The following is a 144,179-nucleotide window of genomic DNA, read 5'->3' on the forward strand; positions in this document are numbered from 1 at the left end:
ATGAGAGTTGACCATGAACGTACCAATAACCACGTTAGGAGCCTCGGCCGCTGACTCGGCCGTCACGTGGTTCACCTTCCCCTGTCGTGGCGCCCTGGGTTGGGCTGAGCGCCCCTGCTGTCCTGCCTGCCGTGGAACCGGTGAAAGGCGCTTCTGTGGACAACCTTTGGCATAATGACCTTTTTGTCCGCACTTGTAGCACTTGCGGTGGTGGTGAATGGTGCTACTTGGTTGACCTCCCTGTGAACTTATCATCACATCTTGCATTACTTCTGCTGCTTGCCTTTTGGGCTCCTTGCGGCCACGTGGCTGAATCACCTTCATAGTGATAGTCAACCCATCAACATAATCATAGAGAGCTTGATTCTCGACCTGTGTATCTCTAGAGCACTCAGGATCCTTTCTCTTCTGGATGGTCTGTAGCTCATCGACCGATGGACTATCGAGGAAAAGGGAATCCTCTGCTAGCTGCTCTTGATGAGACCTCTTTATCTTTGTACCGGAGAACAACCTCTGGTTCCTCCTAGTTGTGGCTTCATCTTCAGTTGCACGAACTTGACGACAAGGAACGCCATAGAATTGGCAACACGGGCAAGTTTTCTCACCATCACCCATTGCACTGTCTCCAAGGTCTTTTTGTTCTGCCGACATCTGAGCTGGGTAAAGAGGAAACACAGGTAAGGTCAAGGAAGAGAGAAAAACTCCAGATAGGTGTTACATAAATCCGGGAAAAAGGAACTAGAGCATAATTCTTCTGTTTCATCGGAGAGATTATCAACTTCTCTTGTACTATCTGTAGGCCAGGGTGTCACATGCTTGCCAGTTTCCCTCGCATAAGCTTGCCGCAGTTTTGATCGACATGAGTTTTGGGGCTTGATTTCGGGTTAAGTCGTCCATGGCAAATTTGCACCTCGGTTCAATGACATTCAAAATCTGACTCTTCATTTGATGCACAAATGGGTGGCTATCACTCTCTTCTAAAGAGATGATCCACGACCAGTGCGGAATGATGAGTTGATAATATTATACGCCATGGTCAACAAGATCCGAATTTCCCCCGCAAGAGCAATGGTTAAGCAATGGCTCACAAATTTTAGGATGACGGGTCCTATTGAATGCACTTCTTTGGTTACCCGCATCGCATCAAACATGGGAATCTTAGACGGGAACCCCGTTCCTTTCATTGAGGAGCCCCGTGTTATGATCGATGAGGCGTACTTGGTTCAAGGTCACACACTCAAGAAAGGCCCGGATGACTCCTTGATTTTCTTTTCTCTCGGTTATGCAAATGAAATCCTGTTGCCAAACGCGGGTTATCACTTGTATAACTGCCGTTCGCTATCCATCCCTCTTGTTCCACAAGAGGAGAGCCACAAGCATAGTGTTTCTGGTCTTCCTGGCAGGGTTACAAGAAGCAGGGGCAGAAGGGAAGAATTTATGCAGCAGCAACCTCAGCCTCAACCACAGCAATATGAGGCTGGAGGTTCGTCATGGCAGAGTGCCAGCTCCACCGAGTTGGCACGACAGGCCTCAGGGCGCCAGTCCACCAGCTCCAGCTCCAGTGGACCCCCGCGATGTACAGCTTCGTCCAGAGGTTTCGCTACTCTGACTCGGCAGATGGGCGAGTTGAACATGCGCACCACCAACATCGACGAGTCGCTGGGCCAGCACATCGAGTCAACTCAGAACTGGCAGTGATACACAGGCGAGAGGATCCACAGCTTGGAGCGACAACAGCAGCAGAGCCAGGAGGATTGGAGGGCTTACTACCATTGGGCTGGGTTTAACCCCAACCAACAGTAGTGAGCCTGAAGCTAGCTTGGGGGAGGACCCCTGCAAGAGGTAACATGGATCAAACTCTATCTTTACCGCTTTCAAAATCTTGCATGAAATCAATTTTTTTTTGCAAAATTCCAAAAATCCATAAAAATTTGCATGACTAAAATCAAATAAAAATTGGCAAAACTTAAAAAAACCCAAAAATATTTACTTGCTTTCCAGTATGTGTAGTTTTCCCTTGTTGAGATGATGAATAGTTGCTCTGTTAGTTCCTTTCATATGCCTAGCTACAACCTTGTGCTCTGCCTAAGTTTTGTGTTTGGTGGCTAGTTGTTCAAACCTTAAGCTTGAAACTTGTGGGTATCGAAAAGTAGAATTCGAATCTAGGTTGTTGTGGGTTATGATATGGCGGAAAAGAGTTGCTATGATCTTCTCCTACGTGATGCTTGATATCTGGAGTATTTCTTTCCAAAAATACAAAAATAAAATAAAATTCCTCGGTGATATGCAATTCCCATCCAGAGCCATATGAGTTACAAGTTTGAGAAGCTTTTCCCCATATGCAACTTGTTTTCTTATTGGACTTTGTCAAATTGTTGTGACCGATTGAGAGAATCACTTCATCCAGCATTTTATAATAAATTTAATTAGCTTTATTTAAATTTCTAAGGTTTATTGTGTTTAGAATGGCATTTAATCTAATTTTTTTTGTTCCTCAAGTATTTAAAACTTTATCTAGGTTTAAATCTTGTTGTTGCATTCATGCTGGTGCATAGTTTTTATTATTTGAGTGTGGTTTGAATTCAAATTTGTATTTGAATTCAAACTTTGTTTGTTGTTGTAGAAATAGATTAGAAGGAGTAAAGGAAAAGAGGACCAAAACCCCAAAACCTAAACAAACCCCGCGGCCCACCTTTCCCTCTCCAAAACCCAACCGCTCTCCTAACGCAGCACGGGCCTGCTTCCCCGCGCGCGGCCCAACCTCCCGCCTCACCCCGCTCGGCCTGCCGCTAGCGCCCCAGCCCCGCTCGCCCGCGGCCCGTCTCCTCCTGCGCGCCAACAGCCCAACCCCACTTCCCCACTCGCCGCTCAGCCGCACCCCGCGCTTGCCCCGCCCCTTCCACTGACAAGCCGACCCCACGGGTCAAGCCCGTCGTCTCCGCAGCGTCCGCTCGCGCAACGGCCACGGCATCCGCCCGAGATCCCCGCAGCTTTCCTTCCCGAACCCGAACCCCGAGATCTCCGGGCAGCCTCCTTTAAACCGCCCACGAACCCCTGCGCCCCCTCTCATCCACCAGCACCACCTCTAGAACCCTAGCACGCCGCGCGCCTTGCTCCGCCGTGCCGCCGCTCCACTGCGCCGCCGTGAGCATGCCGCCCCACCTCACCACGGACGCCAACGACCCCCGCAGAACGTTCGCTTGAGCACATGGATCTTCTTCGAGCTCCTTTGCCCCGGACCGAGCCGCTTCTGCGCCGGATTTCCACCCACAAACCGCCATCGGTGAGATGCTTCGCCATGGCGATTCGACGCCGTTGGAGCACCTCGGATCGCCCTGACCCCAGTATCTTCCCCGCAGGCCTCTACCGAGTCGATCCAAGGAGTTCCGGAGCCCGGCGCACCCCTCCAGCACCCGCCTCCGCGAGCTCCGCCCAGCGCCGCCGCCAGTCCTCGCCGTCGGCACGACTGCGCCACGATTTCGACCACCCCCCCGCCTTCGGTAAGCACCAACTCGCCCCCTGGTCGCTTTGCACTAGTTGGCTAGGCCGGTAACTCGCATCCGAGGCCGGAACGCCGCTCGCCGGCGTGTCTCACCACGCCAATCCGCCGCCGCAGCCTCTTTCGCGTCCCCGAGCCTGACCTTGCCCAGCTGTCGCCACCAGTGGCTTACGCGTGCCGCCTAGATGCTCCTAGACCCCAGCCCCGCTCGAATCCGCCCCGGGAAGGCCGAGAATGGCCATCTCCGGTCGTGCACCGCCGCGGAGCAGAGCTCCGGCGACCCTTGTCGCCCTCCCGCACTAGTGCCGTTTCCGATCCGTCCGATCTCGAGCGAACGTCCAAGATTAGATCGTTCCCCCGATTAGATCCAAACCGCTAGAACAAGATCCAATGGCCGAGATCTGGAGATACCCCTTCGGCATGGTAATTTTGCTAAAGAGCCCCTCCTTTTCTTTGAAATCAACCCGCCGTCCTGGTTAGTTCAAAAATAATTCCAGTTTGATCCTATTTTTTAACACACAGCCCCCTGAGCTTTTCCCTATTAGAACCCGCTGTCCAGCCCCTGTTTTTTTGCGCGTTAGACCCCAGATTTAATGTTTAATTATGTTTTAGTCCACGGTTTTGCCCAGAAACCCCCCTGGAACTCCAGTTTTCTTACGAATAGGTCCCTGTAACTTGTTTTTGGCCTAGATTATGCGTTTTAGCTCTGTTTTAGGCGTTCTTTATGTCCACGCGATCGTTGTAATGCGTAGAATAGTTTTAGACTAGTTTAGTGTGCTATTTTTATGTACTGATGTATTGTTTCTTAGTTTTCGCTATTGTTTGCATGTATGTTTATGTTGTGTATTGTTTTGGCCATGTGTTCGTGAGTAGACGTTGATCCATTTGAGGGGCCCCAGTACCAGTACCTGGAGCAGCCGTCTTCTGACCAGTTTGAGCAGCAGCAGGAGTAGTACGATGAAGGCAAGTATAACATGAACAACACCTATCACTTTAAATACATTTTCATACTGCATTTTAATACTGTATGCCTATAAGGACTTTCCTAGTCACTTTATATCCTTTATATAATTATCTTGGGTTGCATTTTGGTTAGTTGTGCTATGTGCCGCGCTATAACACACTTGGTCCTTTTTAATTAATTTGATTAATGGTTTATGCAACTTAATTCTGGGATTTAATTAATTTGATTAATGGTTTATGCAACTTAATTCTGGGAGTGGCCCTCTGTGCTTCGTGCTTGGGTGGCTCATGTTTTGATAGAAACTTGGTTTAGGGGGCCAGCACGGTGCTTAGTGCTTGGTTGGCCACTCTCCATAAGGACCGGTTCATAGAGCGACAACCTGGGACAACAGCGCTACCACAAGACTGGAATGGGACGGTCTTGGCGTAATAATTAGGTCTTTTTGGTTTGGAGTAACTTACCTGCGGGGCAGGGGCGGTAAGCTTCTATGGCCCTCGTGCTGAGTGGCCTCGTCTGTGCTTCGTGTCTTGACGCCCACTAGACCTGCTCCATAGTCGCCGATCCACCCTCGCGGTTACTCCTTACCAACGAGATTCTTTGTAAAGGCCTCGTAGTGAGTTTGCTAGTCATCTCACCTAAGGAAGTGTGATGAACAACTAGTGTAGCTCACGACTTGTGGGTAAAGATGTGCAACCTCTGTAGAGTGTAAAACTGGTATACTAGCCGTCCTCACGGTCATGAGCGGCCCAGATCCTCCTTTTGATTAGTGGGGTTATCTTCCTTTGACGAGGCAGGTTTCCCCGGGTGGCTTGGTTTGGTATGGTTCTCAGTAGTAACATGATTAATTATGATTAATTACTATGTAACTGGGTTTATGGTAATTCATCAACTTGTAGTAATTAGCTTTAATAAAATTTTGCCAAGACTTAAAAGCTAATGCAGTTGAGTCAGCCAACCTTAGAGCCTCATAGTTTGTGTTATACTTGTTGAGTACAAGTTGTGTACTCACTCTTGCCTCTTCTCTACTTTTTCCTCTTGGATACGCTACTGTTGCTCAGTTCCTGCCGACGCGAGGGAGTTCGCTCAGCGCTACCAGGACTACGAGGACTTCTAGGCGTTCGTCTCCCAGTCGACGTCCCTGTGGCGCCCTGCTCAGCTTCGGAGAGTTTTTATCGTATTTGTATTGCGCTTCCGCATACTCTGTATCAGACATTTTGTCATTAATGTAATAAATAACATTCGTATTCGCTTTATCATATCTTTTTACGTGATATGTGCTGTGATATGTTGTTCATTCTGTTGTATATACGTGTGACTTGATCCTGGCACGTATATGATTGCTTGGTTTATGTCCTTTTATAAACCGGGTGTTACAGAGTGGTATCAGAGCCGTATCGACTATAGGACGAAAGCCTAGATAGAACTGGTCGAGTTTTAAGTCTTCTTCTCTCTCAGCCTTGTCTGCTGAAACTATTTTGCTATTATATTCCTTGAAATTCCAAGATTCTTACTCGTCTTGCCTTGAATTCTCTCTATAGAATAGTCTCCGTAGATTCTGGCCTGAAGTAAGTTGTCTGACCATCATAGGTGTAAGCTAGATGACCCCTTTATAATAATACGATAACACGTTCTGCGACGTGATGTGTTAGTCGAGTCGTATGTTAAACTCGGCTAAGTTGTGAAATTGTATGCTTGTTATTATGCTACATGTTTGATTTGGATTTTTGAATGATTGCATAGTTTAGTAGTTAAAATTTATTTAATGAAAATCAGTATTAAGTTAAAGTTAATTAATTAATAAAATGAGTTAGATCGTTGGGGGTAAAACCGTCCACTGTATCCTATCTACTTTATCATGTCTAAGTCTTTCTTGCAGAAAAATATCATATCCATCTGAATTTATTTCTGCAATATCCTTACTCATGAAATCTTTTGTCCAAATCAAATGGTGAACACCAGGCGTGGTTCTGACCAGCAGGGACAGAACAACCAGGGGCAGAACAACCAGAGTACTGGGATCCCGATGCCTCCGCCTCTGACCCCGGAGCAGTACTTCCAGCTCCAGATGCAGATGATGGCTACCCTGAACAACACTGTTCAGGCACTTTAGCAGGCTCACACTCAGCCTCCGCCTCCTCCACTGCCGCAGACCCGCGGCAGGCGTGCTGAGTTTCTGACGGGTCACCCGCAAACGTTCTCTCACACGTCCGACCCTGTTCAGGCTGACGACTGGCTCCGTGCAGTGGAGCGCCAGCTGGACATCGCCCAGTGCGATGATCGGGAGCGAGTCTTGTACGCAGCAGGACAGCTGCGAGGTGCAGCTTTGGACTGGTGGGAGTCCCACCCAGTTCAGGACCGCGAGGCTCTCACCTGGCTCCAGTTCCGCGAGCGGTTCCGCAGCCACAACGTCCCCGCGGGCGTTATGAAGATGAAGCAGAAGGAGTTCCTTGCACTGAAGTAGGTAATCTCAGATATAAGCATTCAGTGTTTCCTTTTGAGCTAATACCCCCTTGTTCTATCTTTCTGAGTCATGAATTAATCCTTCGATATATATATATCTGTCTTTTTCACTTCAGGGGACTATGACGGTCACGGAGTATCGTGATTGTTTTCTGCAGCTTGCTCGGTACGCCCCAGCCGAGGTTGCGGATGACCGCAAGAAGCAGGAGCACTTCATGGAGGGTCTTGAGGACTACCTCCAGTACGCGCTGCTCAACCTCCGCTTCGACGACTTCAACCATGTGGTTGACAGCGCGCTCAACACGAAGTGCAAGCACCTGGAGATGGAGGACAAGAAGAGGAAGATCGTTCCCGTTGCTACCGGCAGCAACACCCGTCCTCGCCTCCAGCCGCCTCAGCAGTACTAGCAGCAGCAGTACCGGCCTCCCCAGTAGTACCAGCAGAGGCCTCAGCAGTACCCGCCTCGACAGCAGCAGGCAGGTCAGGGCCCAAGGTTACCGGCACCTCCGGCTCGTACTGCTCCACCGGCTTCGCCAGCACCTCAAGCTCCACGGCAGGCAGCTCCTCCTGCCGGACTACAGACTCAGGGACCCCCTCGCACCTGCTATCACTGCGGCCAACCGGGGCACTACACCAACTCTTGCCCCCGGAAGGCACAGGCGGGACAGCAGGGGCGCCCAGCTCAGCCCAGGGCGCCAGCACAGGGTCGGGTGAACCACGTGACGGCCGAGTCAGCGGCCGAGGCTCCTAACGTGGTTATTGGTACGTTCATGGTCAACTCTCACCCCGCTACAGTGCTTTTCGATACCGGTGCTACTCATTCTTTCATTTCCAAGTCATTTACCGAGAAGCATGGTATACTAGATTCTTGCATGAGGACAGCTATGATAGTTACCTCACCTGGGGGCCAGATACATACATATTCTATATGCTCCAGAGTTAGTATGGTCATAAAGGGGGTAGAATTCCGCACTGGTTTGATCGTCATTGATTCCTCGGGGATAGATGTGATTTTGGGCATGGAGACCCTTACCAGATGGGGAGTCCGTATTGATTGTGCTCAGCGGACAGTTCACTTGTCAGCATCTGATGGCCAAGAGGTGACAGTCAGTGCTTCAGAGCCTTTTGGATTTCTTCATCAGATGGAGGCTAGACCCACGGACGGTATTCGCGTGGTGTCTGAATTCCCGGATGTCTTTCCTATGATTTGCCAGGTATGCCGCTTGAACACGACATCGAGTTTTCTATTGATCTCTTGCCTGGCACTACTCCTATTGCAAAGCGGCCCTACCGCATGGCACCTATAGAGCATGAGGAAGTCAAGAAGACTATTGATGAGTTGCTAGCCAAGGGCTATATCCGTCGCAGCTTCTCTTCTTGGGCTTTTCCATTGTTGCTAGTAGATAAGAAAGATGGCTCGAAGAGAATGTGTGTCGATTACCAGGAGCTGAATGCAGTTACCATCAAGAACAAGCATCCACTGCCCCGTATTGAGGATCTCTTTGATCTGCTTCGAGGTGCTTGCATATTCTCGAAGATTGATCTGCGTTCGGGTTATTTTCAGCTGAGGATCTGTCCTGGGGATATTCCGAAGACGGCATTCACTTGCAAGTACGGGCTTTATGAGTACACGATCATGTCCTTCGGCTTGACTAATGCCCCGGCTTTCTTCATGCACTTGAAGAACATGGTTTTCATGGATTATCTGGATGTCTTCGTGGTGATCTTCATTGATGATATTCTGATCTTCTCCAAGACAGAGGAAGAGCATGAAGAGCATCTGAGGCTCGTGTTGCAGAGATTGAGGGAGCATCAGCTGTATGCTAAGTTCAGCGAGTGCGAGTTCTAGATTGACGAGGTTCCATTCCTTGGTCATATCATCTCCAATGGGGGTATTGCAGTTGATCCGGGTAAGGTGAAGGATGTGCTCGAGTGGGAGACACCGCAGACGGTGAAGGAAGTCCGGTCATTCTTGGGCTTAGCAGGATATTATCGGAGGTTCATTGAGAATTTCTCCAAGATTGCGAAGCCCTTGACTTCCTTGCTAGAGAAGAATGCGGCATTCATATGGACAGATGAGCGTCAGATGGCCTTTGATGAGTTGAAAAAGAGGCTTACTACGGCGCCAGTCCTTACTCTGCTAGACCAGAGCAAGAGGTTCACAGTGTACTGTGATGCTTCGAAGGATGGTCTTGGTTGTGTTCTGATGCAGGAGGGCAGAGTGATTGCTTATGCTTCACGGCAGTTACGTCGGCATGAGCTGAAGTATCCCACTCATGATCTTGAGTTAGCCGCAGTTGTGCATGCTCTGAAGATTTGGAGGCATTACTTGTATGGGTAGCAGTGTGATATCTACACTGATCACAAGAGTCCCAAGTATATTTTCACGCAGAATGAGCTGAACATGCGGTAGAGGAGATGGTTAGAGTTGGTCAAGGATTATGATCTGGAGATTCACTATCATCCGGGTAAGGCCAATGTTGTGGCAGATGCTCTGAGCAGAAGAAGCTATGTCAACATGGTCGTGGCTTTCCAGATGCCTCCAGAGTTATGTGAGGAGTTTGAGCAGTTGAGTCTGGGTTTCTTGCATCATACTTCGAGTGCGACATTCGAGGTAGTACCCACTCTAGAGGCGGAGATCAGGCAGCATCAGAAGGAAGATGAGAAGCTTCAGGAGATCCGTGAGTTGCTCAAGAAGGGCAAGGCTCCTCATTTCAGAGAAGATAATCAGGGTACCTTGTGGTACAAGAATCGGATCTGTGTGCCAGATGTGAAGGATCTCCGGAAGTTGATTCTGAGTGAGGCCCATGATACAGCTTACTCTATTCATCCGGGCAGCACGAAGATGTACTATGATCTGAAGGAACGTTTCTAGTGGTATGGGATGAAGCATTCAGTGGCAGAGTACGTGGCTATTTGTGACACCTGTCAGCGTGTCAAGGCTGAGCATCAGAGGCCAGCAGGTTTGTTACAGCCTTTGAAGATTCCAGAGTGGAAATGGGAGGAAATCACTGTGGACTTCATTGTTGGATTGCCTCGTACTCAGAAAGGGTACAACTCTATATGGGTAGTAGTGGATCGTCTGACGAAGGTTGCTCACTTCATTCCGGTGAACACTACTGTGGCGGAACCACCCAAAACTACTGGGCCCGGGTGCACTGATCTTTGTTGCTAAGCAACTCTGACCCAATTTGGCACTCACCGGTAGTTCCTCGAGTGAAGCCTCGATAAAAGCCACGCTATTCCAGGATCAGTAGACAACATTCACACGAAGGTGAGCCCAGAGATTACAACACAAACCATTTCATACATCTCAGAGTGACTGCAGCGGAAAGAAAATTTATTACAAACCATGTTCAGAGTAGCAAAGTACTGCGGAGTTCCAACTACTCAATTCTTTAAGTCTCATGTTCAGCGAAAGTAGTAAAGATATCTAGCGAGATAACATGACGCATCGATAAAGCCCGTACGAATGCGTCACTCAGCGGGAGGGTGATTAGCACCAGCTGAAGGGCCATCCCACTCAACAGACCAACCCGGGGGCAGAGTACAAGGCCAAGTAAGACTTGCAAACAGATCTTCAAAGTTAGTACCTGAAAAATAGTGCCACAAGCAAGGCTGAGTATACTAATACTCAGCAAGACTGACCCGTCTCCGGATATAACATAGTCCGATAACTAGACATGCAAGGCTTTTTGGTTGGTGGGGTTTGCTTGCCAAAAATACCGCTAAGTGTTGATCCTTACTTTCGGGTTTTACTTAGCCGGATTCTAGTGGGATTAACCATTCTAAATTTGCAACTAACTCTACACAAACATGGTAGAGCAAACATTTAATCAACCAGCAGTATTATCATCATCATGTTCCACTTGTTACTCTATGTGACCGAAAACATTAAGCAATCTCATGCCGTGAGAGGCGGACGATTCTGAATCGAGTTTCAACCTGGCCAGGGGAACCTAGACCACACGCATGGGGATCGACTTCGCTCCCGCCCACGCTACTTTTCCCCTTTCTTTCCAGTCCGTGGATCCGGAACACCCTCCCCGACTACAGAGTCCGACCACTCTGCACCCGTACGTCGCGACATAAAAATAAACCCTACTTCTACCAGGAGGGTGCGAGATCGTTCCACTCGCCGGTCCAATCAGGTACTTAAGCTTACCGATTACCATATTTCTCGGTATGTGGCTAGTACTTTCAAACGCTTAACGAAATGAGCCACACACCGCGACCTTAGCCATTTTTGACTACACCAGCGGGGTATCACAACTACACAACCCCGCCCATTGTCCTTACATTTCAACAGGAATTAAAGTCAGTACAATTCCTATTTGCTCGCGAGAGGCAGGAAACCACTCGACTTCTACCGTACCTATTTAGCATGGCAACTAGTCGATAAAAAGGTCCGGTATCAAACATGGGTTCCTATGGATCATGCATCTAGGGTTTTCGATCAACGCCTAGAGAACTTAAATGCAGAAAACCAACTATTACCATACATTAATAAATAGATAGCAGAATGATAATTCGGAGAAATAGTGGGATTATGCTCCGGGGCTTGCCTTCTTGGGCACCGTCAGGCAGAAAAGCCTCTGGGGCTTGGTCCAGGTCTTGAGACAAGTTAGTACAGTTCAGATTAACCTCCTGCTCCGCACGAGAGTCCGCGGGCACCAATTCGTAGTCACCGTCCGCGAGATTAACCGTTTCTATATGCAATGCGAGATTATGAGTTATTCATGGATAACAATTTCTTTCCTTCACGATAAAGTTGTAGTCCAACAAAAGTTACTTTAGTGATGATCTCAACAGTTTATTTCATGGGCAGTCATTTATAGAGTAGTAAACATAACTACGTTTCTCCATGAATTAGTGGGGTTTTGGTTTCCATTCTTAATTTCAATACATAGCATGCTTTCATTATTTCGTAACAACCCAAATTCACTAATGAGCTAGTGAGGAAACACCAAAGTAACCCAGATTCAAAATAAGTACTTATGGTATAGATTTCAGCATTTAACCGTAAAGCAAAAACTATAACTATTCATGCAAGTAGATCACTCTAGTTACTTCATCTTTTTGTACAGAACGTTTAATATGGGTTCTGGTGCTACAAATTTTATGAGAGCAACTTCATAGTATCTACTCAGCACTGAAATTTTTCCAGATTTTATTCACTTATGTAACTGAGGTAATAAAAAGAACAAAAACAGCAAGCTTTTAACTAAGATTAATTCTACAGAGAGTTTTACTAGGGATATGGCTCTCAAATTTTTACCAGAGACTAGCCATGAGTTAAACATACTCCAGAAAATTTTTCAAAATTTAACTCACTATGATAAATTAGTTATTCAGTGAACTTAGCATGAGTTTGCATAAATTTCTCAAGGTGCATTTAACCAGTATTGCTTATGAACTTTTTATTACAGGTAGAGCATACTCTATACAAGATCGTGCCCAAAAATAATGATCAGAAACATTGTAGATTACTCTGAACAAAAATAGTAAATCTAGCCCTAAGATGCTAAGAATGATTATTCAATAAAGCAAAACTCAGTAACTGCAGCTCAAAATTTTTAGACAGGAACACAGAGCTAAAAAGAGACTCCAGAAATAAATATAGATTTTTCTGAGCATAAGAACTATATATGAGGAATTAAGTTGATTAAACCATCATAAATCATGGTATATAGCACATGAACTCTAATAAATTTGAAATTTAGAGATTAGCAGGGATTCAGTGGCACAAGCCTGTAGTAAAATTTTCAGAGCAAGTTCATGTGTATATTTTCCTGAATTAAATCGAAAAAGCTAACAACAGATTAGAGAATCTTGATTGTTCCCATATGATACTGCTTTGGTTGGGTGCCATCTTTTTACTGTGGTCTTAGAATTCCCTTAATGACAACATATCCAAAAATCAAGGTCATTTGATGGGCATAACTTCATGAACATGCATAAGGTGGTTTTTCTTATTCTTTTCCCTAGATTAGATTCGGTTGAGTTTCTGCAAATGTGAATGTTACAAAATTTGTAGATCTTGTTACAAGGAATCCAGATCAGTTGAGTTTGCATTTTTCCGATTTTTCTGTGATTTGTTTCGCATTTTAGGAGTTCACTGGTATACACTGAAAAACTTGCAGAAACACCCTTAAACGAAAAAAACAATTTACAACCGGGTCCTTCGCCGGCCTTCTCCGCTGTGGCATCTTGCCGGTGGTGTTCTGCGGTGCAGGGCTTACCGGGGCTGCCACGGGGAGGCGCGTGGGAGAGAAAGGTTCGAGGAACACCTACCCTGGTCGACGTTCGAGCGTTTGGTGCACGGGTTCAAGCTCGTCGGCGGCAATGGCGGGTCGGTTGTTCGGTTCGCCGGTGCTGGAGGTGAAGGAGGGGTCGGGGTAGAGGAACAGGGCGCGCACGAGCACCGCGTGAGCTCGTGGAAGCTTCTGGGGTAGCTGTTGTGCTCAGTCTCCTTCGGAGCTGGCCGGTCCGCGGGGAGCCTGAGCTCGCCGGCGGCGGCGCAAAAGGGGAACGGCGCGGGAGGAGGTTTGGGTTCGATTCCGCGCGCGTGGAGCGTATCTAGGAGGTGGCGAAGCTATTGCGGTGGTCGGAGGGGGCAATGTGGGGCTGGGCTAGCCGGTCCGCGCGAGCTGGATCTCGGCGGCCATGGCGGAGCGGCGGGAGGAAGAAGAAGGAGGAGAAGGGGCGCGACGGTGGAGCTCTAGGGGTCTTTATAGGCCAAGGAGCTCCTGGGCGAGGGATGTAGCGACTGGGGGAGGTCGATTTGGGTCGGGGGCGCACGACGGCGAGCGGGCGGAGCTGCAACGGCGCGGCGCAGGGCGGGGGGTGTCGTGGCGGCTCGGGGAGCGGCCTGGGACGCGTGTGCGCGTGAGGAGGTGCCAAGGGGCGGGCCAGGTGGCGCTGGGGGACTTCCTGGGTCCATTTGGCCGCGGGCGCGCGGTGGACGAAGTCCACCGGCGGCGTACGGCGGGCGGCGGGCGAAACAGAGCCAGCCGGGAGAGAGAGATGGAGATGGGGGCTCTTTTGCGATTTCTAAAAATTCCAGGGACCTCTCGGTAAACTGAAATTATCTCCTATTTGGAGGACTCAAAAGGAAAAGTGTTGAATACCACTTTTGTATAACTTTTCAAGATCTACAACTTTCGTGTTATGCAAATTTTCATTTGAAACTCACATTTTGAACTATTGGTACATTTGCATATTTGCAAAAAAGGGCTTTAGTTTTATTCAGTTTTTGACTTGATTTTGGCTGAAGTTCAATTGAGCACATGTCAATTGAAACACCTCTCATGAGCCAACAAAAATTTTGTGCACATTTTTTAAGTAGCTTTTCACTCCTTTTTCTTTTTCCTTTAATTTCTTTTGTATGATTTGTCTTTTAATTGATCCTTTCTCTTTGAATTAATTTCTCAAATTTTTCTTTTTAACTTTAACTAAGGTACATTGATTGTATTTAAATGTGCTAACACCTGAGGTGTTACAACTACTTACTCCGGTGCTAGACTTGCAGAGTTGTACATCTCTCGGATTGTCTGCTTGCATGGTGTGCCCAAGAAGATTATATCAGACAGAGGGTCTCAGTTCACTTCACGATTCTGGGAGCAGCTTCATGATTCTTTGGATACGAAGCTGCGCTTCAGTACCGCTTATCATCCTCAGACAGATGGGCAGACGGAGAGGACCAACCAGGTGTTGGAGGATATGCTGAGAGCTTGTGCTATTCAGTATAGAATCGACCACTCTCATCGATGGAACGTATGAGTTGATTCCCGAGTCCGAGAATGATGCTAAGGCCGCAGTGTGTGGTCAAATTTGTTAAGCATTTGAACGTACTAGCCACATGCTGAGAATATGGTAATCAGTAAGCTCAATACCTAATTGGACCGTGGCGTGGGACATACCTCCCCACCATCTTTACTTTGGTTCCATCTAGCTAATATGCGGGTACAGAGTCTGCGTACTTTGTAGTCAAGGGCAGTGGGCCTATCCCACAACACGAGAAGAAAGGGGATGAGTTGCGTGGGTGACTTCGCTCCCCATGTGTGTGTGTTAGGTTTGCCCTGTAAGGTTAAGAAACTCGATTTGAATCATCCGCTTCTCACAGTTTGGAACTGCTTAACATTTTTGACACATAGAGTAAGAAGTGGAACAATGATGATGATGAATATGGATGGATGATTAATTGCTTTCCAACATGGATGATTAGAGATAGATGCACACCTAGAATGGCTAATTGAACTAGAATTATGAAAGTTAAAATCTAAAAGTAAGGATGTACTGTTAGATGTTTTTTCGGCAAAACAAACTCCTCCAGTGAAAAAGCCTTGCATGTCTGGTTAAGCGTACCAAGTTATATCCATTGACGGGTAAGCCTTGCTGAGTATTAGTATACTCAGCCTTGTGACTTTATTTTCAGGTATTGCTTTTGAAGATATGTTTGCTGGTTTAACTGCTTTACCTCTAGGTTGGTTTGTGGAGTGGGTTGCTTCCGCAGCTAACGCTGACTCTACGTCTACAGATTGATGTCTCGTACAGGCTTCATCGTGAGATCATATTATCGTTAGCTATCGTATTTTCATCCTTCCACTGCAATAATGAACTCTGATGAACTGTTGTAGATAAGACTTCTGTAGTACATGTCTTAATTTCAGCACTGGGTTGTAATAATTTTAAAGTTTCGCTGCAAGACTGTGATGTATGAAATGCGTGTTATTGTAATCTCTGGGCTCGCCTTCATGTGAGTTGTTGCTTGTTCGATCCCGGTTTAACAGGGCTTTTATCGAGATTTTTTGTGGGGAACTGCCGAGGTTTGTGCGAGTTGGATCAGAGTTGCCTAGCGATGATGGTTAGCGCACTCAAGACGGTTTATTTTGGGGTGGTTCCACCACATCTGGTATCAGAGCTAAATAAGCAGCATACCAGAACTACAACAAGTTTTTCTAACAACAAACCCTTAAAACTTGACTTCAAAATATGAAGTTTGCAAAAAAAAATTGCGTTGGATGATTAAGGAAGAGTCTAGAACGTAAAGCCCTAAAGAATTAAGGGTATGGTCAAGGTGGCTTATATGATATGATTGATTTCCAGCATATTACTTTCAGCATTTCAATTCAGTACTTAAATTCTATAATGACGCACCTACGTGAAGGCAAGCACGGTAAGTATCCCCAGTCAGCTGAGGGAGTTTGACCTTCCCGTCAGTGATGCGAGCCGAACGCTGAGCTCAAGCAGTGGCCTACTTGAGCTGCTACCAATATACCAACCATCGGTTGATTATATTGGGAGTAAAGGTCTTAGAATTGGAATTTAATTTCCTGTCTACGACGGTATTTAGTCAATACGCTATTTTCATAGCGTATGCTTAACATTGTACATACGGCGGGAATTGTATGGATACCGGTTCTATAGTGATCGGTAATGAATGAGAACTCTTCTGTGTTAGATCAGAATTTATTTGAATAGGGATGTGTGAGTTTAGTAGAGCAAACCAATGTGATGGATGAAGAAGGGCTGTACAGGCCTCCTTAGGAGTTTGGCGGGCCTCGGGGGGCCAGCCGACCCTTTAGTTGGCCTGCTAGGTCCTGTCTTAGGCATGTTGCTTGGAGCTAGTCTATCGGTGTCGTGTGATGTTGGGGGAGAGATCTCAAGTGAGTTTGCTCCTTGTGCTTTTGAGAGATCTCCCCCTACACTTATTCTTGTACATGTTTTTATTCAACAAAACAAAAGTGGAAACAAGCAAGGACTCTACCGATTGAAAACACCGGGGAGTCTAAACTTTTATTAAATTTTGAAGAAGTCTAAATTTCTTTTATTTTGTTTTTTAGTTATATTCTATTTTTTTATTTTATTGCCTCTATGTTTTTTTTTCATGGCAAGCTAGGCGGGTAACTTAGCAAGGTGGAAGCATGACTTGAGGATGCATGAGTTATGGGATTACATACCTGAAAGAACTTACCTAGCATGAACGATAATGCAATAGCTAAGCTTCGTGAAGCAAAGCTTTGCACTTTGTTCTGCTTAGTACCTCGTGCACCGGTCCTCCATGGAACTAGGGAGTGTTGTATGAGTATTTGGTTGCTGCATGCTACTCCTTGGTTGTTTTCTTTTTTATTCCCTGCAAAAGGTTAGTAGACAACAAATACTCGAGGCATGTTTAAAGAAGTTTTTGAATGGATTTCATCTTTGCCTTGAGATTAGTTGTTCACATCTATGCTTTAAGGAAAAATCAGATTTGGAGGTTCAAAAGCCATGGATCCCATATTGTTTTGCCACTATTTTATTTCATCATTTTTTCAAGAGAGAGATATACTTTTTTTCAAAAGGTATTTATTGTTGTTCACCAATTTTTATTTTTATTTTTATTAGAAAAACATAAACAAGGCTGGGATAAAACTGCATGAACGTAACGGGGCATTTTGGCAAAATACTCACAGTGCACCTTGAAAGGTGATTTGTGCCTCCTTTGTACGTTGTGCATTTTTTTCTTTTGAAGTACATCTCGAGCCTTGGTTTACCTCCAGTATGAATTTAGCTTCAGGACTTCCCATCTGTTTGAAATCTGGCCTGTAGGGGTTAGTCCGCAAAATATATACATCCAATGCCTATGAAAGTATGAACTCTGATGTGTCATTAATCAAATTTGACATGAAGTCTCATTTGATTAAAGATCCTAATCATGAGGCTTAAACCAGAGCATACCAAAAAATAGGCAAAAGTTGTATGCATCTTGTAAAATCAAGCTATGTTCAAAAGGAGATAAATAAGAGTGAAGGATTGATGAACATTGACTTACCTTAGCACATACCTGAGCATACTTACCAGTAGCATATATGGATGGAAGTCATGGAGTTGCTGCATTGGTGGCATGGTAGCATATGGTTGTTGACGATTCCTCCTTTTGATGTGAGCTTGAAGCGGAGGAGAGCACTCAGACCATCCCTACTCAGGCGAATAACAAGGCTAGGTTGTACACATAGCCAGCGTGTAGAAACCATTGACCTTGGTGGCATGATCCGTTGGCACAATGCTTTGGGATTGGAGGTGCAAGGTACGTCTCCTTTCTTTACATATGAGCATGTGCCGAACGATGTGGAGTAGCAAAGCCCCGGATCATAAGAGGAACATTCCTCTTCTTTGCGTGCGTTGGGGCTGCTAGTGATGCTATGCAAAGCTGGCAGTGGATGAGAGTTATGGCAAGGCTTTGCCAGCGCACGAGAGTAAGGTTGGGTGGAGCAGGCGGTGAAATGTTTTTCTGCTGAAGTGTAATGCTACAGATTGAAGGTGTGCACACAAGACAACCTTTGAGCTAGCTGGCTCACTCTCACTTCCTTCCTTTCTCACACCCCTTTTATATATATACCCCTTTTTTCTCTCTCCTTTTTTTCTTCTTTTTTTTGTTTCCCTTCTTTTTCTTCATTTCTTTTTTTATTTTTCTTTAGAAGAGCAGGCTAATACCAGCCTTGGTACGGATGGATCTTATTGCGGGGTGATTTACCAATCTCCCCCACACTTGGACTTTTGCGTCGTATGACACTAAATCAAGTGTGTGGTGTTGGTGCCTTCTTCAGAATGTGCTCCATCACAGATGTACCAAAGTGTTGATGCAGCTCCCATGTTTTCGGTCATCGTATGTCCCCTGTTCTTCTCAATCTTAACCTGCATTGGTTAGGGCCAAGAATATCCAAAGGTGCATACTAGATTGAAAACATGTTCATGCTTATTATAAAGAAGGAATTTTTTATATACTATATATACTCCTTTTTTTCTTTTTGATAATCTGGGCGGTCTCCCGGCAGCGCTTCGTTTAAGGTCACGAGCTTGACCATGGGGGCTTCTTCCAGCAGCTATCAATTGGTGATGTAACCCCCGCCTTCACCACCATCCGTCGATCGTGCTTAAGCTGCAAGGTTAGTGCGATGGCGCAACCACGAAATTTACAATGTTTACGATAAACAAAGGCATCTACAACCATCCTTCTAAAAGTTTTTCTAGAGAGTGCTATAAGGAGGTTGCAGCTCGTGAAGGCATTCGTGGCGCAACAAGTGGCTGACTCTGGAGAGGTGCTAAAAGAGCATGGTTTTGGTGATTCTAGGATGAAGCTGCCATGCTCGTCTATAGAACCGTTTTCTTCACACTCCAGAGATAGTACCTTTGCAGATTCCTTGGCCCAAGGGTTCTCTGTCTCAAGAGGTTCATCGTGGAAGATCATGGTTGTATCCTGATTATGATCAGGATAATCAAAGTGCGGGCTAGTGGGATGAGGCTTTAGCTCTATAAAAGGACGTGTTGGCTGTTCATGAATGGGTAGTTCAAGGGTTTCCTCGAAGTCATCCTCCTCCTGGATGAACAGCTCAGCGTCTTGCTCTAAGGAGGGTTTAGAGGTATCAACGGGCATGACCGCCAACACTTCCTTGAATGGTTCTTCTTGGGGAGCTGGTTTGGCCAAGGAGTTCGTGTTTTGGCCGATGGGCAAGGTGTAAGATCTTCCCCCAAGAGATACTTCTAGTTTCCCTAGAGTAGAAATATCTTGGAAAAGCTTTTCTACGAGATGCCCTATGAGGATGTCGAAGTCTTGGACTTCGAAGACATGAAAGTCTAGAGCGATCTCCGTTTTCATGTGCCAAATTGGAACATCGTGCATAATCCCAATCCCTTTTATAATGCAGCGTGGTCCGGTTCTAAGGAATTTCGTGGTTGGAGTAACACGTCTTTCACCCGAGTGATCGGAAGCGAAAGAGGTAGAAATGACGTTCACCCCAACCGTGAGATTGTAAAAGGCTGTGACTGCAGTCCCTTCTATGAAACATGGCATGGTCAAGGAGGGGGCGTGAAATTGTATCCATTCTTGTATCCATTCGCTATTCATGACAGCGGCTACCCTCTTTATGGTCTCTTTAAGGAAAACTTTATCGAGACTGCTTGGAGGGTCTAGAGGGACTGGTGGCCTTTTCTGGAGGGGATATAATGTGGTATTGCCAAAGTCTTAGAGTATATGCTCCTCAATATTGAATTGGAATTCTAGAGGAAGGACTTCTTCCTCCTCTGGGTCTTCTGGTTTGGGAGAAGGTTTGGCTGGTGAGTCATCATGGGTAGTTAGGGAATGCATGGACTCAGCTACCAGAGCTTCTTCCTGGATTGAAGGTGCAACTACTGGGAGAGGTTCTGTGAAGGAAGTGTTCTCTAGGATACGATCCGGGAGTGCCATCCCTTCGGACGTGGTTTTGTAGGCAAAAGATCCCCCAGCAGTGATATCAAGCTGTTGGGCTGTTTCATTATTCAGCCCCAACTAGAAATGTTGAAGCAGCACATGGTCGGGAATGGACAAGTCTGGGCTGGCATGTGTAAGCTGTGTGAATCTAGCCCAGGTTGTACCAAGGGTTTCCTTCTCATCCTGACAAAAGTCGAGGATTTCTTTTTGTATGGAAGCGATGCGAGAAATGGGAAAGAATGCAAGACAAAACCTATTTCGCAATTCTTTCCCATTCTCCGTTTACCTTTCCTACGTTATGGGTGTACCATAGTTTCGTTTTCTCAGCAAGGGAGAAAGGAAACAACTTCCACCGAATTGTTTCTTGTGCCATGCTTGCAATGGACAAGCAAGAGCACATCTGCTCGAACTCTCGTAGGTGGTGGTAAGGATTTTCAAGCTCATATCCTGAGAAGGGTTGTTCCCAAACCATGGCTATGAAGCCAGGGTGAAGTTCAAAGCCAGAAGCTGTGATTGGCTTGGATGACTGTGGTGGCTCTAAGAACTCGCCCGGGGGAGCAGAGAGTTGGTGGATAGAAAGGGTGTCCATGGAATAAGGACAAAAAGAAAATAAAAGATAAAAGAAAAGACGCACGAGCAACTAGGTTCGAAGATAACTACAGCAACCGTTCCCCGGCAATGGCACCAGAAATGCTTGTTGGTATTTCTTGACATTCACAGATAAGATCCGCAAGCGCACGAAAGATACCATTGTAGCACTTCACCCGGAGAGTATTCAGGGTATCCTAATTTCATTGGGAACAGAGGTGCACTGATCTTCTAGCTAGAATAACCTGGGAGAATGAGAAGTAGGAGAGCTTCGGGTTGTGTGGTTTATCTAAGGATAAGAATCAAGGTAAGGTAGACTTAGGTTTGTCACTCGTTTACTTCGGGCACCGGTCTGACCCAGGTATGTTAGGGTCCTCCGGCTTGTTGCTCTACGCCGTACCCGGACAGGGGAGTGCACTAACCACGAAGCAACTTCATAGCGGACTGACGGGGCTATCACCACCCACGGTCTACCCCGCAATATTGTGGAGCACGAGGCAAACAAAAGATAATCTAGAGCCTAAACACCACTCTTAAGCCTTCGATTACTTACTCTAGCGTTGCGTAGGGTTTACTCGTCTTTATCAGGGGCCCTCTACTAGAGTATCCGTTACGAGAACGGACGATGAACCCGTAAATGAAAGAATAACTTAAGAATACTAAACCAAGAACTTAACAGAAGATGAACTCCGGATACTTACTCAAATACTCATATCCGTCGAAGTACAAGATGAAGAGAGGCCGACACGTCCGGCTCTTCTCCGATCCTCCACCTCGCACACTCCCTACTCTAATGATACAAGTGGAGCACTACTACTACTTTTCCTCCTTGCGTATGAGAATGAGAGAGAATGGATCCATTGAGAGGGTGTGTGGAGGCACTTATATAGTGTGAAGAGGTCGTTTCTGGTTGAGATAAGCACGAGAACATTGATAACCGACGTTGGGATGGTGGTGGCGACCTTCCTTCCAAGGCTGAGGGGGCTGGGAACCCGTCCAGGTTCGGCCGAACCAGGGGTTCAGCCGGCCCCACCTGGCCGCCTTTGGATGAGTGACTGTTAGGTGGGCCCTCTTGAGTATTACGCCGGTGCCAGGCTTTGTTCATTGGTTTTCTCTAACTTGTGGGCCCTTCTTTCTAAGTGTGACGCAGGATTAGATATTATGTGCATTTATGTTGCATATTTTATATGTTTTTGTCTTATTCCGTGTATGGGTGCCTGCAATCCAAGAATCACCAAAACTTGAGGAAATGGTTAGCAATAAGCCCTATAACTACTTTTGATGGTTTGAATGTTAAGAAAAGATGCAGGAGTTGACGGCTTTATTTTTGACTTAAGGACCATCAACAGCACCCACGAAATCTGCAATATTTACAATAAACATATACATCTACAACCAACCTTCTGAAAATTTTGCAAAAGAGGACCTTGAGTTGGTTGTAGTCCTCGTGTGTGCACGGTGCACTATGCATGCCTGACTCTGGAGTAGTATTGAATGAGCACTGTTTCTGTGGCATCTCATGAGTGAAACTCCCGTGCTCATTTGTGGAACCCTTTTCTTTGGACTCTAGAGTCGACGCCTCACAAAATTCCATGGCCCATTGATTCTCCATCTCAAGAGATTCATAGTGAATGGTTGATGTTGATTCTCGATCATGGTCGAGAACAACATATTCTAGGCCAGCGGAAAGAGGCTCAAACTCGGTCAAGGGTGATGATGAACGTTCATCTTCACAAGAGTGAAGGCTACCCTCCAAGTCGTATTCTTTAGAGGATTCTGCATCTTCCAAGAATACGGGCTCGGATGATTGGAACGGAGTTGTATGCACCATCGTCTTGAGTAGATTTTGCTTGGGAAGAGGCTTTGCCAAAAGATTTTCTAAACGAGGAGTAGTAGTGGCCGAGTCGCTTTCCCTAAGCTTTTCATCTAGGCTCCCATGAGGTGCCAGAAGTTTTTCTAGTGGGAGGCCTAGGAGAAGATAAAAATCAAGGATATCGTAGATGTGAAATTCTAAATGCTCCTTGATTTTGTCTATGGTGATAGGCACGTCCATTGCAATCCCCTGACATTCAAAGTACAATCCGGATGGACTTTTAAAGTACTTGTCGGTTGGGGTTAGAGGTTTGTTACCCACAAGAGTATCCAAGAGGCACTCAGGTATGATGCAAACCTCAGCAATAGTGTCATGAAGAGCTTCTACGATATTTCCCTTCATAGAACAATTGATAGTTGCATGTAACACCCAGTTTATAAAAGGACATAAACCGAGCAATCATATACATGCCAGGATCAAGTCACACGTATATACAATAGAATGAACAGTATATCACAGCACATATCACGTAAAAAGATATAATAAAGCGAGTACGAATGTTATTTATTACATAAATGACAAAATGTCTGATACAAAGTATGCGAAAGCGTAAAACAGGTACGGAACCCTCGGAAGCTGGGCGCCATAGGGACGTCGACTGGGAGATGAACGCCTAGAAGTCCTCGTACTCCTAGTAGCTCCGGGTGAACTCCTCTGCGTCGCCGGGAACTGAGCAGCAGTAGGGTGTCCCCAAAGAGAACAAGAGAAAAAGGGTAGAGTAGGCAAGAGTGAGTACACAACTTGTACTCAACAAGTATAACAAAAACTATGAGGCTCTAAGGTTGTCTGACTCAACTGCATTAGCTTTTAATCTTGGCAAAATTTTATTAAAGCTAATTACTACAAGTTGATGAAATTACCATAACCCAGTTACATAGTAATTAATCAAAATTAAATTATGAACTATTGAGAACCAAACCAAACCAAACCAAGCCACCCGGGGAACCCCCCTAATCAAAGGAAGATAACCCCACTAATCAAAAGGAGGATCTGGGCCGCTCATAACCGTGAGCACGGCAAGTATACCAGTTTTACACTCTGCAGAGGTTGCACATCTTTACCCACAAGTCGTGAGCTACGCTAGTTGTTCGTCACACTTCCTTAGGTGAGATGGCTAGCAAGCACACTACGAGGCTGTTACAAAGAATCTCGTTGGTAAGGAATAACCGCGAGGGTTGGATCGGCGATGATGGAGCAGGTCTAGTGGGCGTCAAGACACGTAGCACAGACGAGGCCACTCAGTACGAGGGCCATAGAAGCTTACCACCCTTGCCTCGCAGGTAAGTTACTCCAAACCAAAAAGACCTAATTAGTAAACCAAGACCATCCCATTCCAGTCTTGTGGTAGCGCTGTTGTCCCAGGTTGTCGATCTATGAACCGGTCCTTATGGAGAGTGGCCAACCAAGCACTAAGCACCGTGCTGGCCCCTAAACCAAGTTTCTAGAAAAACCAATTTTTAACGAGACGTGAGCCACTCAAGCATAGAACACAGAGGGCCACTCTCAGAATTAAGTTGCATATACCATTAATCAAATTAATTAAAAATGACCAAGTGTGTTATAGCACGGCACCTAGCACAACTAACCAAAATGCAACCCAAGGGATATATAAAGGATAAATGTGGCTAGGAAATCCTTATAGGCATACAGTATTAAAATGCAGTATGAAAATGTATTTAAAAGTGATAGGTGGTGTTCATGTTATACTTGCCTTCCTCAAAGTGTTCCTACTGCTCAAAGTGTCCCGCGGAAGCTGGCTCCTGGTACTCCTCCCACTGATCAACGTCTACTCACGATCGCAACGTCAAAACAAGTCCAGCACATACACATACATGCAAACAAAGGCAAACACTAAGAAATAGTACAACAATACAAAAAAATAGCAAACAAAACTGAGCTAGACCTATTCTACGTGTTACAACGATCGCGTGGACATAAAGAACACCTAAAACGGAGCTAGAACGCGAAAACTAGGGCTAAAACAAGGTTCAGGGGCAAAACTGCAAGAAAACAGGGATTCCAGGGGCTTCTGTGCAAAAACTAGGGACCTAAACATGATTAAACCGTAGCTGCAGGGGTTAGCACGTAAAACTGCCAGGGGTGGACGGCGGCTTCTATTTCTGGAAAACGCAGGGGCCTAAACGCTAAAAACAGGGCCTATATGGAATTATTTTTCAACTAGCATGGACTGCGGGTTTATTTCGGAGAAGTCTGAGGGCTCTTTAGCAAAAAGGTAAGGCCGAAGGGGTATCTTCTAATCTGGGCCGTCGGTTTTGGATCTGACGATCCGGACCCGATCTGGATTGGATCTAATCTCGAGCGTCGGTCTCAGATCGAACGGCTCGGACCTAACTGGGCGCAGGGGCGGCGGTGGAGCTCGCCGGGGAACCAATTCCCGTGGTGGCACGGCTTGGGAACTCGCCGGACTTCGGTGTTTCGGGTGTTCCCGGGCTCCAATCGACCGGGCTTTGGGTCTAGGATGGACTACGCACCATGCATAATCCACCTATGGCCTTAGCGGGGCTAGGGAAGGCTCGGAGCGGCGTGCGCGGTGGCGGTGGCGGGTCTGCGCGGCGGTGCTCGCCAGCGTGCGGCGTGCAGGCCATTCCGGAGCTAGGTTGAGTGTGCAAAAGGGTCAGGAGGGGACGCTGATGCTCACCGAGGTGCAGAGCGTGTTGGACGGCCGGGCAGGGTCGATGGCGACGTTGACCGGCGGCGGAACGGAGGCAGAGCTCGCGGACGGGGTGCTGCAGTGGTCCTCCGGGCGCCTGGATCTGCATGGGCAGGTACAGCGACGTGCTGCGAAGGTGTACCAGGGGTCAGGACGAGGTAAGGGTTACCGGCGGCGAGGAAATCGGGGCGGCGGGCCGATTTACCTGCGGCGGCGTCCAGCACAATTGCGGCCGCTACAGGTGATGTGGTCGAGGATTGTAGCCGCAGGGTCGCTCCTGGTGCTCGGGTGGAGCTTCTGCGGTGGCTCTTGGAGACTAGGGTGCTGTGGGTGGTGAGATCACGGCGGAGCAGAGGGTGCTGCGCGGCGGGGCAAGGCAGCGGGGTGGCTAGGGTTTGGTGCGGCGGCTGCGGGATGGGAGGAGGGTGCAGAGGGTCACGGCCACTTAAGGAGGGTTCCGGGGATCTCGGCGTGCGGGCTTGGGAAAGTCGCGGCGGAATCCTCGGCGAGGATCATGGCAGCCGTTTGCGCGACAAGGATGAAAAGGGAAGGAGAAGCTGACATGCGGGGCTGCTTTGTCAGAGAGAGGAAGGGGGTGATGCGCGCGGGGTGGTGGTCGGGTGCGCTGACATGCAGGGCCGGTGTGATAGGCACCGAGCGGGGCGCGGGCGCGTGCAGACGCGGGGCGCTGGGCTGGCTGACGGGTGGGGCCCATGTGTCAGTTCGAGGGAGCGCGCGCGCGGCTAAGGCGAGGCGAAGCGGGCTGAGCGCGGGGAAACGGGCCGCGGGGGCAGAACGGGCTGGGCTGGTAAGGAGGAGGTGGTGGGCTGCTGGGTTTGATTTCTTTTCCTGTTTCTTTTCCTTTTCTATTTCCTATTTCATACCAAACTAAACCTATTTGAATTCAAATAAATTTGAATTCAAATAAATTTGAATTCAAGCCTAGCCACTCAAGCAAAATGAAAACCATGCACCAGCATGAATGCACAAACAAGTTAACCTAAAATAAATTCTAATTACTTGTGAAACAAAAATTAATTAAATGCAAGGCTAATCATAATAAACCTTAGAAAATTAAATAAAGCCAATTTATTATTTAATGCTGAAATTTAAATTAGGGTGTTACATTACAGAGGTTGGGCTAATCCAAATTGCTTCGGAAACACGCTTTGCCTCCTTTGGCCAATCCATTACGGGTGTACGACGAGAAATTATATCGAGGGTCTCATAAACACACATCGATTTCATAGGCTCCTCGTGCCTAAGATGATTCGAGATGTTTTGGATGTTTCGTAAAGGTGCATCCTCGAATCAAAAACAGGACTTCGAAGGTCGAATTTCTTCTTCCCCTGGTGTTCCTGGGTCGGGCGTGAGAAAATCTAAGATCTCTCTTCCTTCCATTGGAGTTATCTGAGCAAACGAACCTCTGGCGGCGATGTCGAGGTTCAGGGCAGATTTCATGCCTAAACACGAGCAGAAGATGTTCAATGATACATCCTTGGGTAGAGACAAGTCTGGGCTGGATGCCAAAAGGCATAAGAATCTAGCCCAAGCTGCACCTATGGACTCCTTCTCTAATTGTTTGAAGTCAAGGATATCTATCGGTAGGGAGTTTATGCGTTTATCGTGAGAGAACGAGTGACAAAAGTCAGCTCGAAGCTCTTTCCAATTACCGCACATACTTCCTATTGTGCGGGTGTTCTATTGCTACACCCTCTCTGTGAGAGAGAAAGGAAACAACTTCCACCGCAAGGCCTCCTGTGTCATGCCTGGGATTACCAATCTCGAACACAGTTCCTCGAACACTTTCAAATGATCGCAAGGATCTTCACTAATCGCTCCAGAGAAGGGTCGATTTCGAACTATGGCTTTGAAGGCAGGGCGGGGTTCAGCGCTTGCCGAAAGAAATCGATTCGATGAGGATGATGGCTTCCAGAACTTGCCCTTGGGGTTAGAGAGCCGTGAAAAGGATGGCTGCTGCATGGGTAGTAGGGGTTAAGGTAGAATTGAAGAAAATAAAAAAGATATGAGGATGATTGAGTCCAAAGATAATGTAGCTGCCATTCCCCGGTAACGATGCCAGAAAGCTTGTTGGTACTTTGTAACATCACGAATAAAATCCGCAAGCGTACGGATACCGCTGTAGCTTTCACCCAAGAGTATTCCAGGGTATCGTATCAACTGGGGAACGTGAGTACACAATCTACAGGTTCAGGCTCATCCAAGGACACGCACACTGGTGTAGGAGGATATGACAGAGAGGACTTTCTAAGATCTAGAATCTATGTTCAGAAGAAGAGATCACGTCGCCGTTATAGTTTGAGCTACTGGTTTCGACCGGCTTATACAAGCCGATAGCTCCAATAATACGTGCTCTATCTGATATCCGAACATGGAGGATTACTAGGGCTCGAACTGGGCTGTCACCACCTACCGGCTACCTCTACAAACCGTAGGACTATCAGACAACTGAGTGGTATAGTCCAGCTACACCACGTCTACACTATTCCCTACTAACTCTAGAGGCGATTAGGGTTATCCTTTTCTATCCGGAGCCCAACTCTAGAGTCAAATGCTACTCTCTAAGCATACACATCAACTTATACAAGGCAGAGATGATAACTTGCAATCTAAACTCTAATTCTAGATAAGAAAGTCTCGAATACTTACAACCGAATAAGCATCCGTCGAGGTACAAGCAGAGAAGAGTGCCGACAAACCTGGCACTTCCCCTGACTATCTCCCTCACTCTCGTAGAGATACAATTTGGAGAAGAGCGTCATTACCGGCACCCCTCCTGAGTACCTCTACTCCTAAACCCCCTAAGACAACTCTCACTCAATTGAGAACTCAAAACAAGATGTTGTGGTGTCTTCATTTAGAGCCCCTCCCCTTATATTTATAGGAGGGAATCACCCTCATCTCGCTTGGGAAATAAGCCAAACCGCCGTGGAGCACCAACAACGAGATGCCACGTGTCACTGAGAGTCGGTGGGGCCCGTGGGCCGCCACCACATGGTTGACCGACCATGGTGGTCGGCCAACCGTGGGTTGGGCCCGTTTGGCCCGGTCTTCGGTCAGATGGCTGCTAAGTGCCCCCCGTGTCATATATATGGGTTTGGGCTTGTCTTGAGTCGATTTGGTAGCTCTGGTGGCCCCGTAGATCCTCATGAACGCGTCTGATTCGTCAAGAATTATTTGTTGCCTCAAATCAATGACGTGTCACCTTGCTTTTGGGGTGCATTCTCCTCTCATTTCCAAGCATGAGTAACCTGCACACAAATGTACACCAACACTTTGTGGAATTCGTTAGCAATAACTCCTACCACTAGTCTTGACGCTCGTCTTTCATACGCTCATGCAGGAGCTGATGGCTTGCTCTGATGGTCGGGTTTGTATCTTGACGCTTGAAGCCTATTTTAGCTGCATTTCTGCCTGAATTCAATATAGCAATATTTCTAAGAGAAAACGTGGAATTGGCTCTTTCTGGATAACATATGCAGGTATAGACTTTATTCTCATGATTTTAGGCTCAAGATGATGCTTGAAATGAGTCGTTAGCGAGCATCAACAATGGCATCAATTGGTTCCACCCGGTCTCCCCTCTAGGGTGGTACATAGGATAGGACAATGGGTCATAGCAACCATGATATGCTTTAATATACCTTGGCTGGTCCCCTCTGGCATATACAAGCACACTCCTATCAAAACTTCTTTGTGGATCATTCCCTTCCATCCAGATAGCAACAACCTGTGATGCGGTTGGTGCATTATATCTTCGTTGGTCAGGTATGACATCTGTGTTTATCTCAATACAGTAGTCATCCAAGTTGGGAATAGAACCAACTCTATTGAAAGTCTGAACATATGGATTATCCTGTACTATCTGTAGGATATTTCGGATGATGTTGATATCCAGGTCAGGGGACTGTTTTGCTCTATGTGCCAATGTATGATCTTCCGTATCATAAAAGTATAGCTGCAAATGCCTTTGACCTTGGGAACCTGGCACCAAGTGATCCATTCGATGGTACAATCCTCCTTGAACTCGAAATGTATAAATACCCATCCCTTTTGCAGTGCTAACTCTACGATCAAGTGTAACTCCAAGACTTGTGAAGGAGAAATGAGAGTTGAAGTACCGTATATGTTTTCGGAAATATTTTGCATCATCATGCACTTGACTTGTGAACAATCTTTTTATTTCAGTAGGAACCTCTGGTATGTGTATATGTATCTTGCCTTTTCTGCAACAAAATCCGAGGGGCTATTGAAATCTGTTTGCACCACAGTATCGACAGTCAAGAACATTCCTCAATTTATGTCTGGCTGGCAGGTTCTGGTAAATTAAATCATATGGATCTTCATGAACATTGTCTGAATTGGCACCCTCACCAAACATGCGATACGACATGTACTCATCACCTAGGTGTGGAAATAATAATAATATTGTTGTCAGGCAAATTTGGCACCTGCCGAGGCCGACCGGTCAAACCGGTCTGATCTGTACAGTCCGAGTAGAGTTAGGATTTTTGTAAAAAGTCCTTTTGTAATCCTACTTCTGAAGGGGTACGTCTTCCCCGACCTATAAATATAGTAATCTTGCTGCATTGACTTGGTCATGTCACGACTCAAAAAAATTATAAACATGATTAACATTTAGTTAACAACATCATGAGCATTATCAAAGCATAATGAAGCATCATGTACACATGTTTGCATAAGTTTGATTAATTTTTGTGCCTTGTTTGAATGTATGCTTGTGATGCAAGTTCAAATTTTGTTATGCAACTTTGCCTCCAAAACTTTTATTTAAATACTAGATTTCAAATTTTGATTTAAAAATATTTTTTGCAGAATTTTATAACCCTTGAGCCGAGCTACAAAATTCTTGGAAATTTTGTAAACAGTCATTTTGTTCTTTTTTCTCCAACCAAATTACAAAAGCTTTTTGAGTTATTCTTGTTGCATTGTGTCCTTGGTCATTTTATCTTTCCTCGGAAAAAGTTTCGTGAATTTTCAAGCCTGAGAACACCTTCTTTTCGATTTTCTAAGTTGAATTGTTGTTTCACTTCTCCCCTCCACCCCGGGCCCACCGCATCAGCGTCGCCCCCCACCTCTTCAGCGCCTCCTCGTCGCTGGATTGGCCAGCAAGGGCGGCGGTGCCACGCCATCGGCCTCCCGTTGGCGCGTGCAAGCCGAGCTGCCGGCGCCCATCCTCCTCCCGCTCGCCCTCCCCTTCTTTTTAACTGCAGCCACCAGCCCCCACAACCCTAGGCCCTTATTTTTCCCCATCTCCACCATTGCTGGTGCCTCCTCCTCTTCTTCCCCAACTCCGACGCCTCCTAATTCCTCGTATCCGGTGGGTAATCCTTCGATTCCTCGCAGCCACGGCCTCCCCTCGCCCTCATCGACCCATTCCGGCATTAACCAAGTTGTTTCGCCTTCCGCGCAGGCCCTCCCGGTGGAGCTCCACCCATCGCGCCACCTCTGCTCGTCGTGACACCTCCTCGCCGCATCGTCCACCCGTTCGCGCCTCGGGTGAGCTTCTCCTTGGCCTGGACCGCGCCCTACACGCACCATCCGGCTTTGCTTGCCCTCCCCAGTCGCTCCCCTCACCGGCGTCGTGCCGTGCCGCAGCACGCTCACGCTTGGCCGCGCCTCTGGTCGGCCTTGACCCAGTTAGGGGCGTTGCTGACCCTCTGGACCCACCTGTCGGTGCCTAGGGATGAGTGTTAGTGTAGATCTAGCAGTTTTCGTTGTTTGTGTGTTGTTTTTATAAATCTGAGATCTTGTAAAATGCGTGTAAAATCGTGTATTGCTCTGAAAAATATGAAACTTGTTTTGTTAGGTTCGTAATGCTTAGATATACTCTGGAAAAATATTTTTTTTTCATGTTATCTTGCTATAGATTTATTTATGATTTAATGTTGCAATAGGAAGCTAAATGCTTAATTAATTGTGTACTGCTCTAAAAATGCCAAACTAAATTTTGCCAGATTCCTTGTTTCTTTCCAGTAGTACAAGTTATTTTAATGTTTCCCGGCTATTTGTTAATGTTTTAGTGTGATTTCTTATGCTCTGTCTGAAAATAGTTTAATGTATAACTTTTTGCTAAAAAGTGATAAAATAGTGAAACCAGTTTTGTTAGTTTTGTATTCATGCCTAGTACCCGTGGTAATTTTCTTAGATTTGTTCAGTTAAGTTTGCATGTCCTTTTTTATTTATCTTGTTTAGAGTGACTGAAAATTGACGTATTTATGGTTAGTTCTAGAAAAATGTTTTTGCTGCAAATCCTAGTTTCATGGGTTCCATGTAATTTTCTCTGTCTGCTCAATTTAATTTATGGTTTGTGCTTGTTGTGATAGTCCTTTTCTTTATTCTCGCTTTAGTTCCTTGCTCGCATGTTAAATGGTAATCGGTTGTCATCGCATGTGTTACATTGTGTGCCTTTGCATAGTGTTTCATCCATGTTCACTCATAGCATGTCATTTTCATGTCACCGCATCATACTAATGCATACATCTCATTCATGCACTATAGTAACCGAAACGTCGGAGAGCGAACCCGTTGAGCCCACCGAAGTGGCCGACCCCGAGCCCGGTGTCGAGTTCCTTGTTGAGCCGGAAGGAAACCAAGACAAGCAGCTAAGCATGATTCCTTGTACCCATTTAATTTGATTTAACTTAGTTATCTCATTTGGGTATTATTGAGTTATATATATTATGTTACCTATTGCATTCTTGTACATATCTTTATGCATTTACCTTCCTTGTTTTGTTATATCCATGTCCTTGCCACTTGTAGTTTGTAACTAATTAATGGATTAGATGCTTAGCTATGCTTAGATAGGGTCTACCACTTGAAAGGAAGTTCTTGGGTTAGGATCACACTATACCCACTTGTTATCCTTGACCGCACACTTTGGTTTAGGATATCACTACTACAAAAAAAGGTTTTCCGAGGCGGGCGAAAATGGTTTTCCGAGGTGGTCTGCCCCGTCCGCCTCCCCTTCACCATCACGGTAAATCCAAGATTTACCGAGGCGGATCACTGCCCGCCACGGTTAATAAAATAAAAAAATAAAAAAAAGAAAAAGCTCGGCGAGCCAATCACGGGCCCGCCAAGCCCATCCGCCGCCGCCGCGTCCTGCCGCCACTCGGGGCTGGCCGTGCCGCTAGATCCGGCCTCCCGGGTCGCGCCACGGCTGGATCCTACATCCCAGGCCGGCCGCGCCGCCGGATCCGGCCTCTCGGGCAGCGACGACGCGCCGCCTCGCCGCCGTGAGGCCCGCCGGAGCGAGGGAGAGAGGGAGGAGGGGCAGCCGGGCGACGCTGGGAGGAGGGGCGGCCGGGCGGCGCTGGGAGGAGAGGGAGGAGCAGGGGGCCCACCTCACGCATGACTCGCAACCTGTCTTACCATGACATCATGACCAAGCAGTAGGATGTGTGGGGAATTAATACTTTTTATCTAGTCTTCCATGTAAAGTGACCATGTCGCGAAGAACAGATGTATAGTTGACTGCTCTCTTTTTAATTTGGAATTAAAATTTGTAACTGGTATTTCTTGCTCATAAAAACTCAAAATTTGATGGTTCTTTTTTCTAAAATTTTATAAAATCATGATCTTTCATTTAATAGTGCATGTTTGTATGTTAATTGCTATTTCTTGGATCTTTTTTATATAGTTTGTTTTCTTCCACCTAAATGTAGAATAGAAAAACATGTTTCAATATAACAATTACCAATGTAACTTAATATTTTATAATATTATGATCAAGACAAGGTTGTGTACAAAATTGAGGTACATATGAGTTTGAAAATGTTGTGAGGTATTCAAACATCAAAGGTTGAGTTGAGTTATAAGAACCTTTCTGAGACATGTATCCATTGATGAACAATGTATGGTGCCACTTTGTCAAAACCATTTAAATTTTTTATTGTAAACTTATGGGACTAAAATATATTGCCGCGTCAATTTTTAGATTTTTCTAATCAAATTTACATATTATTCTAATTATTATGTGGTAGTTTGAAGATAAAAGTTTGAATTGTCTCTAGAAGACAATTAATGTTTTTTAACTATCTTCAAAAAATGGGTTAGAATGCAACATATGAGACTAAATATATTTTTGTGCATTTTTTGAATCTTATTGGATGTACATATAGTTCAACATGGAATTACTTTTGATAAGCACGCATAAATTTATTTAAATGATAGGAAATACTAAATCTGTTCTAAAATTGTTGAAATTTCTAAATGACAACTTAGACTTTGTCTATTACATTTCAAAAGTGCGGTGGCTATTCAAGATATTTTGCTTTGCAAATTACTGAACAAGAGTGTTTTAAATTGAAAAAGAAAACATTAACCTGAGATAAACATGAACTAATTTTGGCTCGGCCCACCCGGCCCAATTGTTTCTGACCGTCCATTTCTGATTTGATGGTTAGGATCGCACTCATGTAGTATAAAAATCGAGTGACCCGAGTTCCCCCGTACCCTAGCTCCTCTTCCTCCTCCTGCGGTTCCTGTCGCGGTGGCGGCGTCTGCACTCCCTCCGAAACCCTCCTGTCCATTTCCCCCGTCAGATCTGCACGGGGCGACCTCCACTGACCGGGCGAGCACGGCGCGAGCTCGGCACGGGTTAGGAGAGGTGGAGCTCCGCCGAGCAGCAGCCCTCCTCTCCGTCGCCGTACCCCCTAGGCCCTAACGCGAGCGACGAGGCACCCTGATCCCCGCCTCCCATCGTCGAGCTCACTGCCCCCTCTCCCATACCTCGTCACTCTCTCCCGCTCCACCCACTCCTACTCATCCACTCCACGCACTCCTAACCGCCTTCTGCTTTAGATCTGGATCTTGGACTACTCGTTGCCGTCAAGATCACGCAGAAAACCAATGGTGGTCCCCTCCGACTACGCCAACATATTCTTCTGCGGCATTCTCGCTGGTGCTTCTCGCTAGCTCCTCGCTACTTGTGCCCTCCAGAAGCAAGCTAATCCGTCATTTGTTGCATTGATTTACTCAGATTTGACTGGTGGTTTGTGTTTTCTTCTGCATCTCTAATCTCAGCCGGATTAGTGGTCAGCCGGTGACAGTAGGCGCATGCACCGAATGGCTCCCTTGTTGGCGTTGAGTCAGACCTCTAGGTACAACTAGCATCCCCCTGCTTGCTATGTTTTAGCCGCGTCTTGAATTTCCAGCACTTGCTCATCGATGTTGGTTGAAATATACGAGTCAGTTGTTTGCAAAAATGCATCTGTGCACCACTTGTTTGTTGAAATGCCTAGTTAGACTGAAAATAATTACAAGGTGCACGTTACGGTGCAATTCTAGTAACATAGCTTTTATGGAACAATATGCAAAAGATAATCCAGTAACATTACTTCAGCCTTCATGATTGTGCAAGATATTTCAGTATTGATCTCAATTTATTATCGGCATGTATCTTTGTAGGTTTTCAATGCAGGAAGTTCTTTACGCAATATGACCCCCCAAGTTCTTTTCTTGCTTGTGTTGTAAAGTCGCATGTCTTACGATGCCTAGATTTACTAGTGTAGCATTTATATTGACATAGTGTAATTCGTATATAGATTTTGTGTACAAGGTTATCATTCTCATGTATTTGCAGGGCCTATTTCAGTCATCTGATGTATCTTGTCCACTTTTCTATGTTTAATATTTTCACATGTCAATTATGCTTTATACCTCAGTTGTTCTCCATTGAAAAAAAGCACTGTAAGATTGATTTCTATGACCATCTGGTGCACTGATTTCTTACATGCATTATGTCAGATCACCATTAAGATTGCTTTCTTTGACTACTCTGCCTCTGTTTTCAATTAGATGCTAGCTGTTTGCCACAATCCAAACCTTTCCTAATATAGCACTATAGTTCTAGTTATTCTTTTCCACGCCAACAAAATTGTGGATAAATGTACAGCTATGTCTCAGCTCTGTGTGTGCCTGTTTGATATCTCAGCTTTGTCTCTTTGAGTTTATATATCCTGCATTTTTATTTGATTATGTTTCTTGCATTTTGATTCCCTACAATTCTAAAAAATTAACTATGCATTGACATTAATTTTTGCAGGTGATTTAAAGGGTTAAAGAATTAGCAGTTAGAATAGAAGAGAGGCCTCGCAGAAAAGAAATCATTGTAGCCAAATGTGCTGCCACAACACTCATCAAAACTGATAGCTGGTGAAAAAGAATTATTTGCTTAGTTGCTGCTGCTGGTTCATACTCTTGGTGAAACCTATCTTTTGTTTTTTTCTGGTCCATTTTGTTGTCTTTGGTCCTTCAATGTTAGATTGCTAGTTCTGATTCATGGAAAACACCGCATGTGATCCATTATTATGGTGTCATGATGCTGGATGCAAATATTATTGATATGAAGTTATAATTTGGGCTGTAATTGCTTATTGTGACTTTTGGGCTGGAACTTTTGTTTTGGTAAATGGGCTATGTATAAGTTGAATTTGATTAGCTAATAATAAATGTGGGCTAAAATCAGGCCCATCTGAATTGGGCCCATTCAAACATGGGCTGTGAGATTGATGTCACTTGCCATGTCACTCGCCATGTCACCACTACTTCCCACATAATGGCCATGTCACCAATCATGTCATCGGCCACGTCATCATTGCCATCTACGTCATCACCATGTCACCAGCCACGTCATCTTCCATGTCATAAATGTGTGACATGGCAATTGAATTTGTGACAAAAATTATACTATTTGTGACGTTTATTTTCGTCATAGAAAACGGGTTTGGGTTGGGCTTTGGGGGCCCGGGGACATTCTATGACGGTTTCAAAATGTCATGGATCAAGCAATCCATGACGAAATTTTAAGGAACGTCACGAGGTGTGATCTGTGACGCTCAATACATGCCATTATTTGAGATCGTCATAGATACTGTTTTATGACGGTTTTTTAGTGATCTATGACAAAATTCAATCGTCATGGATCAACAAATTTTTTGTAGTGAAAGTCGTTGGCAGCCATGCCGCATCTCTCTGGACCGCATCCCTTTGGACCGCACATTGGCTCCACCCAGCTCGCGAGGTCCTTCAGCCGGCGCCACCACTCGCCTTCACCTCTTGCCGCCGCAAGTCATGCCGCATCCTACACCTACAGTCCATAGCCAAGAGACAACACGAACACTTTGTTTCCACCACCACCTTCTTCCACGGTTAGTCAACATAATCATGCATACCGGAAAAGTAGGCATGTTATGCACCAACCAAACGACTAAAAGCGCATGTGTTGATCAATCACTCATCACCAAAACTGACCAAAAGTCCGCAGTCGATGATACTTTGCTCTGTGACGTCTGGTCCTCTTATGCGAAGCTTGATGATGCACTCGAGGTACTCCTGTAGGGTCATGCTTCCCTGCTTCAGGTTGTGGAAGTCTCACGATGTGACTTCGTCGGGTCTTACGGCTCGGAAACTTGCATTTAACTCCGACCGAAGCTGGCTCCAGGACAAGATGGTTCCGGAATGGATGTTTGTGTACTAGCACTGGGCTAGTACTCGTAGTGCGAGGACGAGTGCCTTCACCTTACACGCGAAGCCTCCTCCCGCTGCTTCTATGGTGGCTTCATACTTGAGCAGGAATTCCTTCGGATCGGACTCTCCATCGAATTGGGGCAGAACTACTGGGTTGAGATGATGGGGCCATTGCACTTCTTCCAGTTCTTTGGATAGTGGGGTTTTGGGGCCATGGTGGTACCGGCCTCGCTAGTGGCTTCTCCGTTGATGCTCTTCGCCGTCTGACTCGGAGAGGTCAGAGTTCTCTTCGATCGGAATGATTGTTGGGCGAATCCTGGGTGGCGCGTGTTGCCGCGGGTTGGTTGTGGCGGTCTCCCTCAGGAGCGGTGGTGCTTGCATTTTTTCCAGCATCTGGCGCTGCTCTTGTAGCTTCTTTTGCATCGCTTTGCAGCCAAGCTCTTCTTCTTTTAACTTGTTGTATTGCTCCTGTCTTTCGGCTTCGGGTAGCATGGTTTCTTTCCCCTTCGCTCTTGTTACCATTTGTGGCTCTGGAGGCGCTACCTCCAAGGCCGGTTGCTGGGTCTTACATAGTTCTTCGAGGCAAGCGTCGATTCTTTGCATCGCTGCAATGTCTTCGGCAGAGATGCCGAGGTCGAGCAAGTCGACTTCGTGTTGTCCATCCGCGATGGTGTCAACGAAGATGTTGTCATTGTTGGTTCTGTTGCTCTACATCGCAGTGGCTTTGTCTTGTGGGGGCGTCGTCGTCATCATCGTCGTGTCTGCCGAAGCGTCACTGGTGGCTCCCTTCCTCTTCGCTGCCATGTGGCGTGATGTAACGAACCGACGGATGGGCGCCAAACTGTTGGTGGAGAGTGTCTTGGAGGAGGACAAACACTACAACAGTCTGAGAACTATCACGGTGCGAAGAGATTCAAGCTCAAGCGAACAATTGTGGTCTTCGGACAATCGTCCGGAATTCTCTCCCTTTCTATTCAATGTCCCATCAATGACAGTTACACAGGTATTTATAGGCGGCAGTTCACCTACCAGCTCTCCAATTTACATTGTAAGGCCCTTCAACGGCCAGATTCGCAGAATATTCGTGGGACAGTCTCGTATTTTTACATCAGGTGGATTACAGCTAGACCTCCACTTATATCAGCTGCGGGCCCCGAAGTGGAGGTCATCATCGGCTCGCCCTGGCCTTCGATATCTTCATCGAAGCCCTCATCCTCTTCGTCTTGGGCGCCCGTGGACTTTGCCACCGGCATCATAGCCGTCGGTGCCCTCGCTTCGCCTGGGCCCACCACCTCTTCGCTCATGGGGTGAAGGCCTGGTCATCCGTAGCCTTCACCCCCCTCTTGTCTCGATTAGCTCACTAAGAGCGGGACCTTTGGCAAGGAGCCGAAGGTGGCGTCCCCAACAAGGACATTGGAGGAGGAAGCCACCGTGACCTCTTCCCCCCACCTGATCCTGTTGATTGGCTTGGGGGAAGAGCTAGGAGGGTGCAAGCCCACCTGATCCTGTTGATTGGCTTGGGGGAAGAGCTAGGAGGGTGCAAGGGCGACAGTGCTCTGCTTGCCGTGCGGTAATAGTAGAAGGGGAGGGCCCAGCAGTGCTCGATGGAATCTAGAAAAATTGGGAAGAGGACTGACGGGCCACGGCTTCAGTGTTAGGTGGGGTCGGGGAAAAAGGAGGGAGAGACGGCCGTGACACTACCCGCCCGCGCCACTACCACCAGCAGCAGCGCAGGGAGGACGGTGCACGCAGGAAGATGATGGAATGGCGCGAAGAGGTGGGGCAGTGAGAACAAGCAAGGAAAGAAGTGACCTAAGAGATAAGGAGCCAGACGAACAACGAACCATGAGCAGCTGCGTTCGACCAAAAAATTGGAACCGTACAGTGCAACATCTACTACAAATATTCCTTTTAGGGATGGCTCCGTTCTAGGTGTTAATGAACCAAACAAGTTGGAATGCAGCGGCTCCATCCACCCCCATCCCACCGACCAAACACACCCTTAGTCGATGGTAATGCAACGTAAGAAAAATATACTGCTACCTTCACATTGGAATGCACACCACACGGGTACCCATAAAAATTTGTAATAGATACATAATTTAGTCCAAGTCGATGTTTCTCCTCCCATAAAGCTCTAGAATTTGTTATGGTAGCATTGTCGTTACAATTTGTTATGGTAGCATGTAAGGGCATCGCCAAATTCCAACCACGTATTTTGGTTACACATTTTTAAGGGATATTTTGGTTACACTTGGCATGCCATCTCAGACTATTTAATCGGACCACCCCAATCGCAATCCCAGAGGTTTATAGGTGGCACGATTAGTGGCCAAATTACATGTAAACACCCAATATTTCAATGGTACTCTACACAACCGACTCAACTGCCGTTCCCAAATTGGATTGACTACCTATCCTACATTGGTTACCTATACAATTACATTGGCATTCCATTCTAAAAGAATGACAACAATTATCAGAGTTTCTAGAATGAACTCAGCAAATTTTCATAATTTGACAGTAGGCACAGGCAAAGTATATCACCCAAGCCTGCGTCATCTCCCAACCAATAAATACTCTCTACCTGCCAAAAACATCATGATATTAGTAGGGAAAATACAGAGGAAACAACAGTTTTCTTAAAAACAATCTGAGCACAAACACTTCAGGAAACAAGCAGAAACTAGGCAGAAATAAAAGATACCAAACATCATAGTTTATATAAATGAACACGTCCAAATAGTAGAAATAATGGGTTTGTCCATCACTCAATCTTGTATTGCCAAATTGCACCGGTCAACACCTTGACTTCATGCCATAGAAAAAAGAAAATGAGATACCTACTACGTTGGTACTCAGCAGCAGTAATTTCATGTTGTGGCACAGACAGGCAGGTCTTTGTACAGTGACCTTTAGGTATCTCCTTTTTGAAACAATTCACTTCTCTTTAGCTTTAATTTAGCTGCCTGTTCTTCTGCCTCAACATCATTAACAACTCCACGGCATTTGGGGAATCCACAATAACAGGGAAGTCGCTGATCACTCGAAAAAAACCTGAAAAAACATCAATATGATTATGTACAAAGCTATAAAGTTAAAGGGATTAAAGGCTTGATAATCCATTCCTGACCTATAATCATATGTCAACTCTTCCCATGGATCTATGTCCCGCTTTGCAAAAATGATGATGTGTTCATCCCCAAGAACAGTTATAGCACGTGAATAACAATTAGGCTGCGATGGTAAAACATGTATTGTTATGAAAAAAAACATGCAAAAAGTTTTAGAAACAAGATATTAATTTCTTTGTTATTCTCCTAACTGTAAGTTCTAAACATCATGATACCGCTAAGCATAGTAAAAATGGCAAAGAATACTCAACGGGTGACAGGTACTATTTCCCTGAGCGTCATAACACAGTACAATATGTGGTTTCTATTGATAGCTATTAATGCAGTAAGCAGTTATGTTTCTGTCAATACTCAATACCAATACCTCCAAAATTTAAGAGCAAACCATGTAGCCTACTAAGGCCCACAGACATCACTCAGGTGTTCATATTGAATTATGTTTTACCACCAAAATTTAAGAGCAAACCATGTAGCCTACTAAGGCTGCACACAACACTCAAGTGTTCATATTGCATTATGTTTTACGTATCTGAGAAGGGTAAAACATGAAAAGAATACCGACAATTTTGGTCATGGGTCTGATGTTTTATTTTATTTCAGCTATCCATATGTGCAAATAAGCGTGCAATCATCTGCATATAAGAGATAAGGTGATCTGAACTTCCAACAAAAAACGGAAAGCCCTTGAAGAACAAACACATAATTCCTTACCTCACATGAGTGATTGATAAGATGAGCTATACTTCCTGCCCGAGTAGCATCTATAACACGCTCATCATCTATCCTGAACATATATGTGCCAGCCCCCTGCATGCATGAGTGTTATGACTTCTGTGCAAATGACATAGAAGTACGGAAATAGTTCTTATGTGTTTGCTTTCAGTGTTATGACAATCCAGCTGGAGTCAGCCAGGAGTGACCAGTTGGACCATGCATTAATTGAACAGTTATATTTATTTGGCAGCTGTATGCGTTGGAGTGACCAGGCGATTTTCTTAATACGACAATTGATGGAGAGATATAGGGAGCAGAAGGACTTGCACATGGTCTTTATTGACCTCGAGAAGGCGTATGACAAAGTATCGAAAAATGTCATGTGGTGGGCCTTGGAGAAGCACAAAGTCCCAACTAAGTACATTACCCTCATCAAGGATATGTACAAGGATGCGACTACGTTTGTCCGGATATGTGATGGCGACACCACTGACTTTCCTATTAACATAGGCCTACACCAGGGGTCAGCATTGAGCCCTTATTTATTTGCTTTAGTGATGGATGAGGTCACAAGGGATATACAAGGTGAGATCCCTTGGTGTATGCTTTTTGCAGATGATGTGGTGCTAGTTAACAAGAGTAGGGCAGGGGTTAATAGGAAGTTAAAGCTGTGGAGACGCACATTAGAGTCAAAAGGGTTCAGACTTAGTAGGACCAAGACTGAGTACATGATTTGTGATTTCAGCGCGACTAGGCATGAGGGGGGAGACGTTACTCTAGATGGTCAAGTGGTGGTCCAGAAGGATACTTTTCGGTATTTAGGATCGGTGCTACAAAAGGATGGCGACATTGATGAAGATGTTAAGCATAGAATTTCAGCTGGCTGGTTGAAATGACGTCAAGCTTCTGGCATCCTTTGTGACAAAAGGGTACCACAAAAGCTAAAAGACAAGTTCTATAGGACAGCAATTCGCCCGGCGATGTTATACGGTGATAAATATTAGCCTACAAAAAAGGCGGCATGTCCAGCAACTGAGTGTAGCAGAGATGCGGATGTTGCGGTGGTTTTGCGGGCACACAAGGAGGGATAGAGTCCGAAACGAAGCTATTCGGGATAGGGTCGGGGTGGCACCAATTGAGGAGAAACTTACTCAACATCGGCTGAGATGGTTTGGACATGTCCAACGGAGGCCTCCTGAGGCGCCGGTGCGTAGTGGGGTTCTTGAGCGAGTCGATAACGTAAAGAGGGGTAGAGGTAGACTTAAACTAACTTAGGATGAGTCAGTTAAGAGGGACCTTAAGGATTGGAATATCTCTTGCTTGGAGACTAGCTATCAATGTGCCTGAACCATGACCTTTATTTCTTTTGGATTTCATCTCTAGCCTACCCCAACTTGCTTGGGAAAAAAAACTATATTGTTGTTATTGTTGTTGTTGTATGCGTTGGAGGCTTATTTAGTGCTTCAAATGTTAAACCATTATTGCTAACAAATTAAATTATATTTAGGTTTGACCAGCAAGATAGGTACAAGTGAAAATAATTTTGCAAGCAAAACTAAGTTCAGCTGACCAATCTACTCCTTTTTATGGCAACTAATTATCATTGAAACAATGTCTTCCCATGACCAGAGGAGCATGATAAAGCAACCCAATTTAAATCTCCAATCTAGTTATCCATGTTTATTGTTTATATATCAAAAGTTATCTGCAAAAAATGAACTAAATGCTAAAAAGAAACTTACCACTAGTGAGTTGTATATTCGCCGCTCTCTGATGTCTGATATCGGTGGCCTAACAATCTCCCCTATGTATTCAATCATCTGTAAAAGTAAGTCCAAATTGAGGAAAATTAGTAGAAATACATGCAAATGAGAACTGGTAACATGGCGGCTCGTCCTACTCTCGACTGCACACAATGCCCCACATGCTGCCACCAGTTCACGTTATATGGTCATACCAAAGTCAGACGACGAAGCTGAACATGTAGCCATTTTCTACCTCGACCATGCAGGAAAGCATATTATATTAAGAAGTAAAAGATTCTAAGAAGCCTCGTACGAGCCCATGAGGGCATGGTTTAACATATGAGCAGAAGCCAAAGAATAAAAGGAAATACAACCAGCTACCTATATATAAGAAACACCTCACCATACACCATAATCTGGCCTCATATCTAAGTCCTCCATGATGGCATTGTAACTAGGAGAGGCCCCCTCAAAGACACAATGCTCAGTGAAATGCATTGTCGTAGTCTATCTAATTTCTACAGTATGGTATTGATGATATAATAAGCAAGCCTATGTATTCAATCATATGAACTACATGCAACAAAGGGAAATTTGGCTCGGAAGCAACACAAATGTGCAAAAGTAAAAAAAAAAACACACACACACACACAACAATTGTTCTTGACTCAAGTGACACAACAATAAGGAAAAAAATAATCCTAAATAGCATTGGCTTCAGCCCTTTAGGAGAAGATAGCAGTCAATGATATGGTAGCAGTAGGGATAGCAGGAAGAACCGGCTAGTTGCCCTCTTTCTGGAGGCTCTGACTGCTTTTAGGGTTCTTCTTGCTTCCCAATTACATGATACTTGTCATCATATAATAGCCATGCACTAACCATTGCATCTCATGGCACCTAATAAACTAACAGCTACAAGATAAGCCTAATTGACGAATAGGTAGGTAGCTAACTAACCAACTGAAGATGCTAGAAAACTAATTGGTACACAAGAAAACTACTATGTGCATGCTGCCACCTTGACGTATGCCCAGCCGCTGAGCGGCTGGACCATCCCATGGCCCAACCGAACCGCTCTGTTTAGTTGATAGTAGCCAATGTTACCCACAACTGGTTGTCTTGTCATTTTCCACATTAGCAGGAGGGTCTTTTTGTATCTTAATAAATACACAAACAAAGGGAACAACTAACATTAATGCCACTTTACCCCCTTTTGCTCTTTGCCCCGTGATTGGCATGGATTGCTGTGTTACTAACTCACCAGGTTCCTGGGCATTGAGGAACCCGGTTGAGGGGTGTGATAAGTTTGGTACATAGAACGTGAACCAAACAAATTCAGGGTGGTGACACGGGACAATGACCCAACTATTTACTATGTAAGTTAAAAATTAACAATTTACTATCAGAATAGCAGAAAAAGAAAAGTGAAAAGGCTCTAGTTAAATGGGTTGACTGCCTGTCCAGCCCACTAAGGACCTGTTTGATAGAGCTCCATCTGATTCTGATTCTCTATGGGAGTTGATTCTATGACTGAAAGTGATTCTCTAGCATAAACTCTTAAAATCAGGATGGAGAATCACTTCACAGAATCAGAAGAAGCTACTTTTTTCAGCTACCAGCCTCTTAGTTCACTTCACAGAATCACTTCACAGAATCAGCAGAGAATCACTTCTTTCCAAAAAAAAAAAACTGTTTGGCATATCTCCTGTTGGATTCAGCAGAGAATCAGCTCCGGAAGCTACCAAACGCATCCTAAGTCAGCCCACAGAACCACATAATTATCAAAACCCTCATCTCATTCTCTAATCCTAGCAGCCATGCTCTCATCTTATTCCTTGGAGAGCACTGATGCCACCAGGCATGTTAGTCACGCTCCATTCACGCAGACCACGCTATCCTGCTGAGCACTATTTCCCACATGTAGCACAAGCTCCCACCACCATGCTCCTGTGACCCAGGCTGTCCTGGTCACCAACATTGTCCGTACAGCACACTTTGGGATGGCAAAATAGGCAAAATAGTCCCTGAACTCTTGGCAAAGGGTCGAGGTCAAGTTCGGCCCTATACTTTTGTTTGGGCCAAGTTGGGGTAGGCTAGAGATGAAACCCGAAAGAAATAAGTTCAAGGTTCAGGCACATTGATAGCTAGTCTCCAAGCGCTCCTATCCAAAGCTATCTCTTTAGAGATGTTCCAATCCTTAAGGTCTCTCTTAACCGACTCATCCCACGTCAGTTTAGGTCTACCTCTACCCCTCTTTACATTATCGACTAGCTCAAGGATCCCATTACGCACCGGCGCCTCAGGAGGCCTTCGTTGGACATGTCCAAACCATCTCAGCCGATGCTGAGTAAGTTTCTCCTCAATTGGTGCCACCCCGACCCTATCCCGAATAACTTCGTTCCGGACTCTATCCCTCCGTGTGTGCCCGCAAAACCACCGCAACATCCGCATCTCTGCTACACTCAGTTGCTGCACATGTCGTCTTTTTGTAGGCCAACATTCAGCACCCTTCCCCCGCCGTTATCAAAAAAAAAAAAAGAACCCCCCGCGGGCTACACAGTGACGACCCTCGTAATGGCTTTGGTTTAAACATGAGACATGTGTTTTATTATCTGGTACTTTGAACATGAGACGTGTTTTATTATCTGGTACTTCGAACATGAGACATGTGTTTCATTATCTGGTACTTTGAACATGAGACATGTAGTGACTTTCAATTTGTAATGGCTTTTATTTTTTTGCGAAAGTAATGGCTTTTATTTGATCATGCGATATTTGTTTTATTATCTGCTAATTTGTAATGGCTGTGGCCCTGCGTATGGATTATGTGAAGAAAAAGAAAAAATGTGCTAACATGTACATGTACAAAAGAGATTAAAAACTGTCATGTACAGGATGGAGGCGCTGTGCAGCCTGCGGGGGATTCCTTTTTTTTATAACGGCGAGGAAGGGGGGCTGGAAGGAGGGGCAAGAGGTCTTTTCCTATTGCGCGTTAGATGATTTCACGGCGTTACTGACGGCAGTTTGGATGAAGGATGCAACTGAAGCTGAGAACCATAGTTTGAGGACTAAATTCGCCCAAACAAAAGTACAGGGACGAACATGACCTTGACCCTTTGCCAAGAGTTCAGGGACGATTTTGACTATTTTGCCTTTTGGGATGATGAGCAGGGACAGAAATCATGGCATTGACCCGTGTTCCAGGTGACTTGGCAGTGTTATTTCCTTTTTATCTGAATTTTCTTCTTTGCGAAACCGGATACCAGTTTTTCATTCACAGTAACCAACCCTTTACGCATTTGGAACCTTTATCTAAAGGGGAAGCTGAATAACATACCATATCTCCTGCCTTGTGTGCAACCTTGGCAAAGACACCAAAGCCATGAATTCTTGATTTTCCTGTTAAAAGACAGTACAATCAACATATAAACAATTGACACAAAAATAAATGACTATCGTAACATTGTCAAAGTATTTCATTTGAATCCAACACTTCAACAAAACTTAAAATACCATAGTTACAATATTCCTACACAGAGGTAATACAGATCACATCCTCACAATTGGTAGCAGTTAAATCCTAATCCAATGTGACACTATCATCCCACTTAATACCAAATTTTAAGGTACAAAAGTGTGGCGGATTTGTATTGATATATTCTCCATTTCTTGCTAGACTCCACTGCTACTATATTACTACAGAGAATACGTCCAGCACTGACATCAAAGTTAGCACAACAACACAAAATGATAAAGGATAGATATTGATAAATGGTGTAGAACAAGAAATATGTGAAATAGGACATGAAGCTTCCTCTCCTAAGAAAAGAACACAAGACATTTAGGAAAAAGAAGTGCTTCTCTGATTAAAAGAGGTAGCAGATGGAAAAACACGTGACTCCACAAAGAAATATTTTCTTATAATTGGCTCAAACTGTATTTCTTAGAAAATGATATGAAGACTTGATCATATCATGAATGTTAGATATATAGAGTTGTATATGGTCTTGTATTGTATTTGTACCCTAACTTGTACTCCAAGCCTATACGGCCTATATAATGAAAGGTCACCCCCCCTCATTAGGGTGTGTGGTGTTTGCCCAACTCTCTACAATGAAGATTATGCTATGGAAATACAAATACAAAAGGATAAAAAAATGAAAAGAACTCACCAAAAGTTAGTCTCTTCCTAAATGTAGCCTTCATGCTTGTATATTTTTCAACCATAGAATAAACATTGCCAAAAGCTTCTTGCTGCACAACATCTGACAAGCCAACCGGTTGAAGTGATTCACTGCAAGTATGATTGCCTACTCTATTTTGGCAGTAGCCACTGACAATGTAAGGTCTATTCTCCACATATAAACGTTTCATGGAAGCAGTAGCCATCACTTGCGGTTGCTTTTGGCCCCTTCTCCTGTGAAAATTATAGGGTTCTGGACAGAAAACAAGGCATTCGGATATAAACCGTATCAATGAACATAGGTAATCAAACTAATAGAGTAGCACTCAATAAAATAAAATAAATATTAAATTCATAGCAAATACTTATGCGTTTCAATCCAGATGACACTGCAAGGAGCCAAGGATATTAACCACCGAATTTAAGTACCATAAAAAATATCATAATGTTAAACCCTCAAGTAAAATATTATTATATTATAAGGGAGTAAAAAATCCAAAATTCGGAATAGTCGATTTGGTCCCCGAACTTTTGTCTTGGGCTCAAATTCATCCCTCAACAATAAATTTGGCCAATCTAGTCCTCAAACTTCATATCTGGGCTAAATTTCAGTCCTAGTCCTATGTGGTGTGCAACGTTTGCAAGCCTAAGTTAGCCATGGGTAGGGGTACTAACGGATTATGGCTCTAATGTCCCTGTCACAATCCAACTCAGCCCTTAACCATTTTTAGCTCAAAAATATATAAATATAAGCCCGGACCTTTTTGAGCCTGGCCCTTAAAATTTCTAGGCTAAAATTTTAGGCCCTTTAGCACCCCTAGCGATGGGTGCCCTAAAATGAGTCAACATACATAAATAAACTCTTTCTTCTCTGATTTCTTCCTTGTGTTAATGTAGAAATTATAGCTCAACAGTCAAGGATAATGCAAAAATATATATAAGCATAAGCCTTTTATTCACAGACACAAGATCACTAATCACTCATTTTTGCTATGCTAGTGAATTCTGGTCCGGTGTAGCACTTGAGTTGGTATTGGTGTCCGACTTGGTAGCATGCTAAGAACCTTCTTTTAAAAGAGATGAAATTGGGCCCAAATAAAAAGCTTGACTATTTCACCTTCTTTTAATGAACAACCAAATTTAGCAAACACAAACATTAAGAAACTCCTTGTCAAATGAATAGTGCTTGTTTTCTTACCAGTCCTTGCACAACCGGATGATGAAGCCCCTGTCTGAACCAACTGATAGGGCTCAGCAGGGTCACTTTCTAGAGATGGACGTTCAGCGGATGGTTGTCTGTGCTTTTTGCAGTACGAGAGTAATCGAATACAAGGATCCTCATCTTCATCGAGTAACATGTGGTGGATTTTGTCATCATCTTCAAGCTAAAATTAACAAAATAGTTGCACATAATGGAAATACATGTTGGTGGAAGCATAAAAAATTAGTCGTCAGGAAGGAAATACCCAACAGAAAAAAGGATTAGTACTGTACCTCAACACAAAGATCAGCAGCACGTGCGCAAAGAGGGTGATATGCAACACGACAGGTAGGATGAGAACACTATGTTTATACAAGAAAGCGTTATAACATGTTTTGATCATCCTAACAATAGCTTCAACCAACTTTAATTTACCTGTATACAAACTCCATATGAAACTCCGCAAATGCTGCATACAAGTTTCCAACGGTCCTGGATTGACAATTCACTCCATCAATGATATTTCTTCAGAAAGACTAAAAGCTTGAAATATGATATTCACATTAAAAGCAAAGAGAGGGGGAGACCTTGTTGATCCTGCTCAATCCATCAATCGGCTCCATCCTCTTTACATCTTTTAAGCATGTTTCTGCAAGAGAATCAGGATTGAGAGAACTAAAAGCATGTCATGCCACAACATCACAAAGATATAAGGACCAATGATGTGATTATACCAGGGATCCATATAGCACAAGCAAGATGAGCCCAACGGCCATCTGTTGTAGGTTTCATTGCACCACCTAAAGAATGTTTCATATGCCATAAGTATATAATTCATTTCGCAATGAACTGGGATGCTAGTCTGTACCTGTGACTGGACATAGGCAGCATTTTGGAGAAATACGAGGTGCACCAGGTCGGCACAAGTTGCAAAGCCAAAGTCCTCCATCCAATTGTTTTAGTTCACCGTAACATCTAGTATGAACCTGGATCATGTTGCAAGGCATTTGTAAACACATCCAGATTTGATAACTTATGAGAGTCAAGCAACAAAATCTTGCATACCATCATACGGCACTTGTCGCATTGTAAAAATAAGTTGTCTTCATACTCCTGGATCGCAAAACAAAGATCAGTAACTTTTAGATTGATTACCTTATCCATAGGTTCTTTTCAGTTATACCAATTGAATAACCTATATGAGAACAGGAATAGGATTGTTTACCTCATCCATATCACAAACATTGCAAAAGTCCAGATCCTTCCAATTAACATGAACAGCTCTATAACCAAGGATAGTGTCCCCACTGTTCTCAAAATATTTCAGACATGACCTCGCATTGGGCAATTCCTGAAAATATACATAATTGAACTTGGAATTTAAGGATGAAACCCAGCATCCATCAAAATTCTACTGTTATGAAAAAGTAAGGGGAAGAGCAAAATCTGTGAGAAAGAATTCTACAAATGCATGGGTTCAAAGATTACCATATTTAATGAAAATAAAAGAACTTCTACAGACAAAAAAAGGGCTTTAAACCATGCACAGTGACAGCATTTTGTAGCGGTTAATAGCAAATTTTTTGCATAAATGACTGCATAATGGGCACAGAACAGCAAATTTATGACATCAACTAAGTTAATCATCTGGACAATCTTAATAATAAACGGCCACCATGTATAAGCCAGTGAGAAAATGTCCAAGTACTAATATAATATGTAAGTAAAACATGTATAAACAATTTCAGTTTCATTAATCAACTCCAACTCAGGTTCATTATTGTTTTTTGTTGTTCTCTAATCTCTTTGCAGATAACCCAGGCATGCAACAACTTGTTTGCTATTTCTTGCCAACACAACAGGTCAAGAAAAAATGGATTTGCAGAAAATGGCTCATGGCTCCTTATCTACTGTAGGGTGCATTGTATTCTAAAGAATACCAAGCATCACCAAGCTAAGAAGAACAAAGTGGGTTGAAGCTTATTATTGCAAAAGCCATCCTGAAAGAAATTTGAAATAACAGTCTGATAGTAGAAAGTGTAGCTGTGTAGGCCCATCCACGGTCAAGAACTCAAGTACTAAGACATGAGATTTTAGTCAGCGCAAATAAACTAAAGTAACATAGCTGGTATATATAATGGTCTGGAATACCAGTCACAAAAGATAGATAGAGGACAGATAGGGATGACCTATGATGAGGAAGCTAAGGGTACAAAACAAATACATGGATCAAAGATCAATTAATTGTCTATCCCAAGCCCCAATGCACTACTTGATAAAATTAAATAAAATTGATAAATAGAAGAAAATATCAAACCAGTATTTCATTCCAAACCTGAATAAGCTGCCTTATCTGCGGATTTGAAAAGCCAAACATGTAGGAACCAGATCTTTGGCATACATTTCTTTCCAATTCAGTGGCAGCACTGCACTGTTTTTCCTTTACTCTGCAGTATATCTCTTTCCAACATGCATTAGGGGTAGATCCATCAATCTGAACATCACAAAGGTTCAACATTAGGGAAATCTACAGATTTGGAACTGCTAAATTTGTCATGATGATATGTCCACGGCATACAAAATGAATTTGGTGATAATCCTCAAAATGATCTCTTTTCTATAAACTACAAGGAAACAACTGATAGGAACCAGTATGTATCAGTTAATTGATATGGGTAACGGACGACATGTATCATAACTTGTAATGGCAGAAATAGGCTTTTCATCACAAAAATAGCAATACCTTAAATCTAAGGCTTTCCTCTAAAGTTTAATTTTGTGTTTAGAGGGAAGTAAGAAAATTGTTAGGCACTGTCAAGTTATATGTGTACCCCATGCAGCAATGATGCATGAATTTTCATAATTCCTACGCATGTATAACTGAAAACGGATGCATTTAGTGTAGTAGAACATAAAACCTGGATCTTAGCTAAGCTTTAGCTTTCTATTTTCTATTTGACATTCCAACAAGAACACTAGGCCATTTTGGCAAGAAATAGAGGCCAGTAATATCATGACAAAGCAACATTCAAGCAAAACGCCTTAAGTGCGTCCAATCAGTTGACATTGGACAGGTATCACGTTAAGCAATCCAGAGCCTACATTATCCTTAGGACTTTAAGCATCCAATTTGACATACCACTTACAAGAAAGCATTAGAAAAAGGTTCTCTGTGGCACTCGGACAAACTCAATATGTTCAAGCCCATTCCTAGAAGAATATACAGATTAAATGGCCTCTGTCAAATAAAGAAGATGATGCCACCAGGATAACTGATAACAGGACAACAACAGTGACATGATTAAGGAGCAGCTTGACAATAATGGCAAAACTTACATATAGATTATCAACCATTATTCTTAAGCATCTCTTAAGACCCAAGAAGCTGTAGCTAGTGAAACAAGACAATTAGATTGCTATACAGATTAACTCCCAAGTCAAGATGATGCCAGTACTTTACATATCTATGCAACACCACATCTCACAACACAATAGCCTCTGTAAATTCTCAGAACCAGCATATTCTTTCTTTCAAAATTATTAGCGAGGACAACTATAAGAAAAAATTGGCAATTTGCTTACAGCTTACCTGCACTCCATCTTCTGAGCTCACCCTAAACAATGGGCGCGCTTTTGTATCTGAATTCCTTAATACTTCCATTTTGTAAGATGTTACTGAATTTTGGTCTGCAACAAGATTTTTATAGACCAGATAAACAATGCGCAATCTAATGAGTATAACAAATTTCGAAATGGAATAATTAATGCTGCATACAGGTTTAGACAAGTTTGAAGGATAATTACCTATTATTGAAATGAACTTTCTGAAAGCAGTATATCCTTCAGGCCATATATGCTTTTTATTATGGAAGTGATCTGAATCAGATACTATCCTACCTGGAAAGGAACTCACAAAATATAAGTTGGTCACACAGCAGAGGAAGGAGAGCAAATGAATACATTGGGATAAACAATGTTAACATGAAAAGGCTATATGGACAAATAATATCTCCAAATATGCTCTTAGCCTACCAAGTGTCTTTGTTACATAAGTAAAGCTCAGAGTGATGATACCCATCTGACTATCTTTTGGCACTAAAAACAACTGAGCTGCAGTTTGACATTTCCATACATTTCAACTTTTTTACATCGGGTATAGTAAAGTGGAGTAGAAAGTGGATGGCCCAAGTAAAGTAATAATAAGACCTTCCAAAAAGAAAAAAGGTAAAGAAGAGCAAAAGACATTTCAATTCATTCTATCACCTTTTCATGACTTAATATTTCATTTGATGTAAGCATACAGCCCAGCACTTGTACCATTTCTATCTTTTCTGCCGATGTCATAATATAAAACTATCTCTATCTGGAACTTCAATTGACAGTGTACTATGTTTTCAAAAACCGATGGATGTAAAAAGGAACAGAAATAGAAAAGATGCTAACACATACCTAAATTGCTCACACGAAGGTTTCCTAGTTCTATTTGAGTCATTTCACCATAATCCTCTCCATTTTGCACTGATCTATCTTCTGATAAATTACCACAAGAGTCTACCCTGTTCTCGCAGGAATTAACATCAGAACCATCTTGTTGTACGGATTTCCTTAGCTGCAACATAATTTCTGGAAGCTGATGTGTGCGCAGAAATCTTCAGAATAAAAAGGCCCAATGGTCATAACAAAAGATTACCATAGAAGATAAAAGGACAACCTGGTGGTCTATCTATGCGCTCTGCTCTTAAAATTTGAATGATGATTTACTACTGTAGACTAGGTTAGGGACACGTACTCCTTGGCTTCTTCTAAGCTCCGACTGAAACTTGCTTGCTTGCATTTGAGATGCAAAGATGAAAGAAGTCCATTGAGGAATGGCACAGCTTGCTTCGACTTAACCCTAAGGAGAAACAAAATTTGTAGTTCCTAGTGAAGTCAATGGGCGTCAGAATTGTTTCTACAGGACCAACCTTGCAAAGTCATGAGTACCAAAGAATTGAACAAGTATTGATTGGTCCAATCGAACTGGCTTCAAAGCCCTGTTTGCAGGTACATCTGACTCATCCACCACAACCGCCGGCCACATTGCATGACCTATTCAAGCACATCACACCCATTAGAGAAGACTGAATGATTTTGGGGTACTGAGAAAGGCAGCAGACCACTTTCAAACAAACAAAGCTGGAAAGAACCACAAAACAAACAAATTAAATCTATCGGATCTTGAATGTAAGCCCTAGAAAGGATGGTAAGTGCATGCACCTGAGTTTATGTAGTCTAGGAAGATAGGGGAAACTAGGAGCTAAAGTGGCAATCAAAGAATAAAACTCAAATTTCCAGTAGAAAGTGACCAAAACAATAAAATTTCAGAAAACTATACAAAAATAACATAAAAGTAAAGCTACAAAGGACATGCAGAATGCATTAATTGGAAATATTCTCCACTAGCACATGTGACAGAGCTAAGAAAACATACTGTGTTGCGAAAATAAAGCAAAATTTAACCCAACACTAGATAAACGAACCAATGAAGCACTACACACCATATTTTGGTATATTTGAATAGCGAATTAGCAATTAAACTTCTGATGCCATGATACAGAAGAAACTAAAAAAATATCACCATTCAATTCAAGTTAATAAGATGACAACATAAATGTTCAGAAGTAGAGAACTCAAGTGTGCAGACTACCTGTAATTTTAGCCCACACAAGGTCACCTGGGTCAAGACCCTGGTAGTCATGAAAGCTAACAGCAAGTGCAAGCAACTCATCATGGCCCTTCTTATCCTGATTGGAAATTCCAATACTTAGATTCATGGACTTCATTTCTTCAGATGAGATAGAAAATTTTATCCTTTCATCCGCCAGGCTAAGGTCCTCTTCTTCACCATCAACATACTTTACCTGCAGTTCATGAGAATACAGTTATCACTTATCAACCACTAGGTATTGCTCATTTTTTATTCAGACAATGGATGGGAAATTGAGTGGCAAAGAATTGAAGTACAGAAGGGAAAAAACGCATAAGCAAGCCTCATCCAATTAACCCAGCAAACATAGGAGGATTCCTCACAACCAACAGAGTAATTAAAAAAATAAAAAAGAAACAGAAAACATTTAAACCAGGAGGAACAGAGAACATACTGAATGCTTCTTGGTTGCTTCATTGTACACCGTGATGGAGCCCTTGTACCAATCATCATCCAGCGGCCAGAAAACCTGCAATCAATCAGAATTCAGGTCCTAACATCCAAGAAATTCCATGAGAAGAAGACAAAATTGCCAAGAGTTACACCTTGCACGCTAATCCGACAAAAGCATTAGGATCCGCACTCTGAATATCCAACCTGTGACAGAACTAGCATCAATACTAGCTGGATTTTCCATTATAGACAGATTTATTTCAGCGAAACCGTCAGGTACGACTATCCAACTCACTCTACCCATCTCCTCCCGACCGACCCCTTGGGCCTCCCCGGCCGCTGCCTCTCATGCTCGGAGAAGCAAACCATAGTCTCAGCCCCTCCGCCGCGTCTCATTCGCCCTCGCCGCCGCGAGGGCTCCCTTCCCTCCGTTTCCCCGTCCCCGTCCAATGCAGGATGGGCGGACACCAGGCTGAGCAGTTCGTGCTTGAGGGAGTCCTTCCGCCGCGAGGGCCCAGCGTCCTCGTCCTGCACCCGCGGCGCGGGTGGGGCCATCGAGGGCGGCGGCGGTGGCTCCTCGACCCGCGGCTTCTTGCGGTGGCGGCGGTAGTACACTTTCAAGGGGGGCTTGCTGTCGTCGATGCGGGGCTTCTTCGCGGCCGGGGGGCGCGGGGCGGGGGCGGAGGAGGAGTAAACGTGGCCAAGGGGGAGGTAGCGAATGGGGCGGTCGTTGTCCTCCTCCTCGCCGTGCACGAACCCGTTGCCCTCCACGGCGATCACCATGGCTAGGGTTTCCGCCCTTTCTAATTCTAGGGTACGGCAAGCAGTGCCGACTGCCGATGGCGATGGGGTTTGGGGGAATTTGGGGAATTTGGGGAGGAAATATTTGAGGCCCCTCGCGCAAAAAATTTGCCGTTTCCCGCCCGAGGAAGCTTTTGTCCGTGCTCTGCTGCTCCACTCCCCGGAGGGGTCCGGTTTATTGTAGTTGTAAGGCGAACCAAACTTTTTTCAGAAGTCCTTGTCACATCAAGAAAAATCTTATTATTTTATAGTATTAAATAAAATCTGTTTATAAATATTTTTTGACAGCTGAGTGCTTTTTCGCGAGACGAATCTAATGAGCCTAATTAATTCATAATTTGCTACAGTGATGCTACAATAACCATTCGCTAATTATAGATTAAGATATCTCATTAGATTCGTCTCGCAGTTTAGCCCCAGAGTTCTGCAGTTAGTTTTATAATTAACATTTATTTAATACTTCTAAATACTAAAAAGTTCCAGGGACTAAAAAAAGTCCCTGGAACCAAACAACCCTTAACATCCATCTACACCATGTTCGGCAGGCTGGAGCTGGAGTAGTGTGAGAGAAAAATTCTGTTACCTGGCTGGTGGCTGGAGGCTGGAGCTGGAGTAATGTGAGAGAGAGTTACTGTAGGGCTGGAGGCTCAATCCACCAGCCGAACAGGGATGACCAAATTATAAGTCATCCCAAAAATTTTGGAGAGTCAAAATTTTATAAGTTTGACCAAATTTATACAACAAGATAATAACATTTACAATATCAATTAAATATCATTAGATTGTTTGTTAGTTATATTTTCATAGTACACCTATTTGATGTCATAAATCTTTGTGTTTTTCTCTATAATTTTGGTCAAACTATGATATGGTTTGACTCTCCAAAATTCTTGGAGTGACTTATAATTTGGAACGGAGGGAGTATCTTTTTTTTTGGGTGTTTGCCATCTATATGTATAATATAAAGATCGAAAACAATTGAAAACTTTTTTCATCCAAATTGGGCCACCGTACCCCAGATACCGAACCCACCTGTCAGGGACGAGGGAGGTGGAAGGGGGCGGAGACCTATAAAAACTGCGAGTTGGGGGATGTTTCTACCCAAAACCAATTATTTTTTTTCACCTGTGGTCCTCATACCCGCCGGTTGTACCTGCTAATAACTCTGCTGTTCGCGACCTCATGTCCTGGATCTAGTCCCGTCCTGTCAGACTCGGGGCAGCAGGACTGTTCACTGGCATGGAATATTCTTGAGTAGGGAGTAGTTCATGGGTATGCCCTACCCCCTTTGTATCTACCCGAATAGGAGTAGAACTAGTCGATATATTCGAGACCTAGCCGAACTCCTCAAACTGGGATTTTAATAGAACTCGACTAGGACTTCCCATGTAACCTTGTTCCCCAAATCATATAAGGACGAACAGGAACCCCTCCAAAACATCGAACAACACCTAAGGGAATACAAACCACCACACAGGACGTAGGTATTACGCTCCGGCAGCCTGAACCTGTCTAAATCCTTATGTTCCTTGCACCATCGCGTTCTGATCTCGGCGAGTCCCTACATACAACCACTCTCCTCGGGATACCCCTCGGAGAACCCGACGGTAAAACACCAACAGCTGGCGCCCACCATGGGGCCTCTCGCCAACTATCGTCAGAAGAACTCGATGGCTCCTCTCGACGACAACCCCGTGCTTAAAAAAGGCACCTCCTTCCGTGTAGGCTCCTGGATCTTCGTCACCGACGGATCAGGCAGTTTCGAAAGCTGCCTAGTTGACCAAAGTACCCCAGAGGCTTCGAAAACCTCAAAATGTCGCGGACTCGACGACTTCATCGACCAACTCGAAGAAGTCGGATTCTCGGCCCTCAACGTTGAAACCCGAATTCAACTTGAATTCGGCGCGATTAGAGCCAAAACACTCTCCGAGTTGGAGGAGAATTTGGAAAAACTGCTGGAAGATACCAAATAAGAAACTCCCATGAACGGAAATATTCTATCTTCCGGCTGCATCCACTCCATTGAACCAAGTCTCCGGAAGAAAAAGTCAAAAACCAGTTTCAAAAAAATTACTCACGGAAGGAAGCTGTCAAAAGACATTTTTTTCAAATGCCGATAATATCGACGAAAAAATTGAACACTGCCTTCGGCTAGCAGAAGACACATTCAATGACGGAACTTCCTACGAAGAATTCTCCAACCCTTGGACCCTCAGCCCTGCAGAACTGGAGCAGGATCAAGCATTCATCAAATACCTCGAAGAACTGGACGTACCAATCTCCGAATACAAACTAGTCGAGTGGTCAAATGACATCGATTTGTTTATGGAAGGACTAGCAAATCCTGACAAGCTTGAAACACTTTGGGAGCAATCCAAAGCGAAAAAGCTATGGCATGATTCACAAAACAAGTCATCAACTCAACTAGACCGATACTTATCCAAATCTCACCCTACAGAAGACTCTATTTCAATCGAAGACTACATGAGTCGCTGGTGCAACGTCATTCAAAACCCAAATTCACCTACTCCGCAAGAAAATCATCGCACACCACAACAATTTTCTCCGGAAGAACGTGACTATTTGGACAAGTACAATAAATTCATAAACGATCTCTTAGTCCGAATCGAAGGCGGATGGTCCCCACCGAACACCCTCACATACGATGAAGACCTCCTTCGATTCACCCTCGGACTATCTCCTCGAGCCAAGACAAACGAAGAATTCTACCCAGATTCGGATCAAGTCCTTAAAAGAATACGACTGGCCATACAACCCGATTTGGACAAGAAGGCATAATCAGACAAGAAGTCGACTTCTACTATCTATACAAAGGGAGAAATGCAAACCTCAAATAAGGAGAAGAGGCAACAATTCTCAGAATATGAAGAATTGCCTTTCCAGCAAGATTTTCCGCTCAAGGAAGACAACAAGACGAAAATTTCTGATCACGATCGCGAAATTTTCATGGCAATCCTCTCGGATCCCACAAACCAAAAGGACAATCACACAGCGCTAGAAGACCTGGACTATGATGATTTCCTTTCCAAAACGGAGGCAAGCGGAGTAGCAGCAGCTAGCTACAAAATCCCTTCACCACCACAAGGAATCACGGTCACCGTCCACCTAGACAACAACCCGAAGATGATCCTCAAGACAGAGCACCACCAACAACTTGGCGACTCGTTCGACTATTCCAACAGTGACTTACACATTATTATCAACATTGGTCGCAACGCGAAATCAATAATCATCAACAACGGTGAAGATCATGAAGAAGTCGAAGCCTACAACCCGACATCCAACTTCAAAATACCTGACAATTACGGGTACAACTCGCGGAAGCGGCGCTGCAACAAGGCAGCACCTTCTTCCCAACCAACAAAGCAGTCGAAGATTGATTCCACTCATCAAAAACTCCACTCAAGATGTTTCCTGCACCCTAAAGGAAAGCACTCGAGTTTCCAATGCATCATCCTTCGCAAAGCACTCGGAGCACCTCCACCTTCTGCCGACAAAGACAAGAAGAATCAACACGAGCAAAATCTCTTCTGAAAATCAAAGAAGGAGCTAGTCGGATGGGTCCAACCACCTCAGGGCTCACCCTCGTTCTTACACCCAATAAAGGCTAGGATGGGTCCGCCCGAGGGAGGTTCCACCCCCGAACTACTCAAGGAAGAAATACTCCTCACAAGATGGTCGGTTGGGTCCAACCACCTCAGGGCTAACCCCCGGTCTTATACCCAATAAAGGCTAGGATGGGTCTGCCCGAGGGAGGTTCCACCCCCGAACTATCAACCAAAACAAAATGGGAGTATGACAACAACTTGATCGAGTCGCCTTAGGGCATACCCCCGGTCTTACACCCAATAAAGGCCAGGATGTGTTCGCCCGAGTTCTGACTCAGTACCCAAACTACTCGTGACAGCAGAAGATAATTACTAAAGTCGAATCCCTCAGGGCCAACCCCCGGTCTTACACCCAATAAAGGCTAGGATGCGTCAGCCCGGGCAAGATTCCAATATAAAGAAGAAATCGAGTGCTTCAATACCTAATGAAGGAGAAAATTTCGTCGACAAAGACCCTAGAGACAAGTTCTCTACTTTCTTCAGGAGTCGTTAGTCGATTAGTTACTGCGAATACCAACCTTTCTTTGTTTACTCAAAGTAAAAGGCACGGCGAATCGAGTAGCTGGGACTAAGAGACATGAGCTCTGCAATCCTAGAGACAAGCTCTCTACTTTCTTCAGGAGTCGTTACTCCATCAGTTACTGCGAATACCAATCTTTCTTTGTTTACTCAAAGTAAAAGGCACGACGAATCGAGTAGCTGGGACTAAGAGACATGAACTCTACGGTCCTAGAGACAAGTTCTCTACTTTTTTCAGGAGTCATTACTCCATCAGTTACTTTGAATACCAACCTTTCCTTGTCCACTCAAGGTAAAAGGCACGGCGAATCGAGTAGCTGGGGCTAAGAGACATGAGCTCCGCGGCCCTAAGGAACAAGTTTCCTATCTCCCAAGAGGAAATACTCGTCCATGAGACGACAACTTGTCGACTGCCATGGTACTCGACTCAAGATGAGACAAGATCTCTACTTCCCAAGAGGACTTAGTCATCCATGAGGTGATAATTCATCGACTGCTACGGTACTCGACTCAAGATGAGACAAGATCTCTACTTCCCAAGAGGATATAGTCATCCAGGAAGTGATAATTCATCGACTGCTACGGCACTCGACCCAAGCTAAAACAAGGTCTCAATCTCCCAAGAGGATTTGTTCATCCATGAGATAACAACACGACAATCACCTCGAGAAGATACAAGATTTCTAATTCCTAAAAGGAATTCCTCGTCCGTAAGACGACAACTCGTCGACTACTATAGTACTCGACCTATGAAGAGACAAGATCTCTATTTTCCAAGAAGGAATCATCATTCACGGAGACAGAGACTAGTTGACTACTACGGTACTCGACTAATGATAAACAAGTTCTCCAAATTCCTAGAAGAAACTATTCGTCCACGAGACGACAGGCAATTCGACTACCACAGTACTCGAAGAAACAACTCAAGACAGCCAACGACAAGCTTTGTGAAAAGGCAACCAGCCGATTGGCCGTCAACTCAAAAAGAAAGTAGTATACATCTCAATATTAAAAAGTACTGCAGTGGACACAAATCCACAGAAAAGCCAAAAGAATATTACAACAACTGTTCAAGTCTCTAGCGCCGGCTCCAAGCCACTGATAACCCTATCAGCGATGGGTTTCATCTCCGCGACATACTCAGAGAATTTCTCCTCTGAACAGCCAACAACCACCCCTTCACCAATAGGGGACAAGTTTGCAGAGGGGAGAAAGGATTTAACTAATCCTAAGGCATGAGCTAAGTACTCTCTAGACGTCTCGGAGATGAAGCTACTAAGTCACTGGGGGCTTCACGAAGATGCTCCAGCAGACTCTTCTCACTAGCTCCCTCATCCTCGACCATGTCAACGACTACTTTAGCCGCCACCTTAAGATCAGCCAGCTACTGGGCCAACTCTTTGATCTGCGTCATGTCTCTAACCATTTGCTTGTCAGAGTCAGCTTTGATCTTGGTCAGCTTCTTCACAGCATCTGCATGACGATACATAATATTTTTAAGATCAGTCACCAGTTCATCCTTTTGCAACAACAAGCTTTTAAGCTCTGTTAAAGCAAGAAAAATATGAGCACAGAAGAAGCTACTCGAAGAAAACAAGCATCAAAGAAGGAAAAGAATACCTTTCTTCTCCTTGGAAGCAGCCTTGGCCTTTTCTTGCAGCTTGGAGGCCTTATCTTTCAGAACAGAATTGTCCTGCTCCAAAGCTTCGACCCAGGCCTCCAGAAGCCTGACCTTTTCTGACTGCTCCCGAGAAGACTTCTCAAGAGCATGTTCTCAACCTGCTGCGTCTGGTCAGCTGTCAACTGAAGACCCTCTCCAGTCCCCCGAAAGAACTCAGCCTGCTCAGCGACTTGCTTAGCCAGATTCTGTCAACAAAACACAGTCAAGACAGAGTACTCGACAAACCAACAAAAGTACTCGTATACAAAAGATACTTATTACAACAAGAGAAGAATGACAGCCTAGAATCCCTTGGGCTACGGCGGTCGACTCCTCGATTGGCTTCTCCACCTCTTGCTGCGGCGTCTCCAGCAGGATCAGATCAACGTTGGCGGCAGCCATAGGACTCTTTGGCTGATCTTCAGTCTGCTTCTCTGAAAAATACAAAAATATCAGCAGAGGCACGACAGAAAACCAGTCGATCACATCTCATAAAGCCCCTCACCAATGCCAACGACATGAGACTTCTTGCCCGCCTCCTCGGCCGCAGGACTCTTCGCCGTTCCAACAGCAGTATCGCCCAACCGATCACCATCTTTTGATGGGCTAGGGGGCAACTGGGCAATGCTCTTAAGGGAACCAAAGATCCCCTTCTCCGACTCATCAATCCCAAGAGCATCTGGGTTGCTACAAAACAAAGGAAGTACTCGACACTTCAACACAAAAACAAAGAAAGAAAGACAAGCAGCCGATCAATAGTTACACTTACTGAGAATAATGTTTCAACACGAATTTCTTCAGCTTAGTAAACTTCGGGACCCCGCTTAGCCCCGAAGCACTCTGCCGGACTCAAGTGAGTACGAACTGGTACTTTTCTGAAGTCTTGTGTTTGTTTTTTATGGCTTTTCTTCTTCTTAGGCCTCCTTCTCCTTCCTCTCAACAGAGCTCACCGCCTGCTTCTTGGAAGGAGAAGGAGGCCTAAGAAGAAGAAAAGCCATCAAAAACAAACACAAGACTTCAAAAAGTACCAATTTGTACTCACCTGTCACTGCTACCAGCAGAAGCGGCCCTCCGCTTCCGAGTCCTTATAGACTCAATGGCCGACTCACCCACCGCCCCGTCCCGGACATCTGATGCCGTCCAACTAGCCGATGGACCAGCACATCAAAAACACAACCATCATCAGTCGAAAATTCAACAGCTCAATCAAACAAAAGAGCAAAGAAAAGGTAGCCAGATTCACACTTGAGTCAGTATGCGCTAGAGGCACATCTTCAGGCAGCGGAGGCCTACTCTGATAATTTTCGGGATTAATCTGCACGAAAGACACCATATCAACTCGACTACTCGATAAAAAGTACCCGATTCAAACTACAATCTACTACTCGAAACAGTACCTCCCGAGGACGCCTGTCGGCTCTGAATCCCCCAGAAAGACTGGGCCTCTAGTCTATATTCTTCAGGAGCGCGGCCACCCGACCCTCCAACTCATTCTCGGAGATCTTCTCCCGAGTATATCGAGTGGGATCGTCCTCACCCGTATACTCAAAGGCAAGATGAACCCGCCGCTGCAGAGGCTGAACCCTCTGAATAGCCCAATGCGCCACCACAGAAGCACCAGAAATCTGGTGATCCGCCTTCAACCCTTCAATCTCCCCAAGGAGAAAGTTGACCTGATCCGCCCTGCCTCCCCTGGAATTCCAACTCGGTCACTTCAAAGGGGGGTCAGGAGTATGAAGGGGAAGGGAAGAGTGTAGCGAAAATTGCCTCTCATGCCATATTTCAATATAATGTTTTGGTGATTGATATAGACAACACAACACTTGGACTAATATGATTATTAAGATGACCATTCTTAGGCTTTTAGGTTCAAGTGATGACAAAGAGAAGGTAGGTGTAGCAAGGCCCGAAGGGCCGCCCCTACCGATGATGAGCAAATTGCACTCACCGGTGCAATGGGCTCAGTGGAGACCAAGTCAGCAGAGTGCACCGATTGAACCGACGACGGGAAAAATGAAGGCGTCGGTGCAATGGACCCAGAAGCTGAGGCTAGTGTAAGGATCACCGGGGTGTCCGACCCTAGAGGGGGAGGGGGTGAATAGGGTCGCTAATCGCTTTTCTATCCTAGGGCTCAATCTAATTGCATAAGATAAACCTAACACGTCCTACACATGCTAGTTATTACTAAGGTTTATCTATGCTACCCTCTACTTACCCCAAAAGACTTGCAACCTATAGTCAATCCTAATCAAACTAACTAGGAAAGTAAAGATAAGCAAGAAAGAGTAAATGCGGAAACGTAATGCGGTAAGTAAAGCGGTAAGGGAGAGGATATGCAAACTCCCGTGAAGACACCAAGACACACGATTTAACGTGGTTCGGTTAGGACACCAAAGTCCCTCCCTACGTCCACGGCCACTTGCTCACAAAGAACAAGTGTGATACCGAGTCTCTTCGCTTGATCACCGTCTTGCCACGCCTCCAAGGCTCCCGACAAGCAAAGGCTAAGTGACACCAAGTCACAAAGACGAGGTCACCGCCACCGTCTATCTCGAAGCGTCACCACGGCACCGTCTTCACTATCTTGGAGCTTTAACACCAAGTAGGGGCCTCCTTCCCCGCACAAAGTGTCGTTGCCACTCCGATGGCCCTTGGTGTGGAGAGGCAACGACACTTTGTGCGGGGAAGGAGACACCTCTTGGTGAGAAAGCTCCGATAGTGAAGACGGTGCTGTGGGTGACGCTTCGAGAGAGACGGTGGCGGTGGCCTTGTCTTGGTGACTTGGGGTCACTTAGCCTTTGCTTGCCGGGAGCCTTGGTGGTGAACGCAAGACGGTGATCAAGCGGAGAGACTCGGCATCACACTTGTTCGTGTTCGACAAGTGGCCGTGGACGTAGGGAGGGACTTGGTGTCCTGACCGAACCACGTTAAATCGTGTGTCTTGGTGTCTTCACGGGAGTTTGCATATTCTCTCCCTTACCTCTTTACTTACCGTATTAAGTTTCTGCATTTACTCTATCTTGCGTGCCTTTACTTTCCTAGTTAGTTTGATTAGGATTGGCTATAGGTTGCAAGTCTTTTAGGGGTAAGTAGAGAGTAGCATAGATAAACCTTAGTCATAACTAGCATGTGTAGGATGTGTTAGGTTTATCTCATGCAAATAGATTGAGCCCTAGGATAGAAAGCGATTAGCGACCCTATTCATCCCCTCCCCCTCTAGGGTCGGATACCCCGGTGATCCTTACAAAGAGGAAAGATTCCTAATATAGAACCACATCTCCTTCTAGTCGATGACTTTGTCGCTCAACTTGTAGGGGATGTACTTGATTTTTTCCCCTGGCAAAACTGCAACCCGGCTCCCCCGACTACATCTACCTTTGAATCATTGGGATGAGGCTTCATATGGAAGAAGTAATGGAAAAGATCGAAGTGGGGCTCAATCCCCAAGAATGCTTCACACAGATGAACAAAGATCAAAATATAAATAATAGAATTAGGGGTCAAGTGATGCACTTGGACCCCCAATGATGAAGAAGGCCACAGAAGAAATCAGAAACCGGAAATCCGAGGCCCCGAAGAACATGAGGAAGAAAAACAACAAATTCGTTTCCTTCCTCATTGGGAAAAGACTCCCCATCCGAACGCCTCCAATGGATAACGTTCCGAGGTTGAAGAAGATGACTCTCTACTAAGCCAAGCAAGTGGGAGTCGGAACACTTACTCGACTTCCACCCTTGAACATCCGCTTCATCTCCAGCGGCTTCGCCCACCTTCCCCCTTCCGGCTGATCTCTTAAGAGCCATGGAAATGAGAAGAGAATGATTCTTTCTTGCTTCACGCTTGGGGGCTAGCGGTGGCTAGTTTCTTGCCGCACCTGGAGGCGATAGCAGATGAGTTTTGTGGGCGGAGCAGGCGAAGGAAGCGTGCTAAACCTAGATTTACTCGAACAGTTAAATAAGCAGAGCCAATGGCAGTACGGTAAATAACTAGAAGTTCAAAGGTCGCGAACCAAGTTCTCAGAGTTATTTCATCCAACAATCTCGGGATTCGCTCCAAAGGAACCAGAATCAACACAAAGAAGGAAATCTGATTTGAAGGATTACATTCCAATAGAAAAAAATACACAGATCAGAACAGTTTAACTACTCGAAACCACTCGATCTCAACTACAAAGAGGTCAGTCCTAGGGCTGATACAAAGATACAAATCTTGTTACTCCAAAAGGGGAGTAATCCAGATACATTCAGGGAGGAAAAAGCTTGTTGTAAGAAGATATGCATGATCAGGAACATCGCAAATCCTCTTCTTGCACCTGCTCTTCTTCCTGATATATTTTGCAACAAAAACAATGCCATATCTCTAGAAGCCATCGAGGGGGAAACCACTAAAGTTTCCACACAGAGAATTACTTCAACAAACCACAAAGGCTTCTGATACGGCTTCCACCATCAACCCACCAGGTGCAAGATGACTAGGATGGCTGTGATGTGAGAAGTAATGGTGGCGGCCACGAAGATAGCAAGTGTTTGTGCTGCTCGCAAACACTCTTCTAGCACCTACAAAGAAGAATCGACTACTTCCATCAGGAGGTCGAGTACTCTCAAGCGAAGAACTCCACTTGGAACCCATAACTACAACTGCAAGATTGAAGAAACAAGTGCGACGGACCCTGCTTAAATAGAAGAAGCAACGGAGCCTCGCTATCCCTCGTGACACCAAAGGACAGGGTAGCTCACGGACGAAACAGAAAAGATTCTAGAGCAGTACTTGCCACGTGAACCCACGGGCACACAGTACACCACACTGACCTCTTCAGAAGATTCGCTGCAGTACTGATGACCTCAGAAAGATTACAGAGGACATGATACGATCTCCCGGACCCTTAACCCCAAATCAAGAATTTGAACTCAAGGCTTGGGGGCTGCGGGATACGTATCATAAATGGTAACTTTTTCGAAAAATATTTCGAACTCCAAACAGAAGTCTGGAGAACCTAGAAGACTGAATTGATCCTCAGCCTGATGTGTCAAATCAAACTAAGGCTCGGGGGCTACTCCATATGGAGCGCGAGTATATCGCACATCATATACCAAGATGAATTCGGGGCTTGAGCACCTCATAGCCTCGACGCAGCCGAAGAAGCACTCGTAAGACTACTCGAAACACCCGATGGACTCTGAAGGTGGACAACCGACTCCAGAAGCACTCGATGCTCTCGCTGTCCAAGCAGTGAAGTCCAGAAGCTCTCAAAGCACTCGACAAACGTCTTCAAAAGCACTTGGCGCCTGCAAGACTCGACTACGAAGAGCTCGGGGGCTTGTAAGACCCAGGGCAGCAGGACTGCTCATGGGCATGGAATATTCTTGAGTAGGGAGTAGTTCATGGGTATGCCCTACCCCCTTTGTATCTACCCGAATAGGAGTAGAACTAGTCGATATATTTTAGACCTAGCCGAACTCCTCGGACTGGGATCTTATTAGAACTCGACTAGGAGTTCCCATGTAATCCTGTTCCCCCAGATCATATAAGGGTGAACAGGGACCCCTCCAAAATATCGAACAACACCTAAGGGAATACAAACCACCACACAGGACGTAGGTATTACACTCTGGCGGTCTGAACCTGTCTAAATCCTTGTGTTCCTTGCACCATCGCGTTTTGATCTCGGCGAGTCCCTACTTATAACCACTCTCCTCAGGATACCCCTCGGAGAACACGACGGTAAAACACCGACACGTCCAACATGTGCTCTCTCGTGTGGCTCGCCTCCTCTCCCAATCCTCCAGTTGTATGCCTCCTCTCTGTTTGTCCCCCGACGTCTCTTGTCTAGCACCCCTCTGATCCGCGAACGAACCACTCTGACCATGGTGGCATCACTGCTGGCCTGCTGCTAAGAGGCAAGTGACGATAGGACAAACTAGGTACGTAGCTAGCTAACTGATGTGCAAATGTGTCTCTTCAATTTTTTTTCTTAATAATCACTTCTTGATTTTCCTTGGTGATCCAATTGTTGCATGAAAATTATATATGAATTATTTTAAATTCTAGGAGCAGTGATGAACAGATCGTCTTATTTTCATGAATTTTCCAGAAGAAATCAACATGCGCTCGAATGGTTTCGTTCAAATCACGTGCTAGCCATTGATCTTCGCACACAAAAAAGATACAAGGTATAGATAATCCTATGTTTAGGGCTTGCAGTTTCTCACCAATAAACATGACGAACAATAACAAATGTTACGAGATAGCAGTCACATTTATCATGATATACATATTTTTGGAACTTATTTTCAAGATTAATTTAATTAATACATAACTCTATACACTTTTGAATTAGAATCTAATTGGTTTCATAAATCAGAGTGTGATCTGTGCTCCTACTGTGAACTAGCCAATCAGCACAGACAAGCATACAGGAACTAGCTAGAAAGGTCAGCTCGTGAAAGATCATGCAAACGAATGGATTAAATATTGACTAATTCAAACATCACAAGTAAATCCTACAAGCAAGCAACATACTGATGTCGCTGCTCATTAAAGAAGACAAAAACTGAACTGCTGTAGCTCTGAGAAAATGAGAACATGTTGCTGCGTTCCTGCTGATGCTTCCGAACTGCTATAGCTCTGTGACTTTTTAGCTTTTTTTTGGCTCATGTGCTATATAATTAAATCTGAATCTGCTGATGCTTCCGAACTGCTGATGCTTCCAAATTGCTGAATTTCTATTCTTTTTCAGATAATTAAATCTAAACATGTCTTGTTATCAGCTTTTTCAATTCAGATAAGGTTTTTTCGCTCAACATTGTAATTGGTGTGTCTATATGCATGCTTACTTTTCTGAACATATTCAGATTTAATTATCTGAACACAACACCACTGCTAGCGCCATCATTAATTATCTGAACATATCTAGTTATTAGCTAACTAAATTTGAACATGTCTAGTTATTAGCTTCTCTGTATTTTTCAGATAACAAAACCTTAACATGTCTAGTTTATTTTCTGAACATGTGATATATATGCACGCTTAATTTTCTGAACATTTTTTTTGCTTTAAGCGCGCACCTTGTCCTGCCATGCATATAAGCAACTCAATGCATTTATGCAGGCATTAATGTGTTAAGAGCAAGGCAAACTCAGTGCATTTATCAAGGCAATTCTTGTACATTTCAGTTATCTGCGAAATAGTAAATCATTTCTACAATTATCTTATACATTTCAGTTATCTGGGTAGTCTGTCCCTTTTGAGTATCTTGTTTACAGGTTTTGTGTAGATTAAAGTCTAGTTGTAAAACCTTTAAAGAACTAGAGGATAGGCAGTTTTTGTGCAATTATTATATTTTTCTTGTTAGGCATCCTACTTGATTGCCAAGTATAATTAGCATCACCAAATTAGTTTTGCCGCACTCATGTCTAACTTTGTGCTGTGAGTTTCTTGTTTGATGGTTCCACACAATCTACCTGAAAACTTCATTTTTGTTTGAGATGTCATCATGGCACTACATATCTTTCCTGTCTTGTTAACCAAAAAGTATCGTCATCTATATGTTATTGCTTACTGTGACAAGATTGTACCAATGCTTCGTTATTCAGATCAAAGATGGATTTCAGGAGGGCAAGGACCTTTTCGTGAATGTCCAGTCAGCCATGAGGGAGGAGTAGATCTATGAGTTGAAGAAATATTGCACCTAAGTAAATTCTTTGGAGAACACTAGCCTTGGAACAGAGGGACCAACTGTATCTCAAAACTTGCACCCAAGTAAATTCTCAACTAGTTGCACAGATTGATAGCCGGTCAGTAGGCTTGATTTATTTTCTAATATTTTTGATATGATGTAGTGGGGAGTGGAAATTAGAGAGCTGTGGCAAGGCTGTGCACGGGAAGGTGAAGTCATATGTTTGCCTTTTCTTTGTTTTGATTTCACCTCTTTTGTCTTTTGTTTTGAGTTGTATATTGGTGGAGCTAGGATTCAAAGAGAGGATTTTTCACCTAAACCGTATGATTTTATTGGTTCACATTCACCCTTGCCAATTCAGCAATATGATGTAGGTGTTGACGGTCCTTAAGTGCCAAATCCGACCGTCAACTAAACTCATTAATAAAGGAAAACTATACGCCTTCCTCACATATTTGTATCACTAACCTTGCTCCACAGTTGTTTTCGAGTTTGTATGATTTCAGATCAGCAAGAGTGGAATAAAACGAAAACACGCAGCAGACGCCACACAACTACGCAGAAGATCGCATCCGGCGTCACCCACTTACAAGGAGGGCCCATTTGGCAAAGCAAACGGGCGCGCCACGCATAATGCACACAAGGAAAGACACAAATGCCCACCTGTCAGCCTGCCAGAGGAGGATAAGGGGCGCCAAGATGGGGTCGGCCGAACCCCTGCCCTGCCTCCCGTCCAGGTGCATTTCGAGGAGGAGTCGTGGCCAAGGCACCTGATCACCTTCCATATGTGCGTTTGGTGGGAAACCGACCTCCACTAGTATAAATAGGGCCCCCTCTCACCCCTCTCAACACACACACACACACACACACACACACACACACACACACACACACACACACACACACACACACACACACACACACACACACACACACACACACACACACACACACACACACACTTCATTCCACTCATTCCAAGGAGGCTCTCCTCTCTCTTGCTCTCTTAGCTAGGCTAGTTCTCTTTAGCGAAGCAAGTCATCCTCGGGGTCGTTGAGCAATCCTCGGCACCCGGTATGGCTTTGTATTCAACTTGTTAGACTTCTATTCATAATATAGAGTTATGCCATGGTTGCTTTGCTATCTTGATAGTTTATCAATCCATGCTTAGTTCGTTCATGAGTTATGCTAAGGTCTTGGTTAGGCCAGATGATCCGGGTACGGATAGGGGTTCGTTGTGCTTTCAGGCTTGCTCTAGCATTTTACTTGTCCATCCGAAGGGTGGGAGACCCGCAGACGCTTGGGTAGTGACTTCGCGCACAAGCGTGGTGCTCGGATATGCGGGATCCTTTGGATATGACTGTGCTCCACGGTGTGACTGGGGTAGACGGCATGTGGTGACAGCCCTGTCCGTCCGGCGTAATAGCTATGTTGCATTTAGCGTATTCCCCGATGTTCGGGTTCGGTGTAGGAGTTCATGCAAAGAGGTAACGGGACTGGATGCACTCTGGTGCGGGACCTTCTCCCCGCTATCCCATTTTCCTGGCACCTGTAGTCCTAACATGACCCCAGCTTTGGATAGAAGTATTAGGACACCTAACCTAGCCTAAGCTCCAGCTGACTTAACGTAGGATAGTTTAGTCCTTTGTTTTGTTGTTTCTCTCTTTTATTCCTTCCTCTTGGAGTGTGGTTGTGTGCTGTGTCGCATTACCCTTGCTTATCTCTTTACCTGGACTTACCCGTGATAGAGTTTTGCCTATTGCTTGAGGCACAATGTCATGGTTAATGTTAAGTACAGTACCTTTGCCACTGACATCCTTTGGGACAAAATAAATAACGATACCCTTACTCTCCGGGTGAAATGCTACAATGGTATATCCGTGCGCTTACGGATCCATCTGTAATCGTATAGATTATACCACGAGAGTGGCACCCCTTGGGTGCAGTTGCTAGGATGGGTCGATGCCCTCATTTCTAGTGATTGCACTAAGGACCGCCAACAGGCATTTCTGAGGCCGTTGCCGAGGTCTTCGCAAACCCGATGGCGACTTAAGAAATGCCAACAGTAGGCATTTAGTAGTATGGTGGTACATCGGTGCTGCTAACACTTTTTTTTTGAAGCTTATTAGTTTATTGGTTACCTATTGTTAAATTAGTAATATTATGTAGGCAATTTAGTAATGTTGTTGTACATCGTTGCTGCTAGCTTTTTTTAATTGAAGCTAAGCAGTTTATTGGCTACCCGTTTCCAATTCAGTAATACGATATAGGCAATTTAGTAATGTCATTTGTGCATTACTGTAGCTAGTAGTTTTTTTAGCAATTTATTGGTTAACCCTTGACAATTTGGTGATTTAATTTAGGCAATTTAGAAACATCTCTGCTAGTACTATTTTGTTAATTATATTTGCAAAGGAAGGCAACTACAGCTTAACTTTTATCAAGAGCAATTGAACAACGATGAGATGAGAAGAACTACTTTACGTGGATGTGCTGTCTATGAAGTAAAATACTACTTTTGCAGGGATTTCATCTCAATTTGCCCTGTTTCGATGAAGAAACAATATTGTTTTGAATTATGTTCATTTGCTTATACATTTATTCTAGATTGCCGATGAGTTATTATATTATGCTTTCACAATTCAATAAATATGCTTCTTACTGTAGAGAGATCAAAACATATTGAAGTGAGATCTTGTTTTAAAGATTTTGTTGAGGCCAGCGCAACTGTACAATCAGATTTGAATTTTGTTGCTCAAATGTAAAACTACGTCTTTTTTCAACTTGAACATTGTTTTTCTGGTGGGAATCTTTTGTGGGTCCATTGGTGTGTGCTGTTGCGAACAGTTCAAGTTTTCAAAAGTGGTGCGGCCGTACGGCCAGCCTAATTTACAGCCGGCCGTAAATTAGCTGCCTCCAATTGATAATATGTTGAGCACCACCATCACCAAAACAATAATTTTTAGTATTGGAGAGAGAGACGAGTAATCTGTTGGAGATGCTCTAAGGGTGACACAAAATTCCTTCCTCTATCATTGCTTGTCATACGTCGCCCCCGCTCATCGTACTTCGCTCGTTCCCCCTCCGTCTTGTTCAAAGAACATGGCCCCATGTCTCCCATTTCGCTGAAGGCTCGCCAATCTACGCCGTCCTCGCCGCCGCGCCATTGCTTAACCATTGCTTTTGTAGGGGAGACTCAGATCTTGTTGACCATGGCGTATAATATCATCAACTCATCGTGGCGCACTCTTCTTGGATCATCTCTTGGACAGAGAGTGATGACCACCCACTTGTGGATCAAACGAAGAGCCGGGTTTTGAATTTCATTGCACCAAGGTGCAAACTTGTCATGAACAACTTGACCCGAAATCGAACCCCAAAACTCATGTCGATTAAAACCGCGGCAATCTTTTTCAAGGGAAATTGGCAAGCGGGCATTAAAACCAAGGAGGTGGCTGAAATTTTTCCAAGTAAAATAGTATTCATTTCCAAAAAATGGAAATAAACATCGTCATCCACCTCCCGAAGAGTGCTAAGAAACTAGATGGTGATGGGACGAGAACCATCCTCCTCAAAGGGCAAAAAGTCATCCCCACCAACCGCATGCTAAACACGAGCGAAGTCAATGTTCATACCTGTTTTCTCGAGGAGGTCCGGATCGAAGGCTTTGGTATGCCCAAAGTCTCGATGCTTGATCATGGCATAGGCTTGTCACTCGCGGTCGTCTCTCAAGTCGAGGTACAGTGCATCATCATCATTCATTTCCATGTCATCGGCTTGTGGTTCTTCAGGTTGCTCCTCACTTTTTTCGTCTTGTTCATAGTCCATCGTGGTCGGTGTTTCCGTAGGTTCGGGAGAATGACGGGAGGTCGACCCACCCCGTGAACGAGATAAACTTGACCCCGTCAACTTCTTGATAGCTCCGGAGATTTTCCAACTTACACCTCTCATGCTTGCAACAAGAACAAATGAGAACAACTCAGACTTGGATTACATTAGTGAAATCAAAATGAATCTCTTACCCGAAAGTTATTCCTCCAAGTGTGTGGACAACCTTGCAGCAAAGAAATGAGAGAGAGAGAGATTTTTTGAAACCAAATTTGAGCCAAAATCCAATGAAACCCGAGTAAGAATTTGTGAGAGGGAGTGAGTGAAAGAGTGAGCATGAGAGCTTCACACCTCCCTCTCCGCCTCTATTTAAAGAAGAAATGACATGTGCATTCGAAGAGAACCAAGCCACAACGGCTAGAGACCCATTTGAAAATGTGGGGCCGGAGCACTAGCGGCGGCCGACCTGGGGGTCGACCGGCCCCACAGTGGGACCGCTGTCCTTCCCCTTTGGCATTTGAGTTCCAACGGCCATATGGCAGATGACCTTGGGGTGCTCGGCCAAATTTTGAAAGAATTTTCCAAAGGATTTTGAAACTTAGAAAAAATATTTTTGGTATTTTTGAAAAAAGAGAAAAGGTGCTAGAAAAATTCTAGCATGTAGAAAACGATTTTCAAAAATTTAAACATGCAGTGGAAAAATCAAAAGAGGTGAAAAATCAAAATGGAAATGGCAAAAACAAGTATGGGATAAGTACCAATTTACCTTTGGAAAGGGCATGTCATTTAAAGTCCGACATGCAAGACTTTTTTCCGATGTGCTTACCATTGGTCGGCTTGTCTCGGAGAATTGGACAAAGCCGAACTCTCAACCTTCTGCCACACCTTCTTTGTTTTCCTCTTTCACCTTCTTTGTTTTTCTCTTTTTTCTAGATGCGGTAGGTCGGTGTTCTGGCTAGGTTAGCGGTTCACCCCAGAGTGCCTTCCCTTCACTGTCCTGATGTATCAGGAAGTGTTGCTCCATCCTGTGCTAGAACTTGAAAAACATGTTCTCCTTGCCGACACGAAAGCAGACTTCTCCTCTTCTGACATCAATCCTTGCCTTGGCGGCCCTCAGGAATGGTCGCCCAAGAATGAGCTGAATTCTGATGTCACCCTCTATATCCATCACCACAATATTGGCAAGGATGAAGGAGTCTCGCACTCGCACCAAGATGTTTTCGACTATCTTTTCTAGATATCGAATCATAGAATCTGCGAGCTGCACAACCAAGTATGTTGGGGAAAGAGCAAGGTATTGAAGTTTTTTGTATATTTATGTGGGCATTATGTTCATGCTTGCCCCGAGATCGCAAAGGCATTGTTCGAAGTATTTGTCGTAGATCGAGCAGCTGATCATGGGGACCCCTGGATCCTCTTGCACTGCTGCCACCAGGCCATCCCAAGAGTCGTTCTTTGGGGGATTGTACCTATCTGCATGGTTATTGCATGGTGGCCTCCAGGACGGTTTACCCCATCTGGTAGACACCATGCTGAAATTTTCCACAGGAGTCTCAGGTTGCTCTGGGATCTTTCGGTTTTCAACAGTAGATAAAGAAGCAGTAATTTGAGCAAGTTGAGTTTCTATCATTTTATTGAAACTTAGTTAGTTTTTAAGAGTTGAAGACAAAGTTTCAAGTTTTACGTTCAAACTTTCCAGGGTTTTATCATTGGTCAAGAGCTTTTTATTTATATTTTCATTGATTTTAACTTGGCCAAGAACAAGTTTTCTCAAGGGCGGTTGGTTCGAATTAAAATTTGAATTGAAAGAAGAGTTGTAGTTATTAGCTCCCTGAAATGGTGGACGCGGCTGGTTCCACCCCTAGCCTCCTTGCTGTGGACGATATCCATTGTTGTTGTTGTTGTTGTTGTTATTGAGGTAGGCGCAGTCTTCATGGGTTTCGGGGTAGTCAGTCTCCGAATGTCCATCGTTGCCACAGACTTTGCACGTGAAGTGCGAAACCATGGCGTACACAAGATCATGGATTTGTTGTTTGCTCCCTTCCTCCATCTTCTTGATGAGGAGGTCTGACGGCACGCATGCCCTTTGTCCGGGGTTGGAGTCGTTCATCGCTCCACCCTTAATTGGAGACCATTTTCTCAATCAATTCTTTTGCTATTGTGATGGTCATGTCGAGAAAGGCTCCTCCAGCAGCAGAATCAATATGGGCTGTTAATATCGTCGTTAGCCCATTGTAGAAGTTTGTAGGATGAGCCATTTGTCCATTCCATGATGGGGATAGGCCAAGATGTATTCCTGCAGCCTTTCCCAAGCTTCCGAGATGGATTCCATCTCTATCTGCTGAAAACTTGATATCATCCCGCGCAGGGCATTTGTTTTGCCTAGCGGGAAGAACTTTGCGAGGAAAGACTTGGAGCATTTGTCCGAGGTGTTGATGTCCTTCTCTTTATAAAACTACTATTTCGCCTTCCCCAGCAGGGAGAAGGGAAATAGATGAAGCTTGATAACATTGGCGGCGACACCCCGTATGACTACGGTGTCGCAGAGCTCCAGAAAGTTCTGCAAATGTGCATTTACGTCCTCATTCGGCTTGCCACATAATGGGCTAGCCTGAAGCATGTTGATGAGGCTGGACTTGAGCTCAAAATTCATGTCCCCAACATTGATGTTGGGTCCGGTAGCCACATTGGCGGTAGACGGGATGGAGAACTCGCAGAGAGTCTTCTCAGCCATAGCCTCTAGAATGAGTGGAACGATGCGAAGTCGTGCCCTTCTCACAAGCTTCTCTGGATTGTTTGTGTAGTTTTCTGGCAGGGAGAAACTGGGTATACACTAACAATGTCTTCTTTCAATCACAAAATAAAAGACTACATAAAGTGACATTAGCGTGAAAGACCAGTGACTATATGTTGAGTATAAAGCTTAGATTAATATTAGCACAATAACTTTGTTCACATGCCATCCCCAGCAACGGCGCCAAAAATGCTTGTTGACATTTCTTAATGTAATCACTAGGAATGGGGGTGTTAAGCCCATCCTGTCAGACCTGGGGCAGCGGGATTGCTCACAGGCGTGGAATATTGTAGAGTAAAGGATAGCACATGGATGTACCTTACCTCTATTATAACTATTCAGATAGCAGTACAACTAGTTGATGTATAGGGAAACTACCCGACTACATTGGAATAGGATTCTAAAAGTACCCGTCTAGGACTTTTCATGTAACCCTGTCTCCCCAAGTTATATAAGGGCGGACGGGGACCCCTCCAAAAGAGGATCGACACCTAAGGCAATACAAACAACCACACAGGACGTAGGGTATTACGCTCCGGCGGCCTGAACCTATCTAAATCTTTGTGTTCCTTGCACCATCGCGTTCTGATCTCGGCGAGTCCCTGCCTACAATCAATCTCCTCGGGGTATACCTCGGAGAGCTTGGTGGTTAAACACCGACAGCTAGCGCACCAGGTAGGGGCTTCACCGACAACCATTGGAAGAATTCGATGGCACCACTCGACAACAACATGGTGCCTTCCAAAGGCACCACCTTCTACGTTAGCTCATGGGTTTTCATCGCTGACGGTTCAGGAGGCTTTGACAGCCACCTGATCGACCCCAGCACATCGGAAACCTCGTAAGCCGCACGATGATGCGAAATTGACAACTTCATCGACCAACTCGACGAGATCAAACTCCCGGTTCACGTCAAAGAAATCCGAGATCAACCCGGTTTTAACATAACCACACCCAAAACTCTTTTCGAGCTAGAAGAGGACCTGGACAACCTTTTGGAAATTTCTAGACAGGAGGCCATCGTAGACCGAGAGGCTCCCATGCCTGAATCCCCCCAAGATCATGCCCAGACCCACATAGAGCTCGTAGACAACATGGTTTCACCTATTACGATCGAGAATTACTAGAAAGATCTAATGGCAATCCCACGGCCACGAGTAGACAACTTTGATCTACTTGATGGTATCGACCATGTTTCCCACAGCATCTCAGATTGTATCAACCTTATAGAAACGTCCCTCCACAAGAGGAAATCAAGCATCAAACGCGAGAAAATTAGTCCCGAATTAGAACGTACGAGCGATATCTTCTCTAGTCTTGATCGCATTGATGACAAAATTGCTTACTGCATTAAACTAGCAGAGGATACGCTCAACTCAGGAAGACTCGACGAGCAGGAACATCCCGGGTTTACCAACCCATGGGCAACTGAGGAGTACAACCCACGAATCATTCGTACAAGCAATACTTCCTCCAAGCCTAACGCGGTCACTCGCTAGAACCCTTCAGTGAAGACATCTTTTCAGAATTGTCAGATTTGGACCAAGACCAAGCATTCATCGAGTACCTCAATGAATTTGACGAAGCAACCTCCGAGGTAGAGCTCGCCGAGTGGTCAGACAACATAGATCTCTTCATGGACGGATTGTCAAATCCTGACGAACTTGAAGAACTGTGGGAACAATCAAAATCTAAGCAGCTTCGGGATGAGTCTCAATCCAGATAGCCAAGTCGGTTGGATAGACAACTAGCGAGCACACATCCGCCAGATGATTCTATTCCAATTGAATATTACATGGGACGGTGGTGCAACATCGTCCACCAACCCCGCTCGGTGTCCAGCCTCTCCGAGCGGGAGATGGTGAAATCCAACATCGTCCGCCAACTCGATTGCACTGCAGGAGCGCTAAACCCTTATGAGTTTAGTGAAATCAAGTAGACAGTCTCATCTACTCGGCTGTACTACAAGAGCGCTAAACCCTTAGGGGTTTAGTGAAATCAAGTAGGCAATCTTAGGCTACTCAATTGCACCACAGGAGCACTAAACCTTAGGGGTTTAGTGAAATCAAGTAGGCAATCTTTTGTTAGATGATTGTACTGACAGAGCGCTAAGTCCTTTAGAGGTTTAGTGAAATCAGGTCAGGCAGTTCTTGTTAGACCCGGGGCAGCAGGACTACTCACGGGCATAGAATATTCTAGAATAGGGAGAGCTGCATGGGTACTCCCTACCTCTACTGTAACTACCCGTACAACAGTAGAACTAGCCTAAGTACAAGGAAACTACCCGACCCACTCAGAGTAGGACTCTAACCGTACTCGGCTAGGACTTTCCATGTAACCCTATTCCCCCAGACTATATAAGGGCGAACAGGGACCCCTCCAAAACATTGAATAATACCAGAGGGAATACAAACCACCACACATGACATAGGGTATTACGCTCCGGCGGCCCGAACCTGTCTAAATCCTTGTGCTCCTTGCACCATCGCGTTCTGATCTCGCCAAGTCCCTACTCATAACCACTCTCCTCGGGATACCCCTTGGAGAACCCGACGGTAAAACATCGACAGCTGGTGCCCACTGTGGGGCCTCTCGCCAAATATTATCAGAAGAATTCAATGGCATCCTTCGCCTTCGCCTTTCCGACGATCGACGCCGGAACCTCCTTCATCTTCGGATCGTGGGTCTGCGTCGCCAATGGATCAGGAGGCTTCTCTAGCCATCTGATCAACCCCATGAATACAAGGGCTCCCCAGCAAGAACGATTCGGCGGAACCACTTCCGCCGAGATCCTTCTTCCCGGAATCGCCAAGGAAATCGAGAACTTGTCCTTGTCGGACTCGACACCTACTCGTTTTCCTTTCGGACTGAAGAATTCGGCCATGTCGTATTCAACACTTTCCCGCCAATGTAACTTGACTGGGACTCGGACTCTTCTCCTATTCGGCTCCTACCTAGACTTAGATGATGACTTCGACTCCAACTCAGATTCGCTCGACTGCCAGAATCTGAACATCCTGGCTACACCACAAAGCCGAGTTGTCTTCTGGAAGATCTCCGAATCTGCCAATGACATCAACAATGCCCGGCTGGTGGCTTGCCTACGAGACTTACCTTACCAGCCAGGCAGACCTCTTTCTCCAGTCAGAGGAGAGGAGATTGGCGACACTGCTATGGTCGATTACAACATGACTCACTCGACCCCGGACAGACAGGTGTACGTCTCGCTTCACGGAGAAGAAAGCGCACTCGACTCTCAGGCTGATCGGTACGCCAACGAGACTCTGGACCAAATTTCAGACAACGAGCTGTCAGTCAACGCTCCTCAAGACGAGTCCCAACAAGATAAAGAAAGCCGGCGACAACGCAACCGCCGCCGCGCCATTCGCAGAAAGAATGCAACTGCTCAAGCTCAGATCGCTCCAACTCCACACGGACTGCGAAACCTGCAGCAAGACCTTGACGAAGCAGTTGACAATGCTTTCGACAGTCCTCTGATCAACCTGGCCGAGGCAGCTATATTGATGCAAGCCCTGCCGGACACTCCTCAAATTCGTGAAATTCAGCGCTTGACCAGAGATGCCTTGCGACAGATTGGGAGGCAGAACCCGGCTCCATCTGTTTTCCACAACAGCCGGACCCCTGCTAAACAGAAGGGCCACCAGGAAGCAAATCAAGGCAACCAACCGCGTGGCCAACCCCGGCCTAGGTATCAAGACGAGAGCTACCATGCTGGTCCTTGAAGAAGTTACGACCGCTATCCTAATGACGCACGGGACTTCATCAATGCCAAACGTCATGGACGGCTTGCGGATGAAACTGACCGATTCCCGGCCTTCAGCCAGAACATAAATTATGCCAAGTACCCGACCGGTTTCAACCCAGTGAACATGCAGAACCTAAAGAAGTACGATGGCAAGAAGGATCCCAGACAATGGCCGCGAATCTACTCGACCGCTATCGAAGTAGCAGGAGGCACAAATTCTACTAAAGTCATACATTTCCCAATGGCTCTTGAATCCGCTCCCTTAACATGGCTCGAGAGCTTAAGACATGACTCAATCCACTCGTGGGAGGACTTGAAAAAGATCTTCATCGACAACTTCCAAGGCTCCATTCATCACCCAGCCACTCGCCATGACTTAAGGTTGTGCAAACAGGAGCGAGGCGAAGCCCTAGATCATACATAAAGAGATTTTTTGACACCCGAGCTACCACTGCCAACATAGCAGACGACGATGTGATCGACTGCTTTCACAATGGCCTCGCCGCACAACAACTGTAGCGAGACTTCGGAAGAAACATACCTCGCTCGGTTGTAGCATTGCGGGATAAGATGCTCGCATGGGCCGACCAGGAAGAACAAGAACGCGACCGCTTCCCCCCGCCGCGAGTATAACAATCAGAAACGTAACGGGGACCCGCGATCGGATAAAAGCCAATGCAACTTCGACAGAAGTGAAAGCCGGAGGATACATTGGCCACAATGGAACGGGGACAAAAAGGCAAGAAGGGAAATGAACAAGACAATTTCCAAAAACTACTCGAAAGACCTTGCCCTTTGCACCCTAAAAGAAAGCACACGATCCTCGAATGCGTCAACCTTCGCAAGTCTCTCCAACAACATCAATTGGATGAAGAAAAAAAGAAGAAAGATAAACAAGATGATGAAGATGGCGACAAAGATGGAACCATGGGATTCTAGCAACCCGCCAACAGGGTCAACATGATCTACGGAGGAGATTCTTCCTTCAACAAGAGAAACCAAAAACTGGTCTGGTGTGAAATACTGAAGATGGAACCAGCCGTCCAGAAGCCACTAAAGCACAGTGAAACATCCAGAACCTTCTCAAGGGAAGATCAATGGACCAGCTTCTCCGAACCTGGAAAATTCCCACTCGTCCTAGACCCAGTAGTAGCAGGTTCCATCCTCAGTCGTGTACTAATCGTCGGAGGCAGTGGCCTAAACCTCATTTTCATGAGTACAATCACCAAGATGGGACTCGACATATCTGACAAATTGAAACCAAGCAAAGCACCCTTCTACGGCATTTTCCCAGAAACGCTTCTTTCCCAGTTGGGACTGTGGTGCTCCCAGTCACTTTTGGTACACCAGACAATTACCGAACGGAACTCGTCAAGTTCGAAGTAGCAGACTTCGAGTCCTCGTATCATGCCATTCTCGGACGGCCAGCCTTGGCCAAATTCATGGCAGTCCCCCACTATGTCTACCTTCTGCTGAAGATGCCAGGAAAAATAGGAGTCCTCACCTTCCGCGGAGATCTTCAAAGGTCCTTTGAATGCGAAAAGGAATAACCTACGCTTCCACCAATCGACTCCCGGATACAGTAGGAGAAGTACTCGGCGTCGGGATCAGAGATCCCTACAAAAAAAACAAACCGCTATGCTCCAAAGCCACCTGACAACATTGGAGTCAAAGCAATTCAGCTGCAAGAAGACGACCCATCAAAGACAGCCTTGATCGGGACAGGGCTTACTGACAAATAGGAAAGCACGCTTGTCAACTTCCTTAGGGCCAACCGCGACGTATTTTCATGGAAACCAGCCTTGATCGAGCACTCCTTGAATGTCAACCCTACCGCCACCCCGAAGAAGCAAAGGCTACGAAGATTCTCGGTAGAGAAAAGAGAAGCCATCAAAAAAGAACTCTCCAAACTACTTGCAGCTGGCTTCATCAAAGAAGTTTACCACCCTGAGTGGCTGGCAAACCCAGTACTCGTTCTAAAAAAGAACAACAACGAGTGGATGATGTGCGTCGACTACACAGACCTAAACAAGCACTGCCCGAAGGATCCCTTCGGACTCCCCCGCATCGACCAAGTCATCGACTCGACGGCGGGATGCGTACTATTATCCTTCCTAGACTGCTATTCGGGCTATCATCAAATAGCCCTAAAGGAAGAAGACCTGATCAAAATGGCGTTCATCACTCCATTTGGCGCATATGCTTACAAGACCATGTCCTTCGGACTGAAGAACGCTGGGGCGACTTATCAGCGCACCATACAGTTATGCTTCACCAACCAGCTCCATCGCAACGTGGAAGCCTACGTCGACGACGTGGTCGTGAAAACAAAGGAATTCAATTCCTTTATCCCGATCTAGAAGAAACCTTCAACAGCTTGCGAAGCTTTAGGTGGAAGTTGAACCCAACTAAATGTGTTTTCGGCGTACCGTCCGGAAAACTACTCAGCTTCATCGTCAGCCATAGAGGAATTGAAGCAAATCCAGAAAAGATCAACGCCATCATGAACATGGAAGCTCCGACCTCTATCAAAGACGTTCAGAAGCTCACCGGATGCATGGCTGCTTTAAATAGATTTCTATCAAGACTCGGCGAAAGAGGACTCCCTTTCTTCAAACTACTGAAGAAACAAGACAAATTCAAATGGTCCCAAGAAGCAGCCGATGCACTCGAAGACCTGAAAGAGCACCTCCAATCACCTCCCATCTTAACGGCTCCAATGCCGGGAGAAGAGATGCTCCTTTACATCGTAGCTACCACACACGTTGTCAGCACAACAATCGTGGTAGAACGAAAAGAAGAAGGCCACGGGTACGGCGTCCAAAGAAAGTTTACTTCATAAGCGAAGTACTTTCTGAATCAAAGGTGAGATACCCACCAATTCAGAAACTACTCTATGCAATACTGATCACATCAAAGAAACTGCGACACTACTTCGACGAGTACAAGATATCAGTCGTCACGAATTTCCCACTGGGAGATATCTTACACAACCAAGATGCGACTGGTCGCATCTCAAAGTGGGCAGTCGAACTATGGGCATTCGAGCTGAAATTCATGCCAAGAACAGCAATCAAGTCCCAGGCTCTAGTCGACTTCCTGGCTGAATGGAGAGAAAATCAAGTACCTACCCCACCATCCATAGCAGATCACTGGACCATGTACTTCGACGGCTCACTGAAATTGGATGGAGGAGGAGCAGGTGTACTCTTCATCTCTCCAAAAGGCGAGCAACTCAAGTATGTTTTCCAAATTCTCTTCGAAGTATCGAACAACGAAGTAGAATATGAATCTCTCCTACACGGCCTCCGAGTGGCCATCTCACTTGGCATCAAACGACTACTCGTCTACGGAGACTCCCTCCTTGTGGTCCAACAAGTAAATAAGGAATGGGGCATCAACAAAGAGACCATGGACGCCTACATTGCAGAGATCAGGAAACTTGAAAACAAGTTTACAGGACTAGAAATCCACCACGTTGTCCGCGACAACAATGTGGCTGCAGACATCCTCTCAAAACTTGGCTCTGACCGAGCGGAAGTCCCTCCAGGAATCTTCGTCGATGAGCTTCATCACCCCTCAATCAATATTTCCACCCAAATGGAAGTCGGCCCGGTTCCCCAAGAAACTAGTCGAGAGGTAATGATGATCGAAGCTGATTGGCGCACTATGTTTATCGACTACATCGAGGACAAAGTACTCCCACCGGGAATCAAAAAAGATGACACAAAAGCAATACGCATCATGCGTCCAAGCAAGAACTATGTCCTCATCGACAACAAACTTTACAAACAAGGCGCATGATCCGAAATCCTCATGAAATGCGTCACAATAGAAGAAGGAAAAGATATCCTACAAGAAGCTCATGAGGGCACATGCGGAAACCACGCAGCTTCACGCACCCTAGTTGGCAAAGTCTTCAGATCAGGATTCTACTGGCCAACAGCATTATCAGACGCAGAACTACTCATCAAACGATGTCCAGGATACCAGTACTTTGCCAAACAAAGTCACTTGCCTGCTCACAACCTAATCACCATACCTCCGTCTTGGCCTTTCGCTTGTTGGAGCCTTGACATGATAGGACCACTCCCAACAGCACCCGAAGGTTTCACACATGTATTGGTGGCAGTGAACAAGTTCACTAAATGGATTGAAGTCAAGCCAATCAAGAAATTATCATTAGATCGGGCAGTCGATTCATAAGTGAAATACTCCACAGATTTGGTTTTCCAAACACCATCATAACCGATCTTGGATCAAACTTCACTTCACAAGAATTCTGGGATTTCTACGAGAACTCCAGCATCGAGATCAAGTACGTATCTGTTGCACACCCAAGAGCCAACGGCCAAGTGGAACACATCAACAGACTAATAATTGATGGCTTGAAGAAAAGAATCTTCGATTCAAAAAGTAAGAAGGGAGGTAAATGGCTAGCAGAACTAACAATGGTAATCAGGCTACGCACCCAACCTAGCAAGGCCACAGGTCAAACACCTTTCTTCCTGGTATACGGCTCCGAAGCAATACTGCCGGCAGACATCATGTGGAAGTCACCTCAACTAGAGATGTATGACTCAACAGAAGCCGACAGCTAGAACTGGACTCACTCGACGAGATGAGATGCAATGCATTGCTACGATCAACCCGATACCTTCAAAACATGCGAAGATATCACGATCGCAACATCCAGACAAGATCTTTCAACGTCGGAGACATGGTCCTCCGCAGAATCCAAGATGAGACAGGCCTTCACAAACTCAACTCAAGATGGGAAGGACCTTTCATTGTCACCAAAGTCACGGGACCAGGATCCTATCGACTAATCTATGCGGACGGACTAGAAGTCCCCAACTCTTGGAACATCGAGCATCTTCGGAAGTTCTACCGATAAGCTGTTAAGAGGCAACCTCCCGGATTTCAAACTCCAATAAAGAAACATGGTCCTTCAGAGTTCAATTCAAGCACTCAAGACAGCTTCAGGAGTCATAACTCCATCGACTACCTCGAATACCAACCTTTCTTTGTTCACTCAAAGTCAAAGGCACGGCGAATCTAGTAGTCGGGGCTAAGGGCCATGAGCCTTGCGGACCTAGAGACAAGTTCTCTACCCTCTTCAGGAGTTGTAACTCCATCGGCTACATCGAATATCAACCTTTCTTTGTTCACTCAAAGTCAAAGGCACGGCAAATCGAGTAGTCGGGGCTAAGGGCCATGAGCCTTGCGGCCCTAGAGACAAGTTCTCTACCCTCTTCAGGAGTCGTAACTCCATCGGCTACCTTCGAATACCAACCTTTCTTTGTTCACTCAAAGTCAAAGGCACGACGAATCGAGTAGTCGGGGCTAAGGGCCATGAGCCTTGCGGCCCTAGAGACAAGTTCTCTACACTCTTCAGGAGTCGTAACTCCATCGGCTACCTCGAATACCAACTTTTCATTGTTCACTTAAAGTCAAAGGCACGGCGAATCGAGTAGTCGGGGCTAAGGGCCATGTGCCTTGCAGCCCTAGAGACAAGTTCTCTACCCTCTTCAGGAGTCGTAACTCCATCGGCTACCTCGAATACCAACCTTTCTTTGTTCACTCAAAGTCAAAGGCACGACGAATCGAATAGTCGGGGCTAAGGGCCATGTGCCTTGTGGCCCTAGAGACAAGTTCTCTACCCACTTCAGGAGTCGTAACTCCATCGGCTACCTTCGAATACCAACCTTTCTTTGTTCACTCAAAGTTAAAGGCACGGCGAATCGAGTAGTCGGGGCTAAGGGCCATGAGCCTTGCGGCCCTAGAGACAAGTTCTCTACTCTTTCGTCCATGAGACGACAAATTATTCGACTACTGCGGTACTCGATCTCCGGATGGGACATGCTCCCTATTTTTCTCGTCCATGGGATGACAACTTACTCGACTACTGCAGTACTCGATCCCCGGATGGGACATGCTCCCTATTTTTCTCGTCCATGGGACAACTTATTCGACTACTGCGGTACTCGATCTCCGGATTGTACATGCTCCCTATTTTTCCCGTCCATGAGACGACAACTTATTCTACTACTACAGTACTCGATCTCTGAATGGGAAATTCTCCCTATTTTTCACGTCCACAAGACGACAACTATCGACTACTACGGCACTCGATCTGAAAAGAGACAAGATCTCTACATCCACACAAGACAGTCAATCAAGAAAAGTTCTCACAAAAAGAACTTACCAACTCATTGACCAAAAAAGTTACATTTACATGGCAAAGAGAAGATACAGTAGATCCTACTGATCTATCAACTTTACAATCTGGTCGACCACAGGTTCCGCCTCCTCTACAAACTTGACAAATTGGTCATGATCACAAGTCAAACACATGCCATCGCCAAGGACACCTATCTTGGCCCGAGGCCAGTACGATTTGACAAGACTAAGGGCCTGCACTACACAATTCCTAGAAGCTTCGGCCAAGTACTCGGCAAACTTCTGAGGAACCTTCTGCAGCTGATCAGCCAAACTGCCATCAGACTCCTCGGCGGAACCTACGGACTCGACGACAGTATGTGCTGCCACTCGAAGCTCCTGCAACTCCTTCTGGTGCTCTTCAGTATCATCTGCAGCCACAACAAAAAGGGCGTAAGCACCAGTATAACCAAAGAGAAAAACCTCAGAACACAGATCAAGAGGTTACCTCGGTTCTTCTGGATCACCTCCTTCAGCATCCTGACCCTCTGCTCGAGCGCAGCTTTGTCTTTCTTCAAAGCAGCATTCTCCACCTCTAGCAGAGCGATCTTCTGATGATCCGCCTAAGTCGCTTTCAGCTTCTGAGACTTCAGATATGACCGATTGGCCATTTGCTGCAACAACAAAGTCAGCCCACAGAAAATCCCACACAAGGAAAAAGTACTCAACAACAGTACTCACCACAGAAAACCTGGTGAACTCCCGCACAACGGCTTGAAATTTCTTCATGTTCCCAGCCGTCAACTGAGTATCATCTTCAAGCTGCTCGCCATGATAGTATTCAAAGGGAGGAGGTGATGCCCTAATCTCCTCTAAGAGGCTATCACTCGACTCCTCGTCAACTCCTGGCGAAGCACCTGCTGTCCTATCCTCGTGAAGCAGTCGAGCAAATGGAAGAGCCGTCGAACCATTGTAAGGAGGAACGATGGGCTCATCAACAGGTATCTCTTCCGAAGGCTGCGATCCCGCCCCACCAACCCTCCTCGACGACTCCGCCATATCAGGAGCGACAGCAGTAGGAGCTCCCTCCTCCACCACTCGCCTCTGCTTGGGCGCATGACCAGGGCTACAGACAAAAGCTAGGGCATCAGACAGACAGCTCAAAATGGGACAAAAACCACTCCACGAGCTACCTGACATCACCGCTAGCCCTCCTCTTCCACACAGCTGTCCTCGTTTTTTTGGGACAACTAGTGCCAACTTCAGCCTCAGGGCTCTCGCCCCGACCCAAAGACCCGACCGCCCTACCCTTCACAACTTCTGAAAGGGAAGCACCCCGTCAGAATCATCACCTGATAAGCTATCAAACTCAGCTGAATCCGGATGAGAATCAACAAAGGGTCGGTAGGCACTTGGAGTCTCGTGAAGTGGACGAGGCACTTCAGGCAGAGGAGCATCACTCCGGAACACAAGCACATCGCTCTATAAGCAAAAGAAATAGTGAGCAACAAGCACCAAAAAGAGAAATTGGCAAGACAATTTCCAAAAAAACTACTCGAAGAATTAGAAAGTTACTAGATTCGGCGGGTGCTTACGACGATACAACTTAGGGAGCTCCGGCACGGAGTCGACTCCCTCAAAAAGGTCATTCAGAATCGCCATAGACTCATTCGGATGAGTCATCTAGGCCAGAATATTCGAACCCAGCATGGCAACGCTTCTGTAAAGGCTGAATTTGTCTTCCAAGCCAAGAAAAAGCAACCATTGCACTAGTCACCCCGTTATTCTTCAGAACAGCAATCCGTTGCAACAGCTCTTCCTCCTGGACTTGGATATATCCATGATGAAACCATTCATGACAGTGTTTGGGCGGACCAGGGACTCTGTCTGGCAGCGAAGGCGCATGATTGTCTACATAAAACCACTCGGCCCTCCAGTCACCAATCTGACGACGAGGAGTATACGGAATATACTTCCCCGCCATCTCAGATCGAAGCTCAAGATTGGCCCCACCAACCGTGGCAACATTCGAAAAATTCGGATAGGGATTCAAGAAGAACAGACTCTTGAACAAATCAAAGCGCGGGTAGATTCCAAGGAAAGCCTCGCACAAATGAACAAAAATAGAAATATGGAGAATGGAAGTTGGAGTCAAATGATGAAGCTGGATCCCCCAAAAAAAAGAGGAGACCCCACAAGAAGTTGCAACAGGAATTCCCAATCCGTGCTCGACAAAAGACTTGAAGATAACAGTTTCCGCAACTCTTTCATATGCTCTATCATGTCCCTTAGCCGAAAACCACTGAACAACAGATCGAGGACGGCGAAGTCGATGACCGACAAGGGATGAGATCGCGGATTCGGACAACTTACTCTTCCTCAAACCATCCGCAATCGTCGCCTCCTTCTAAGATCTCTGACGCCGGGACCTCTTCGTCGCCATTTGGAAGGTCACGAGCCGCTTCTCACGCATATGCTCAGGGGCTGACAAATCAAGGGAAGACTCAAGGTTGAGGAGGTGGTCTGAGGCAAGAGCAGATGAAACGCAGATCGGATCTCTACTGTTAAATAAACAGGGCAATGGTATTTCTGGAATTACCAAGAAACCAAAGGTCACAAAGACCGCCTCAGTTTGGGAACCTTAACCCTAAATCAAGGGATTTCAAGTCAAGGCTCGGGGGCTGCGAGACATGTGTCATAAATGACATATTTTTTTCAAAAACAGACCTGAAGACAGAAAATGACCCTCAGCCCGATCCATCGGTTCAACCTAAGGCTCGGGGGCTACTCCATATGGAGCGCGAGTACTTCGCGCACCATATCGGAAGAAGAAATTCGGGGCTGGAGCACCTCATAGCCTCGATGCAGCCAAAGAAATACTCGGAAGACTAGTCGAGGCGCTCAAAGGACTCCAAGCCTGAGCGATGGACTCCAGATGCTCTCGAAAGCACTCGATGCACATCTTCAGAAGCACTCAACGCCTACAGGACTCGATTACGAAGAGCTCGGGGGCTTGTCAGACCCGGGGCAGCAGGATTGCTCACAGGCATAGAATATTCTAGAATAGGGAGAATTGCATGGGTACTCCCTACCTCTACTGTAACTACCCGTACAACAGTAGAACTAGCCTAAGTACAAGGAAACTACCCGACCCACTCGGAGTAGGACTCTAACCGTACTCGGCTAGGACTTTCCATGTAACCCTGTTCCCCCAAACTATATAAGGGCTAATAGGGACCCCTCAAAAACATCGAACAATGCCAAAGGGAATACAAACCACCACACTGGACGTAGGGTATTATACTCTGGCGGCCCGAACCTATCTAAATCCTTGTGTTCCTTGCACCATCGCGTTCTGATCTCGGCGAGTCCCTACTCATAACAACTCTCCTCGGGATACCCCTCGGAGAACCCGACGGTAAAACACCGACAGTCCTAACATTACATGTTTTCGACTACTTCGGTACTCAACATCAGCCAAGAAAGGCATGAGTCAACATACAATGGTATCAACTCAAGCCAAGTGACTTACTCGACTACTCGCCATCTCTCTTCACAAGAGTACACATTACACAGATAAGTCGAGTAAATATTTTCATCATGCATAACATGTTTCTTGTTAGACTTTTCAAGTTCCATGCAGGATAAACATCTTAATATTCAAGCCTCTGTCAAACCCGGGGCAGCAGGACTGCTCACAGGCGTGGAATATTCCAGAGTAGGGAGTAGGTAGCACATGGATATGCCCTACCTCTATTGTATCTACTCGAACAACAATAGGACTAGTTGATGTACAAGGAAACTAGCCGACCACTTCGGACTAGGACCCCGGTAGTACTCAACTAGGATGTCCATGTAACCCTATCCCCCCAGATTATATAAAGGCGGGCAGGGACCCCTCCAGAACAGGAGGACACACATCAAACAACACCTAAGGCAATACAAACATCCACATAGGACGTAGGGTATTACGCTCCGGCGGCCTGAACCTGTCTAAATCTTTGTGTTCCTTGTACCATCATGTTCTAATCTCGGCGTGTCCCTGCCTACAATCAATCTCCTCGGGGTATACCTTAGAGAGCTTGCCGGTAAAACACCGACAGCTGGCGCGCCAGGTAGGGGTGCTCGCCAACGATCGTCGGAAGAACTTGATGGCTTCTCTCGATGACAACTTGGTGCCCACCAAAGGCATCTCCTTCTACGTAGGCTCCAGGATCTTCGTAGCAGACGACTCAAACGGTTTCGACAGTCGCCCGATCGATTGGAACACTCCAGAAGCTTCAAAAACCTCAAGACGCTGAGAAATCGACGACTTCGTTGATCAACTCGAAGAAGTCAAACTTTTGGTTCACAACGACAAAACCCGAATTCAACCCAATTTCGACGCAATTAGCCCAAAAACACTTTTCGAGATGGAAGAGGATTTGGACAAATTGTTAGATTACCAAACAAGAAACCATCATTGATAAAAGGGTTCCATCACCTGGATGTCAGGAGGACATCATCTAAGCAGAGCAACCCGCCAATGTAGTTTCAACGACTACAATTGGAAACTATCTAAAGGATCTGATGGAAATACAATGCCCTCGAGTAGACAATTTTGAGTTACTCGATGGAATCGACCAGGTCTCCAGTAGTATCGCAGGATGCATCAATCTCACAAAATCAGCACTCCGAAAGAAAAAGTCAAGAGCTAGTTTCAAGAAAACTATTCTAAAGAAGAAGCCTACGGATGACATCTTTTCTGGACTCCAGAACAGGAGGCTCATCATGATTGGGAAGTACACCACCATGATGTCATTGTTGCCGTTAGCAGCTCGAACGGTGAATGAGTAGGTGCGCAGCCACGTCTTGGGATCGGACTCGCCATCGAACTTTTCGATGCCGACCGGCTTGAAGGTTGCGGGCCATTGGATGGCTCGCAACCTGTCGGAGAAGGCGGAGAAACCGTCGAGGTCGTTTGCCGAGTCGTAGTCGTTCTCGTGGGGTTGATGGTCACGGTTGTTGCGGTTGGCGCCGAGTATGCCGTACTCCTCATCGTAGCAGCGGCATCACTCCCGCTCGGTAGCATCCCGCTCGTGATGCCGATTGTTGATACAGGGTCGTAGATCGCAGCGGTCGAGGCAGGTGCAAAGATCTAGCTGGTCAACCTCCTCATCCCAACGATAAGGGCGTACCGAGCGGTTGGTGCTCTATTGCGCCCGATAGTCAGAGTACTGCTTCGTCAAGCCCTGAGTCTGGGCTGCTGCAATGTGTAGATGAGCATCGGCTTTTACGATCTTAGGAGTTTTGGGAAGATTCTCTAATACCTAGAATATGGCGGCCATATTTCCAGAAGGAGTGGTGAAGACTTCATGGCCGTTGAAGTCCAGGACAAATTCGTTCTCGAGATTCCTAGGCCTTGGTGGACATCCGCGTGCTCATGCAACCTGGGGGTTGCGACGTTCATGGGCTTCGAGGTCATCTTCGCCCCAGAGGATGGCCTCATCATTAGCCCAGCGTTCGGCGTGGAGAGTGTTGCAGTGAAGGCAATCTGCTTGATGTTGATTGTCCTCGCCATCGAAGGACTCTGAGTTGAGAGAAACGATGGAGATCTGGCGCCGATCGTCAGGGCTATTGCGGTTGGGCGGGAGGGTGAAGACAGCGACCTAGTATTCGGCCTCGAGATGCGAGGGCGAATCAGATTGGATCTGTTCTGAGTTAGTCTGATCCATCTTGGTGATGTGCAGATTCCCCATATGTACCCGGACCTGATCCGAGTACACCGCCGAGTTGTTGCGGAGACCATAGAGTGCTGGGGCCGAGTCGCCTGGACGACCTAGCATGTTCTTGCCAAGTTGAATGCACTCAGCGATGGATCTGGTGACGCGATCTATCCCGGAGATAAGATCGTCGTTGGAGATGACAGAACGACATGCCACCCTGGGCGAATGATCGGAGGATCGTTGATGTCGAGTTCGAAAACTCGATGAGCAATGGAACTTTGAGCCGTCAGATCGGATCTGACGCTCGTGGAGTTGCCTCTCTCGGTGCTCGAGGGGCTGGTGGGTGGGTTCTTGGGAACTGTAGTTTTTGGGAAACTACTGAAGGTGAAGGAGAATTCGGCGGCGGCCTGCATCTGGATGCTGACGCTGGCAGAGAAGAAGACACCGGATCTTGATGCCATCAAACTCGCTGCAAGGACTCCTGAGAAATCTCCCCTACCTGGCGCGCGAACTGTCAGATTGCTTATCCAGCAAGTGCACCAGGGGTATGCCCAGCGGTAGATTTGTCGGTGAAGAGGGGATTCTGGAGCCAAGAGTCGGATGGTTACGTGATGACGCAAAGGGTTAGACAGGTTCGGGCCGCTCAGAAGTGTAATACCCTACGTCCTATGTTTTGTGTATTGGATGAGCTAGATGATGATGAATTGAAGCATTTTCTATGGATCCCCTCATGGCCCCTTTATAGTCCAAGTGACATGGGTTATAAGTAAGAGAGGATATCTATTCGGGTTGTTACATGGAATCAGGTCGGTTGAGATCCCTAAATATCCGGAATCCTTATCCGTGCATTGATCCTGATCCTTAGAGGAACCTTCCGACGTCGAGCCGAGTGCCTATCTGCCGGGTCGTCATGCAGAGTAGTCTGGCAGAGTAGGTATCCAGTCAGGGGGTAACTACTCGGCTGGGAGGTACCCTGGTCTACCTCCGTCACCCATCAACGGATATAATTTAGTCCACTTATCTAGACATGCAAGGCTTTTTGGCTGGAGGGGTTTGTTTTGCCGAAAAAGCAACTAATAGTAGATCCTTACTTTCAGATTTTAGCTTTCATAATTCTAGTTCAATTAACCATTCAAGATGAGCATCTATCTCTAATCATCCATGTTGGAAAAATAATTAATCATCCATCAATATTCATCATCATCTTCCACTTGTTACTCTATGTAGCAGAAGTGTTAAGCAGTCTCATTGACCGTGAGCGGCGGCCGATTCGAATCGAGTTCTTAACCTTGCAAGGCAAACCTAACACAAATGCATGGGGAACAAAGTCACCCACACAACATCTCCCTTTCTTTCTTGTCCGTGAATCAAGGTCACTCCCCTCGACTACAGAGTACGGCTACTCTGCACCTGCATGTTGCGCTCATCCGGGACTTCATCCAAAAGAGAGTGAAAGTAAAGTCTACTTGCAGTCCAGTCAGGTGCTTTAGCTTACCGATTACCATATTCCTTGGCATGTGGTTAGTGTCGGTGTTTAGATTACCTAGGGTTGCCCCAAGGTTGGAGATTGTTTGGGACAGACCGCCGAATCTGTAACTTGAAGGTAAACGCAAGGACACAAGACACAAATTTAGACAGGTTCGGGCCACCAGAATAGCGTAATACCCTACATCCTGTGTGGTTGTTTGGTATATTGCGCCCTGCACTGGTGTGTTTGGCTCTGTTGAGCTTCTTGAGCCTATTGCCGATCTAGGTACCCACCCTCCTTTATATAGTCCACGAGGTGGGATACTAGTCTGTTTACAAGCAGGAGTCCTAGGAGGATTACCAAGTAGAGTCCTAGTAGGAGTATAGACGAGTCCTAGTAGGAGTCTAATTCCTTCCTTCTTTACTCAGAACTATGCGATGTGCACAGTCCCGTGGGCCCGGGTCCGACAGTTAGTACTTTCAAACGCTTAACAACTACTACCACACACTACAGCCTTGGTACATTATTACTAAACTAACGGGGTCCCATGATCCCGCCGTGAGCCTTATGATTGCAGTATGTGATAAAACAGTCAGATCCTATAATCTCGCGAGTAGCAGGAAACTACTCGACTTTTACCCATCCTAGTTAGCAGAGTATCTGGTCGATTTAACTGGGTAACAAATGATAGGAACCTATGTAACACCCTAATTTAAATTTCAGTATTTAATAATAAATTTAATTGGTTTATTTAATTTTCTAGGATTTAATTTGCTTAGCCTTGCATTTATAATTTATTTTTGCTTCATAAAGTAATTAAAATTTATTTTAGGGCTAACATGTTTGTGCATTCATGCTGGTGCATGGTTTTACTTGTTTGAGTGTTGTAGGGTTTGAATTCAAATCTGTTTTGAATTCAAATTAGTTTGTGTGTTTGGAAAAAGAAAAGGGAGAAGAAAATGGAAGAAAACCAACCCAGCCCATCACCCTAACCAACCCAACCCACTGCAGCCCACCAGCTCCTGCATCGGCCCAGCCCAGCGCCCCTTTTCCTTCTCCCCGGCCCAACCAGCGCGCCAGCCCAGCATCCTCGCTAGCCCGTTCGCCCCGCGCTCGGCCCAGCAAGGCTGCGACCGGCCCTGCTCCACCCCGCGCCTGAGCCCAGCGCCCCGCGCAACGCGCGCGTCGCCCTCCGCTGACACGCCTGGCCCACACATCAGCACCGTCTCCCTCCTCCCGCGCCCTCCGCTCACGCAACAGCCAAGCCGAGATTCCTTTTGTAAACCGGGTGTCACCGAGAAGATGAGCTGCGGAAGACCTATCCTGATCCCTTTGCTAGCCAGCCCTTAGAATCTCGGGACGAGATTCCTGTAAGGGGGTAGGATTTGTAACACCCTAATTTAAATTTCAGTATTTAATAATAAATTTAATTGGTTTATTTAATTTTCTAGGATTTAATTTGCTTAGCCTTGCATTTATAATTTATTTTTGCTTCATAAAGTAATTAAAATTTATTTTAGGGCTAACATGTTTGTGCATTTATGCTGGTGCATGGTTTTACTTGTTTGAGTGTTGTAGGGTTTGAATTCAAATCTGTTTTGAATTCAAATTAGTTTGAGTGTGTTTGGAAAAAGAAAAGGGAGAAGAAAATGGAAGAAAACCAACCCAGCCCATCACCCTAACCAACCCAACCCACTGCAGCCCACCAGCTCCCGCATCGGCCCAGCCCAGCGCCCCTTTTCCTTCTCCCCAGCCCAACCAGCGCGCCAGCCCAGCACCCTCGCCAGCCCGTTCGCCCCGCGCTCGGCCCAGCAAGGCTGCGACCGGCCCAGCTCCACCCCGCGTGTGAGCCCAACGCCCCGCGCAACGCGCGCGTTGCCCTCCGCTGACACGCCTGGCCCACATGTCAGCATCGTCTCCCTCCTCCCGTGCCCTCCGCTCACGCAACAGCCAAGCCGAGATTCTCGGCCGAGATTTCCGCCGGCCTTCCTTCCCGGGAGCGCACGCCGAGATCCCGGCCGCCTCCTTTAAACGCCCGGCCTCCCCTCTGCGCCCTCCTCACATCCCGCAGCCGCCACCTCTGCACCCCAGTACCAACCCCACGACCTCCGAGCCGGAGCAGAGCCCCGCGCCGCAGTGGCCTTCCCTCCCCGCCACACCGCAGCCTCCCCCGAGTTGCGCCGCAGCTTCGCCTCGTGCCCAGGGACCTTTCCGAGCCCTCTGTCCCCGATCCCAACCTCTGCTTCGCCAGAATTGTACCCGTAGTGCATCTCGGGTAAGTTCCACCGCCGCCGCGATTTTCCACCGCCGGTGTAACTCTGGCTTGTCTGACCCCCTCTGCACGTCCGCAACACGACCCCGCATCGATCCGTGGGATCCAAGAGCCTGGAAGACCTCTGCAGCGCCCCCTCCACGAGCTCCGTCCCCGCTGCCGCTGCACGGTCTCGACATCGCCGGCCTTGGATGCCAATGCCGCTCGAATTCGAGCCTCGGTGAGCCACACCCCAGCCTCACCTATCTTTTGCGTCCATTGTTCTGGCATGTAGGCCCTCCTAGGGGCAGGAACACCGGTTGCCGGTGCTCCGCCGCCGCACGTCGTGCAGCCCCGCCGTGGCGGACCTGCTGCAACACCACCCCGCCTCGCGTGGGCCTTGCTTAGGCTAGCTTTGGCCTTGCACACACCCACGACCCTTGTTGCACCCCAAACTCGAGCCCAGATATGAGTGCACGAGCACGCGCCGGCGAGCCTCGCCGTGCAGTTCCGCCCTCGCCGTTGCATCCGCCTTCTAGAGCCTCCCCGAGCCCAGCTTAGTGCCCAGGTGGATCACGCGTGTAGATCCTCTCTAACCCAAACCCAGCCGAATTTGAGCCGGGACAGCCTAGAACGCCGAGCTCCAGCGAGTCCCGTGCCGCGCCGCCGCGGGATCTCCAACCCCGGCGAGTCCCGCTGCCACTCTGCGTGCGCAGCACACCCGAGCCGCCCGATCTGTTTTGGACATCCAGGATTAGATCCCGCATACCGGTTCATTCTGAGCCGTGAGATCCCGATCCAGCGGATCAGATCTGCGCATACCCCTTTTCCCTGGCCTTTTTGCCAAAGAGCCCCCGGGTTTCCATTGAATCAACCCGCGGTCCATGCGCTTTCAAAAGTAATTGAAGATCGGTCCTGTTTTTAATGTTTTCAACCCTGAGCTTCCTAGAAATAGAACCCGCCGTCCAGCCCAAATCTTTTTGCACATCAGCCCTCGGATCTTTCTAGTTTTTACATCTAGGTCCCTGGGTTTTGCAGAAAACCCCTGGAAACTTAGTTTTTCTTGCAGAAAAGCCCATAGACCCTGTTTTAAGCCTAGTTTTCGCGTTCTAGCTCCGTTTTAGGTGTTCTTTATGTCCACGCGATCATTGTAATGCGTAGAATAGTTCTAGTTCAGTTTTGTTTGCTGTTTTTTATGTATTGTTGTACTGTTTCTTAGCATTTGCCTTTGTTTGCATGTATGTGTATGTGCTGGACCTTGTTTTGGCGTTGCGATCGTGAGTAGACGTTGATCCTTCGGAGGAGTACCAGGAGCCACCTTCTGCGGGACACTTTGAGCAACAGGAGCACCTTGAGGAAGGCAAGTATAACATGAACACCACCTATCACCTTTAAATACAATTTCATACTGCAATTTTAATACTGTATGCCTATAAGGATCATCCTAGCCACTTTATTACCTTATATATATATATATATATATATATATATATATATATATATATATATATATATATATATATATATATCCCTTGGGTTGCATTTTGGTTAGTTGTGCTAGGTGCTGCGCTCTCACACATGGCCCTTTTTAATTAAATTGTTAATGGTCTTATGCAACTTAATGCTGAGCGTTACCCTCTATGCTCTGTACTTGAGTGGTTTACGTCTCCTTAAAACATGTTTTTCTAGAAACTTGGTTTAGGGGGCTCGCACTGTGTTTTGTGCTAGCTACTCTCCATAAGGACCGTACGTCATTAGAGCGATAACCTGGGACAACCGCGCAACCACAAGACTGGAATGGGACGGTCTTGGCTTACTAATTAGGTCTTTTTGGTTTGGAGTAACTTACCTGCGGGGTAAGGGTGGTAAGCTTCAATGGTCCCTGCTCCTCCGGCTTGGTCTGTGCTACGTGTCTTGTACCCCCCGTGAGGTGGGCCCCATCGTCGCTGATCCAACTCTTCGCGGTTACGCCTTACCAACGAGATTCCTTGTAACGGCCTCGTAGTGTGCTTGCTAGCCATCTCACCTAAGGAAGTGTGATGAACAACTCGTAGCGAACGACTTGTGGGTAAAGATGTGCAACCTCTGCAGAGTGTAAAACTAGTATACTAGCCGTGCTCACGGTCATGAGCGGCCTGGATCCTCCTTTTGATTAGTGGGTTACCTTGGTGGTTTCGGTGTGGTCCTCAGAAGTTCTTAATTAATTTGATTAATTTCTATGCAACTGGGTTATGGTAATTTCATCAACTTGTAGTAATTAGCTTTAATAAAATTTTTGCCAAGATTAAAAGCTAATGCAGTTGAGTCAGCCAACCTTAGAGCCTCATAGTTTGTGTTATACTTGTTGAGTACAAGTTGTGTACTCACTCTTGCCTACTCTACTCTTTTCCTCTTGTTCTCTTTGAGAATACCCTACTGCTGCTCAGTTCCCGGCGACGCGGAGGAGTTCACCCGGAGCTACCAGGAGTACGAGGACTTCTAGGAGGTCGTCTCCCAGTCGACGTCCCTGTGGCGCCCAGCTTCCGAGAGTTCCGTACTTGTTTTACGCTTCCACATACTCTGTATCAGATATTTGTCATTTATGTAATAAATAACATTCGTACTCGCTTTATTATATCTTTTACGTGATATGTGCTGTGATATACTGTTCATTCTGTTCTATATACGTGTGACTTGATCCTGGCACGTATATGATTGCTCGGTTTATGTCCTTTTGTAAACCGGGTGTTACAACCTAGGATCATGCATCTAAGGTTACATTCAACACCTGAAACTTAAATGCACAACGAAATAATATTACAACATAGATTGCATAGATTAAAAATAATAGGTATTTAAATGCACCGGGACTTGCCTTCTTGGGCACTGCTAGCCTTGGTTCGGGTCTTGGGTCAGTGTAAGAGCATTCACTTATGCACCAGCGAACTCGTTCTCGTGCGTTGGCACCAATTTGTAGGTACCGTCAGCAAGATTGGCAGTTTCTGTATGAATGCAAGGATGAAATTTATTATAACATGATACAAATTATATTTCTTTTCTTCACTATAGAGTTGTAACCCAAAATAACATGTTGTGTTGTGGTGAACTTAGTTAACTTCATTTACTGGGCAATCATTTATAGAGTAGTTTATAACTTTACTTTACTTCATAAAATGAACTGGGTGGCGGTTTTTAATTCGAGTTAATAGACATGAAGTTATTTGACTATTTAAATTCATAAGCTTGGGACAGTTTATGCAGCTACAAAATTTACACAAGGTAGTACATCTAATCATCAACTTGTAGTAAAAATTTTAGACCCAAACAGTAAATTATGTAAACATGAAAAAAATACTCAAAATAGAATATGCTTACATGAAGATGATTTAACCCAGACCAAACTACAAGAGTTATGGAGCTCAAATTTTTATGGAGGTATCTAGACCTGATTCTTAACCTACTGTAAATTTATCATATTTTTCTAGACACAAAACATGAGCACTAAAATAGACAAACTTAACTCCTATTTATAAAGACTAAAATGTTTAGAGAGTTCTGTATTGATTCTGGGTTTCAAATTTTTAACAGAGCCTAACCAAAGCCTGAGTTTGCTACTGTAAAAATTTCAGCATTTATGTCCAACTAAAACTGCAGTATAGTATTTACTCATTTAAACACATGCATAAATATTATAGCTAGATGATCTTCATTAAATATTTTCAAACTTTTTGTACAGCATCCTTATACCTCTAATGTAACTGTGTTGAAGTTTCAGAGGCAAAAACTAACTATAGCTACCAGAAGAAAATACACAAACAAATCAATGTGACAACAAGAGTAAATAGTATCTACTGTTCTACTCAATATCTGGTTCCCAAACTTTTCATGCATGGTTATTTACTCAAGTATAAGTTTTTTTTATAAATTTCAGATTTTTCTAGCTACTACAACTATTTATCAAAATATAGTTCCATTACTTAAGACTAAAATGAAAGATATAGCTACACAGTTCTAAAAGTGACCAAACTTTGGAAGGGGTGTTTATCTAGTGTGCCAAGACCCTGGAAAAAGTTTCATGTGCATAACTTTCCTAGAGCAACCAGAACAAAAATACTAACATTTATCCTAGATCTAGCAAAGGCTAGGTTTTCATCTAGCTAAACATCTTATCCTAGAAAGCTAGTAATAGCACAAACAATCTACCATCTAAAAATCACCTAAAGTTACTGAGTAGAACTCCTAGAACATTCCTATCCTATTTAATCTACTCTTTTCCTAGATTTCAATGTGGACATATTATGAAGATTTGCATGTAACAAAACTTGTAGATCTTGTATCAAGGATTCCAAAATATTTGGATTTGTGTTTTTATGATTTTTCTACGAATTTTTAGGCATTTTCAAAGTTCAATGATTCAAGTTCTTGAGCTCATGTCCATCTTACAATCTAGCCCCTGGTTTCTTTTGTTTTATTTATGCATAGATCCCTGGCCGGTTGGGGATAGAACAGAGGAGGGGTGGCGGCGCTGTTTCTGGCATCGGGGATCGCCAACGGCGAGGGATAGGGGGCGGAGGAGCAAGAGGGGTTCATGTGCTACCTGTTGGTGGCTGGAATTTAGCTGGGGCGGTCAGAGATGGCGGGGCCACGGCAAGCGGTGGCCAGTGGTGGCTCTACTTGCCGGCGGCGATGCTCAGGTGGGGTTTGGGAGGGCGCCTAGGCTCTGGAGATTCAGTGGAGCGAGGCGAAGCTCGTGGAAGTGGCCAATTGGGCAATGAGATGGTGGCGAGGCGGCGCCACGGCGAGCTCGAGCTCACCGGTGCTAATGGTAGCTGCGGACAGGGAGGGAGGGGATTTCGCGCGTGAGGGGGCAATGCCCCTTTTATAGGCAAGGGAGGAGGGGGAGGGTGGTCTGGAGAATGCCCAAGACGCGTAGGGGAAGCCGGTTTGGCGTCTGGGCAGGAGGACGGCATCGACGACGTGTCCAGGCATCGATGGCGGTTCTTGAGGACATCGGGGTGGCGTCGCGCTCGGACAAATGGTCCTGGACACGTGTAACGTGCCCGCGATTCTAGCTGGCATGTCCAGGGGGCAAATCAGGGGCGAAATCGCGCGAAACCAGAGGAGTTCGCCGTGTCCGGGAGCGCCGGCGTACGGACGGCGTCAGGGAGGAGAGAGAGAGAGTCAGTGGCATTTTCATAAATAACTCGAAGTTCACGATTCAGTTTACAGAACTCAATTTTTCTCCCTCTTCAAATATTCACCAAAACTTGTGGAACTTGTTAATGTTAGTGAAAATTATGGTGTTATGGTCCTGAAAGTATGAAATTCGAAGGAATGTTGGCAGTATAATTCACTGAAAACGACCGCCAACAGTTGCTTTACTATTTCGATAATTTATCAATCCATGCTCTGTTTGTTCATGAGTTGTGCTATGGATATGGTTAGGCCAGATGATCCGGGTATGAATAATGGTTCGTTGTGCTTTCGGGCTTGCTCTAGCATTTTACTTTTTCATCCGAAGGGTTTGTATAATGTAACAACAAGGAACATATGTGTAAAGATTTGTATAGTTAAGATCAACATATGGCTTTGGTAGGACAGATACATGGAGTTGTAAAGCTATGGAGGTTTTCCTTTTGATTAAAATTTCCCAGACACATAAGCAGATAAAGCAAGGATTCTTTCATCAAATCATATCTCACTGGTCAACAACTTAACAATTATGGGTTCCCTAAGATATGATTCACAAGCTCAGGTTTAGCAAAGAATAAAAGGTATGCAAGCCAATCATAGAGAAGCACAAGAACCAGAGGATACCTTGAGTTTAATTTTAATGATTAAGCAATGGCTTCCATTTAAACTCATAGGTTGGGGAGAGTGAGGGTTAGAGTGCGCAAACCGTCGCGATGAAGAACGAACGGTGGTTGTACTTGCTAGCACCAGTTGTCTTGGCCTTTTGCATGCTGGTTCATTCGGTGTTGTGCACGTGTTGTGGGAGATCTCGAGTGTATATGCAAGAAAGTTCCAAGAGATCTCCCCCACACTTGTTCTTGTACCTGGTGCTTATTGAAAAACAAAAAGGTGGAAACAAACTAATAGCTCTACCGGTTTTAAGAACCAGGGAGCTCCTAAAATTTATTTGAACTAAAATTTAATCTCACAAAGATACTTACTCAAGCAAGGCTAAACTAAGATTGCATCAACATGAGTAGGTTGTGCAACATTAATCCAAAACCTTGTCTTACCTTTCCATTTGAATTCAGCTCAATGACTCACCCAATTGGATTTGATTTTTCTGCAGGGGTTAGTCCACAACCAATATCTATAAAGGTATTAACTCTAGAACATCGATCAAACTTGACTAAGGTCTGGTTTGACTGAAGAGGACATTTTAACCCAAACACCATGCTTGATTTAAAACGCCTATGAATGTAACCGCTGCGTCATACATTCAAACTAGAGCATACAAGAACGGATAAAGGAGGCATGGAAGCATGATTGAGATTTATTCAACAAGGGCAAACATGAGTACGAACCTGGAGATCCTCGGGCGACCTCCCGGCAGGGCCTTGTTTAATGTCAAAAGCAGGACATTGAGAGTACTTACCACATCGTTTTTGTTGATGATGACTCAATGTTGTCACCATGGCAATTCCTCTCATTTTCATTTTTCATTTTTTTAATAGAGCAAGATGCTAGGACATACACCAATTCCAAGACAAGATATGAATTGAGAAAGGAACTTACTTTGGGGCACTCACATACCTCCCCCACACTTGGAGTTTTCAAACTTCAAGTGTATGGAGTTCAAGTCTCCTTTAGTAATTGTTCCTCCATCAGGACATATCAAGGTGTTGTAGTCGGTGTAGCTCACATGTTCGTAGGTGTTGCTTGTCCGCCATTCTCTTTTGATCTTCCCCTAGAAAGGTTAGTGACCAAAAATACCTAAAGGAAAACTATATCATAGAACATGCCCTTGCTTTTTATTGAAATGGAAATAAATAAGTAAATAAATAATAGTCCGGGCTATCTCCCGGCAGTGCTTTGTTTTTGGTCATAAGCTCGACCATGAGAACCGTTGTAGCCATCATTGGTGATGGGTCATTGTTTCACCACCAATTGTTTAAGCTAGCTACAAGGTTAGTGCCACGGTGCACCCACGAAATCTGCAATGTTTACGATAAACATATACATCTACAACCAACCTTTTGAAAATTATGCAAAAGAGGACCTTGAGTTGGTTGTAGTCCTCGTGTGTGCACGGTGCACTAAGCATGCCTGACTCTGGAGTTGTATTGAACGAGCATGGTTTACGTGGTATGTCAAAAGTAAAACTCCCATGCTCATTTGTGGAATCCTTTTCATTGGACTCTAGAGTCGGTGCCTCACAAAATTCCTTGGCCCATGGTTTCTCCATCTCATGAGATTTATCGTGAAAGTTGGATGTTGATTCTCGATCATGGTTGAGAACAACATATTCATGGCCAGCGGGAAGAGGCTCAAACTCGGTCGGGGGTGATGATGAACGTTCATCTTCACAAGAGTGAAGGCTACTCTCCGAATCGTATTCTACAGAGGATTCTAGAACTCCCAAGAGAACGGGCTCGGATGATATGAACAGAGATGTATGCATCATCTCCTCGAGCGGGTTTTGCTTGGGAAGAGGGTTTGCCAGAAGATTTTCTAAGCAAGAAGTTGCAGTGGCAGAGCCAGTTTCCGTAAGCTTTTCATCTAGGCTCCCATGAGATCCCAGAAGTTTTTCTAGTGGGAGGCCTAGGAGAAGATCAAAATCGAGGATATCGTAGATGTAAAAATCTAAATTTACCTCAATTTTGTCTAAGATAATAGGCACGTCCCTTGCAATTCCCCGACATTCAAAGTACAGTCCAGATGGACTTTTAAAGTACATGTCGATTGGGGTTAGAGGCTTGTTACCCACAAGAGTATCCAAGAGGTACTCGGGTATGATGCAAGCCTCAGCAGCAGGGTCATGAAGATCTTCTACGATATTTCCATTCATAGAACAAGTGATGGTTGCAGAGGTTGGGCTAATCCGAATTTTTTCGGAAGCTCGCTTTGCCTCCTTTGACCAATCCATTGCGGGTGTATGGCGGGAAATTTCATCGAGGGTCTCATAGAGACACATCAATTTCATAGGCTCCTTGTGCCTAAGATGATTCGAGGTGTTTCGGATGTTTCGTAAAGGTTCACCCTCGAATCGAAAACAGGACCTCGGAGGTTGAATTTCTTCTTCCCCTGATGTTCCTAGGTCGGGCATGAATTCTATGGCTGAGTCTAAGGATGTAGAAGTTGAAGGGCTGGATTGAACTGCTGGAAGATCCTCTTGGCGTGACTCGCACTCTTGTTGAATGGGTTCGTTGTGGTTGGTAGGGAATGAAGAGTTTTCTAAGAGAAAATCTAAGATGTCTCTTCCTTCCGTTGGAGTTTTCTGAGCAAACGAACCTCCGGTGGCGATGTCGAGGTTTAGGGCAGATTTCATGCCTAAACCCGAGCAGAAGATGTTCAATGATACATCCTAGGGTAGAGACAAGTCTGGGATAGACGCCAAAAGGTGTAAGAATCTAGCCCAAGCTGCACCTATGGACTCCTTCTCTAATTGCTCAAAGTCGAGGATATATATCGGCAGGGAGTTTATGCGTTTATCGTGAGAGAACGAGTGACAAAAGTCAGCTCGAAGCTCTTTCCAATTACCGCACATACTTCCTATCGTGCAGGTGTACCATTGCTCCGCCCTCTTTGTGAGAGAGAAAGGAAACAACTTCCACCGCACGGCCTCCTGTGTCAGGCCTGGGATTACTCGAACACAGTCCCTCAAACACATTCAAATGGTCAAGGGGATCATAATTGATCGCTGCAGAGAAGAGTCGATTTCGAACCATGGCTTTGAAGGCAAGGCGGGGTTCACCGCTTCCCGAAAGAAAAGGATTCAATGAGGATGATGGCTTCCAGAACTCGCACTTGGGGTCAGAGAGCTGTGAAAAGGATAGCTGCTCCATGGGTAGCGGGGGTTGAGGTTGAAATAAAGAAAAAGAAAAGATACGAGGACGAACTGAGTCCGTAGATAATGTAGCTGCCGTTCTCCGGCAACGGCGCCAGAAAGCTTGTTGGTACTTTGTAACGTCACGAATAAAATCCGCAAGCACACGAATACCACTGTAGCTTTGACCCAAGAGTATTCCAGGGTATCGTACCCACTGGGAATGTGTGTACACTATCTACGGGTTTAGGCTCATCCAAGGACACACACACTAGTGTGGGAAGGATAGCATAGAGAGGACTTCCTTTAGAATCTATGTTTAGAAGAAGAGATCACATCACCGTTATACTTCGAGCTACTGGTTTCGACCTGCTTATACAAGCCGATAGCTCCAATAATACATGCTCTATCCAATTTCCAAACGTGGAGGATTACTAGGGCTCGAACAGGGCTGTCACCACCTGCTGGCTACCTCTACAAACCATGGGACTATCAGACAACTGTGTGGTATAGTCCAGCCTAGACACCACGTTTACACTATTCCCTACTAACTCAAGAGGCGATCAGGGTTATCCTTTTCTATCCGACGCCCAACTCTAGAGTCAAATGCTACTCTCTAAGCATACACTCATGTAATATAAGACAGAGATGATAACTTGCAATCTAAACTCTAATTCTAAATAAGAAAGTCTCGAACACTTACAACCGAATAAGCATCTGTCGAGGTACAAGCGGAGAAGAGCGCCGACAAGCCTGTCATATCCCCTGACTCTCTCCCTCACTCTCGTAGAGGTACAATTTGGAGAAGAGTGCCGTTACTGGCGCCCCTCCTGAGTACCTCTACTCCTAACCTCCCTAAGACAACTCTCACTCAAGTGAGAACTCAAGAGAAGTTGATGGTGTGGTGTGTGGTGTGTGAGTGTGTTCTCATTTGCACCCCCTTCCCTTGTATTTATAAGAGGGAACCACCAGCCATTCGCCCGGGGATTGAGCCAAACCGCCATTGGAGACCAACCACACCTTGCCACATGTCATGTGAGAGGTGATGGGGCCCGTGGGCCGCCACCACATGCTCGGCCGACCATGATGGTCGGCCGGCCATATAACGTGTCTATTTGGCCCAAATCTTGGTCTGAAGGCTGCTAGGTGGGCTCTCATGTCATATATATGGGTATGGGCTTGTCTTGAGTCGGTTTCGTAGCTCTGGTGGGCCCGTAGATCCTTGTCAACGTGCCTGATTCGTCGAGAAGTCGTTGCCTCAGATCAACGACGTGTCACCTTGCTTTCGGGGTGCATTCTCCTCTCATTTCCAAGCATAAGCAACCTGCACATAAATGTACACCAACACTTTGTGGAATTTATTAGCAATAACTCCTACCACTAGTGTTGATGCTCGTCTTCCATATGCTCATGCAAGAGCTGATAGCTTGCTTTGATAGTTGGGTTTGTATCTTGACGCTTGAAGCCTGTTTTACCTGCATTTCTGCCTGAATTCCAATATAGTAATATTTCTAGAATTGGCTCTTTCTGGATAATATCTGCAGGTATGAGACTTTATTATCATGATTTTACACTTAAGATGATGCCTGAAATGAGTTGTTAGCGAGCGTCAACAACGGGCATGGTGCTTGAGTATGCGGGATCCCTCGGATATGACCGTGCGCCACAGTGTGACTAGGATAGACGGCAGGTTGTGACAACCCTGTCCATCCGTTGTAACAGCTGTGTTGTGATTAGTGCATTCCTTGACGTTCGGGTACGGTGTAGGAGTTCATGCAAATATGTTATGGGACTGGATGTACTCCGATGCGGGACATTCTCCCCGTTATCCCATTTTCCTGGCACCTGCAGCCTTAACAATGTTCTAACATAATCTCCGCAATGAATAGAAGCACTAGGACATCTAACCTAGCCTAAGATCTAGCTAACTTAACATAGGGTAGATTATTTATTTCTTTTGTTCTTTCTCTCTATTATTCCTTTCTCCTTGGTTGTGGTTGTGTGTCTGTGTCACATTACTCTTGCTTATTTCTTTATCATGACTTACCCATGTCAGAGGTCTACCTATTACTTGAGGTACAGTTTCATGATTAATGTTAAGTACAAAACCTTTGCCAATGTCATCCTTTGGGAAAATATAAAAAATGATATCCTTACTCTTCGGGTGAAATGCTACAATGGTATATCCGTGCGCTTGCAGATCCTTCTGTAATCGTATAGACTATATCATGAGAGTTGCGTTTCTTGGTGCAGTTGCTATGGATGAGCTTAACACCCCCGTTCCTAGTAATTACATTAAGAAAAGCCAATAAGCATTTTTGGCGTCGTTGCCAGGGACACAAAACCTGATAGCAATGTTAAGAAATGTCAACAAACATCTTTACAATGTGTTCAGCTATAGGCTTAGCCTCCTCAACATACTTGGTTAATTTTTCTTTGTTGCATTCGATTGCCATGCCATCACCAAGAGGAGCTAGTTTTGCTTCTGGCCAATAGGACTTAACAAGTCCCAGGACATGCACAACATACTGCTTGGAGGCCTCAGTTAGGTGATTGGCAACCCTCTGAGCAGCCTCGCGGAGATGATCCACCAAAGTCCTGCGTTCTGATACACCTTCTTTGACGGGATCCACCATATTTACTATGGCCTGTGCAGCAGTCCTGAGCTCGGACAACTCTTCCCTTAGGAGACCCCTTTCAGAAGAAACAGCTTTGCACGGTTCCATGCTCTTTAGCAGCTCTTTATGGGTTTCCTCCAATGATTTCTTCTGGTTCTCAGTTCCATCTATCAACAACATACATAAGAAGTTACCTCGATTCTTTTGAATTACTTCCTTCGGTAACTTCACTTTTTGCTCGAGAGATGCATTTTCCTTTTTCAGGGATCCATTCTCCTTCTCGAGCAAAAGAAGTTTCTCATGATCTTTGGATATTTCCTTCCACTTATGTGACTTCAGATATGATCGATTGGCCATTTGCTAACAACAAACAACATTAGGCTCAGTTGATTATATACACAATAAGGAAGTATTCGACTTATTACTCACCATAGTAAATCGGGAGAACTCTTAGATATTTCTTGGAATTTCTTCAAATTCCCAAGTGTTAGTTGTGGGTCATCCTTATGTTTTTCACCATGATTATACTCGCAAGGAGTTGACGCTCTTATTTCTCTTATTAAATCGTCATCTGACTCCTCTCATATGACTTGTTCAGAAGGATCTGCTGGTTCATTTACATCAAGTAGTCAAGCCATAGGTAGATGAACAGATGATGGTAGTGGTGGCAAGATAGGCTCACCGGTGGGAATTTCTTGGGAAGCTGATTCTTTTGCTCTGATGTCATCTCCGAACTTCACTTGAGCATCAGGGGCCTTCTCCGCATCTGATGTCACAACAGTGGAAGCTTCTTCTTCAGTCCTTTGCTTCTGGCTTTGAGGCTATGCAGGACTAGCAAGAAAGGATGTCATATTTACCATCAAATAGATCACTATTCTGGTGATCAACATATGCAGAACAACTACTGACCTGGTCATTGCACTGGCTTTTCGCTTGCGCACGGTTGTCCTTGGCTTTTTGGGACAACTCGATGCGGCTTCTTCATTTAGGGATCCGCTGTGAGTGACGGATTCGACACCTCCCATTTTACCATTCAAAATCTTTGCAAGGGTAGTACGATCATTAGAATTAGAAACTGACAACGTCCATGCCATGAAGTTGCGTCGGAATTTTTCTCAACGAACGCACACGATCCACCCCATTGGACCCTAAACTCATGTTTTGGCATAGTTTGTACTATATGGGTGCATTTAGGACCGTTTGGTTGCCTTATTAAACTCGGTGCAAAACGGATCGAACTAGTGTAAAAGTTCGTGCCACGAAGTTGCGTCCGAATTTTTCGCAACAAATGCACCCGATCCACCCCATTGAACCCTAAACTCATGTTTTGGCACGTTTCGTACTATTTGGGTTCATTTGGGACCGTTTGGTTGCCTTACAAAACTCGGTGCAAAACAAGCTGAACTAGTGCAAAAGTTCGTGCCATGAAGTCGCATCAGAATTTTTCGCAACGAACACAACCGATGCCATTGGACCCTAAACTCATTTTTGGTGCATTTCATACTATTTGGGTGTATTTGGGACCATTTGGTCTCTGTCACATTTGGATCAATACCAGGTCGGTGAGCACTGGGCATCAGATGACTTGGGCGCATAATACCGAGCATTGGCCGATCACTCCGAAGAACATCCACATCAATCTGCAGACAAATAACAATCATCAGATTACTGTGTCAGCCAAAACAATTCAAATTACTTGACTGGATCGATTATCACCTTATTTTGAGGATTCTTAACATGATATAGCTTTGGCAACATTGGAACTTCAACCACTCCTTTGAGTAGATTCTGAATCCGCTCAGAACGCGATGGTGCAAGGAACACAAAGATTTAGACAGGTTCAGGCAACCGGAGCGTAATACCCTACGTCCTATGTGGTGGTTTGTATTCCCTTAGGTGTTGTTCGATGTGTATCCTCCTCCCTGGAGGGGTCCATGCTCGCCCTTATATAATCTGGGGGAACATGGTTACATGGAAAGTTCTAGTTGAGTTCTGTTTGGACCCTAGTCCGAGGAGTTCGGCTAGTTCCCGCGCACACCGACTGGTTCTACTCTAATTCGTTTAGATATAATAGAGATAGGGCATATACATGTGCTACTCCCTACCCTAGAATATTCCGCACCTGTGAGCAGTCCCGCTGCCCCGGGTCTGACAAGTCCCCGAGCTCTTCGTAGTCGAGTCCTGAAGGTGTCGAGTGCTTCTGAAGGCATTCGTCGAGTGCTTCGAAAGCTTTTGGAATCCTCTGTCTGGGCAACGAGTGCTTTGGATGCTTCTGGAGCTGGTTGTCCATCCTTGGAGTCCATCGAGTGCTTCGAGTAGTCTTCCGAGTACTTTTCAGGCTGCATCGGGGCTATGAGGTTCTCAAGCCCCGAATTCTTCTTCGATATATGGTGCGCGATGTACTCGCGCTCCATATGGAGTAGCCCCTGAGCCTTAGTTTAATTTGACAAATCAGGCTGAGGGTCAACTCAGTCTTCAAGGTCCTCCAGATTTTCGTTTGGAGGTCGAAATATTTTTGAAAAAGTTTTCATTTATGACACGTATCCCACAGCCCCCGAGCCTTGAATTCAAATCTATGATTTGGGGTTAAGGATCCAGGAGACTGTATCATATCCTCTGCAATCTTTCTAAAGTCAGCAGTACTGTGATGAATCTTTTGAAAAGGTGACTCATCGGTGTACTGTGTACTCGTGGGTTCACATGGCGAGTACTGCAGTGGAATCTTTTCTATTCCGTCTAAGATCTTCCTTGTCCTCGGGTGTCACGGGGTGGTACTGCGGCTCTGCTACTTCTTCTATTTATGCAGGGTCTGTGGCACTTGTTATTTCAATCTTCCGGTTGTAGCTATGGGTTCCAAGTGGAGTTCTTCATTGGAGAGTACTCGTCCTCCTGATGGGAGTAGTCAATTCGTCTTGATAGGTGCTAGAAGTGTATTTGCGAGCAGCAAAAACACTTGCTATCTTCGTGGCCGCCGGCCTTGCTTCTCTAGGCTGATCCATCCTTTTCGTCTTGTACCTCGTGGACTGATGGTGGAAGCCGTGTCAGAAGCCTTTGCGGTCTGTTAGAGTCATTCTCCGGGTGGAAGTTTCAGTGGTTCCCCCCTCGATGGCTTCTGCAGAGATGGCATTGTTTTTGTTGCAAAATATATCAGGGAGAAGAGCAGGTGCAAGAAGAGGATTTGCGATGCTCCTGATCATGCATCTTTTCTTGCTAACAAGCCTTTCCTCCCTGAGTGTTCCTGAATTATTCCCCCTTGGGAATAACAAGATTTGTATCTTTGTATCAGCCCTAGGGCTGTTGTCTCTGTTTTGTAGTAAAGCTCGAGTGGTTTTCGAGTAGTATGATTGTTCAGATCTATGTATTTTCCTCTATTGGAATGTAATCCTTAAGTGAAAATTTGCTTGTCTGTGTTGATTCTGCTTCCTTTGAATTGAATCCCGGAATTGCTGGCTGAAATAACTTTGAGACTGGTGCGTGACCTTTGGTCTTCTTGTTATTTACAGAGACTGCCATTGACTTTGCTTATTTAATGCTTCGGGTAATTCTAGGTTTAGCACGCTTTTAGGCTTAGTTTGCTCCGCCGCCGCTAACTCATCTGCTCTTGCCTCCGATTGCCGCGACAAATTAGCCACCGCTAGCCCCTAAGCGTGAAGCAAGAGGAAATCGTCTTCTCCTCATTCCCATGGCTCCCAAGAGGTCTGCTGGAAGGGGGAAGATAGGCGAGGCTGCTGGGGAAGGCGTAGAAACCCATGGGTGGAGATCGAGTAAGTGTACCGATTCCCACTTGTTCGGTCTTGTAGAGGAGCATCTTCTTCAACCCAGAACGTGATCCATTGGAGGAGATCTGATGGGGATTCCTTTCCTCATGAGGGGGAAGATGAATCTGTTGTTTTTCATCCTCATGTTCTTCGGGGCCTCGGTTTTCCTGTTTCCGATTTCTTTCGAGGCCTTCTTCACCATTGGGGGGGTTCAAGTACATCACTTGACCCCCAATTCTATTCTTCATATTTCCATCTTTGTCCATCTCTAAGAAGCTTTCTTGGGGATCGAGCCTCACTTCGATCTTTTCCAGTATTTCTACCATCTCAAACCCCATCCCAATGATTCTGAGGTAGAAATAGTTGGGGGTGCCGGGTTGCAATTTTGTCAAGGGAAGAAACTTAAATACATCCCGTACGAGTTGAGTGACAAGGTCATCAATTAAAAGGAGATGTGGTTTTACGTTAGGAATGTATCTTCTTCTCTTCCTCTTAGAACCCCTGGCCCCCCTGTGAAGAAACCAAGCTAGAATTCCAAGGGTGGCAATGTAGATCAGGTCAACTATCTTCTCAGGGAGATAGAGAGGTTGAAAGCGGATCATCAGACTTGTGGTGCTTCCGTGATAGTGCATTGGACTCTCCGGAGGATTCAGCCTCTGCAACGATGAGTCCATCTTCATTTTCAGTATACGGGGGAGAAAGATCCTACCCGTTTTACCCAGGCCGAGATTTTTGAAGCTGAGTTGAAGGATCGGGTGGCTAGGTTGCTGAAGAATGTAGCCTGGAAGCCCAGTGTCTCTGGGACTTTCAGAGTTGGAAGGCGTCCTGAGGAGGTACTTCTTGGAGTAGTAGACCATAGTTGATGTCGAGTACTTCTGTCGAGTAGTCGAGTTGATCTGGTGTCTTTCATACAGATTAATCCCAAAAAATTTCAGAGTAGGCCTCCGCTACCCAACGTTGTGCCTGAGGCACGTACTGACTCAAGTGTGCATCTGACTTCTTTTGCCTTGCGTTTTTTGTTCGATTGAACTGTTGGGTTTTTGACTGATCATTGATGGTTTTTGCGCAGGTCCGTCGGCTAGTTGGACGGCGCCGGATGTTCGTGACGGGGCAGCGGATGAACCATCTGTCGAATTGGCAAGGACTCGGAAGCGGAGGGCCACCTCCGCTGCAAGCAGTGATAGGTGAGCGCGAACTGTCACTTTTTGACATCTTGAATTTGTTTTTGACGGCTTTTCTTTCTAGGCCCCCCTCTCCATCTAAGAGGCGGGCGGCGAGTTCCACCGTGAGCCCGGTCGTCTCGATGCTTGCTGCGCCGAGCGAGTCTTGGGGGAGAGGTTCTGCCAAGGGGCAGGGTGCTTTGGGACTAAGTGGTGTCCCAAAGTTTGTTAAGCCGAAGAAATATGTCTTGAAGCAGTCTTCTCAGTAAGTGTAGCTGTCGATAGGTTACTCGTATTTGCTTTCTTTGCTTTTGTACTGATGTGTCGAGTACTTTTTGTAGCAATCCTGATGCTTTTGGAGTTGATAATACGGAGAAGGATATCTTCGACTCCCTTAAGAATATCACCCAGTTGCCTCCCAGTCCGTCAAAAGGTGAAGATCGTCAGGACGATTCTGTTATCCGGACAGCAGAGAGTCCTACAATTGAGGAGGTGGTGGGCGAGAAGTCTCCCATTGCTAGCACTGGTGAGTTATCCTTGAGAGATCATCGATTGGTTTTTGACGGATTTTGTTGACGTCCTTGTATTTTTCAGATTTGCGGACCGAGGATCGGCCGAAGAGTCCTCCTGCTTCCAATGTTGATCTAATTCCGCGGGGGATGCCGCAGCATGAGGCAGAGAAGCTAACCGAGGAATCTGCTGTGGCCCGGGGGATTCTGGGCTGTCACTCCGTGCTTGCTGTAAGTAGCTTTGTACTCGAGTACCCGTATGTTGTCGAGTACTTTATCTTGGTTGTGTCTTTGTGACAGGGTCTGGCTAAGCAAGTCGCTGAGCAGACCGAGTACCTTCGGCAGACTGGAGAGGGCCTCCAGATGTCTGCTGACCAAGTGCAGCAGTTGGATGCTCTTGAAAGGTCTTCTCAGGAGCAGTTAGAGAAGGTCAGACTTCTGGAGGCCCGAGTTGAAGCTTTGGAGCAGGACAGTTCTGCTCTCCAAGACAAGGCCTCCAAGCTGCAGGAGAAGGCAAAGGCCCTTGCCAAGGAGAAGAAAGGTATTCTTTTCCTTCTTTGGTGCTTGTAGTTTTCGAGTAGTTTTTGTCTTTCGTGCTCATGTTCACCTTGCTTTGATAGAGCTTAAAAGCTTGTTGTTGAAAAAGGATGAATTGGTGACTGACTTGACCAATGTTATATGTAGCCAAATAGATGCTGTGGAGAAGCTGACCAAGATCAAAGCTGACTCTGACAAGCAATTGGTCAGGGATATGAAGCAGATCCGGGATTTGGTGGCTGATCGTGATCAGAAGGCTCAACAGCTGGCTGATCTTGAGGCGGCGGCACAAGTAGTCGTTGGGATGGTCGAGGAGGAGGGAGCGGGCAGCAAGACTCTGGTCGAGCGTCTTCGTGAAGCTCCCCAGGGAATTAGTAGCTTCTTCTCTGACACATCTATGGATTACCTAGCTTATGCCTTAGGATTAGTAAAATCCTTTCTGCCTTCTATGAACTTGGCCCTTATTGGTGATGGGGTGGGCGTCGGCTGCTCAGGGGAGAAATTCTCTGAATATGTTGACGAGATGAAACCCATCGCTGAGAAGGTTGTCAGTGGTTTGGAGCCGGCTCCTGAGGGAGAGGCTTGAACATTTGTTGTAATATTCTTTTGGCTTTTTGTGGATGTGTGTCCACTGGAGTACTTTTAACACCTGGATGTATAGTACTTTTGCCTTGAGTTGATGACTTATCGAGTGCTTGCCATTTTGCAAAGCTTGTCGTTGGCTTTGTTCGAGTACCATAGTAGTTGATTGGTTGTCATCTCGCGAATGAGGAATTCCTTTTAGGGGACAATGATGTTGTCTCATCATAGGTCGAGTACCATAGTAGTCGAGATTTTGTCGTCTCGTGGACGGGTAGTGACTCCTTTAGGAGATAGAGATCTTGTCTCATTATTAGTCGAGTACAGTAGTAGTCGACGAGTGGTCATCTCATGGATGAATAGCTCCTCTTGGGAAATAGAGATCTTCTCTCATCATTGGTCGAGTACCGTAGTAGTCGGCGTGTTTTCATCTCTTGGATGAATTTCTCCTCTTGGGAAATAGAGATCTTGTCTCATCATTGGTCGAGTACCGTAGTAGTCGACGTGTTGTCATCTCATGGATGAATAACTCTTTTTAGGAGGTAGAGAACTTGTCTCTAGGGCCACGGAGATCATGTCTCTTAGCCCCAACTACTCGATACGCCGTGCCTTTTACTTTAACTTAACAAAGAATGGTTGGTAGTCGAAGTAGTTGATGGAGTAATAACTCCTGAGGAGGATAGAGAAACTTGTCTCTAGGGCCTTCTCGATTACAATCTCTTGCTTGATTTCACTTGGACTTTGGAGAGTATGATGTTTTTGCGAAGCAATCGGGTAGATTGACGACGCATCTTCTTTGTACACTCCTCTATCAAATTCTAAAGCACTCGATTTCTTCTTTATATTTGAATCTCACTCGGGCGGACCCAACCTAGCCTTTATTGGGGGGGGGAGACCGGGGGTTGGCCCAGAGGAGATTTGATTTGGGTATTTGCCTTTTGCCGACATGAGTAGTTTTGGTATTGAATTAGAACTCGGGCTGACCCATCCTAGCCTTTATTGGGTGCAAGGCTGGGGGTTGGCCCTGAGGTGATTCGATCAAATAGCTATTATACTCCGATGTTGCTTCTGTTGTTAGTTTGGGGGTGAAACCTCCCTCGGGCGGACCCATCCTAGCCTTTATTGGGTGTAAGGCTGAGGGTTGGCCCTGAGGTGGTTGGACCCATCCGATTGCTTTGTGTGGAGTGCTTCTTCTTCTTTGACTTCGAGTAGTTCGGGGGTAGAATATGAGCTCGGGCGGACCCATCCAAGCCTTTATTGGGTGTAAGACCGGGGGTTGGCCCTGAGGAGATTTAACCCATCCGACTAACTCCTTCTTCTTTGATTGTCACAAGAGGCTTTGCTGGTGTTGATTCTTTTACTTGGTGTCTTTGTTGGCAGAAGGTGGAGGTGCTCTGAGTGCTTTGCGAAGGATGATGCATTGGAAACTCGAGTGCTTCCCTTTGGGGTGCAGAAAACATCTTGAATGAAGTTTTTGGTGAGTGGAATCAATCTTCGACTGCTTTGTTGGTTGAGGAGGAGGTACTGCGCTGGCATTGTGTCGTTTTCGCGAGATGTACTCGTAGTTGTCAGGTAGTCGATAGTTAGATGTCGGGCTATAAGCTTCGATTTCTTCTTGATCTTCTCTTTTGTTGATGATGACTGTTTTCGCATTGCGACCAATGTTGATGACATTGTGTAAGTCGCTGTTGGAATAGTCGAAGGAATCGCCAAGTTGTTGATGGTACTCTGTCATGAGATTGATATTTCTCTTTTGGTCTTGAGTCTTCTTCAACTTGTTGTCCAGGTGAACGGTGACCATGATTCCTGGTGGTGGTGGGGGGATTTCGCAGCTGATTGCTACTATTTCGCTTTCTCCCACGTCAGAGAGGAAATCGTCATAATCGAGGTCCTCTAGCGCCGTAGGATTGTCCTTTTGATTTGTAGGTTCCGAGAGTATGGCCATGAAAATTTCGCGATTGTGATCGGGAATTTTCGACTTGTTGTCGTCTTATTTGAGCGAAAGGCCTTGCTGGAATGGTAGTTCTTCGAATTCTGAGGATTGTCTCTTCTCCCTCGGATTCATGGGTTGGAGCTCTGCTTTTGAAGTGGTGGCAGAAATCGACTTCTTGTTGGATTCTGTTGCCTTGTCCGAAATGAATTGTTTCGTGAGAGTCGGTTTCTCTTAAGGATTTGATCCGAGTCCGGGTAGAATTCTTTGTTTGACTTGAGTAGGGGAGATAATCCGAGAGTCTGTCGCAGAAGGTCTTCGACATATGGGATGGTGTTTGGCGGGAGCCATCCTCCCTCGAATCGGACTGAGAATTCAATGATGAATTTGTTGTATCTATCCAGATTGTCTCTTTCTTTTGGAGAAAATAATTGTGGCATGCAATAATTTTCTTGTGGAGTGGGAGAATCTGGAGTTTGGATGACATTGCACCACCGACCCATGTAGTCTTCGATTGGAATAGAGTCTTCTGCAGGATGAGATTCGAACAGGTACTGATCCAATTGAGCTGATGACTTGTTTTGTGAATCCTCCCATAGCTTTTTTTTCTCTTTGGACTGTTCCCAAAGTGTTTCAATCTTGTCAGAATTTGATAACCCTTCCATAAACAAGTCGATGTCGTTTGACCATTCGATTAGTTCATGTTCAGAAATTGGTTCGTCAAGTTCTTCATGGTATTTAATGAATGCTTGATCCTGTTCCAGCTCTGCAGGGCTGAATGCCCATGGGTTGGTGAATTCTTCGTATTTGTGATCATAGGAACTCTTGCTATTAATGGTGTCTTCATGAAGACTAGGCCCGATCTTCCGAGAGGTAGGGGTAAATTCGATTGGTGGAGATCTCGACGTTGATGATCCGGCTTCAAACCAGCAAGATTCAAACCCTGCAACTGCTACACCACTGCTCCGTTGGTTATCAACCAAGTACAACTTAATTGACCTCGCCGAGAAGGCTTTTAATGCAAGCGAATTGAAGGACACAAGCAAGAAGATGTAAACAACGCAATCTGATATTGCAAATATGGATGAAGCGAATCAAAGAGGGGTTCAAGAACTCGATTCCAAAGGACTAATCGACACAGTGGAGGAGATCAAGAACGGGGGCCCTGGATCAATGTATAAGGACTTGTCGTCACAGATACAATGATGCAATGTCTGTTTCTCAAAGGAAAACACAAGACTAAACAAAACCCCAGTCTAAACGGCAGCAGCTACTGAGTTTAAGGGTGAAAGGGGGCGTCCTAGGGTTGGGGCGACCAGGGGGGCCGCCCACAACATGGGCTTAAGGCCCGACACGATATAAGGCCTGAAAAGGCCCAAAACAGCTGATGCAGCACCTTTGCATGTTCACACAGAATGATCTACGAGGTTTCTGTAGCTGGGACCAGAACTAAAAGAAGCGTCTCGTCGTCACAATTCCAACGCATTCAAGATCACCTCATTTGGACGTCGTATGAATGAGATATCGCCGAAACCGTGCAGGTGTGTCGGCTGAATCCGAGACGAACGTGATGACCGAGTTGGTGACGACTTGTTACTTGGGGAAGGCCATGGCATGAATGTGTCCAGCATGTCGATGTCCTCATCATCCTCTCCTTCTTGAATTGGAGTCGTCCTCGACTCCATCCCATCATCAATCTCCTGCAAAAGGTTAGTGACAACAGGATGCAAGGTACAAGACATAGGAGATACATATCGACAAAGCATAGTATAGCAAGGTGCATCATGGTTATCTCAAAGCTCAGCAACAGCAGAATTAGTAGCAAGATAAACACCTTCTTTCAATTTAATTCCTTTAGGTTTAGTATTAGAAGACTCATTGCTAGGAGGTGTGTTTTTCTCAATTTCAGCAAGCTCATGAAAATGTTTCCTAATATCAGCAGGAGATAAAGGAAGCAAAGTAATCTTCTTGTCCTTATGCATGAAAGTGTATGTATTAGTTCTACCAAGGTGTGTAACATTATTATCAAATTCCCATAGTCGTCCTAACAACAATAAAGATGATTGATAGGTACGACATCAAAATCAGCATAGTCATGATAAGAACCAACATAAAAGTGTATGCGTGCGGATTTAGTTACCTTAGTCTTACCACTATTGTTGAACCATTCTAGGCGGTAGGGGTGAGGGATAGAACAAGTGGGCAAACCAAACTTCTTGACCAAATCTGAACTCACCAAGTTGTTGCAACTCCCGATATCAATAATGGTGAGAACACGATGATCGTTGACTTTGAGAAACATGTGGAACAAATTCTTGCGTTGGATCTCCTCATCCTCATGTTTCGCTTTAGAACTCAGCACACGTTGCACAAGAAGACTAGGAAGATTCGTCGTTGCAGCTACGAAATCAATTGCCTCACCCTCATCGTCCTCCGAATCTGCAACAATGTTAGCTGCAAGAACCAAATCATCCTCATCATCACTAGCACTTACATATCCATTTACCATCAGGTGCAGCGATGAAGGCACGAGTACTTGGACAATCCTTCATGACATGTCCCATTCCCTTGCAACGGTGGCACACGATGTTTGCAGATCTACTCGACGATCCCTTTTCCAAAGTTGTATGCTTCTTGTGTGATTGGTTCTGCATAGTAGATACATTGCTTACCTCAGAAGCGGGCGCAGGAGATGGTGGTGTTGCTGGTGTCTTAGCAACATGCGTCTTGGGCTTCTCAACATCGGAACGCTGCTGAAACGATCTCCCAGTGTTGGACCTGAAAGAATGTTGGACAATGCGGCGTCCGTGTACTTCCCGTTCTGCCTTAAGAGCAAGATGATACAATTGGAAAAAACAAGTCCAGTCTTTGTAATCAAGAATATCCTGTATATCACGATTTAAACCACCAAAGAACGTAGCACTAGTGTCATCATCATCCTCACGAATACCACAATGTGCTAGACCAATAAGCAATTCCTGATAATATTCCTCTACTCCTTTATCACCTTGTTTTAAATTTTGCAATTTTAAACATAGATCACACTGGTAATAAGGAGGAACAAAATGAGACTTCATGCGTTGTTTCAAAACAGGCCAAGTTTGAGGCACAGCAGCAGCATTACCAGCATTGCAAAGATCAATCCAACAAAACAGAGCAAAGCTAGTAAATTCACTAGTCATACTCAGCAGGAACCAAATGAGAATTAAACTTTTGTTCAACAGCGAGTTTCCAATCTAAATAAGCCTTAGGATCAGCAGTACCAGCAAAAGGAATCATGGTAAATTTAGTTTTAGCAAAAGAATCATTGTTACCATGATTATGATTACCTCACATACCTTGATGATTGCGCCGAAGATGGTACGCATCACGATCCTCATCATCATCAAGGACGGCAGCCTCATCCTCGTCCTCATCACCATCATGAGGGTGGCGTCGGTATCGCTGTCGAGGGGGATGTTGTTCAACATGCTCAAGCCGGGTGACCAGTCCATTGATACTGCGCATCATCTCATTGAACTTCCCGTCGATGTAGGTGTGCTGGTCATCAACAAGTTTCTTAAGCTCATCCTTGGAGATGCATTCATTGAAGTCCGTAGGGGACTCCCCTCCTTTACCTGGCCCTGTCATGGTTAGAAGACAGCAAAAGACAACACCAAGGTATTATCCCTATCAACTAACAAGTACTGGGTGGTGGTGAAAGTGGAGTGCAAAATCTCAAGCGGCTTACTACCGTCTTGCAAGTGTTCTTACCAAAGCTAAATAGGATGGTACAATCTGTTGTCGAGCTGGGTGTAACAGTTACAAGATGAACCTGTACTGATCGAAGTATTTGTGGAGCTGTGGGACAGGCACAATATGTAGCAAGGAGTAGCAAATAACGAATGCAGATTAGCAAAGTTCAATAAGTATCCAAAGTACAAGTCACAATTGCTGGCTAAGGCGTGTCCAAGGTGTAGCACAACAAGTTGGAACAAAGAACGGTGGATAAAGCTCAAAGAACAAGCAAAACAACACTCTATGCACTTGTTTTTAATCTTTTCCCCGAAAAACCTCCAGGACTAGTAGGAATCAAGATTTCTTATATTTCAACTATTTTTTTATATTTTTCTCCAAATATATGTAACACAAGCTCCAACCACAAAAATTTGCACCTTAAACAAAGGTGGGATGTGGCCTACAGAAAATCAGGAGTGTTTCCTGAAAACTGAAAAACAAGTTCGGAGCCCCAAAACTGCCTTTCTGATTTTTTTTAAATTCTGAGATTGGCCCCAAATGGCTAAGTGATTTCATCGCATGTATAGAATTTCGTCTTCTTTCTGCTGTAAAAACATTGAGCCAAAACGGAACACCAAGCGAAAAGTTATGCCTGTTTTACCGAAGGTAACTCGAGTTACGCAGATTTTAGAGGGCACAACGCGGCAGATAAGGCGGCGGCGGCAGCTAGGGGAAAGCCTCCCTAAACCACGACACACAAAATGGCTGAGCAAAGCGTCTCAGCTAGGGCAAAGTATCCCTAGTATATGCAGCAATAGGTATCGCCAGATGAAATCAAGAAGGGCTGCGATGCAAGGCGAAACAACACAAGGCGGCTTGCAACCTATCTAGGGCTGGCGCTGCAGGAAGTCACACAAGGCGGCTAGCGAGGGCAAGTTGAGTAATGGGGTGGATCGACTTGTTGTTTGGGTAATGGTGGAGTGGGACAGCAGCGGAAACAAAAACACAGCAACGGGCGGTTGAACTACAACCATGAACACACTAAACCAGCAACAAGACTCGACCACGGACACAAACTCAACAAAGCGAATCTGAAACGAAATTGCAAAAGACAAAAAGGTTCTAGGACAGTGGAATTTTTTTTTGTAGGTTTTTTTGTGGACTCTAGGTATATGAAGACAAATGAAACTAAAGGGAAAACGAAGGGTAATACCTCACGGGAAACCTGAAATCTGATACCATTTGATGAAGACTAGGCCCAATCTTCCGAGAGATAGGGGTAAATTCGATTGGTGGAGATCTCGACGTTGACGATCTGGCTTCAAACCAGCAAGACTCGAACCCTGCAACCGCTACACCACTGCTCCGTTGGTTTTCAACCAAGCACAACTTGATTGACATCGCCGAGAAGGCTTTTCCTGCAAGCGAATCGAAGGACACAAGCAAGAAGATGTAAACAACGCAATCTGATATTGCAAATATGGATGAAGCGAATCAAAGAGGGGTTCAAGAACTCGATTCCAAAGGACTAATCGACACAGTGGAGGAGATCAAGAACGGGGGCCCTGGATCAATGTATAAGGACTTGTCGCCACAGATACAACGATGTAATGTCTGTTCCTCGAAGGAAAACACAAGACTAAATAAAACTCCAGTCTAAATGGCGGCGACTACTGAGTTTAAGGGTGAAAGGGGGCGTCCTAGGGTTGGGGTGACCAGGGAGGGTGGTGCCCACAACATGGGCTTAAGGCCCGACACGATACAAGGCCTGAAAAGTCCCAAAACAGCTGATGCAGCACCTTTGCATGTTCACACAGAATGATCTACGAGATTTCTGTAGCTGGGACCAGAACCAAAAGAAGCGTCTCGTCGTCACAATTCCAACACATTCAAGATCACCTCATTTGGACGTCGTACGAAGGAGATATCGCCGAAACCAAGCAGGTGTGTCGGCTGAATCAGAGACGAATGTGATGACCGAGTTGGTGACGACTTGTAACTTGGGGAAGGCCATGGCATGAATGTGTCTAGTATGTCGATGTCCTCATCATGTCTTCTGCTAGCTGAAGGCAGTGTTCGATCGTTTCATCGATATTATCGTTGTCTGAAAAAATGTCCTCTGAAGACTTCTTTTTGCGAGTAGTTTTCTTGAAGCAAGTTTTTGACTTTATCTTCCGGAGAACTGACTCTGTGAGATTGATGTATCCTTTGATGCTGTTGGAGACCCAGTCGATCCCATTGAGTAACTGAAAATTGTCTACTTGAGGGCATTGGATTTTCTTCAGGTCTTTTAGATAGTTCTCGATTGTTGCCGTTGAAACAGAATTGACGGGTTGATCTTCTTGAGTGGTGTCCTATTGACATCTAGGAAATAGAGTCTTTCCATCAATGGTAGTTTCTTGCTTGGTGTCTTCTAGCAATTTGTCCAAATCCTCTTCCAGTTCGAAGAGTGTTTTGGGTCCAATTGCGTCGAATTCGGGTTCCACTGTTGAAAGCCGAAAGCTCAACCTCTTCGAGTTGATCGATGAAGTCGTCGATTTCTTGACGTCTTGTAGCTTCTGAAACTTCTGGGGGCTTCGATCGATTGGGCGACTGTAGAAGCTCCCTAATCCGTCGGCATGAAGAACCAGGAGCCCACGCAAAATGAGGTGCCTTCAGTAAGCACCGAGTTGTCGTCGAGAGAAGCGATCGAGTTCATCTGACGATGTTTAGCGAGAGGCACCACGGTGGGCACTAGCTGTTGGTGTTTTACCATTGGGTTCTTCGAGGGGTATCTCGAGGAGAGTGGTTGTAGGTAGGGACTCGCCGAGATCAGAATGCGATGGTGAAAGGAACACAAAGATTTAGACAGGTTCAGGCCGCCGGAGCGTAATACCCTATGTCCTGTGTGGTGGTTTGTATTCCCTTAGGTGTTGTTCCATGTGTATTCTCCTCCCTGGAGGGGTCCCTGCTCGCCCTTATATAATCTGGGGGAACAGGGTTACATGGAAAGTCCTAGTCGAGTTCTGTTTCGACCCTAGTCTGAGGAGTTCGGCTAGTTCCCGCGCACACCGGCTGGTTCTACTCCAATTCGGGTAGATACAATAGAGATAGTGCATATCCATGTGCTACTCCCTACTCTAGAATATTCCGTGCCTGTGAGTAGTCCCGCTGCCCCGGGTCTGACACACCAGTCACTCCATCTTTCTTCAGATTGGGGATCCTTGTCTGTAATTCTTTTTATTGATCTTTATTTTCTCCATGAGCAAACCACTCTTTGTGGATTTGTGGGGGACCAGGCACTCTCTTAGGAAGAGCAGGGCGTGGTTGTCTATATAAAACCACTCGGCTCTCCAATCTCTGATTTTGCTACACACAGTGTATTGTATATACTTTTTCGCCATCTCTGGGTGAAGTTGCAGATCAACACCTCCTATTCTAGCTATATTTTTTGCATGAGGGTGAGGGCTCAAGAAGAAGAGACGCTCGAACAAATCAAAATGGGGATTGATTCCAAGGAGTGCCTCACACAAATGGACATAAATCGATACATGAAGAATGGAATTTGGGGTGAGATGATGAAACTGGATTCCCCAATGAAAAACAAACCTTGCAAAAAATCACAGATTGGAATTTCAAGGCCGCACTCTACAAAAGATTTAAACAAGACACTCTCTGCAAATTTCTCGAATGGACTACTATGACCTTCAGCAGATTGCCATTGGACTATTGTTCTCGATTGCAACATCCGTTGGGCAACAAGAGAGGCGATTTCAGATTCTGATAACTTACTTTTGTCCAGCCATCTGCCATGGTTGCTTCTTTAGTTTTTCCCCAACCGCTTGACTTCTTCAGCGCCATCTGAAATGTCATGAGTTGCTTTACACACATACGCTCGGGGACTGATGGATTGGTACAAAGATCTACAGATTACAAGATGGTTGTCTCTTCTCAAAGAACCTGTGGCGGCTTTCTAGATCACAAATGATACTCCCTAAGTTCTTATTGACTGCTTAAGTAACCTTCTCAGTGGCAGTTTCAAGAATACCAGAAAGGTGAAGAGTCATGCAACAGTTATGGTTTACTTTAAATGATAAATTTTGGGATTTTTTCATGAAGCATATTCCAAATTTATCACTAGAGCAATTCTTTTCTGTATGCCACTACTTTAGATCCTTAATTCCAAATTTGCGGGATTTGGCTCTAAGGTTCGGGGGCAGCAGGGTATGTGTCATAAATTGCATATTTTTCAAAGATGATTTGGACATCAAAGTCAGATTTGAAAGATTTTTTGAAGACTAATTTGACCCTCAGCCTGATTCTGCAACTTAACCTAAGGCTCAAGGGCTACTCCATATGGAGTGCGAGTTCATCACACTCCATATAAAAGAAGATTCGAAGCTTGAGCACCTCATAGCCTCGATGCAGTCAAGGAAGTACTCAAAAGACTACTCGATGCACTCGACGAACCATTGGAGAATTTTAGAAGCACTCGAAGCACTCGACAATGTCTTTAGAATTACTTGACGCCTACAGGACTCGACTACGAAGAGCTCGGGGGCTTGTCAGACCTGGGGCAGCGGGACTGCTTACTAGAGTGGAATATTCTAGAGTAAGGGATAGTGGATGGATGTACTTTACCATACTGTAACTACTCATACAGAAGTAGGACTAGTTGATGTACAAGGAAACTACTCGACCTTGTCAGAGTAGGACTCTAGTAGTACTCGGCTAGGAATTTCCATGTAACCCTATCCCGCCAGAATATATAAGGGTGGGTAGGGACCCCTCCAAAACACATCGATCCTCTAAAACAATACAAACCACCAAATAGGAGTAGGACTGGCGGCCCAAACCTGTCTAAATCCTTGTGTTCCTTGCACCATCATGTTTTGATGTTTTGCTTGTGTGAGGAAAAAGAAAGATGCTGCTGCTTCTACCCCAAAGCCGAGGACGGCTTTGTCTCAAGAGGGAGAGAATGATGTGAATATTCCCAGTCTTGCAGTTGCTAGTGAGTCCGTGATTCACTGCAAGGAGCCAATTAAATCATCAATCCAATTTGGTTCTATCTCTAATAACATTTTTGAAAATAATATGGTGATGACAAAAGCCACTCTTGCTGCAAAGAAGGTTTCCGACATTAATGCTCAACTTATTCAACCATCAAAGCATGATATAATCATCAAGGGGAAATCATCTGTAATTATTCATTCTTTGGGTGAATCCTGTGATGCTAATAAACCTCCAATATAGTTTGGCTCTTTTTCTAATTTCGTGGGACATCACAGCAAGAAAGATGAAAATATAATAGTTACAAAGATGAAGCAAGTTGACATTATGCCAAAGCCGAGGACGGCTTTGATTCAAGGAGTGGATGATGATCTCATGGCTTCTCATATTTTCTCTATTCAGAATTCTTGTGTTATCTCAAGTGTGGTGCTGCTCAAAAATGAGGAGAAAAAACTACCAAGGTGTTGGCGTGATTAGCAATTGGCCGGATTATTTTAATATGTCTAATGGACATGGTTGCATACTGGTGGTGGTCACATGACGTGATATTTATCCTCTCTATATTAATTTATTATTTCAACACATGAGTTGATAGCTTCTTTAATTTTGGAGTTTGACTTTGAGTCTGGATCAGTTTGGCCTACTTTAGTTTGAATCAGACTTGAGTCCGGTTAGGTCAGGCCAGCTAGCCTTATAAGCTTTGGGGGCGTCATCCCTTGGAAAGGGGGTTGGTTTTTGGATCGTGTTTTTTTATCGAGGGTTTTCTTCACCTGAGTGAGGAGGCGGCGCTACTGTCTCTCCTGCCGTGGCGACGGCTGCTGATCCAATCGAGGATTGTGGAGAGCTCGTGATCAGGTTATAGCCTGGGCACGTGTCTCTATCTGATTGAGGTCTCTTCTTTTGATCGTGGTACGTCATGATGGCAGGTGGAAGAGTTATCTAGGGTTTGGATTGCATCTACTGTAAGCCGAGCCCTCTATCATGTATTGCTACTTCTACTATTGAATTGGTCTCCCGGAATTGTATTGTTGGTTTGATTTAAAGCACTATCTTGTTTGGACAAATATTCGGGCATCATTGGTGTGTCCTTATCAGGTGGTATCAGTTTTGCTGGGTTGCTCACGGTACATTGCGCTAGTGTCGGTATTTTACCGTCGGGTTCTCCGAGGGGTATCCCGAGGAGAGTGGTTATGAGTAGGGACTCGCCGAGATCAGAACACGACGATTCAGGCCGCCGGAGTGTAATACCCTACGTCCTGTGTGATGGTTTGTATTCCCTCTGGTATTGTTTGATCTTTTGGAGGGGTCCCTGTCCGCCCTTATATATCTTGAGGGGACAGGGTTACACGAAAAGTTCTATTCGAGTACGTTTAGAGTTCTACTCCGAGTCGGTCGGGTAGTTTCCTTGTACTCTAGCTAGTTCTATTGCTGTGCGAGTGGATACAAGGTAATGAGGGGTATTCCATGTGCTACCCCTCTATCTAGAATATTCTATGCCTATGAGCAGTCCTGTGGCCCCGGGTCTGACGAGCCCCAGAGCTCTTCGTAGTCGAGTCCTGCAGGCGTTGAGTTCTTTTGAAGACGTTCATCGAGTGCTTTTGAGTGCTTCTAGGACCCATTGCTTAGGTCTGGAGTCCGTCGAGAGCTTCGAGTAGTCTTCCGAGTACTTCTTCAGGTGAGACGAGGCTATGAGGTGCTCTAGCCCCGAATCACTTCTTCTGATAGGGTGCACGATGTACTCGTGCTCCATATGGAGTATCCCCCGAGCCCTAAGTTGAACCGAAGGATTAGGCTGAGGGTCATTTCTTGGTCTTCAGGGTCTTTTCTTGAGAAAAGTTCATCATTTATGATGCATGTCTTCGCAGCCCCCGAGCCTTGACCTGAAATCCCTCGATTTAGGGTTAAGGTTCCCAAAACCGAGGTGTTCTTTGTGACCTTTTGTCTTCTTGGTATTTTTAGAAATGCCATTGTCTTGATTATTTAACTATGGTGATCCGATCTGTATTTTCCTCTGCTCTTGCCTCAGGCCATCTCCTCAACCTTCTGTGTTAGGCTTTGTTCTTCTATCTTCTTTTGATTTCTCAGCCCCCGAGCATATGTGTGAGAAGTGGCTCGTGACTTTCTGGATGGCGCCAAAGAAATCCATGCGCCAAATGTCCGAGAAGGAGGCGACGATGGATGATGGGTGGAAGAAGAGTAAGTTGTCGGAAGCTGCGATCTCATCTCTTTTTAGCCGCCGTCTTTTGCAATCCAGAACCTTGATTCAGTGGCAGTCGGCCGAGGGTCATGGAAGGCCTTTTGAAAAAACTTCAGAGATTGTTCTTTTCAAAGCTTTTGTTGAGCGTGGCCTTGCCATTCCCGTTTGCGACTTCTTGCGGGGTCTTCTTTTCTTCTGGGGGATTCAGCTTCATCATTTGACCCCTGACTCAATTCTACACATAGCTATTTTTGTTCAGCTATGTGAGTCTTTTCTTGGGATTCATCCCCATTTTGATCTTTTCAAGAGTCTTTTTTCCTTGAATCCGAGTCCCAATCTTAGGAATATTGCTAGGATAGGGGGTGCTGATCTCCAGTTTAGTCCTAGTATGGCAGATAAGTATATCCCGTATACTTTGTGCCGTCAGATTGGGGATTGAAAAGCGGAGTGGTTTAATATTGATGACCATGCTCCCGCCCTCCCTGAGAGGACTCCCGGACCTCCTAGGCAGCGTAACGAGTGGTATGCGCATGCTGAGAATTTGGATCAGGTGGGAGGGCTTCTCCAGAGGATTGCTAGGCGACGGAAGCAGGGAGTGACTGGGGCTACATTTGTCTTGTCCTGGCTTAGGAGGCAGATCCAGCCCTTGCAGTGCCGCAACCACCTTGGATTCGAGTATACGGGGTTGTATGATCCCTCTCGATTTTCGTCAGAGAAGACCAGTCGAGATGAGGCTATGGTGCTTCTTTATAACCTTTTTGAAGGTGTTAGTACCGAGCATGTGCTTCCGGATTTATTCCGTGCGGATAATTTCCCGAAACAGATAAGATTCTGTATCATCGAGTGCTTTTCTGAATTGTCCTTTTGCTTTTGGCTGACTCTAGGTCTTTTTGCAGGAAGATTTGTTGATTTTTCGGAGTGATCCTCCGCTGCCTGAGGTTCATCGGCCAAGCCATATGACGCCTAGCACTCATTTGCGGATTCATGATTATAGGGTGGATTTGGATCCAACTATTTCGGAGACTCTGTCGAGTTTTGAGTCCGATGATTGTGTTACCCTTGCAGACATGATGAAAAATAAGGCGGGAGGAGTCGAATCTTTGGCTCATGAGGGGAGTCCGGGACCCGAAGCCGGCACTAGTTGTCCTAAGAAGCCGAGGACAACTGTGCGGAAAAGAAGGGCTAGCGATGATGTCAGGTAACTAATCGGATGGTTTCTGTTCCGTTCTGTGCTTGTTGTCTAACATCTTTGCTTTTGTTTGTAGCCCTGGTCCTGGGCCTAAGCAGAGGCGAGTGGTTGAGGAAGGGGTTCCTGCAGCCGCCACTCCTTCTGACATGGTGGAGTCACGGAGGAGGGTTGGTAGGACGGGGTTGCAACCTCCGGAGGAGATTCCAGTTGGTGAGCCCATCATTCCTCCTTACAATGGTTCGAAGGTTCTTCCAGTTGCTCGACTACTTCACGTGGATAAAACAATAGGTGTCTCGCCGGATGCTGAAGAGGTGGAGGAGTCGAGTGATAGCCTGCTGGAGGAGATTACGGCGTCTCCTCCTCCCTTTGAATGCTATCATGGTGAGCAGCTTGAGGATGATCCGCAGTTGACGGTTGGAAACATGAAGAAATTCCAGGCCGTTGTATGGGAATTCACCAAGTTCTCTGTGGCAAGTACTATTGTCGAGCACTTTTTCCTTGTGTGGAGTTTTTCTATAGACTGACTGTGTTGTTGCAGCAAATGGCCAATCGGTCATATCTAAAGTCTTAGAAGCTGAAGGCGACTGAGGCGAATCGTCAGAAGATCGCTCTGCTAGAGGCGAAGAATGCTGCTTTGAAGAAGGATAAAGCCGCCCTCGAGCAGAAGATCGAAATGTTGAAGGAAGTGATTCAGAAGAATCGAGGTAACTTCCTGTACTTTCTTTGTTGTGAGGTTCTCTTTTGGGTCGCACAGGTGCTGATGTTCCTCTTGTTGTACTCGTAGATGGTACTGAGAGCCATCAGAAGGAGCGGCAGGAGCTCAGGGCAGCGGCTTAGACTGTAGTCGAGTCGATGGGTTCAGCCGAGGACTCTGGAGACTGTAGACCGGCTGCGGGTGGTTCCTCAGAAGTTTGCCGAGTACTTGGCTGAGACTTCTAGGAACTGTGTGGTGCAAGCTCTTGGGCTTGTTAAGTCATACTGGCCTTCCGCGAAGGTAGCCGTTCTTGGCGATGGCATGTGCTCAGCTTGTGATCATGATGGATTCGTCAAGTATGTAGAGGAGGCTGAACCTGTAGCTGACTAGATTGTAAAGTTGATAGAATAGTAGGATGTACTGTGTCTTCTCCTTGTCATGTAAATATGACTTTTTGATAATGAATTGTTGTGTCCTTTTTGGGAGAAGTTTGCTTGAGCAATCACTTTGTATGGATGTAGAGATCATGCATTTTTGCTAGTTTTCATCTTGTGAGTGAATAGCTCTTCTTGAGACCTTGTCTCAGGTTGAGTCGAGTACTGTGGTAGTCGACAGGTTGTCATCTCATGGATGAGTAAATCTACTTAGGAGATAGTATAAGGCTTTGTATCTTCATGTGGTCGAGTACCGTAGTAGTCGACGAATTGCCACCTCATGGATGATTAAGTCCTTCTTGGGAGATAGGGAACTTGTCCCTCCGAAGGTCGAGAACTGGAGTAGTCGATCAGTTGTCGTCTCATGGACAGGTATTTCCTCTAGGGAGATAGAGAACTTGTCCCTTAGCCGATGGAGTTACGACTCCTGAAGAAAGTAGAGAGCCTGTTTCTAGGGCCACAAAGCTCATGTCCCTTAGCCCCGACAACTCGATTCACCGTGCCTTTGACTTTGAGTAAACAAAGAAAGGTTGGTATTCAAGGTAGCCGATGGAGTTACGACTCTTGAAGAAGGTAGAGAGCTTGTCTCTAGGGCCGCAAGGCTCATGTCCCTTAGCCCCGACTACTCGATTCGCCGTGCCTTTGACTTTGAGTAAACAAAGAAAGGTTGGTATTCGAGGTAGCCGATGGAGTTACGACTCCTGAAGAAGGTAGAGAACTTGTCTCTAGGGCCACAAGGCTCATGTCCCTTAGCCCCGACTACTCGATTCGCCGTGCCTTTGACTTTGAGTAAACAAAGAAAGGTTGGTATTCGAGGTAGCCGATGGAGTTACGACTCCTGAAGCTGTCTTGAGTATTTGAATTGAACTCCGAAGGATCATGCTTCCTTATTGAAAATTGAGAATCCGGGAGGTTGTCTCTGATAGCTTATGGATAGAACTTCCTGAGATGCTCAATGTTCTATGAGTTGGGGACTTCTAGTCCGTCCGCGTAGATTAGTCGGTAGGATCCAGGTCCTGTGACTTTAGTGACGATGAAAAGTCCTTCCCATCTTGAGTTGAGTTTGTGCAGACCCGTTTCATCTTTAATTCTGCGGAGGACCATGTCTCCTACGTTGAAGGATCTTGTCTGGATGTTGTGATCGTGATATCTTCGCATGTTTTGGAGATATCGAGTTGATCGTAGCAATGCATTGCATCTCATCTCATCTCATCGAGTGAGTCCAGTTCCAGTTGGCGGCTTGCATCGGCTTCTGCTAAGTCATACATCTCTAGACGAGGTGACTTCCACATGATGTCTGCCGGCAGTATTGCTTCGGAGCCGTATACCAAGAAGAAAGGTGTTTGACCGGTGGCCTTGCTAGGTTGGGTGCGTAGCCCCCAGATTACTATTGGTAGTTCTGCTAGCCATTTGCCTCCTTTTTTGCTGGTAGAATCGAAGATCCTTTTCTTTAAGCCATCAATTATCAGTCCATTGATGCTTTCCACCTGGCCGTTGGCTCTTGGGTGTGCGACTGATACATATTTGATGTCAATGCTGGAGTTCTCGCAGTAATTCCTAAATTCTTGCGAAGTGAAATTTGATCCAAGATCGGTTATGATTGTGTTGTGGAACCTGAATCTGTGGAGTATTTCACTGATGAACTCGACTGCATGATCCGATGAGCTCTTCTTGATTGGCTTGACTTCAATCCATTTGGTAAACTTGTCGACTGCCACCAATACGTGTGTGAAAACTCCTAGCACTGTTGGGAGTGGTCCTATCATGTTGAGGCTCCAGCAAGCGAACGACCAAGATGGAGGTATGGTTATTAGATTGTGGGCAGGCAAGTGACTCTGTTTGGCGAAGTATTGGCATCTAGGACAGCGTTTGACGAGTAGTTCTGTGTCTGATAATGCTATTGGCTAGTAGAATCCTGATCTGAAGACTTTGCCGACCAGCGTGCTTGAAACTGCGTGGTTTCCACATGTGCTTTCATGTTCTTCTTGTAGTATTCCTTTTCCTTCTTCTGTTGTGATGCATTTCATGAGGATTTCGGATCCTGCGCCTCGTTTGTAGAGTTTGTTGTCAGAAAGGATGTAATTCTTGCTGCGACACATGATGTGTACTGCTTCTGTGTCGTCCTTTTTGATTTCCGGTGGGAGTACTTTATCCTTGATGTAGTCGATAAATGTAGTGCGCCAGTCGGCTTCAATCATCATTACCTCTCGACTGGTTTCTTGAGGATTTGAGTCGAGTTCCATTGGAGTGGAAATATTGATTGAGGGGTGATGATGCTCATGGACGAAGATTCCTGGAGGGACTTCTGCTCGGTCGGAGCTGAGTTTTGAAACAACGTCTACTGCCACATTGTTGTCGCAGACGACATGGTGCATTTCCAATCCTGAAAACTTGTTTTCAAGTTTCCTGATCTCTCCAACGTAGGCGTCCATGGTTTCTTTGTTGATGTCCCACTCCTTGTTTACCTGCTGGACTAGAAGGAGGGAGTCTCCGTAGACGAGTAGTCGCTTGATGCCGAGTGAGATGGCCAGTCGAAGGCCATGTAGGAGAGCTTCATATTCTGCTTCGTTGTTGGATACTTCGAAGAGAATTTGGAAAACATATTTGAGTTGCTCGCCTTTTGGAAATATGAAAAGTACGCCTGCTCCTCCTCCGCCCAATTTTAGGGATCCGTCGAAGTACATGGTCCAGTGATCTGATACAGATGGTGGGGCGGGTACTTGATTTTCTCTCCACTCAGCCAGGAAATCGACTAGGGCTTGAGACTTGATCGCTGTTCTTGGCGTGAATTTTAGCTCGAGCGCTCCTAGTTCGATTGCCCATTTTGAGATGCGACCAGTTGCGTCTCGGTTGTGTAAGATATCCCCCAGTGGGGAGTTCGTGACCACTAATATCTTGTACTCATCGAAGTAATGTCGTAGCTTTCTTGAGGTGATCAGTATTGCGTAGAGGAGTTTCTGAATTGGTGGGTATCGCACCTTTGATTCAGAGAGTACTTCACTTATGAAGTAAACTGGTCTTTGAACGCCATAGGCGTGGCCCTCTTCGTTTCGTTCTACCACGATTGCTGTGCTGACAACATGTGTGGTAGCTGCGATGTAAAGGAGCATCTCCTTTCCTGGCATTGGGGCCGTTAGGATAGGGGGTGACTGGAGGTGCTGTTTCAGGTCTTCGAGTGCATCGGCTGCTTCTTGGGACCATTTGAATTTGTCTTGTTTCTTTAGTAATTTGAAGAAAGGGAGTCCTCTTTCGCCAAGTCTTGATAGAAATTTGTTCAAGGCAGCCATGCATCCAGTGAGCTTCTGAATGTCTTTGATAGAGGCCGGAGCTTCCATGTTCATGATGGCGTTGATCTTTTCTGGATTTGCTTCAATTCCCCTGTGGCTGAGGATGAAGCCGAGTAGTTTTCCGGATGGTACACTGAAAACACACTTAGTCGGGTTCAATTTCCACCTGAAGCTTCGCAAACTGTTGAAGGTTTCTTCTAGGTTGGGAATAAAGGAGTGGAATTCCTTTGTTTTTACGACCACGTCGTCGACGTAGGCTTCCACGTTGCGGTGGAGCTGGTTGGTGAAGCATAACTGTATTGCACGCTGATAAGTTGCTCCAGTGTTCTTCAGTCCGAAGGACATGGTCTTGTAGGTGTATGCGCCGAATGGAGAGATGAATGCCGTTTTGATCTGGTCTTCCTCTTTGAGAGCTATTTGATGATAGCCCGAGTAGCAATCCAGGAAGGATAGTAAGACGCAGCCTGCGGTCGAGTCGATGACTTGGTCGATTCGAGGGAGTCCAAAAGGATCCTTTGGACAGCGCTTGTTGAGATCAGTGTAGTCGACGCACATCCTCCACTCGTTGTTGTTCTTCTTAAGAACGAGTACCGGATTCACCAGCCACTCGTGGTGGTAAACTTCTTTGATGAATCCAGCTGCGAGTAGCTTGGCTAGTTCTTTTTTGATGGCTTCTCCCTTCTCCGCTGAGAATCTTCGTAGCCGTTGTTTCTTGGGAATTGCAGTAGGGTTGACATTTAAGGAATGCTCGATCAACTCCTTTGGGACGCCGGGCATATTGGCTGGTTTCCATGCAAATACGTCACGGTTGTCCCTAAGGAAGTTGACGAGCGCGCTTTCCTATTTGTCAGTGAGCCCTGTCCCGATCAGAGTTGTCTTTGACGAGTCGCCCTCTTGTAGCTGAATTGCCTTGACTCCAATGTTGTCGTGTGGTTTCAGAGCAGAGCGGTTTATTTTCTTCGTAGGGATTTCTGTCCCTGATGCCGAGTACTGCTGGGCAGTTACGAGTACTTCTCCTACGGTGTCTGGTAGTCGATTGGTGGAAGCATAGGTGATAGCTTCTTTTTCGCATTCAAAGGACCTCTGAAGGTCTCCGCGGTAGGTAAGAACTCCTGTTTTCCCTGGCATCTTCAACAGAAGGTAGACGTAATGGGGAACAACCATGAATTTAGCCAAAGCTGGCCGTCCGAGTATGGCATGATATGAGGACTCGAAGTCTGCTACTTCGAACTTGATAAGTTATGTTCGGTAGTTATCTGGAGTGCCAAAGGTGACTGGGAGCACCACGGTTCCGACTGGGAAGGAAGCGTTCCCTGGGACGATGCCGTAGAAGGGTGCCTTGCTTGGTTTCAATTTGTCGGAGATGTCGAGTCCCATCTTGGTGATTGTGCTCATGAAGATGAGGTTTAGGCCACTACCTCCATCAATGAGTACTCGAGTGAGAATGGAACCTGCCACCACCGGGTCCAGGACGAGCAGAAATTTCCCGGGTTCAAAAAGCTGGTCCATTGGTCTTCTCTTGAGAAGGTTATGGATGTCTCACTGTGCCTTAGTGGTTTCTGAACGGCTGGTTCCATCTTTAGAATTTCCCACCAAACCAGTTTCTGGTTTCTTCTGTTGAAAGAAGAATCACCTCCGTAGATCATGTTGACCTTGTTGGCTGGTTGTTGGAATCCTATGGTTCCATCTTTGTCGCCCTCTTCATCATCCTGCTTGTCCTTCTTCTATTTGCCTTCTTCCAACTGACGTTCTTGGAGAGACTTGCGAGGTTTATGCATTCAAGGATCATGTGCCTTCCTTTAGGATATAGGGGGCAAGGTCTTGCGAGTAGTTTTTGGAAATCGTCTTGCTGATTTCCCTTCTTGCCTCGTTGACCTCGATCCATTGTGGCTACTATGTCTTCTGGCTTTCGCTTCTTATCGAAGTTGCGTTGGCCTTTATCTGATTGCGGATCTCCATTGCGTTTCTGATTGTTGTCTTCACGGCGGGGAGAACGATCGCGTTCTTGTTCTTCCTGATCGGCCCATGCAAGCATCATGTCTCGCAGTGCTACAACCGAGCGGGGTCGGTTCCTCCCGAAGTCTCGATACAGTTGCTGCACGGCAAGGCCATTGTGAAAGTAGTCGATCACATCGTCATCTGCTATGTTGGCGATGGTATCTTGTGTGTCGAAGAACCTCTTTATGTATGATCTCAGGGCTTCTCCACGCTGCTGTTTACATAGACATAGGTTATGGCGAGTGGCTGGGCGATGAATGGAACCTTGGAAATTATCGATGAAGATCTTTTTTAGATCTTCCCACAAGTGGATCGAGTCGTGTCTTAAGCTCTCGAGCCATGTGAGAGGGTCAGACTCGAAAGCCATCGGGAAGTATATGACTTTGGTGGAATCGTCCCTCCTGCTACTTCGATGGCAGTTGAGTAGATCCATAACCACTGACGGGGATCCTGCTTGCTGTCGTACTTCTTTAGGTTCTGCACGTTCACTGGATTGAAACTGGTCGGGTACTTAGCATAATTTATATTTTGGCTGAAGGCTGGGAATCGATCAGTTTCATCCGCATGTCGTCCGTGACGCTTGACATTGATGAAATCCCGTGCGTCGTTGTGGAAGAGATCGTGCTTTAAAGGACCAACGTGATGGCCCTCGTCTTGAAACCTAGGCCGGGGCTGGCCACGCGGGTGATTGCCTTGATTTGCTTCCTGGTGGTCCATCTATCTAGTGGGAGTTTGACTATTGTGGGAAACAGATGGAGCCGGATTCTGCCTTCCAATCTGACGCAAGGCGTCTCTGGTCAGGTGCTGAATTTCACAGTTTTGAGGAGTGTCTAGTAATGCTTGCATTGATATAGCCGCCTCGGCTAGGTTGATCAGAGGACCGTCAAAAGCATTGTTGGCTACTTCGTCTAGGTCTGGTTGCAGGTTTCGCGGTCCGCGTTTATCTGGAATGCGTTGAGCTCAAGCAGTCGCGTTCTTTCTGTGGGTGGCGCGGCAGCGGTTGTGTTGTCGCCGGCTTTCTCTGTCTTGTTGGGATTCATCTTGCGGATCATTGACTAATAGCTCATCGTCTGATATTTGATCTAGGTTTTCATTGGCATATTGATCAGCCCGAGAACCGAGTGTACTTTCTTCTCCATGAAGTGAGATGTACACCTGTCTGTCTGGGTCGAGTGAGTTGTGCTGTAATAGACAAGAGCAGTGTCGCCGATCTCTTCTCCTTTGACTGGGGAGAGGGGTCTGCCCGATTGATAGGGTAAATCACGTAGGCAGGCCACAATCCGGGTGTTATTAGGCGTGCAGGTAGGTTCTGAATCCTTCCAGTAGACAATTCGGCTTTGCGGTGCGGCCAGGATGGTCAGGTTCTGGCAGTCGAATGAATTCGAGCCGAAGTCGAAGTCATCGTCTGAGTCCGGGTAGGAGTCCAACCGGGGAGGAGTCCGAGTCCCAGTCCAGTCCCTTTGGTGAAAGAGAGTGGAATACAACATGGCTGAATTCTTCAGTCTGAAAGGAAAACGAGTAGGCGTCGGGTCCGACGAGGACAAGTTCTCGATTTCCTTGGCGATCCCAGGAAAAAGGATTTCTGCGGAAGTGATTTCGCCGATTTGTTCTTGTTGGGGTGTCCCCGCGCTCATGGGGTTGACCAGGTGGTTAGAGAAACCTCCTGATCCGTTGGCGATGCACACCCATGAGCCAAAAACGAAGGTGGTTCCGGCGTCGATCGCTGGGAAGCTGAAGTCGAAGGATGCCATCGAATTTATCAGTCTGACATAAATATTGATGATACAGATGATTCATCAGATGGCTTGTCTATGATGGCACGAGATGTGCATAGTGATGGTACTGCTGTTATGGTGAAGGGGCAGCGTTCCAATATTTATCAGTCAGAGTGCAAAGTTCAAGATAAGATATGCAAATTAATTATTGATGGTGGTAGCTTTACAAATGCTATTAGTTCAGATTTGGTGCATGCTTTATCATTGTCTACACGAAGGCTGCCAACACCACGTTATATGCGGTGGATGAAAGAAAGTGGAACACTGAAAATTACTCATAAGGTGCGAGTAAAATTTTCTATTGGAAGTTATGTGGATACAGTCGACTATGATGTTGGCCGATGAGTGCATGTCATTTATTGTTGGGAAGACCTTGGCAGTTTGATCTTGATGCTACTCATGGTGGTTGTTCCAATAATTATTTGTTTGTGCACAAGGGAGTTCATCATGTTCTCAAACCGATGTCTGAGAGTACTATCAAGGCTGATGTGTTTGCTACTGCGAAGAAGAAAAAAGAGGCTTTTGCCATTACACCAAAGCCGAGGACGGCTTTGTTTCAAGAAGGGGAGAATGATGAGCCAATGGCACATCAAGTTGTTGTTTCTAGACTTGCACAAGAATCTGGAACAGTAACAAATTCTTTTATGAAGTTTGGTTCATTTTTAGTTGACGTGAATGCTTCAGTTATACCATACAACGATTTATTTATTGGAGCCAGTTCACGTGAGAAAGAAAAGAAGCAAGGAAAGAATGCATACAAGTCTCAGGTTGGACCATATGCAAGGCTAGATTCTAAAATGACCGAGATAGAGTAATTAGAATTGGTGCCGCTTTATTTTAATATGTTCTAAGGTGACACATGGCCTTGTGTTAGCTATTTCAATTGTTTAATCAACTAGAGTCCTGGTTTGGTCAGTTTTGTCTTTGTCAAGTGAATAAATAGATATTTGGGTTGGTTCGGTTGAGTCAAACCTCAGGTCCAGTCCAACACATTTAGGAGTTGAGTCTGGTTGGCCTACGAGCCATATAGTCTGGGCGCTAGCCCATGTAACAGGCGGGAGGATTATTCTGGAGTTTTCGTTGAGGGTTTCCCCTGCGGCGTCCCTGCCTTCTTCATTGCCGTGGTGACAGCTGCCGATCCTTGTCGGATTGTGTGGAGTGCGTGATCAAGCCCTAGCTGCTAGGGCACGCCTTGGATTCCTGTTGGGATACTGTTCTTTTGATCGTGGGTCGTCGAGGCCACGGGTGGAAGAAATTATCTAGGGTTTGGTTTGCATATCTTGTAAGCTGATTCCTGTATCCTTTTATCATTGCCGCTACTTGAGTTTGGTTTATCAAACTGAGTCATATAGTCCATCCAAATTATATCGTTATCTTGTTTGGACCATTGACATATATTGTCCCGAGATTTATCAACTCTATTGCTTGCCGCTGCTATCATTGTTGGGAGAATAAATCAATTTCAGTTGATCACACGAAAGGTTATTGGCTACTAGCTGCATCTTGTATTGACGTGTTGAGGAACAAGAAATAGGATACCAATCTTATTATTCAAGTGTGTTTCCTGAACTGTTTCATTTGCTTAAGAAATATCTAGTTTCTTGTGTGACACCCTAGGTGTCTGCACAATAAACCTACATTTATTTCCTATGCTTCATGTGTGAAATTGTTTGAGCAAGGGCTTATTTTAAAACTTTAATTGTTTGAGCAAGGGCTTATTTTAAAACTTTAAGGACCTTTGTGTAATTATGAATTGTTCCAAGGTCAACTTTATAGTTTTACTTGAATAGGAAGTGTGATTATAGCTTTTATGGAGGGTTTATTTGCAAAATGTAGTGTAATCATTGCTTGGCAGGAAATCTTTTATTTCAGCCTAGATTTAAAGTGATTTTGCACTGAAAAAGACAAAAGTCCATTGAATTCAAATTCTCCTTATGTTTTCAAAAATAACTCTTTAACCTTTGATCAAATAAATTTTTGCACAACATCGAAGTTGTAGATCTTGAAAAGTTGAACAACTTTCATGTTGGGCACTTTTTCATTTGAGCCTTAGATTAAAAGTTATCTTAGTTTTACAGTTGGGTCCTTGGAATTTTCTGAAATTTCAACTCAGTCCACCTTTCTTCTTCCTCCTGCCTACTTCTCTATTTCACCCCCGCCGCTGTTCTGTGCCGCCGCCCGCCGCTCAGGGCCGGTTCGGCCACCTCCTGCTTCGCTGCCGCCTCACGTGGCGCCCCCACAAACCCCCGGACCTACCTCCCCTCGCGCTGGTACCTCCTCCCCTCGCCACGCCATCCCTAGCGGTCTCTGCGGCCGCCACCTTGCCGCCGCCGTGGCTAGCCCAGGGCAGAGCCCCGGACCCCCATCTATCGCGTGCATCAGCACCACTAGAAATTCCGCAACGCCTTCCCCTCGCTCTATCGCACGCTCCCTGCCCAGACTCCCCAAACCAGCGCTGCCGTCCATTCACAAACCCGGCGAGCTCGACGCCGCCGCGGGACCGCCACTACAGCCCTCCTCCGCCCGCGCTGACCCCCTAGAGAGCTCCACCGTGGGCCTGCGAAGCTCACCAGCCTCCCCTTGTCGCCAATCCCTCACTAGAGAACCTCGCCGCCGTTGAACATCTGCCGCCGCCGCCCTGCTCACCGTGGACCACCCTCCTCCGACTGTCTCTGCCCCTACCGAGCACCTCTGCTGGTTCGCCTCGGCCTCCTCTCCGTTTTCCCCACCCTACTAAACCTCTCTGCCGGCGACTCCTTTCGCCGGGATTCGGCCGGCCACCCGTCCTCTGTTTTTCCCCACCGGCCAGGGACCTCGAGTTGAAAAGAAGCAAAAACCCAGGGGGTTATTTGAATAGCCCGTGACTCAAGTGAATAGTAGCAGCAAGGGCCCCTTTGTAATTTTTGCTGTAAACTTTGAAATTCCATAGACATTCATAGGAAATTCAGAAAAATGTAAACCTTGATGTTTTGGAATCCTTGAGAGTATCTCTATGCAGTAGAATCATAATATGATGGGTGTTAGTTGAAACTTTTTGCTGAAAAATTAGATTTATGTTACTAGGTGCATAAAGGCTAGTTGTTAATTCTTTTTCTTAAGTATTGCTTGAAGCCTTGTTATGCTCTGAAATTTTTATGGTAGTTTTTTCATGTGACTCTAGTATTGCTATAAAAATTTCGTAGTCAGTTCTCATGTTTAGCTTTTTCTATGATTTAATACTTGTTAAGTAAGCTTTAATCATGTTAAATAGTTTCCTTACCTATAAAATGCTGGTAATTTGTGTAGAGCCTTGTTTTAGTCATATATTGCAGTCTGTAAAATTTGAGCACCAGTTTGTCACAACCCAGGAAAAAAAAGAGAAAAGAAAATAAAAATCCCGTGCGGGCCCCACATGTCAGCCTCCCTTCCCTCCCTTCTCTCTGTTCCGCTCGGCGCCGCGCGCACGTGTCGCTCGCCGCCGCCGGTCAACCTCGAATTCCGCGCCACGTGCCGGCAATCCTCGCTCCGCGTGCATCCTTATCCGCATGGCCGCCCGCTTTCCCCTCCCCTCAAACCCCCGTTCCCCGCCTCAAACCCTAGCCCGACTCTCCGTTACCGCCGCCCCAAGTCGTTCCGCCGCCGCTCGCCGCCGCGATTCACCCGCTCCGGTGAGCCTCCCTTCGATTTATCTCGCGGGGAGCATCTCCTACCTCCCTGCGACCGATTCCGACCCTCAAATCCCCTCCTCCCTCGTCGTGCAGGCACCCCGGCGGAGCCCCGTCACCGCCACCGCTGGACGCCGTCGCGCCGCCCGTCCACCGCCACCGCTGGACGCCGTCGCGCCGCCCGTCCACCGCCGTGCTCCGCCATCCAACCCGCCGGTGAGGCTCGCCGCCTCCTCCTCTTCCCCTTGCACGCCGCCCCTGGTCCGCTCCAGCCCTGCCTCGCCGCACCGGCTCGCGCCACCGCCGCCGTCACCGCGCGCGTGCGCGCGCACGCTGCGCCGCGACGCATCGTGGCCGCGCCCCTGGGCGGGTCAAGGCCTCTGGCCTCGCCTTGACCCTGCCTGGTGGGCCGCTGGCCAGTGGGCCCGGCCTGTCGGCCTCTGGGCCGGTTCTGCGGGGTGCACTCTAGTATAGCTCCAAAAATTATGAAACTTATTTTGTTGGTTTCCTCTAGCTGAGATCTACTTAGAAAAAATATTGTTGTGCATGTTACTTTGCTGTAGATTTATCTATAGTTTTATTTTTCAAAAGTGAGTTTAATGCTTGGTTATTTGTGTTCTGCTTGAAAAATGTCAAACCAAATTTTGTTAGACTAATTGTGAGGTGTAGTTTTCAGTGGTGCAACTTGTTCACATGTTTGCAAGTTTGTTAGGGTTTTATTTCGGTTTCATGCTTGCTGTCCAAAATGTGGTTTAATATAGAACTTTTTGCAGGAAAGAGATAAAATGGCAAAACTAGTTTTGTTAGCTTTGTTTTCATGCCTAGTATCTAAGATAATTTTCTTGGATTTGTTTAGTTTAGTTTGCATTCCTTTTCTGATTTATCTTGCTTAGAGTAGCTGCAAATTGATCTATTTATGGTTATTTATAGGAAAATGCTTTTACTGCAAAACCAAATTTCTTGAGTTCCTTGTTTGGTTCTCTGCATGCTCAAATTATTTCATGATTTATTCTTGTTGTTTAGTTCATTTCTTAATTCATGCACCACATTCATGCATTTTAGTGACTGAACCGCAGGAGAACAAACCCGTGGAGCCCACCGAGTCCGTGGAGCCTGAACCCGGAGTCCTGTTCGTGGTCGAGCCGGAAGTTAACCCAGGCAAGCAGCTAAGCATTTTCCTTGCACCTATTTAATCTGATTTAGTTAGCTATCTCACCGGGTACTGTTGGGTTATATATTATGTATGTATTGCATGCTTGTACCTACTTTGATGCATTCTCCTTCCTTGATTCATTTATTCATATCCTTGGCACTAGTTAGATAGTTAATAACTTAATCTGACTAGATGCTTAGCCCTGCTTAGAATAATCATTTTGCTTGCTAGAAAGGATTGGTTTGGAGTATCACACATACCCGGTTATCCTTGATCGCACTTGAGCATCTGGGGCAAGTGGAGTGCAGTATCGAGATTCGAGCGGAATGTTAGGGCCTAGAGAATGAAGTCACATGAGCATAGTCCGCTTGGATCGATTAAGGACCGAGTGGACGACGTCGGTTTTGAGCACCTTTCCGTGCTACCACATATCCAATATAATGGAACGGATAAGCCAATTACCTTCCTTGACTTGATCATTGATGTGCAGTCCTAGATACGTGGCTACGGGCTATGCAGAGAGGCTTAGTGTGTCCCCAGGTGGACCTATGTGTAGGAAAGTTTAGAGATGTCCCTGGTGGAACTAAGTCTCTACTCGTAATCTAGGTGTGAGGTTCAATGATCGAGCCATGTTGGGAACGGTTGTCGCGAGTGCCCCCTTATCCAACTTTGGCCGGTTGGGTGAGTCGCATGGTCCTTGCGTCGTGTGGGTAAAGTAGTACACTCTTGCAAGGTTATAACCAATTCGAATTGCGTGCTCTCGGTTATGAGCACGCTCTTTAACCCATGAACTCCTCATAGATTATCGTTTATGATGTGAATGGTTCATGTTACAGCTATGAACAGTTATAGTTTATACTACTCTCTTAATCAAATAAAATGGTTTGGGGTTGGGCAAGATTAATTAATTCTGCTAGGTGATAGTGTAGAGAGCCAATGCTTATGCAATAATTACTTAACCTTAAAGCTTTTACTAGAGCCATTGCATGATCCTTGTATATGTAATCGCGTAAGTCTTGCGAGTACCTTTTGTACTCAGGTTGCTTTCTAAACCTAGTTGCAGGTGAGCCCGAAGTGGTGTTCGGCCACTTCTACCCCGCTGATCCAAACGCGGGGGAAGAGTAGGTCGTGGTGGCTGTAGTGATGTCCTTGAGCAAGGCATCATTACTTTAGTAGGTTTTTATCGTAATTGAGCTTCGTGAGAGTATGTAAATGCAATAAACTTTACGTTCTGTTTAATATGACTATCGTGAGCCCAAGGCTTGTAATGGAAGTTAGTTTGAACCCTCCTATATTGAATTTGTAATGTTAAGCTATGAACTCTGGTAATGTAAAACTGCTCTTTGTGGATTATTGGCTATGTATTCGATTGTAAACGGTATGTGCATATGCTGATTCTGGGCGTATGTTGGAGCACATACCGGGACTACCGGATTTGATATTATTTTGAATGAATGACGTGTCGGTTATTCGTGTCTCTAGATGTGGGATAACACGTGTCACGCTCTCCGGCAAGCACGTGTTAACTCTCATCTGGATGATAATGACCGGCGGTTCGTTTAAAATAGTATCAAATTGGGCGGTTCTCACAACGGGTATCAGAGCTGAGTTTCTATGAAGTGAATTTAAAATTTGTTTAGTGGGTTGAGAGTAAAATAAAATTTGATTACTTGCACTAAGATTTACTTTGGTGAAAAATTTGAACTTAAGGTAAAATGCTAACTTTCTTCCTTTGTCTTAGAGCTAATTCTTTCTTACTGCTTCACTTGTTTAATTAAGATATGCTTAACCCCTCTTGTCTTCATGAGTAGCGGGAGCGTAGGAACCCCCTTTCACCTGCTGGAAACCTTTTGAGCCTTTTACCGGGGTTGAGACGGTGAGAATCACCCATTGTCCTGAGCGCTTGTAGTAGGGTTGTAGCGCTGCTGGACAATGCGGTTGTTTTGGGTCGTGAGTGCTAGAACGTTAAGGCGTGCTCACGATGTGAGGAGACGTCATGTTGCATTCATACCTCGCATGCATGCATACTTTCTTTTGGTTTTCAAATCTGCATCTAACTAATTTAATGTGCCGTGGTCTAGTTTTCGCTGATCTCGTTCTTGCTAATCTTAGTGGACCAAATCTGCTCTATCTCTTAGAGTTGCTACTCCGGTGTTGATCGTGTGTTAGATTTTTATCTACACATTGTCCTTCCACCCTACCTTTGAGTATCATTCTCCATCTTTCATTCCTGACCGCTAACCGTTTTGTTTATTAACAGGATGGTGTTGCGTTCGGGAACTGGAAGGGATGGTGCCAATGGTTCGGGTGGCAATAACAATCGCAACAACGAGGATCCCCTCCCTAATCCTCCAGTTCACCCAAACCTCGCGGACGTCCTGGCCCGACAAACTGAACTCATGGCGCATTTAGTCAATCAGCTGGGCAATGCCGGCAATAATGGTCCAAGAGCTGAGCCTCAAGTGAACAGGTTTGGGGATTTCTTCCGCACCAATCCTCCCATCTTCCGTGGTTCCAAGGATCCTCTGGATGCGGATTTCTGGCTCAATGTCATTGAAGAGAAGCTTGGTCTTATTGAATGTGAGCCACATGAGAAGGTACTCTTTGCTGCTCATCAACTGCATGATGCCCCTGGGGCTTGGTGGCGGAACTTCAGGGTATCTCACCCTGCCAACTACCGCTTCACATGGGAGGAGTTCCGTACAGCTTTTCGCTCCTTCCATATTCCCAAGGGTATCATGGACATCAAGAAGAAGGAATTTCTGAATCTCACTCAAGGAAGTCGTGATGTGATGGCCTATGTCAATGCCTTCAACACCCTCTCCCAGTATGCACCTGAAGAAGTGGCCACCGATGCTAAGAAGCAAGAACGCCTGTACGATGGGCTCTCTGCAGAGTTGCAAGACAAGCTCTCCACTACCAAGTTTGAAGACTTCAATGACTTGGTGAATATCGCTATCAGAGCTGAGCACAAGATGAAGAATCTTGAGGCAAAGAACAAGCGCCCCGCTCCTACCTCAGCAGGCGGTAGCTCCTCACGTCCACGTCTGGGGCCTTCTCCTTTTCCACCTCGGGCACCTGGTACGCAACCTCCCCGCCCTATGTGGATTGTGTGTCACCCTCAACCTCCTCAAGGACAAGCTCCTAGGCCGGTCAATGCCTATTGGAACAACCCAGGTGTTGCCGCAAAGGGTCCGTGTTTCAATTGTGGTGGCCTAGGCCACATCTCCAGGGACTGCCCCTCTCCGAGGCGTGGCAGTGCCTTCAATGCACCTAGGCCCAATACTCCTCTGCCTCAAGCACAGCGTCAAGAAGTTAAGCCACAACAAGCTCCTAAACGTGGCCGTCTCAACTACACCACCGCTGAAGAAATTCTGGAGAATGCTGAAGTACTCATGGGTACGCTCCTAATCAACTCTCACCCTGAAAGTGTTCTTTTTGATTCTGGGGCAACTTTTTCTTTCATCAGCAAGAAATTTATGCTGCATAGTAAGCTTGAAATGCAAAACCTACCAGTACCATACCATATAGAATCACCGGGTGGGGAAATCATTGCCAGACACTTTGCTAGTGAGGTTCCAATTCTCATTGGGGGAGTTACTTTTCGAGCCAATTTTCTCATTCTAGACAAGCTGGAGTTAGATATGATTCTTGGGATGAATTGGTTGAGTAAGCATGACGGAGTTATAAAATGTGGGCCCCGTACCATTGATCTTTTACACCCTTCCGGGAGTAGAGTTTTACTGTCTCTTGCCAAGGTGGAATCTTGTTTATATGCCTTGGCGAGTACCAAAACCACGGCGTTGGAAGATATTCCCGTGGTTTGTGAGTATCCGGATGTCTTTCCAGAAGAATTATCGGGTATGCCTCCTGATCGTGAGGTTGAATTTGACATAGAGCTCAAGCCCGGAACAGCTCCCATCTCTAGACAGCCTTACCGAATGCCTCCCAATGAGTTGAAAGAATTGAAGAAACAACTCAAGACTTTATTGGACAAGGGTTTTATTCGCCCGAGCTCCTCTCCATGGGGATGCCCGGCTCTCTTTGTGAAAAAGAAAGATGATAGTTTACAGATGTGTGTTGATTATCGTCCGTTGAATGAAGTCACTATCAAGAACAAATATCCTCTTCCACGGATTGATATCTTGTTTGATCAACTCTTCGGAGCTCGTTATTTCTCTAAGATTGATTTAAGGCTGGGTTATCATCAAATCAAGATTTGAATTGAAGATATCCCAAAAACAGCTTTTTCTACTAGATATGGTCTCTATGAATTCACTGTCATGTCCTTCGGCCTCACCAATGCACCGGCTTATTTCTTGTATCTGATGAATAGCATCTTCATGGAGGAACTTGATGTCTTTGTGATCATCTTTATCGATGATATTCTTATTTATTCCAAGACCAAAGAAGATCATGCTCGTCATATTCATATTGTCCTCCAAAAACTTAGGGAGCATCGTCTTTATGCCAAGTTCAGCAAATGTGAGTTTTGGCTTGAAGAAGTATCTTTTCTTGGTCATGTCCTCTCCAAGGATGGTATTGCTGTAGATCCTAGTAAGGTGCAAGATGTTCTGGATTGGAAGCAACCACAGAATGTCCATGAGATCCGGAGTTTTCTTGGACTTGCGGGATACTACCGCCGGTTCATAGAGAACTTCTCTAAAATTGCGAAGCCTATGACCGAGTTACTGAAAAATGGGGTCAAGTTTGAGTGGTCCCCAGCTTGTGAAGAAGCCTTTCAAACCCTTAAGGATCGTCTCACTACTGCTCCAGTTCTTGCTCAGCCAGATATTTCCAAGAGTTTCGATGTTTATTGCGATGCTTCTCGCATCGGTCTTGGCTGTGTTCTTATGCAAG

The 144,179-nt window shown here is 45.6% G+C and overlaps 1 protein-coding gene, 1 long non-coding RNA gene and 1 other non-coding gene across 4 annotated transcripts; 2 read left to right on the top strand and 1 right to left on the bottom strand.

Moving 5' to 3' along the window:
• Window positions 1–34,297: 34,297 nt before the first annotated feature.
• On the top strand, window positions 34,298–35,724 carry LOC120695999. Its single transcript, XR_005683980.1, has 2 exons — window positions 34,298–34,432; window positions 35,377–35,724. It is a non-coding gene; the product is annotated as an uncharacterized LOC120695999 (long non-coding RNA).
• A 3,177-nt stretch (window positions 35,725–38,901) lies between these two features.
• LOC120673294 (histone-lysine N-methyltransferase TRX1-like) lies at window positions 38,902–54,754 on the bottom strand. 2 transcript variants are annotated; one of them, XM_039954071.1, is made up of 25 exons: window positions 54,212–54,754; window positions 54,069–54,120; window positions 53,918–53,992; window positions 53,464–53,677; window positions 52,742–52,865; window positions 52,567–52,671; window positions 52,227–52,426; window positions 51,582–51,674; window positions 51,367–51,464; window positions 50,113–50,271; window positions 49,003–49,128; window positions 48,843–48,890; window positions 48,646–48,763; window positions 48,512–48,577; window positions 48,365–48,426; window positions 48,213–48,269; window positions 48,071–48,139; window positions 47,775–47,961; window positions 46,566–46,829; window positions 45,731–45,792; window positions 42,391–42,468; window positions 40,646–40,741; window positions 39,934–40,037; window positions 39,714–39,857; window positions 38,902–39,387 (listed from the first exon to the last, which is right to left on the bottom strand). In XM_039954071.1, exons 1-24 carry the CDS (start codon window positions 54,697–54,699, stop codon window positions 39,716–39,718), a joined length of 3,087 nt encoding a protein of 1,028 aa, XP_039810005.1. In that variant the 5' UTR covers window positions 54,700–54,754; the 3' UTR covers window positions 38,902–39,387; window positions 39,714–39,715. The 2 variants fall into 2 exon arrangements, with proteins under 2 accessions (XP_039810005.1, XP_039810013.1); XM_039954079.1 differs by lacking the exon at window positions 38,902–39,387 and adding an exon at window positions 39,412–39,611 and having other exon boundaries at window positions 54,212–54,699.
• A 19,538-nt stretch (window positions 54,755–74,292) lies between these two features.
• LOC120696313 lies at window positions 74,293–74,399 on the top strand. Its single transcript, XR_005684090.1, has one exon. It is a non-coding gene; the product is annotated as a small nucleolar RNA R71 (small nucleolar RNA).
• Window positions 74,400–144,179: the final 69,780 nt, after the last annotated feature.

This window comes from Panicum virgatum, chromosome 2K, assembly GCF_016808335.1.
Source record: "Panicum virgatum strain AP13 chromosome 2K, P.virgatum_v5, whole genome shotgun sequence".
NCBI lineage: Eukaryota > Viridiplantae > Streptophyta > Magnoliopsida > Poales > Poaceae > Panicum > Panicum virgatum.

Coding starts and splice junctions, on each gene's coding strand:
- LOC120673294 (XM_039954071.1), bottom strand. CDS start 54,699: ATGGTGATCGCCGTGGAGGGCAACGGGTTCGTGCACGGCGAGGAGGAG. Junction 53,678..53,917: donor AAGCAACCAAGAAGCATTCA/GTATGTTCTCTG, acceptor CATGAACTGCAG/GTAAAGTATGTTGATGGTGA. Junction 52,866..53,463: donor TGTGTGGGCTAAAATTACAG/GTAGTCTGCACA, acceptor GTGCTTGAATAG/GTCATGCAATGTGGCCGGCG.